The sequence below is a fragment of the Watersipora subatra genome, chromosome 9 (assembly GCF_963576615.1).
Source record: "Watersipora subatra chromosome 9, tzWatSuba1.1, whole genome shotgun sequence".
Lineage (NCBI taxonomy): Eukaryota > Metazoa > Bryozoa > Gymnolaemata > Cheilostomatida > Watersiporidae > Watersipora > Watersipora subatra.
The window spans coordinates 26,985,842-27,110,144 of record NC_088716.1 but is presented as its reverse complement, the minus strand read 5'-3'; the positions used below and the strand labels follow the sequence as shown (position 1 = coordinate 27,110,144).

Sequence of the window (124,303 nt, the reverse complement as noted above, 5' to 3'; positions counted from 1 at the left end):
ACAAACCAATAATACCACAATTACTGTACAGGCATTAAGTTGATGACACAAACCAATAATACCACAATTACTGTACAGGCATTAAGTTGATGACACAAACCAATAATACTACAATTACTGTACAGGCATTAAGTTGATGACACAAACCAATAATACCACAATTACTGTACAGGCATTAAGTTGATGACACAAACCAATAATACCACAATTACTGTACAGGCATTAAGTTGATGACACAAACCAATAATACTACAATTACTGTACAGGCATTAAGTTGATGACACAAACCAATAATACCACAATTACTGTACAGGCATTAAGTTGATGACACAAACCAATAATACCACAATTACTGTACAGGCATTAAGTTGATGACACAAACCAATAATACCACAATTACTGTACAGGCATTAAGTTGATGACACAAACCAATAATACTACAATTACTGTACAGGCATTAAGTTGATGACACAAACCAATAATACCACAATTACTGTACAGGCATTAAGATTAATACCACAATTACTGTACAGGCATTAAGATTAATACCACAATTACTGTACAGTCATTAAGATTAATACCACAATTACTGTACAGGCATTAAGAATAATACCACAATTACTGTACAGGCATTAAGAATAATACCACAATTACTGTACAGGCATTAAGATTAATAGCTGTTCAGTTTTTTTCTATTTGAAGGGCTAAAAGTATAGGTCTGGGAAGTTACATATATTTCATTGTTCGTATAATACAATCTCTATAACATAAACATTCTCGGGACAGATTATTCATCTTGTAGGAGCATCTACTGTATATAGTAAATTCTACATCAGTCATCTATATGTATATTTCTCAAAGTTTGTCGTCTGTTTTTGGTATGTCCAGCTATAGCTATTGATACCTTGGAATAACGATTCCGTGTCGCAAAAGATTTGAACTATGACCCTCCAGTTCACCAGTCAGACACCATACCAACTCAGCCGCATGAACTCTATAATTTCAGTAGCCGATATATGTCGCTATATGGTAGCAAATACGCGACGGCTTTGCATACTACGCAGGATGATGTCCTAACAACACCGAGAGGGTAGCTCTTATTAGTATGCTTCCTCAAATTATGCATTGGCAATGTGACAGGCTAATAGCAAGTGGTAGGCAACTCTCATTACCTCTCATTGTTTATAAGCTGATTTTTAACACCGGGTAGCACAGCTAGTTATTCTTAACAACTCAGTATTTTTATTGAACATAGCAATGGTATCAATTGATGATTTCAAATAAATTATTTCAATGTCAATTTAACGTTAACTCGTTAACAAACAAACTTTTTACTTTGATTTAAACTTTGAATAAAAAACTGGCAGACAGGAAATACTCCCAGATATAAATATTGACATCTTACTACTAGCTGTCTCGAAAGTATCAGGTCTCACCAAGACCAATATGCTAGAGAACATTATGGAACCCCTGTCTATGCAATAGTCCGCTAAGTGTATTTGGAGATGAGTAATATACCAGTTTTACTAATATTAGGCAGTAACTTTTACCTTCGTGATATCATGCCTGTTTTATGCATCACATCGGGCTCTATACAATAAAAATGCTAAGGGAGGTATTGGTAACATACCTTTACACAAATTTAAATGGTGAGGTTGCCAGCTGGTTTCAGTAAAGAGTTTTCATGAAGAGATCGGAGGTGAAATAGAGGCTGGTTTTGCTCTCCCATCTTAATCAATTGCCTGGCAGTAAGGTTCTTCATCTTGCAATGGTGGTCTTACAGCTCTGACATTTGCTAAAGTTCTGCAAGAAGTCCCATCGGCCCCATACATGCACTTGACACAATGCAAAACGTCTGCAACTAAAACCAGATCCAGCTCTTTTTTGCAAAGGTTGAACAATGTACTTTGCAAAAACTCTAGAATAACACATACAAGCCTTTCACAAAGTTCTATTTTTATAATATTACAGGAAGTAATATTTTTTTGCAAATGAGGTCAGAGTGGCCTAGGTATGTAACAGAAAACATGGTAGCGGTGCATCTTAGGTCGTACAAAGTGCATACAAACGCATGCGCAACGGACATACTAGGCACTTGCAACACAAACATTGTGGATACAACGCCGACACAAGTAATTAACAACGCATGCAATACAACGTGACACTGTTAACACATTAATATTATTAATAATATTAATGAGTAATAATAGTAATTATATTATTATTCAATATTCTATTAATAGTATTGCAATCGCCGACACAAGTAATTAATAACCCATGCAATACAACGTGACACTGTTAACACATTAATATTATTAATAATATTAATGTGTAATAACAATAGTAGTAATAACATTATATTATTATTGAATATTCTATTTATATTTATAGTCTGTTGATGAAACAGGTCTAAAACATTACACAAAGTATTTTATTTATTTTCTATTGATAGTTGTATGTGCGTTGGGATGATAGTTGTATGTTCGTTATACCAACCTAAGATGCACCATTACCGAAAAAATGAACATGTCTATTAGGAGTTGTGTGCTTGTTATTTGCATGCATATGGGATATCAACTCACTGTCACAACTATTAATTTTTACCAGTTATGAAGATAGGAACTGCTAGAGATTGAGATTGCATAATGATAGCAATGTAGAGACTCTATCCACATGTATTCGATAAGAATAAACAATCGTAGCTTATGAGGTAGTGAAAATCAATCTGAAGGCTTTGTAGACTAAGTGCGAGTCGAGAAGCATTGTTAAGTCCTTCCATTTTAGGACCTAGGCCTAGGAATAAACATGGTTTTTCATAGCAATTCCTTAAGAGGGTTGTATAACTATAGCATATGTATTGTCTCCCCTGTCTAGCAACTTTGAAGGGCCGTAACTGGCAACCATTTCCACGTAGGAACCTAAAACCTTCGATTTGTACCTAACTTGACATGCTCTTTAAGATGGAACTAGTTTTGAAACAATCTGTGACGGGCCAGCACACACTTCGGTGAAACCTGATGGAATGGCCCATACACTAAAACAGACTTCGTCACCTACTTTTAGCTAATGAGTTAAACCAACAAGTATTCTGGTGTGGTTAGAATGTGATCCTGGTTAGAATGTGACAATTCAGGCTACTGCATTAGTAGCTTAGTCTGTGACCTTATACTAAAGTCTTGACCTCATACTAAGGCCTTAACCTTATAGTAAGGCCTTTAGATTATACTAAGGCCTTGATCTCATGCTGTAGTTTTGACCTTTTAGTAAGGCCTTGACCTCATACCACCGCTTTGACCTCATACTACCACCTTGACCTCATACTACCGCCTTGACCTCATACTAAGCTTATAATCTCAACTATATACATATGTCATGTACATCACAAAGCATAAATTAGTTGTTTTATTTGTATTCAAATTATTTCTTTTTTTGACGGGGAAAAAATCGAATCATCTCTAAAACATTTTGTTTAGTCTTTATGAAGGGCTAACATTTAAAAAAACATCCACTGATACTATAAAAAATTGTTCCCTCTGAATATGAGACTATAGGAAATCAGGTATTATAATATAGCTTCAGGGTTGTATTACATTATATATTATTATAATAATATCATAATATATTATATACATATCATATATTATAATCAGAGTTGCTGTTGGAAAAACATAGTAAGATTGAAGTAAACAAGGTTTTGGTCAACAATTTTTTTTTTTTATTCAAATTGGCAATAAAAAAATAATTCCCATTTAACAAATTGACTCGGTAGGTGAAGTATAATAGGAGTTGTGTTTTCAATTGCCTGTAGCGGATAACTCTACAATAATAACTAATTTCAATTGTACAGCTGCCGTCATAGATATTGCACTTGTTATCTTTGGCTTACTGCCCGAGTATGACCCAGCCCAAATTTCATCTCATTAGTAGATGGTTCATGTATTGACAGTGTTAGCTAATCTTATCACATCACTGGGAAAAAATACTGTCCGCTGACAGGTGTCGCAGTGTGCTCCTACAAACGAGTAACAGTTGACACCCAGTTTAATCATTTCATATCCTTAGTCATGCACAGGGAGAGCCTGTCACTCAGCGTGCAATTATTCCACTTCTCTACTTGTATCAGGATAAATATTGCAAACATCCATTTTAAACAGATGTTTATCAATGTTTGGTTAAGCATTTGGGCAGTAGCTAAGGAATAGATTAGGGTACTGATAGGAAGCTTATTCCAATAACTTCTCTACCTCTTCTCGTCATCTTCACCAGCTCTTACTCAAGCTATAAGTACGAGTGTCACGTCTTGGGCAGTTTGTTAACCAATTAGAAGTTGACTGGACGTTGTAACTCATCACAGCTCTCTTTGTCTCGCTGCCTGACTTTGACATTCTGCCAGTTCTCATGTCAACATCAAGTAAGTGTTAACTATTTTATTTTTGTAGGAGCACACTGCTATACGACATGTGTCAGCACATCGCATTTGTATTAGTGATGTGTTAAGGCTAGCTAACACTTTCCATTGTGTGAACCATTATAATTGGACAGCTCCGCTTAAAGGTTGACTTACAACAAAGTTCACATTACAGTTATTTGATATGAAAAGATTCACCATGTCTTACTTTGTTGTGTTGTGGGTGCAAAATATGTGGAAATGCAAATACAAGCTCTTAAAAGCTCAAAATCGAACAGTTAATCGCAGCCACACGAGACCGCCGTAGTTTGGATTCTCTTTTCAAAACGGCTCAAATGTGACGTAGCTGTGTTAGATGGTTTCTGTTTACACTTTCATGCAACATTATTCGTCGAAATATTTTCACAAATATACTTTACGCATTCAATAAAACCATGTCTATTGTTGTTACGCGTCGGTTTTATCGTCATTGTAATGCTGTCACTTTTAGCAGTGATATCTTATAACTTACCGTAAAAATTCATTTAATTTTTTAGCCTTAGCTTGAAGAAGTGCATATCATTGTCTGATAATCATGACGAGCCTGTTAGTCACTTGTGATAATCGAAAAGTGCTGCAGAAATTATTTGCGAAGTATTGGGTCACATGATCAGATTACGACTTGACGATTAGATCAAACCGAAACAAAACTTTAAAGTAGCGAGCATCTATATTTGATACGGGGTCTTCGGTAAAACCCGAAGTGTTTGTCATAAACTAGTGCTACAATAAGTTTTATATTGAGCTTTTCATTGGCCTTTCAATTCACGTGAGAACATCACATGACAAGACGATAACCAAACTGTAATGTCTACGTCAGAGCAATAAACAGATTCCAATTTACAGCGGCTTTTCGTTTTTGAGCTTTTAACAGCTTGTAATCACATTTCCACATATTTAGCACCTACAAAACAACAGAGTAAGACATGGTGAATCTTTTGATACCAAATAACTGTAATGTGAATTTTGTTGCAAGTCAACCTTTAAACAAATAGCCTATGATCAACTGCTTAGTAAAGTTTCATAAACAAGTCTAAAACACAGTTGTAATAGATACACTGCTTGAAGATACTTCATGATTACAAGTGAAACTTGCTTGATCAATTTGTCAAAGATCATTACAGCGGTGTCAGTTCTTTGTCTGTACAAAGCAATCCTTCTCAATTATTTTCTGTCATGCTCCTTAGAAAGACGAAAACGTCTTGCCCCTATAAATAATATAATATATCTGCAAAGTTGTTATTATAAGTTTACCTCTGCATAACACTTTCTTTATAAACATTGAAACAGGAAGGAAATATGAACCAGCGTAAAGAATAACTTGACTAACTGTAGCAGAAATTATTTAATATTTCATACTCCTGCTATGCGCGCCTCAGAAGTGTTCAGTGTAAACAAAACCCCTACACCACGGAGCGATTGCTCCTTTTGCACACTGACAATAACACTGCCTTCCTATGTGGCAGAGGTACAATCGCACTTCATTTTAGAACAGCAAAAAGATTCAAATTTGTGTATATAAACTTAAGTGTTTGTCCGTTTGTCGTATGTCCAGTTAATATCTATCTGTTAAATATATTAACTGCAATAAAACTAAGTTATTAAAATCGGGTTTCGACATTGTTTTCCGCATTGCATTCATTTGACATATCGGAGTTGTATTACCACTTTTTAATGAAAATAAAACAGTATGTTCCCGAGGTCACACGCTACTCCTTTGATGGAACCTTGCCTCCCTCTTATTTTCACACTCCACTATTTGAGAAGTAGCAATATATAGGTATAGAGTGTATGTAGAGCAATGATTGTAGCTAAGGTTTATGTAGAGGATGATAGAGGACGGGGGGGGGGGGGATAGCAGCAGGGAGATTATGGCTATGACCACTAACAGGAGGTGCTGCTATGCCTCAAATATTTAACAAACAATTTTTGTTAATCATGCGCAACTTTTGTTATCAAACATCTAGTTTTGTTCTATTAGTAATAAAATGCTTTGATTTTATGTAAGTTCTAATAGCTAATCTTGCTAATCACTTAATAAGGCATTTTTATATAGTCTTTTGTTGCGTTTACTATATTTATTATTGCTGATCTTTTCAGCGTAACAATTCCTGCATTCCAATGAAGATTCTGAATCTAATATTCTAGAGCGAGATCAACTTTTTCTGTCATCTATTTGTTCAACACTTGCAAGGACAAATGTTGTACTTGTACGCAGGACCCTTGATCCTCGACCATATTAACAACATTCAACCATTTAAGAGAGAGCACAACTCCTGTTGAACTGAATATCATATTGAAGCTCCAAGCTTGCAGAACTCATAGAAAAAAACAGAAGTCAATTGGAGTAAATAGTTTTTTCACCTTTCAAAGAAGTGATATTTTAGAGATAACTGAAGAAACATAATGATTGCAGTACACTGAGTCTGATAGAGTCTGTATATTTGTTATGAATAGAAAAACAAATAGTTTTAGTATAAAACTCTTCTTGCCGAGGAGATGTTTTCCAGTTTTGTTTAATTTTTAGCCTTCATCACCAACGATTTCAATTGATGTGTCATTAAAAACTGCTCTATGTCAAAAGCCATTGTTCATCTATCAGTCGGTTAGAAGTGCCCTCAGTATTTCTGTGATATCACAAGAACTAGTCGTCCAATCAACTTGAAACGCTGTAACTAGACTATGAACATATTACAGGCAAAGCTAGTTTTGTAATTTTAGGTAAACTAAAAGTGCGAACAAAAATAAAGCGTAACTACGCAGCCGAGTTTACTCTGGGGTTGGATCGAGTGGGAAAACGTTTCATCAAATTATCGTCTGCTTCAAATTGTTAAAGAACTGGCTGAAACATTTTTTCAAGCAAGCGTTTCGTTCCTTCCAAAACGCCATCTATATGAAATTATCATAGTTTAAACTAGAATCTTACGCAATTAGACTCGGTCATCATGACATAGCATTTTTATATCAGCACACCAGTTTGGTAAATTATTTTATGTAAGTAATTACTATTGGACAATTTTAGCAGATGTTGTATGGCTCTCTACAAGAAAGTGTCAAATATCTTTTAAAACGCACCCCAGTTTCCTGTTACGCTGTTTGACTTTTATTTCAGTAAATAGTCTATTGAAATATATCGCAGGAGTGCCACAGGCTACTAAAACACTTAACAGCTCTGCAGCAAATTGATCTTCACTTCTAGTGTTGATCGTCACACCATTCACTTCTCATTGTTTCATTTTTGATTGCTTGGGTAGCATACAGCTGTTTCTTCCTTTTTACAAATGGTCTGTTAAGTGCTTCAAGTATCAGCTTTCTATTTATTGACATGATGTCATATATATACCGGTCAGTATGTATATAATACAGTTAATAGGTAGCCGCCCCACTTCCTTTCCAAAAGCTAAAAGCTCCGGGTAAAACAGAACATTCATAACGAGTCTGGCAAGAGGGAGAGAAGGCTGATATTGTTTAATGAATAATCTCTTTGCAGAAAATAAAGACTCATCCCATCAGACAAAGGGACTTCGCTGACTTTCTGCTCACTAATTGAAGTCAGTGAACAGCCCTTTCCAACCTTTCTATATAAGCTACTTGTCAAGGTAAGAATTATTATTGACCTCTGGTCAACTTATCACTCTACACGAGTTGGGCGCCTACCTTTGTGATGGTTCGGTGCCATACCAGTTCCACCAGTAATAGGTTGAGTGGCTTGCAGTTCTGGTTAATATAAGCTAAGCTGCCGTGAGACTAACAGGACTTGCGACAAAAATTGCAAAAAAATCTTTAAAAAAACTTTCAGCAATAAACAGTTGTTTTTACAAATCTCAATCGGCAAATGTTATTCTATTCTACAATATTTTACAACTGTTCAGACAGAGTTGCCAGTCGTACATAAGCCTCAATGGGAGACCGATATCAGATCTGGCTGTCAAAGATTCTCAACAAATTCACACAATGATAATTGTTGCTCCTCTGCTGTTCGGCAGCCATCTTTATTGCTCGTCATTTCCTTCTTTTACTCTGAGTCCTCAGTTTCATTTCCTCATGTTTTTCTTTTTTGTCATTTCTCATGTGGCTGCTGCCCTCTCCCACACTTCATTACGTCTGATGCAAAGCACGCCCGGCTGGTCACCGCAAGGACCTATTAAGCATCAGCATCGTCAGTCATGACAGGTACCTGTCTCAAATATAACTAAGGCTATTCTTGCCGATTTCCAGTAGTACTGTTATATCCCTTCCTGTCTTATATAAGCCATGTCTAAAAGACACCCAGCAAGCTGACTGATTTGTTGAGCCATAATAAGCCAGCTGATTAAAGTGACTTCTATAAACTATTACTATACACTGTCATGAGACACTTGCTCTACACTGCCTTGAAATTCTTGAAATCTACATGAAACTTATAAATTTATTATTTATTTTTATACAAATTAATAAGCGATATAATATAAAGGACTAAAGTGTTTTTAGTCTTGATAAGGACTTTTTTAAATTTTGATGGTTACTATAAACATAAATTTGTTTATTAAATGAAAAATCTAATTCAATTGGTTCTAAATTATAATAGATTATTTTTGTATCAAAAATATATATTATATATATTTATTATATTATGTTATTTATTAAACTCACTTTTGATTTAAACAGTATCGGTTTTTGAGCTCCCAACAGTATGTGGAATTTAGTTTCAGTCGAGCTTAATTTAATTTATTAATTTTATAATGTCCTTTTTTTAAATTTGACTCTAATCAGCATCAATATCATCAGGATTCAAACTGGTCACTAAAGGTTGAAGGTTAATACAGGTAGGTAAATGTGTAAGTGAAATATTGATGTCTAAGTAAATTGTCATAACAGTTGAGGCTTGAAGGCTTTTAGATTTAAGCACAACAGATAGACACTTGACAGTTTGTTTTCACAATCAGTCATTGGTGTGAGGGCCGGTCAAATGATCAAAACCCAGCCGCAGGCTAATATTATAAATGGAAATAAATTAACTTGCAAACAATTCGAAACTATGTTAGTTGCTCGCTTGGTTTTTCAACCTAAAGCTGGCAGCAACTTCCAAGCATGTAATAGAGCAGCCCGTAATACGGCAGCGTGTAATACGACAGCGTGTAATACGACAGCGTGTAATACGACAGCGTGTAATACGACAGCGTGTAATACAACAGCGTGTAATACGACATCGTGTCATACAGCAGCATTTAGTATGGCAGCATATAGTATTGTAGGAAATATAGCAGCGTGTAATACGACAGCGTGTAATACGACAGCGTGTAATACGACCACGTGTAATACGACAGCGTGTAATACGACAGCGTGTAATACGACAGCGTGTAATACGACAGCGTGTAATACGACAGCGTGTAATACGACAGCGTGTAATACGACAGCGTGTAATACGACAGCGTGTAATATGACAGCATGTAGTATTATCTGGCAATATCACTTTCTATCAACGAGTCTGTCAATATTGACACTTGAAAATATTGGCCACAAATGGAGATATGCCTTCCAGTTCAAGCTCTGTAAAAGTTGACCAATAGGAAAAGAGGCAGCGAGCTACATAAAATGAAATCATCCAATCGAAAAAGAAGCTGAGAAAGTTGACACTAGTTGACACAGTAGTGTGAGGTGAATTAAAAACTCTTTGTATTGAATAAACTGAATCTTTCAGTTAATGCTGTATTGATGGAGAGCATTACAGCACTTCTTTCCTTGAATGTCCCATTTTATATAGTGTAATTTTGTATAAAATTATTTTTTATCACATTCTACTTATTTAGCTCGAGCTCTTACCAGTTATTTCAGTCTTCTGCGCTCGCTCCATTTATTTTCAAGCAAAACTGTCAGTCATGCGGGCTGTAAATAGGTGCTCTGTTATGAAGAACATAGACTATTATAACCACTTGTTTTATTTGATTTAACAATGTAAAGTTCACATTTTTGGCAATCTCAAGACTGTTGAATATTTCTATCACGAGTCATCATCAATGTTTCCTGATTTTCTTTGTTCAAAGCAATCGAGAACAGAAGCAGAAAAAATGAAGCTATCAGTAGAGTGCTAATAAACCAATTCATGGAATGATTGAGTGGCCAAGGGTCAGTAGTTAGGGTCACTATGTGAGTATTTATACTCATAAGTGCTGTTAGCTGTCAAGGACTCCTCAGTTATAAGCAACGCAGACTTCTTGGAACGACCTGCTGTGATATAATATAGGGTAATACAGTTTCACATAATTGAGTGTAGTATAGCATAATTAAACTTAATGTAATATAATACAATGCTCCATGATACAATTTAATATGATATTTTACTAAAAATTCCCCTGTCATACAGCCCACAACCAAAGTGATAATGCAAAAAGAAAGGGTACTGCTGGTTGAGAAATGCAATATTAGCAGTCAAATGGCAGTGCAGAGCAATAGGAGAACTGCAATGGCAGCTGCAATGGTAGCTGTAATGTACTGGGGTGTTATTATATACAACAAACAGCAATAATGAAAGGAAAAGATGATATGTTTATATCTCTCCCTGCAATAAGAGAAATGAAATATTATAAGTAAAATGGCAAGCTGCCGTGTAATATACACAGTTTGAAAGTTGGTTGTGTTGAATGTAAAATGGTTTTGACAGCGATATGTAACAGAAAGCAAGCATTAACGCATCTGGAAGTTTTCTGCAAACTGGAGTAAACTAAAGAAATATTCTTGTCACAAAGGGGCATTGTAGTTCGGCCCTAGTTTGTAGATAAGATGTAAAGAAATCTGGCTAATGTTATAGATAATTTAAAAAACCTTCAGTAATTGGACAAAAAACTTAGGCTGATAAACTGTTCAAACATACAGTGGTATGTAATAGAAAGCAAGCATTAGCACATCGGGAAGTTTTCTGCAAACTGGAGTGAAATAAAGAAATACTCTTGTCACAAACGGGCATTGTAGTTTGGCCCTAGCTTGTAGATAAGATGTTAAGAAATCTGGCTAATGTTCTAGATAATTTAAAAACCTTCGGTAATTGGACAAAAAATTTAGGCTGATAAACTATGTACCACATTTTCATACCTGTTAATCGGTCTACACCTCAAACAGTCTACGTTAATTACAGAAACTTTCGGCAATTAAACAATGCTATAGACTGGTGAAATGTGCACGTTTTTAAAATGCTGGCGACTTATTATTTCTACACTCTGTCGCACGGCTTTATCGGCGTTTCATATGCTGGTCTTAATTTTGATTAAATTAGGCTTGTAAAGTTTTTATTTCGATTTAAGGCCGAATTAATCTGTCTATTTATGTATAATCTAATCAGATGGGTTAGTTTTAAGATATTGCGGTAACCTTTCAAAGACTTAGTAACATATTTAAATAGGTTTATATGTGTTTTGTATCATTATTATACTTAAACGACTCTACGCAAAAATGGTTGAGTTTGTTGAAGAGATTTCGGTACAAGGGTTTGGTCACGCCGTTAACAGATAGTTTTTCGGGAGTTGTGTGCACATATGCATTTATCATAAATCTCCCAAACAATTGCTTTGCTCGTGTTTGGTGGTGGGAATATTTAATATAACATAGCTTAATATAGTATAACAATAAAGTATGATATAACGTAAAATAATAAAATATAAATGATGATATAACAGAATGTATAGTCTAGTATAATACAATATAACAGTGTTATATAATATGTGTTACAATTCAGTATGGCATGGTATAGTATAGAATACTATACCATGCCATATAGAATTGTAATACAATACATTATAATGTAATGTAACTAGCTGTGCCTCCCGGCGTTGCCCGGGTATTAAAATCAGCTTATAAACAATGAGAAGTGATGAGATTTGCTTATCACTTGCTGGCAGGCAACTCTCCAGCAAGTGGCAGGCCATCGCCAATTGGCCTGACACATTTCCAATGGAAAATTCCACTAACCTAGTTAGTAAGCTTCAAATGCCGGTAGGCAATGACATTGCATCAGCATTGTTGCCCAGCTAGGTTATTCTAATAATAGCTATAGTCGAAATACAGACAGACATACGACATGCGGACATACTTTGAGAAATATATATATACAAGCATTCGATGTGGGGAGTGTAAGCACAAGCATTCGATGTGAGGAGTGTAAGTACAAGCGTTCGATGTGAGGAGTGTAAGTACAAGCATTCGATATGAGGAGTGTAAGTACAAGCATTCGGTTGAGGGGTGTAAGTAGTAAGTACATGCATCTAACCTCAACTAGCTGAGAAATAACAAAGAATTAAGAGTTCTCTACACTTACCATATAATATTGTTTACTGTTTCATTCATATGTAGATCACTCGTATTTTAGTATTATACCATCAACTCCTTTATCTTAGCTGTAGTTATTTTACAAGGAGAAATATGTTCACTAGCTATTGAAGCTTACCATGACCTTAACCTTAAATGCAGCCTTTTTATCATCTTTATCACCACGATGTAGCGTTGGTTATGATAACGCGTGTAGATGAGTCATTGAGACCCCAAGAAGGTTATAGACCCTTCGATCTTATTGTTTCCGTGTTTCTTGGATATCTGATTGGGTTTTCTGATTCTTCAGCTCCTTCCTACTACCTACCCTCTGAACATTCTTTCACTCTTTCATTTAACCCATCTCTATACTCCCTTTTGTTTCAACTCATTCTGTCAACCGTAAAACCTCTATTTGACCGCTACTAATAATACGGTATATTATTTGGTACGCTTCTTTCTCTTCAAGTTTTGTGTCTACATTTTGCTCGCATTCTACACCTTCCTAATTTATAGAAATAAAAGAGGCTCGATAGTTGTCCGATTTGTCCAGACTCAAGCATGTAATTCTATTCTAGAAAATTTTAGAACCATATATAAAAACATCAACCTCTTACTATTAATAAATTTTGCAGCTGCTCTATTCAGATGTGATCTCAAAGACTTTATTGACATTAAAACGAGTTGCTACAACTTTGGAGTGAGTTTTTTTATTTATCAAGATTTTTTTCACTCGGTTTTATTCAAACGTTCTCAAAGAACTTAAATCTCGCAAGAACAAGTTTTCAAAGGAAATAATTGATATATTTCTCTCTATTGTCAAGTCTATAGTTAATATCTTTCTCCCTATGATTAAGTCTATAGTTAATATATTTTGCTCGATGGTCAAGTCTACAGTTAATATATTTTGCTCTATTGTTAACTCTATAGTTAATATATTTTGCTCTATGGTCAAGTCTATAGTTAATATCTTTTTCTCTATGTTTAAGTCAATAGTTAATATATTTTGCTCTATTTTTAAGTCTATATTCAATATATTTTACTCTATGGTTAACTCTATAGTTAATACATTTTGCTCTATGGTCAAGTCTATAGTTAATATATTTTGCTCTATTGTTAACTCTATAGTTAATATATTTTGCTCTATTGTTAAGTCTACAGTTAATATATTTTTCTCTATGGTCAAGTATATAGTTAATACATTTTGCTCTATGATTAACTCTATAGTTAAGTCTATAGTTAATATCTTTTTCTCTATGGTTAAGTCTATAATTAATACGATTTTCTCTATGGTCAAGTATATAGTTAATATATTTTGCTCTATGATTAACTCTATAGTCAATATGTTTTACTCTATCGTCTATTGGTTTTTGCTGCAGAACATATATTTTAGGTCTCAAGTTTATATAAGGAGGTTTCAAAGGTTGCAGTGATTGACCTTCATTGCTTTAAGCCTCAGGATGAATGTATATAGCTAGTTTTTTTTATCAAAAATTAGTGATTTCATTGAGGTGTCTTTTTTTACTTTCTGTTCAACACGCCAAAGATGCAAAAATGATTACATCCTTCACTGGAGTGCAACTATATTGATGAGTTGCAAATGGTTGAGCTAGAGCAGTAGTGATCCTATAATCCCACAATTACAACACACATCTGGGCGATGTGAATACATTATGATCCGATAGCTAGAGCTATTAAGGCATTGAACTCGGAAACTAATGCGAGTTAAATGTGCTCAAAAAGAGAAACAGAAAGCAGTCTATTAAGCAGCTGATGAGACGAGCGGCGGGGGAAGTGTAAATATTTACTCGCAGATCTATAAACATGTAACGCGCAGGTGGGCCGCTCCAGCTACTGAATTATGTAGAATCATTTTCTCTTGTGTCTGTTTTTTAGAGAGAAAAGCCTTCACGGCTACAAACCTGATGTCTTGATGCAGCTTTTTTCATTTTGGCATCTTTAGCATGTTGAACAAAAAGTAAAAAAGACACCTCTATAAAATCACTAATTTTTGATAAAAAAACTAGCTATATACATTCATCATGATGCTTAAAACAATGAAGGTCAACCGCTGACAACCTTTGAAACCTCCTTATATAAACTTGAGACCTGGAATATATGTTCTGCAGCAAAAACCAATAGACAATAGAGCAAAATATATTAACTATAGACCTAATAATAGAGCAAATTATATTAACAATAGAATTAGCCATAGGGCAAAATATATTAACCATAGAATTAACTTTAGAGCAAAATTTATTAACTATAGACTTAATCATAGAGCAAAATATATTAACTATAGGCTTAACAATAGAGCAATATACATTACCTTTATACTTAACCTTAGAGCAAAATGTATTAACTATAGACTTAACCATAGAGCAAAATATATTAATTATAGACTTGATCATAGAGCAAAATATATTAACTATAGATTTAATCATAGAGCAAAATGTATTAACTATAAACTTAATCATAGAGCAAAATATATTAACTATAGAGTTAACGTTAGAGCATAACAAAACATACTAGTTCTATTAATATAAAGACAAGTTGAATGATAGCCATCTCTATAATTCAACTTGTTAATAACTAAAATGATTGTCCAAAGTATTTTTTATGACCACGAGTTGTTTTACATGATAGCACCACTCTCTCCATTCATAAGCTTACCTAATTGGGGAATGAGAAATTATTCATGTATATTTGATTTGTTGAAATGAGTGCCGCTCATTGGGCAGATTATAATTTCCTTGGCAACTTCTTCTATTTGAAAACAGCTTCATTTGAGATTCATTTAAAAGAACCTTATATTAATATTATATTAATATAATATTATATTAATATAATATTATATTAATATAATATTATATTAATATAATATTATATTAATATAATATTATATTAATATAATATTACATTAATATAATATTATATTAATATAATATTATATTAATATAATATTATATTAATGTAATATTTATTAATATAATATTATATTAATATAATATAATATTACAATAATATAATATTATATTAATATAACATTATATTATATAAATATAATATTAATATAATGTTATATTAATATAATATAACATTATATTAATATAATATAACATTATATTGACATAATATTATATTATATTAATATAAATTTATATTAATATAATATTATATTAATACAATATTATATTAATATAATATTATATTAATATAATATTATATTATATTTGTATAATATAATATTATAGTAATATAATATAATAGTAAATATATAATATAATATTAATATAATATAATATTATATTTGTATAATATAATATTATAGTAAAATAATATAATATTATATTAATATAATATTATAATATATTAATATAATATTATATTACCAATGAAGCACAGCACGTGACTCATTGTTAATAAAAGGTTGCTAATAAATGATGACTTTTGAATCAATTTTAAATTGTCAAACAAGATAAATTACAAAGTGTTTTATTTTTTTCTTGCGATAACATTAATTTTGTATTAAATGTGCAAATCTTCATGCAATCACAAAATTCTGTACATTCATGTAATTAGATGACTAAAATGTAGGCCAAAATGAGGCTTGAATCTATAGCTTTGAGCTTATTAGGCTGATGCTTCTGCCAACTGAGCTGATCAGCCATCTTCTCAAACCTTATAATAATTTTGCCAATCAGAGGATAAAGATTGCTTTTTTGACAAAAAAATACCAACAGATGGATGGGCAGCGGCCAATAATAGCACAAAATATAAATAATATAATGCATTTCATGATATATAATATTAAGATCGTGATGCATTAGAACTAGGATGCAATGCACTACGCAGTAACTTTGCAGTGCATTACAAATGTCTAATGCTCATTAGATATTTGTCACTACTGCAACTGAGCTCCTACTGCAAATTGCCCGCTAGGATCTATTGCACATTTACTTACATGACGCTTGACCTGAAACCCAGCGATTCAGGCATACTATAAATGTGCATTCTTCAAAACTTAAAGCTGCATGCATACAACAAATGTGCATTAGTATGAAATTAATACTGCAGATCAATTGAGACTGAAGGCTTCTAAAGCATTTGTATTGCATTTGTATTGCATTTGTATTGCATTTGCATTGTAAAAAAAATTGCCATGTTCATGAACTTGTGCTTCAAATCCCATGTCATTTCAAAATGACGAGGCAGACGTTATCACCATTCCAATCAATGAAATTGGGGTCTTTGTACTGCATTTCAATTAACATTATATATTAAAACTGTAATAGATTTTCATTTCAACCATATAGGCTACAACATGCTGATTATAATCAATTTGCTTGCTCATTCCCGCTCTAGTCTGAACAGCATCACATCTTGCAATCGTGTTGCATTCACGCCGAAGTCTACTCAATATTTGGTTCTGTAATTACTTTTTCCGGAAATATGTTGTGCATGACGTATGTACAGCATATTGCATCCCTTCCTGTCGCATCTAGCTCTAAGAAATTCGCACTAGCAACACTCCCACAGCATCCAGCTCTGCACGCTGTGCAGTAGTAATACCGCCACTATACTAATATAGTTAGTGCGCATTACAACACAGTTGTATTGCATGTATACTGCATATTGTCGACTAGTAAAGGTATGCATTACAATAATACTGCATGGCTGTGACACACGTACCCTTGTTACTGCACTGTTAATGCCACTACATACATGTAGGTATCCCGGCAAAAATTTGCTGTGGCCGCAATGCGTTTTACATCTGGGTATCAGTGAGTACTTATAAATGTGCAGCTAAAACTTTTTGTAGTGTTCACAACCCTGTATAATATTTAAAATATATAATATGTAATGAAATATAATAATTCATAAAGTTGAGAGTTATGTTGTGTTATAAAAAGTTTCCATCTTGTTTCAGTTGCTTCAGAAAGAAGAACATAACAAAGTCGCTAATATCAGTTTTTTGTCAGGGGAGACAAATGACAAGATAGTAAAAGGGGAGACAAATGACAAGATAGTAAAAGGGGAGACAAATGACAAGATAGTAAAAGGAGAGACAAATGACAAGATAGTAAAAGGGGAGACAAATGACAAGATAGTAAAAGGGGAGACAAATGACAAGATAGTAAAAGGAGAGACAAATGACAAGATAGTAAAAGGGGAGACAAATGACAAGATAGTAAAAGGGGAGACAAATGACAAGATAGTAAAAGGGGAGAAAAATGACTAAAATTCAGAAGTCAGGAACCTTTTTGACTGAGAGAGCCACAAAACCCACATGTTTCAAAATTTAATACTAGGAGAGACATATGTAAAATTTAATACTAGGAGAGACATATGTAAAATTTAATACTAGGAGAGACATATGTAAAATTTAATACTAGGAGGGACATATGTAAAATTTAAATCTCAAAAACATAAAATGGAAAAGGAAGACTAACAAATTTAATGAGTTAGCAAATTTTTGAGCAATTTTAGAGTATAAATGGATTTATTTTGAGCAACATCGTTATAACAAAGAGATTATGAAAAGTACTTTTTACTATTAATGCGACATCTATTGCTGCATGCTATTGCTGATAGCTTTGTAGTCCGGTTGATACGTGGTGAGGTTCAGTTTTATGCAGGCATTTAGGCTTCCATCTGTTAAACGTGACCGCAGGTTCGTCTTTATATTCTTCATGTGTGAGGATGATTGCTCGCATTCATATGTAGAGCCAAACATGGTCCAAATGTACAACGGAGTACAGAAAGCACTAGAAACTCTTTCCTGCGCGCGCCATATCAAAAAGTTGCAAATGAAAATATATTTTTATTAAATGAACATTAATTTTTATTTTCTTTATTGTTACTGTAAGTTTAGCATTATTCGTATTATTATGCTAATTAAATTAACAGCAAAATTATGGATTATTTTTCCCTCTGATTTATTGAAGAGGCAGATGAAATCATCAATAAGCCCCACATGGCTCGAGAGCCATACGTACTTCTCGACTAAATAGTGAAAAGCACTCCACAATTTTCTGCAGAACTTTGAAAGTTGCACAGACTGATTAATACAGCTGCTTATGAGTTGTTCATAAGGCCTGTTTATAGCCTATAATCAACGGCTACAGATAAATGGGCGGTTCTAATATACGCGCATTGCTAATCAGGAGTGGTCCGGTGAAACACTGCTAATCAAACAACTCAGGCACTTTCCTTTTCATACGTAATGCTGTGTGTTTATAACAAAGAGTTGTAGCTGTGCGTAATATTTCATCTCTCCATTTCTTTGTATCACCACCTGAGCTTAGCCCTTCATAGCGGCTCATAGAGGCGGATTAGCTCTGCTTGCCTTCCTGACTAGCTCGCCTCAGACAAGGTACATCTATGCATAACTCAGATCAAGGCTATTTACAATCTTTTAAACATTAACTTTACACAAAACTTCATTAGATTTTATTAGAAAGTATCGATATTTTTTCTATCATTTGCAATTATTTGTGATGTTTGAGGTGATCAGACTGCCAGGATGCTTCAAGAATAAAATCGATGAAACTTGATCGTGATTGAAAAGCTCAGAAGAAAAATGACGACAAAAATTGTTATCATTTCGACAGTTGATATCGTCTGTCGCATTCAGTTGAAGCGTTACGTGTCTCTATTCTGTTGGTCTCTTTACAACTTTAGATGTCATAATTGCACTTTCGTTTGATATGAGCATTTTAATCTTGATAAAGTTTTATCAATTTTAATCTTGAAACATCCTGGCAGTCAGATCACCTCAAACATCAAAAATAATTGCAAACGATAAAAGTACCAATACTTTCTGATAACATATACTAAAAGTTTTGTACAAGTTTTTTAAAGAAAGAGGTTATGCTAACTAGTGAGCAGATTATAATAATTATAATAGGCGCGAGCACTAGATAGAAGCTGTTTCTGTACAATTTGAATAAATTTCTGTAAAATAGCAAAGAGCTTAAGGCCGTTCCTCCTGCTGGAATACAAGTAATGAAAGTTACTGTGCTATGAATCAACCAATTAGATGTGAGCAAAAAACAGAAACTGCTGCTTTGATATATTCTAGCGTTTCCTGTTATGTTCATTTTGCTCGGCTGTCATATGCTTTCATTCGACAGATTATCGTGTTGTATGTTTGATAGACATGGATAAAGTTAGTAGTTAGTATGAAAACTTTTATTTTGGTATGGTTGTATTTAGTGGATAAAAATGGTTGATAATTGCATTTATCAGGTAAAAAGTTGTTTATATTCAGCAGGTGAAAGGCTATTAAAAAACTAGTTTCAAGCAGTTGAGATGTTAGCACCGGGGCAAAACTTGCATTGTATAAACTTGTATAAATTGTTGTCAGTCTGTAAAAGCAGCAGATGCAATGCATATCTCACTCCCTTCTGACAACTCGACTGCTGCCTGCAAATAGGCATACAATTGTTGGTTATACTAACTTAACATGTATGACTTTCAGAAGGTAATTTAATCATTGCAACAATGAGACTGACATTTGATTCCTGATGCGGTTTTCATATACTTTAGCTTTGCTTCACACCTAACCTCTCTACATACATACATACATAGCTTACATACATATGTATATCATACATACATACATACATTTGTACATATGTACATACGTACATTTGTACATACATACGTACATACATACATACGTATATACATAGATACGTACATACGTACATACATACATACATACATAGCCTACATGCATGTACATATCTTACATACATATGGACATATGTACATATGGACGTATGTACATATGTACATACGTACATACATACCTAGCATACGTACATAGCTTACATACATATACATTCACTCATACACACATATACATACAGACACATACATACATACCTATAAACATACACATACACACACACCCACACACATTCATACATACACACATACATACACACATACACACATACATACATACATACATACACACACACATACATACATGCACATACATACACATACATACACATACACACATACATACATACATACACACACATACATACATACATACATACATACATACATACATACATTCTTGTTAAACCTTTAGTATTAATAATACAACTTCACAAACATAACTCATAGCCATGGTTTGGCCTGAACCCCTATTTTGGTAAGCTGAAAAGCTCAGCAGCGTGTCTCTACTGTGTTCAAGTCATTAGCGAGAGAGTGCAACTCATCAATAAACTGACAGCATACAGCTCAACAATAAATCTTGTACTATCGGTTGACAAGTTAATTACACTTATTATGTTCAGCGAGGTGGTTGGATGTAATAAGGAAATTACGTCTACTCTATGCGAGTCTATCAACTATTTTAAGATACTTGTATGGATATATCTGGATATATATATATATAAATATTGATCTATATATAGGCCTATGGATAATTATGTGAACGTATCGTGATATAAACATAAATGGATATACATGTACATGGATAAATATGAATATATATGGAGATATCTGGATATATATGCATATATCCAGATACATCCACATATACATCAATATATATATATATATATATATATATATATATATATATATATATATATATATATATATATATATATATATATATTAACTAAAAGCAAGTGCAAAAGCATATAAAAAGAGAACTCTACACTAAAAACCCAAAAGATTATTAGTGGAGTATGAAATATTTGAAAAATTATTGCAAAAAAAGTAAACTTTTAGTATTTGCATTACAAATTTGTTTCGTGCGAAGCACTCCTCAGACACTGAGGAGTCTGAGGAGTGCTTCGCACGAAACAAATTTGTAACGCAAATACTAAAAGTTTACTTTTTTCGCAATAATTTTTCAAATATATATATATATGGGTCTTTCCATAGAACTCGCCCACATGTGTGCGATTAAACAAATCAAATATTCCATGGTTAAATTATCACAAAGTAAAAACAGTCTCATAATGGATCAGTATTTACTTGGATAGCACCAATCCAAACATCAATTGACACAAAGTACGACTTCCAGCGACCAGCACTTAATGATATAAAAGCATTATTATGTGGTGTCCCCGACAGTTTTTGTTGCAAAAAGTGTGACATGAAAGAATTGGAGTCTGAAATTTTATTAATAATCTGAAAAATTTGGTAAATATATTAACCAAAAGATAGAAACACACTATATGTATGCTGAAGGTTAACATTAATTCAAATTATTGACTTATTGTTTGCAATTGGCAATGGTACCAATGTAAAAGGGACAACCCATCACCTGGTGTCCCTGTTACATCGGCAACCTATATAAGGATATCTAACCTAAATAACTGGCATCAAAAGATGTATGGTGTATGAAACATGTATGATCACTGTTATTGTATGTTGGAATTAATATTACTTCAAATTAATGACATAGTGTTATCATTTGGTAATATTACTAATGTAACCGGGAACTGGTGTCCCCTTGTGTCTCTGTTACATCGGCAACCTATATGTATGGTATGACAGGCAATTGTTTTATGTAAAGTAGCCTGTATTGTTTTGATTATGATTGGATTTGAGTTTATTTTCATCATAAAAACAGATGCACACAGAGACATAAACTAAATAAATATACATATATGAATAAGCAATCATAATACAATAGGGAGTGATGAAGGCCCACGTGCATGGTAGCAGAGCTAATCAAGGTGCAGGGCCCGACTTGTTTTCACTTCATAGTTAACTGTTCTTATGGTATTGTAACCTGATTACCAAAGTATTAAAGTAGGTGAAAGATGATTAAGCTTGTGTCTTTTTGTTTAATAAAAAGTTTGAATAAAGTTGACTGCATATTATGTAGTTTTTGATCACCGAGTGGACATACCCTGTGGCGTTACTCTTATTACGCTTTATTTTCTGTCTGTAACTTTTGTGGTATTTACAACTTTGTTGATGAGTAATTGTAAACATGGTAATTAGATTTGTCAGAGCTATTTTTGATAAATGATGTATTCACCTAAAGGTATGATATGGGTGTCCCCTGTTACATCAGCAACCTGTCCCTAACCTGTTGTAGTAACACCAATATACTGCGAAATTTACCAACAACACAGCAAAAAACTGTTTTGTTTACAAAATTTGAATAGTTACGCTTCCTAAAAGTAATGCTAATGTGATATCGGGTGATATATATATATATATCTATATACTAGCTGTGCCACCCGCTGTTGCCCGTGTAATAGAAGAGTATTTAGACAGAAAATTGATTTGTATTTAACATATAACAACATTTGCCATTCTAACTTTCAAACTACATATCATGAGAAAAGTTTTTTGTCTTATAAACAATGAGAATTAGTGAGAGTTTTGCTATTAGCAAGTTTAATAATGTGAGCAACAGCTTCTCGGGACGTCATGCTATGACCCGTGTCATACGCATAGCAGTTAGGTTTTGCTCTGATATAGTGCCTTATATTGGCAGGCCAGCAATTCGACTTCTGTAGTCTTGTGGTGAAGGTGTCAGACTGGTGAACGGCTTGGGTCTGAGATCAAGTCCTCTTCGGTACAGAATATTAATTCAAGATTTTAAGATCTATTGTCGGATTTCTGATGAACACACGGACACACGGACACGCGACGGACTTTGAGAAATATATATATATAGATATAAGATATATATATCACCTGATATGAGCAGACATATTTCTGTGTACATAGACCTACATCACATAGGCGTGTGCAAAGTTGTTTATGTCTATGTGCAAGATCTTCCATGTTTATGCACATTCTCTCTTATGTTTATGTTCGTAGATGTCTATGTTTATGACATGATCCTCTATACCTGTAATAATTTTATTCTGGCATTATTATGCGAACTACAAAACATATAGAAATAGTCAATCGATTCCATTTTGATTGACCAGACACGTGAAGGCATATAACTTAGATATTGCATTCTCAACATACACAGACTCCATAGTAGCTAGCCATTTATTCTCCGCGGTAAGAAATAAGTAATGCAACTCATTATCACTTGCAGGTTGTTTGCGCTGATATGCTGTCTACAGGAAAACTCCGGTGCTGTCAGGTATGTCAACCTATTTGGACTGGCTTATTTAATAATTATCATTTACTTCTGTTTATCTTATTATAAAAGAAAGTTCTTTTGGTCAATGTCACAACCTGCTGACAAATGTCAATACGCTTTATGCTACAAAAAGTAGACTGAAACATTGAAACTGTGGGAATATCTGGAGGCCAGCTGGTTTGACATTTGTCTACAACAAACCTTTGGCTGGGCTAATGACTACTATTGATTCTATGCCCGTCCAATCATTAAAGTTGCAGTTGGTTTCATATCTGTGCGTTGAATAGGAAAGCCTTTGAGATTAAGGTGACAGGTGCTGAAAGTGTCCCTAAGGCTACTCTAGCCAAGTGTAATAACCTATATTTGGTGTTAGTCTTGTTTAGCTGCATTGACATGCCAAATGACAGCTTTAGAGTAAATAGGTGACACCTTTTAGCAAGTCACTACAGTTGAGTCATACGCATTGTTTATTTATCAGAAAGTGTCAAATGTCTTTACAGTCACCACTGGTGGTCTTTTTGGAAGTTTTTTTGGAAATTAGACCCAAATTTGTTGTTCTCCCATTAGACCACAGCCGTTTATTATTTATAGTATTTTCTCTTTATAGTATTTTAATTAATTAAAGTTCTCTTCTTCTGCACTATTGCACTACCTCTACATAACATAATAATAAATACATCATTGGCAACATTATATCCCGCTTGATTTCCTGATTATAGTCTTTGGGATATGATTACTGCCCTATTGAACAGTTCTAGTAACTAAATATGTGTTGGATTGAAAAGGAAAAACTTAACTGTTGGCTATAGAATTACCTGCAATGCATTGAAATTCTTATGAGCAAAACACTCGCTATTGAGGTGTGTGGTGTCATGCCTTTTACGCCTTCACGGTCTAACAATAAACCATTGACACAGCTGTTAGCATGCTATGTGTTTATAAAAATAGTTCTGCAGCGTATTGATTCTAGAAGGGAGAGATTTGATACTCTGTTCGTTCATAGAGCACGCTCTTTGGCACGCCTGCCTCTTCATTTCTGTTTACTCATGCCAAATTTTCCGTATCGCTTGCAGTTCATTTGTAGGCCATGATAGCAGATTACGGAGAGGTGTCTTTTGGGAATTCAGGATGCGGCTTTGTTGTTCTTTAGGGGTAATGCTTATTACAAAAGACCGTGAGGAAAATGGTGATGCTAGAGTTGAATTAAAAACATACACTCTATCAAGGCTCTACTAGGAACTTAGCCCATTAGACAGAAAAACCATAAAAGTGCCCAGCCTTGGCCAAGTTGTTTTGCTTTTTCTCACACCAAAAGGAAAGGTGGGAACCCAGTTTTAATGAGAGTAGTAATAGGCTAGGTATGCTGACATGCTGACTATATTTTCGATAGTAAGGGGTTGATTTGGTGTTTACTATTAGCAATGGAGTGCATAGTTGTTGCTTCTAAAAGTAACGTAAGAAAAAGAGTTGGGTATCTGGAAAGACTATCGTAATTAATTTAGGTTTACTGGCTATTCAAATGTAGTCAGCGTTTTCGAACATAAGTCAGCAGCTCTAAATTGCTCCTGTATTTCTGATTTCTTTTATAATAAGGTTACCATGACAACATGACAATAAGCAAATCAAATAAACTATGACAATGCAACATTCAATCGATTAGGTGACAGCTTTGACTTGTTGTTTGTAAGTTGCCTTGGCGATTGCACAAAAACATTTGATTAGCTAGTCATTTTAATTAATTGTAATTAATTAATTTAAGTAGTTCATGTTCCACTGATGATTCTTATTGACCTACAGAAACATTAAGTAAAGAAACAGCATCCTGTTTTAAAAACAAGACAACCTCTAGCAATAATATTCAACCATTTGATTTAGTTAATACAGCAGTACATTTCACTAAAAAGTGTAAGAGTAGATAATTCCATATTGAGTTCTAAAGCAGCAGATTTCCGTAGATAAGCGAGGCCTACATGAGAACTGGTGAAAAGGTTTCACAGTTATACGATACTCTAGCCTTTGATAAAGCTAGGTAAAGAAGGCCTCAAACTTTGCAATAGAATCTTGCTCTGAGATTTATTTTCTGAAATAATAATGTGGCACAGTAGAACAAAGCAATGCTGTAAACCAATATACAGCATTGAAGTATTGAGCAATACAGCCAGCCTATTATAGAGTACTGCAGGTAGGGAAGGGTCAGTGAGATTGCCTTATAGAAAAAATAATTATTCAATTACTTCAAATCATTACAATTTTGCATTAGCATTTCTACTACCCTATCAGTCTGGTGCGCTGTAAGAGATCACCAGGTGTAATAACTTTGTGTACAATTATTCTGGAATATCTGGAGGTAGTTGATCGTTGTAGTTGTTAAAGTGTTGGTCCACCATGCTGAAGGACATGAGTTCGAACCTCATGTGATGCAATATTTTTTTCCAACCTCCACTGGATGATGAGCTGCTCCGATGGACGGACAATGCTTTTATTAAAGGAAATAGAGGCTTGGTACATTTAGCAATTTAAGAATGTATGCCATTTCTGCAACCACTTGTATATTTTCAAATCTCAAGCTATTGGACACAGGCACTCTGGACCTCTAGGCCCCCTTTAGGCAATCTTGACCTCTAGGCTACCGCAGCTCGCTAATCCAGCTGAGCTCAATAGTGACTAATAGGTAATCTCTCTTCAAACACTTCATCATCTGATTTGCTTTTAACGCTAAAATCTGCTAAGACCCAAAGTTGTCTATTTAGAGAATAGACTATAGTTGACCCAGAGTGAGACAATTAATAGAACCATAAAGTGACACTCATGTGAAAAGATAACTCTTAAAATAATTTTGATAATTAAAGTTCTATACTCTAGAGCAACGAGAGTTGATGTCAAATGTTAAAATGATAACAGTATTTCTATATATATCAGTAACGATGCTTCCTGAAGGTATTACAGTGGTCTCCTGAAGGTATCATAGCAGTTTCCTGAAGATAGTACAGTGATTTCATGAAGGTATTACAGTGGTTTCCTGAAGGTATTGCAATGATCTTTTGAAAGTATTACAGCCATTTCCTGAAGGTAACACAGTGGTTTTTTGAACGTATTAAAGCAGTTTTCTGAAGGTATTGCAGTGTTTTTTGAAGGTATTACAGTGGTTTCTTGAAGGTATCACAGTGGTTTCCTGAAGGTATTACAGTGGTTTCTTGAAGGTATCACAGTGGTTTCCTGAAGGTATTACAGTGGTTTCTTGAAGGTATCACAGTGGTTTCCTGAAGGTATTACAGTGGTTTCTTGAAGGTATCACAGTGGTTTCCTGAAGGTATCACAGTGGTTTCCTGAAGGTATCACAGTGGTTTCTTGAAAGCATTCCAGTGGTTTCTTGAAGGTATCATAGTGGTTTCTTGAAAGCATTCCAGTGGTCTTCAAAAGGCATTTTATCACTGAAAGGCAAAACAAGTATAGCGCTAGGCAAAATGTAGCCATGAGTAAAGGAAGGCATTCAATCGTGATGATGCAATGTAGAAGAAATATAGAAGTACACAGTTGGCAGCGAAGAGTCATTATATTCTATTAGTGTTTAGTAAGCTAATCCAGTGGTGGAAAGGTTGTATACCGGTAACCTGCTCTTTTTGTTATCAGTGTTGAGCTTGTTGTCTTCAGCTGTCATCCTTAGGGCATCACCTTACAAAGGCTACTCTCCTTAATCTAAAGGAAGATAACCATTTTTATCTGATTTCAGCTGATCCCTTTGTCAAGGTAGCGAACTAAGCTATATTGTTGAATGCAAGGCCAAATGCCTTTTTGACCCACACCGGTGACCTTTGCAGAAATTGTACCCTGTCTGTTATTCATAGTATTTCCGTGCTTTGAATGGGTTTGGAGTTGCCCACGGAAGACGAATTCACACCCTACCATTTCAACAATTCAGATTTGCGCTATACATGTAGATTATTCCTAGTTTCACGATGTATCTCTCACAATAAAACTTGTTAAAGCAGACTTTCTTTCGGGTCATGGTCACTTTCTACTCAAGCGTAGTCAATCAGCGGACCTCAACAAAACCTGCTATTTCTTCATACAAGCAACGAATCCTTGGCATGTGAATGTTAATGTAAAGGCAAAAAGTCAAGTAGAAACAGTAGTCACTAGGTCACTAGCAAAGGTCACTAAAGGCCGCGTGGTTGTGTTCTCAAACGTATTGAAGCTTTTTACCTCCACTGAGGAGAGCTTGGCTGAGTATTATCGTTTCGGATCCATCAGCAGTGATTGTTTCTATGGTATCGAGTAGTACTCTCACAGTAAATTTGTAACAAATCTAGCGACGCGAAATAGCGTTGAAAGCATTTGGATTTTACTGTTTCATTGATTTGGAGTGGAAGCAACTCCGAACCCATTCGAAGAATGGCAGCATGCTGATTCACAGATTAGAGGCATTGGAAGCTGCTAAGTCCACTTCAAGCATAGTTTTTGTCCAGTCCTCTACATGCAAATTATACCAGTCCCAATATTACATGTGCGTCTAAAAATAGCTCAGTCCAAACGAAATGCGACTTGGCTAAAACTGACTTCATGTGATTGGCTTAATAACAGCACTCGAACCACTATTAATAATTATTAATAAAATTACTCAAAGTAGAGCTAATTAATAGATCAAAGCCTCCACTTGGCGGCTCGGTTTTCACAGGGCTTTAAAGGATACTTGAATCAATTTGAATCTATTAGAATTTAATGAGAAGGTGCTTTGAGAGACATAGTGATGGCAGGTGATGGCAGGTGCTTTGAGAGGCACAGTGATGGAGAGGTACGAGTGAGGGCTGGGATTGACTCACCTACTTTCACAAGAGGTTAAAGGGGCTGTTTTATATCAAGTCATGCAGATATGAGTCAAGCATCTCGCTTTTTATTACAGCATTATTTATGTTACGGTAAACTATTTTTAAAACCTTCTTGGAATAGTTGTGTAACAAACATAAGGTAAATGTAAGTGCTATCTGGGAAACCTACTTCATTTTATGAATTATTCCGGGTCAACCAAGGGTTCGCAACTACATGTTATATCACTTACTAAATTTCCCACAATAGATGTTGATCTGTATCTTAGACTCTGTTTGACATAAAATTCCATCCACTTGCTTACAGAAAGCTTAAGGCAAGGCTTTTTATATTCCTTATCTGCATGCAAATCTATGAATACGAGTTGTCATTGACCGTGTCTATGGCTAATGGGTTTTTATCTATTAATAGATGTTAACGGTACTCCTGCTGATTGTCTCTGCCAGTCCTCAGAATTCAACGTGTAGATTTGGTCAAGACAACTACTTACCTCCAGATATATTTAAAGCCTACTCTTGCTGCGCTTGTTATAACTTCATGTTCAGAGTTCCAGGAGGTCAGAATGTAGGGTCAGCACAGTGCAATCCACAGACCATGATGATAGGTAAAATACAAACCATATTACAAGGTTGTTTTGGACGAGGTAACTACCGGCATGCCTATCTATATAAGCCTATATAAATCTTGATGTTTCTGGGTTGATTGGTTTGTCTGTCTAAGTTTGTCTGGTTTGTTTAATAGCTATAGCTATTAAAATATTAAAAATTGAAGCTCACATCCTACTGTATTTGATCACGGTACCCCGTGTGCCGGGCAAATAACTTACCAATTAAGCTACACGAGATTGATGGATTCATTGAGTGATATGAGTGATTATCTAATTTAAAATACATATAGCATTACGTTACGGCACAACAGGACTAAAGCTTGCTCTCACGGCTCTTATTAGTAAGTATTGAATGTGCTAGCTTACTCAAATTAGCCATTGGCAGTGTACCAGGCTAATAGCAAGTGGCAGGCAACTACAATACCTGTCACTGTTCATAAGCCGATTTTTAATACCTGTACAACACCGGAAATTCCGCTAGTATACATATGATACGGTTCAGACTAATACAGGCTGGGCTATGTCCGAACATTAAAAATTGAGTACTGTACATTACGCTACAATATGGTACAATATGCATATACAGTATACACGAGAGAGTAAAATACGGTTATACCTGCAATATGGTACAGTATAATATTTATAGCTGTAATAATAACAAATAAAAACTGTCGCTCGTGTCGTCTGCCATGAGAGCCACTTATCGGTCAAAGTTGTCGCTCTTTAAATAGACATGGCCAAACAATGTCTGAACTTCAGACATTGTCCAGACAATTTCAAGTCCAGGAAGTAAAATCCAAAGCTACACTAAGAGATGTTGATTCTTCTTGGGGATCAACTTTTGCTTCAAACCTTGAAATCCTATACATATATAATGACTTTGCTGTACAAGATGCCTCTCTGAGTGCTTGTTAGCGATGAATAAGTTTAGAAACAAACAACGAAAGTAGACGACTCCATGAAATGTTTAGAGGGTTGCCAAGCCGACCTATTTTAAGGCGCAGGCAATTTGGTGTTGTAATTAACACATTTGTCTTGATGATGTGAAACAAGAAAGAAAACTGATTACTCAATCGATAGCCAATAATTTGTTTCCAACTTTGGAAGCGTTTAACAGCGCAATATTCTTCTTGCTAGAGAGCAAGAGTCAGCAGATGACAGTACAGCTTGAGCCAAAGCCTAGCAACAGAGATAAGATTTGCAGCCTTGTTGGCAGCGATTCGAAATGTGAAGAATGGCTGGACTGCTGCCAAGGCTCAATAGACTGTTGCGATCACATGATAGAAGAGCAAAAGGAAGACAACCTCTTAACAGATGGTAATATTTCTTTTTGTATTTCCATGAAAGCTTTTTAGCTGCAGTCTGTCTTTGTGCTAAACATGAAGTTGCGAGAGCTAAACTTACTAGATTTTTAAAAAAACTCAGAATTCTATAAATAGTTAATCTTCTTTAGGTTTCTGTCCATCAACTTGGGATACATTCCGGTGCTGGAAGCGCGCGGAACCAAATACTTCGGCACACAAGACCTGTCCATCATTTATTATAAGCAATGTGAAAAACTGTGTGGATCCAGGTAAGTCACTAACTTGGCTGTACCGAGGAAGTAACCATTTGTGGATCCAGGTAAGTCACTAACTTGGCGGTACCGAGGAAGTAACCATTTGTGGATCCAGGTAAGTCACTAACTTGGCTGTACCGAGGAAGTAACCATTTGTGGATCCAGGTAAGTCACTAACTTGGCTGTACCGAGGAAGTAACCATTTATGGATCCAGGTAAGTCACTATTTTGGCTGTACCGAGGAAGTAGCCATTTGTGGATCCAGGTAAGTCACTAACTTGGCTGTACCGAGGAAGTAACCATTTATGGATCCAGGTAAGTCACTATTTTGGCTGTACCGAGGAAGTAGCCATTTGTGGATCCAGGTAAGTCACTAACTTGGCTGTACCCAGGAAGTAACCATTTTACTTTGAAAATATACAATTTTTTTAGTCTAATCATATTTAACTTTTAACCAACACTCTGTGTGTTCAACTCAAAAAAATCAAAGAGTTTTAAAAAGGTAATAACTTTCGAAGAGCAAAGAGCATGCAGATTTTTTTTGAAGCATTTAGAATTTTTAGTGTTTTTTTATCGCTTAATACAATTTATTTTTTTTAATTATTGTTTTTTCCAGTTCTCAAAATATTTCAGCATAAGCTTCTACTGTTTAGAGATATCTGAGTTCTGAACATACTCGTAGAGTAAAATATTTTGAACAAGTTGTTTTGCTGTACAAAAATATGAGGTTGAACCTGGCGCTGATCATTTTGAGCAACATCAAACTGTATTTTAAAGTTTTGTATTTTATATTACTGAGTACCATAAATTTATTTTTAACACAACCACCCAAGGAGCTTTAGGTTGCATTGAAAAGCATGAAGAGGCAACTCTAATAAATAGTCTGCAACTAGTAAAACATAACTTTTTGTAAAACTACTTTGAATCCTTATGCACAAAATCTTTTTTAAATGCGGTACATTCTTTGTACAGAACTGTGTTCGTAATTAAAAAACATAAGAAAAATATATTCAAACACTTATATTGCACTTATTATAAGCTGTAATAACAATACACTTCAACTGGGTTAGAAAAATAAACAAGGATTGACCTATATATGTGGAAATGTACACACTTAAAAGGAAATGTGTTGTGTTTCTGTTAAATAGTAAATAAATATTAAAAGGAGTGCATGCTTGCAGCTTTGCTCTTTGTTGAAAAAGCTGTATGACCTATTTATTACTACAATACACTATGTTTAAAGAGACTGCGTGACCTATTTGTTACGACGATACATTTCCGTATGGTGAAATAAGCAGCATAACCTATTTACTAGCACAAAATGCCATGTTGAGAGAGACTGCATGGCCTATTTATTACAACAATACCCTATTTTAAAAGAGGCTGTATGACCTATTTGTTATAGTAATACACTATGTTTAAAGAGACTACATAACCTATTTGTTACAGAAATACACTATGTTGAGAGGGAGTGCTTGGCAGATGGTAAATGGAATGCTAATCTCTCAGAAAACTTCAATGAGTCAAGTTACCTGCGGTGTGTGTTGCCTCTGGATTGTCTCAAGGTAGAATAAAAGTTATTAGATGATTATTAGTGTCTATAGAATGCAGCAGTCAAACATTCACGATGGTGATAACAAACTTGTTGACAATTTATAACAAACTTATGTACAAAAAGTGAAAAACTAAACATTTAACAAAAAGGCCAACAAAAAAGCTTTAGAATTTCCTACATGCACCCTTCTTATGAAAAATTTTTTTTAGTAAAAACCCAAATGAAATCATTGAATTGCACATAAATCCAAAACACTCGGAGTTATTCTCTCATGTCACTTTTGGCACGGTAATTACTCTATTGATTGAAGGGTGCTCCACATATAGATCGAAAACATTTTAGCAAAATGTTATACAGCGAGTGGTTGATTACCGCAGCTCTTTCATGCTAGCTAGTTATAAGATCTCAAGCTATTGCTGTTAACGATGCAGCTAGGAACATGGCCAAACAAGTCTCTACGGCCTTTATCAAGTGTTACCTCAGAAATCATGAAGACTACTGTAATTCCACTACTGTGAGCCAATCTGTACTACTGAGATGTACATTATCAAAATCCAAAAGCTATCTGTGTATTCCCTACCAGTAGAACTCTAAGTAAACACCCAACAAGTTGGATTTCACTAAGTTTTGCTAACCAAAACTTCTATCTGGTATCTCGTGTACTGTTCTTTGATTTGTCGGTTTTTTAGTTTTGTGAAACGAAGTTGAATACAAAAAAGTGCTTCGAACAAGATTATAGTTTGGTTAACTTTTGGTCTTCTTAGCGCATACTCCTCTAGATATAAGTATTGAGCGGTCAAATGGTGGTGGCCGCTGAGAACTTTTGACGCTTACCGTCTGTTAAACTACGACTTTACAAAGGAAATTCATGACGAGTTCAGCGAAGGTTAGAATTTAATGAATGTTTGAATATCGGCTCAGACCAGGAACTGTAGAGGAACTGCAGTGACAGATTACATTCTCTATCCAATGATGAATAACATGAAAGAGAAAGCAATTCCAACTTTTAACTCAACAGATAATAATGATTTATAATAAATACTCATGAATAAGCTGCACATGTAAACCTAAAATTTTGTTCAAAAGTTTGCGGTGTGGCTTATACACGTAGGCTAAAAATTATATTTTTCAACTTCTCACTACCTTTTAGAATACGCAAATGCTAAAAATAATTTATTCAACAATAAGATGCTCGGAAATATCCAGTACTTGTAATGACGTAATGATGTCATTAGTCATGTCACATGTCATTAGTCATGTCACATGTCATTAGTCATGTCACATGTCATTAGTCATGTCACATTTCATTAGTCATGTCACATGTCATTAGTCATGTCACATGTCATTAGTCATGTCACATGTCATTAGTCATGTCACATGTCATTAGTCATGTCACATGTCATTAGTCATGTCACATGTCATTAGTCATGTCACATGTCATTAGTCATGTCATTAGTCATGTCACATGTCATTAGTCATGTCACATGTCATTAGTCATGTCACATGTCATTAGTCATGTCACATGTCATTAGTCATGTCACATGTCATTAGTCATGTCACATGTCATTAGTCATGTCACATGTTATTAGTCATGTCACATGTCATTAGTCATGTCACATGTCATTAGTCATGTCACATGTCATTAGTCATGTCACATGTCATTAGTCATGTCACATGTCATTAGTCATGTCACATGTCATTAGTCATGTCACATGTCATTAGTCATGTCACATGTCATTAGTCATGTCACATGTCATTAGTCATGTCACATGTCATTAGTCATGTCACATGTCATTAGTCATGTCACATGTCATTAGTCATGTGGCAACTCCAGCATTTTATTCCGATCAATGGCTGCTTTTCGTTGACGCCGAAAACTGCAGCAGCAGTTCGGGTTAGAGTTTCCAAAGTGACATTCACAACTTCAAATTTAAACGTGGCATCGTATTTTGCCCTTCTCCATGACATGTGTTACCAAATGGGCTCGCTGATTTAGTATTTGTTGACTGCGGTTGTAGTTTGCTAAAAGCGTAACGCTTTTTCCACAAAAGTGAGACCACTCATTGGTTGATTGCCACCTCGTCAGCTAACGCGTGCGTGTGGCAGCAGACTTGTTGAATGACTCACATGGCTAAGTTAAAATATGTTAAATGAATGGAAAAACAGCAGGTACACCTTATCCGTGTTGTATACCTGTGACCTCCTAAAACTAATTTAAAAGTTTGGAGTGCGGCCTTATTGTGGGGGCTTATAGACAAGGATTTACAATACTTGATTGTTACCTAAATCTTCTGAAAAATTGTTACTTGAAATTTTGATGAAAGGTCATGGGATTTCCCTAAAAGTGATTATGTAACTTATATTCTGTTCTTGGCTGTAATCAGGGCAATCGGTTTAAATAACTTGCCAGGCTGAGCAATAAAATATAAGCAAATAAAAGCTCACGCGCAACACTGATTGTGTTTATTACAATGCTGCATCAGATTTCTGATAAACATGGGTTGTAAGTAGTGTTGCACAATAAAATGATACTGCGATAGGTGTCAATTTTGTGTGGAACGGTATCATTTTGGGTCGTTTTGTAGGTCGATTCTGTAAGCGCATATATCGACGTTTTCGATATCGTGTCAAGACGATAAATATCTGCGTTTAATTGGCAGAAACAACATCGGTTATCGCCAGCTTTCGTGACTCAATATCGGCACAGCACCAGTTCCTAAAAACTTATTTGCGAGCCCGCGGGTTTCCTTTATCTTTGAGAATCCTCTAGAAATGGACCGGCGAGGTAGAAATAAGTTTCATAAAAATCTCTTAAATAAAGTTAGAGAGAAAAGACAATTCTTAATTTTCTTTTATTTGGACACAACTATCGCCCTTGTATTTCTGTTTTTGGTGAAACTTCACAATGAACTATATTGAGAGAGCATAACTCTAAAGTTTCAATACTGAACGATATAGATATCTCACAGGGCCAATATATCGTTTTGGCATGTGGTGTCATATCGCACAGCACTAGTTGTAAGTATTTGCTTGTGATGTATTTTTGCCCTACCAAACCAGACTTAACAAAGCATTTCGTGTGGGTTGCCTCTATTTTCCATTAGAGCAGCCCATATTCTAGAGGCCTACCACGCTAGGATGGTCATAAATAAAAGGTCAGAGGTCATAAATAAAAGAAGACATGTTTGACAGTGGCATCGGCTGTCACTAGCAAGAATTCTAATTGTTCTTCAGGTTTGGCAAGATGCCAGGCATTATTTGGAAATATCGTGTGAAATCCTCAGCCTGGCCTTTGTCATACCAGCTACCATCATCTTCCTATCCTACAGGTGAATGCAACCTTTAGCTTCTTGTCTTGTCAACACATTGCTAAAACTAACACAATCTGAAGCTATGAAAGTAGTGAGTCCAATTACTCTCATTCTGAGCAGTTTGTGCCTTTTTATAAGCTGAAAAATTGTTTTTTTTTTCATTATCTCTTTAGTTTATAAAACAAATATTTCGAAATTTGGTATATTAATACTGTATTGATAATCAATACAATGTATATTGATATTGTATTAATATTGTATTGATAATCAATACAAAATTTCATGGTAGAGTTCTCTAAGCTCTATAGTTTGAAAACAAATTTAAAGTTGCAATTATTTTTCTGTTTCAATTTGTAAACATTTTATCAAAATCTCAAACCAAAGTTTGGTTATTCGTCAAAAGATTTGGTGTGTTAGTTGAGTAGACAGTGTAGGAGGTTCAATGGATGCCAAAGACTAATGGACTATAACAGAGTTTGGATAGAAATCTTGATTTCCTGCTTTAATTAACGACTGGCCCAGAGCCATCACTTACTTTGTGTAGGTTCCCTCTCTCACCACTCTTAGATAGCTGGGAATAATAATCATCGCTGTAATTAATGACTGCTGCATGTCCAACCATGGAAACACCTTTCAGATTGAGTGTATCTGTATGTCTGTGTTGCTTGTTGCTAGAAATATGTATGATCTAAGTAAACCAACCAACCGTTCCTGTGTTAGGTTTTGAGGTATCACTCAAAAGTATGTAAGATCGCTTTTACAATCATCAGCTTATGTAAAGGATATCATATCTGGAAGAATGGAAACAGGAAGTTTAACTTGAGATTAATTATAGTTCAGTGTAATTTTACTCACTCGCAAGCTGGTCCACCCTCAAATATGCGTGTTGTTCACCACAGAATGTTGGTCTATAATGCATTCATGAAAACTCACTCTTAAAGTTTGGCAATTTTTTGCATTTTTTGGCTACTTTCACAAAAAACTATCGATAAAGTTTCCATTGATGTGTGTGGATAAGTGACCTTAATCAAAAAACAGAAAAACAAAATGGCCATTATTATAGTCAAGATTACGTAGCATTTTATTTGAGATGCAATAAAAGTGACTATTTAAATGGAGTTGTAATTGGTTACAAATTAAATAACTTTCTTTAGTGTTGTGTCAATTTTGGTGGCTCCACATGCAGCTGAATGGTAACATGGCTCTATGTGCAGCTGAATGGTAACATGGCTCCATGTGCAGCTGAATGGTAACATGGCTCCACATGCAGCTGAATGGTAACATGGCTCCACATGCAGCTGAATGGTAACATGGCTCCACATGCAGCTGAATGGTAACATGGCTCCACATGCAGCTGAATGGTAACATGGCTCCATGTGCAGCTGAATGGTAACATGGCTCCACATGCAGCTGAATGGTAACATGGCTCCACATGCAGCTGAATGGTAACATGGCTCCACATGCAGCTGAATGGTAACATGGCTCCATGCGCAGCTGAATGATGGTAACATGGCTCTATGTGCAGCTGAATGGTAACATGGCTCCACGTGCATCTGAATGGTAACATGGCTCCATGTGCAGCTGAGTGGTAACATGGCTCCATGTGCAGCTGAATGGTAACATGGCTCCACATGCATCTGAATGGTAACATGGCTCTATGTGCAGCTGAATGGTAACATGGCTCCATGTGCAGCTGAATGGTAACATGGCTCCATGTGCAGCTGAATGGTAACATGGCTCCACATGCAGCTGAATGGTAACATGGCTCCACGTGCAGCTGAATGGTAACATGGCTTCATGCGCAGCTGAATAGTAACATGGCTCCACATGCATCTGAATGGTAACATGGCTCCATGTGCAGCTGAATGGTAACATGGCTCCATGTGCAGCTGAATGGTAACATGGCTCTATGTGCAGCTGAATGGTAACATGGCTCTATGTGCAGCTGAATGGTAACATGGCTCCATGTGCAGCTGAATGGTAACATTGCTCCATGTGCAGCTGAATGGTAACATGGCTCTATGTGCAGCTGAATGGTAACATGGCTCCATGTGCAGCTGAATGGTAACATTGCTCCATGTGCAGCTGAATGGTAACATGGCTCTATGTGCAGCTGAATGGTAACATGGCTCCATGTGCAGCTGAATGGTAACATGGCTCCACATGCAGCTGAATGGTAACATGGCTCCACATGCAGCTGAATGGTAACATGGCTCTACATGCAGCTGAATGGTAACATGGCTCCATGTGCAGCTGAATGGTAACACGGCTCCACATGCAGCTGAATGGTAACATGGCTCTATGTGCAGCTGAATGGTAACATCAGGGATACTAATCACTTGAGATTTTGTTTCAGTCATTTTCTCATGATTAGGCGAGTTTAGATTTATGGTCATATAAGCCGACGTTGCGGTTGGATGATTTTTGCGCTATAAAGTTAGTTAATATTTGGGTATATATGGTAACTATCATGTAGGCAGAGTTTTTGTTTACTTATTCTAAGGTTTCTATTTTGAAGGAATCTTTTCAAGCAGATGAGAATAAAGATACACACGAACCTATTTATAGCACTCATCCTTTTTGACTCCATTCATCTCATCTACCAGCTGAGAGTTCGCCATCCTGACCTAGTGACAGAAACAGTACAAAATAACTCTGTAAGGTTTTTATCAGTAGATGTCTTTACCAAAGAAAGTAAAATATGAATGACAAAAAAGGGAAAGTTGAATCGGCTAAGTACCAAAGCTTGTTGTTACTTATAATGAATAAGGTTTGAATTTAAACACGCATCTTTGATTTGAAATCTTTTAAGCTATCCATAAAAAGAAAATATATATTTGTTAAAAAAAGGGTTGATTATGAAAAATAAGACAACTGATTGATTGAACCAGACAAAACATGGTAAGACTTGAAATTCTTATAGAGTATGTGTATATTTACTGCTGTAAATTCACTTTTTGTGGGCATTTAATTGTAATAGCTAATCCATTTTATCACTTTGTTAAATTTCTTACAGTGTTTTTTGTAACAATATTTATTAAGAGATCAATTGAATCCATTTTTTCATTGCATATCAAGCTTGTAGTGGATTGTGGGTAAATGGCACCCAAATATTATTACTATTATTATTACTATTACTAGTACTATTAAAGAGATGTTTAAAATTTAAATTTTGAATTTAAAATTAAATTTAAACTCAAAATAAAATTGAAATTAAAATTGATTTTTAAATTTAAAGGTTCAATTTTTTTACAATTTAAATAAACTTTTCTCAAACTAAATGCCTACAATAGCCTGAGGTTATAAACTAAATACCTACAATAGCCTGAGGTTATATACTTACAATAGCCTGAGGTTGTAAAGCCTTTGTGTGACCTCTAATTCCTGACATTCTCAACTTTGTACCAGACCTGTTTTTCTCTACACATTCTCTACATCACATACATTGATAGACAAGCATGTAGATAATTCATACAGGTGGAATGTAGAGTACTGAATGCCCTCACCAAGTTCTCAGTCTTGTCCATGTTTGTCTGGATGTTGGTGGAGGGTTTCTATCTGCACTGGCTGATGATCAACACCTTTCGGCAGCCTCGTCTCCGGCTGATCATAGCAGCAGGCTGGTGTAAGTAACAGTAGACTTCAAGCATGTCTATAAATACCTAACCTATATATATATATATATATATATATATATATATATATATATATACATTATATATATACATTATATATATACATTATATATATGTACATTATATATATACATTATATATATATACATTATATATATATACATTATATATATATCCATACTTGTCTATATATATATATACATTATATATATATCCATACTTGTCTATATATATATACCCATACATGTCTATATATATATATATATCCATACATGTCTATACATACTTATACATGTCTAGACATATTTATACTTGCATGTATATATACATGTATGTATACATAGCCATACATATCTATACATATGCATATCTATACTTATATATTACTGTAATAAGTGCTTTTATCCTTGTATAGTGCACCAGCTAACTTGACACCAAGACCGCTTGTATTTGAATGACACAATAATAAGTATAACATAAGGAATGAGGTAACGAATGGCGTAACCACTAGGTAGGAAACACAAAGACAGCAATCCATGAGACAGCAATTACTTGTACACAGAATGAGTAATAGTATTACATGCAGTAGCAAGAGTAAATGATATAAGCTTATAAAATAATACATGCACGCATGGGTTACTATATATACATAAACTACACCTCCCCCTGATCTCCAAGATCAATTAAAACCAGCTACATAAAAATCTGGGGGTTTCCTAGCCCTAGCTGGTCTAGTAGCATTATTAGCTGCAGTTGAATAATTGTTGTGACTGTCTTTAGTTACAGGTGGAGTTCCAACATTTATTAAACCCTCAGTTGACTTGTTAGTATTAGTATTAGCTATGTCTAACTCACAGTCTAAAGTAGCTGGCTGTTTATCAACTCTCCAACAAAATCTTATGTCTCCTATATGGCGAGTCATGTCATCCACTTTAACTGCTGTGTTGGAGACCAAGGAAGTTACCTTACCAGTTTTCCACACTGATGTGCACTTGGCGTTACCTGGTTTTACATATACCTCGTCACACACCTTGTAAGGGTTTAAACTAATGTCCCGTTTAGCCGATATTCTATTAGTTTCTTGTTTCTGAGGATTGTAATTAAACAATCTCCTAAATGGCACAACACCATCGGCATTAGGAGAATTGTTGTACCAATATAGCATGTCATTGACAGTGCCACCGGAGCAGGCAAGCATGCGTTTAATAGTACGATGATTGCGTTCCATCACTCCATTGCCAGAAGCTCTATAAGCACAGCTGTAGATATGATTTACACCCCATTTGTCAAGAAGAGGCTTGAACGATCTATAGCAAGGTCCATTATCTGACAATATTTCCACTGGAGACCCGCGCTCACAAAATATGTGGTCTAACTGTTCCATGACAGCGGGAGAAGTTTCGTTTCTTAACTTTCTCCAAATTGCAAACCTGCTCGGTCCACAGTCAATAACAGTCAAGTACGGGATTCCCTGGTAGTGTGTTATATCAGTTGCTAAACGATACCAATCACTTTCCACGTCTACTTGACCAGTTTCCCGATGAGTTGGTACAGGATCGACTCGTTTGCACACATGACAGTGCTTCACTACTTCTTCAATGTGTTTCTTTTTTACAGTAGGCCCCCATCTTTCTGTGGCTAGATACCATGTACGATCAACGCCTAGGTGATGAGCTTCATGTAGATCACGCAGTTTCCCTTCTATACTGTCAGAAGTTGTTAGATTGACAGCACATACTCGTTTCTCCAACCATTTGCGGGGGAACTCTAGTCAGTTCATCAGCTTTATTGTCTTCAGACTTTACGAGAGTTATTTGTAAGACCAACTGATAATCACTGATTAGATCATTTAGTAGATTGAGGCGTCATTTCACCAGCATTTCACTGAGGCCGCTCACCTTTGGTCTTTTACAGTCCTGTAATACAGATTTCACCCATCTAAATACTGTGGCAGAGTCTGTCAAAATTGTCACATTTTTGAGATTGCATTTCATAGCCATATTGATTGCTTTGATAACTCCTTCTGCCATATTGATATGGGCCCCATCATCGACACGTCTCAACCAACTTGCATCCTCTGCTATCAGATTATCAATCTCAACACATGCTCCTATTGCCAAGCTGGTAGCATCGCACCACACTTTACCAATCTCAGATGCAGGTACTTTCCATTGGCCAGTTACAAGGTCATGGCGGTGTATTCTGTTATCAATCTCATCTAATTTTTTCTTGACATTACTGGGTACCTCATCGTCCCACCCATAAGCGTTAATTTCTCTTTTGAGATAGCTACATGCTACTCGCAACCACCTTGCTACTGGATAGTGACCAATATACTTTCCACATATTGAGTACAGTTCTTGTTTGGTCACAGTGGAATGCACTTCTGGCAGCTCAGAGTCTCTACTCCACTTGAGAGTACCGGTATTGCAAGCCTCTACTCTCAAACCCAGTACTCGTGCGCTTGACAGACTTTCTGGTTCTTTTGACAGTAAGCCGTACTTCTGCAGATGATCTTTCACTTTCAACGCTGACACAACATCTTCATTTACCACAATATCATCTATGTAATGATCTTTGGCTATCTTCTCATCCATTGACAGAACCTTCGCTAAGATACGAGACATTATCTTAGGTGCCACATTCAAGCCAAACCCTAACCTTGTCATCACATATAACTGACCATTGAATCGAACAGCTTGAAACCGTTGTAGTGAACTGTCCACATGAAGTTGTAGGTATGCCTTTTTCAGATCTAACCTACACACATTGTCCCCTAATGTTCTCCACTGCCTCAGTTTTTCTTGACATATAGCTACGTCATTTCCAGGATTGCTGTTCACATGCTTGTTTAGCGCCCTGCTATAGTCCATCACTGGTCTCACCTTTCTACCTTTGTTTGACTGAAAGACTGCCATCAGTGGAATTATGCCACTTATGTTGCCATGAATCTTCACATCATGTGGCTCCAGCCAGCCATTAGAGATCCACTGCTCAATCTCACAGCTGTATTGTTCTTTATAGTCTGTGTTTATAGCATACTCAGCGCATTGATTTTTCAACTCTGGTTCGTGGCTTTTCCATTTCCATACTACTGTCCACTTAGTTCCATCAAATACAGCTTTAAAGTCAGTATCCTCGGTAGTCAAACAGTCTGTCTCAGGCTTTTTCAACTCGGAGTTATCTTCATATAACATAGCAACCACAGGTTGTGAAGCACATCCAAATGTTACCCTGTCTCTTGCACGTATTGTCACCCCTTTAAGTTTATAGATTCCGTCTACACCAAGAATCAACCCGCACCCACATACTAACTCAGGTACTACCAAGCAACGTAACTGAATAGTGTCACAATGGTCTATAGCTACACTGATGTCAGCTTCTCCACAGCATTGCGTGCTATTTCCATTTAACATCTTTACTGTCCTTTGTTGCCCTCTTATGCCAAGACCTAATTTATGAACAACACTATCTGAGATTACCGACTGTTCACATCCACTATCAATTAGAGTTTTTATGGACAGTCTATGAAGCCTCACAAATATATTTGGCAGCGTCGTCTCTAGTGTTGGTTGTTGGGAAAAGCATGCGACGCTGAGGCTCCCCCATTCTCGTTTCCCTGCTGCTCCTTAGCTGTCCAGTTTCTGCTTATATGACTGATGTTATTGCGGTTGTAACCACAAGTTGGCTTACTAGAAAAACTTTTTGTTTTTCTTCCTGTAGGACAATGTCTTAAAATACATGTATGTCCAAAACCTGAGCAAGCATAGCATTGAACACCCTTTGCTGGTTGATTAAGTGTGTCATGTGTAGCAGCACCGCATACATAAGATGACGCACCTGAATTTGAAGAAAGAATTGCTCGAACTCTAGTTACAATTTCCCTTAACCCCATCTCCTCTACGGCAGCCGTAGCTTTAAGCTGGCAAGCTACCTCCGATAGCAGCCCTGTCATAAAAGCACATTTGAGAAGCGGTTCTGGATTAGTCTGTCCCATAGATTCTACTAGCCTTCTCAAATCTGCTAGGTAAACGTCTACTGTTTCGTTATCTTGCAAGGCTCGCTCACGTAGTTGACTGTAGGCACTGTATATATTTATGCTGAATGCCGTCAGTAGTTCTTTCTTCAGCTTAACATAGTCACCCTTCACATCTTCAGACAGCTGTTCATACAAAGCAAATGCTGAGCCATTTGAGAATAGCGGTACAAATGTTTTAGGATCCTCTATTTTTTGTAGTTCAGCCACCAGTTCTAGTTTGCTGATCCAAGTGCCGTACTCTCCACTGATATTATTGTCCTCGAAAGATTTGATAAAATCAGATAGTTTTACTGCCATTGTTTCTTATAGCCAAAATAGCTTGTAATATAATACAAGCACGCATAGGTTACTATATATACATAGACTACAATTACATGTTATATTACTGCATTATAATTAAAAAGTGGCTCATTTCTCTTATTTTCAAACTATTTATAAAAGCTTGAGGTCTGGAACTAAAGTGTTACATGACTAGCTTTTTAGCTAATATGAGAAAGTCAGCAATGACTTTCTAGCAAAAATTACGGCTGAAGGAGAAATGTGCTACTTTGATACTAACCAGATATTCCGTACTTTATACAAGCTTTTTAGTCGCGATTCCTAGATACATTGATGTATCTAGAGAATGTCTGGCAGTCTATTTCTGGCCAACAAACCAGGAAGGTTAAAGCACATAAAGTATCAAACAGTTAAAAAGACAACCAAAATAATTTAGTCACATTTAAATTATCTAAAATTCTAAGCATGCGCACTCAATTAATGGAAAAATGTGAATAACTTTTATGAGCATTAAAAAATTATCAGCCATTGTAACATCTTCTCCACCTGTAGTTGCAATCTGTCATGCATGAAATTAAAACAAGAGTTGATTGTCAGTATTTCTACATTTGAGGCAATCACACAAAATTTGTTTTTTGACTAGCACAAATTCCAACAGACTAAGTTTTCTCTCTATGGCTACCTTATCTTAGTGTAGTTGTGCTCGCTGTGTACTTGGACATCTTAACAGCCCAGTAATGAGTTGCGTGTAACACGCTGACTACTGTTGACAGGTGCCCCAACACTCATAACAATTGTATACGCTCTAGCCATGCGCCTCAGCAAAGATTTTAATTTTGGGTACGTATTCATTTATGTTAAACTTCCAATGAAAGAAATTCATATAAAATGACAAAGTATTGCTGCACATTACATTTGGTGGGGTGACTCTGTATCACTCTCATGTGGTTAGCCATATTTTATTTGCTTACAAAACACCTATTGTAGGTGCTGGCTAAATGGAGGTAATCTTGCATGGATTGTAAATACTCCACTGATAGTTTGCCTTGCAGTAAGTGGTACTTTTCTTTTGCAGTGAGTGTCTCTTTCTCTCTTGCAGTAAGTCGTATTTTTCTCTCTAGCAGTAAGTCGTCTCTTTCTATCTTGCAGTAAGAATCTCTTTCTCTCTAGCAATAAGTCATCTCCTTCTCTCTCTAGCAGTAAGTCGTCTCCTTTTCTCTCTCTCTCGCAGTAAGTCATCTTTCTCTCTTACAGTAAGTCGTCTCTTTCTATCTTGCAGTAAGTGTCTTTTTTTCTTTTGCACTAAATCGTCTTTTTCTCTCTTGCAGTCGGTCGTTTCAATAATGACTGTCTGATGGTTTAGGCTTTATCGTTGACTTCTATGCAGTTCTGTTGTTCTTCTTTTCCCATCTGTTTGTGTCTAGTTCTTTCACCTTCGTGTTGCATTTACCTATATCTTCATCTCAGTCTGGTCTGCCCTGATTCCTTTTCCTTTGGTGATGTTTTGAGTATAATAGCTGTCTGAGTAGTACACAATATACATGTAAATACCTATATCTATTAGTAAATATTATGAACTCAATTAATGGCTTAAATAGATGCAGTGTATCTATCTCATTATTTAAGTAGACAAGGTACTATGTACCTATAGGTATATCTTTCAGACTATCTTTGTAACTACATCACATCTGTCAGAATATAAGATGTATACATGTGCAAGACTACCCAGTTGAAGCCAATATTTTTGCTGGGCTGCCTACATGTATATAGATATCCAAGTAGGTCGTGTATATAGGTATTCAAGTAGATCATGTATATAGTTATCTAAGTAGATCATGTATATAAACATCTAAGTAAGTCATGTATATAGATATCTAAGTAGGTCGTGTATATAGATATTCAAGTAGGTCATGTATATAGTTATTTAAGTAGGTCATGTATATAAACATCTAAGTAGGTCATGTATATAGATACTCAAGTAGGTCATGTATATACATATCTAAGTAGGTCATGTATATAGATATTTAAGTAGGTCATGTATATAGATATTTAAGTATGTAAAGTAAATCTTCATGCCTACATAACTAAGTAGGACAAATCTGTCTAAGAAGCTGAGCAAGTACAGTATATCTATCAGACAATTTAAGCATAAATCTTTAATTACTAATATAAGATGACATTGTATAATATCATTTAACCTAATGTCAGGTTATGTCAATCAACATCATGAAATGCAATACAATGTCAAAAAATGTTACAATAAGCCGTTGTACCATTTCATTTGACATTACATGGTACATTTATCTGAAAATATAAACAGATAACTATATTTATTTGAATAGTCTAGCAGATTCACTATACTTAAACACTTACACCAATGTACTGTGCCTGTCTAAGCTGTATATGTATTTCATGTATGCCAAACTGCGTATGTTAGCACATCACATCAGTCTGTCTACTGGGGTAAATAAAGTGAAGCATGAATCTGATTATTAAAGTAGATCAATAGGTTTAAAGTCTGAGCACTTACATGTAACTATGCGCAAGTACATTTGCAACAGCCAGCTCTTTCTGTTTACAGGTGAATATAATATTTCTCATAAATATTCTCAGAGTCATTATTCCTAAAATAGTTCACAAGAATGAGCCAGTATACTACAGGTGAGTGAATTATCGCTCTTTACTTTCACATCCCAACTTGGTTCTGTTGCCATGCAGTTCATATGGTAATCTCTACCTGTTTACAGAAAAGCGGTGAAAGCTATTGCTATTCTCATGGCTCCATTTGGTCTGTCACTCATATTCACCCTCGTCAGTCCCGACAGTGAGACTGATTATGAAACAAAACTTCAACTAGATTTAATAGCTGCAGCGGTCTTACACTCTCAGGTGAATATAACTTATATAAGTAGAGTGTATAGTTACTACAGTCCTACACTCTCAGGTGAATATAACTTATATAAGGAGAGTGTATAGTTACTACAGTCCTACACTCTCAGGTAAATATAACTTATATAAGGAGAGTGTATAGTTACTAGAGTCCTACACTCTCAGGTAAATATAACTTATATAAGGAGAGTGTATAGTTACTAGAGTCCTACACTCTCAGGTGAATATAACTTATATAAGGAGAGTGTATAGTTACTAGAGTCCTACACTCTCAGGTGAATATAACTTATATAAGTAGAGTGTATAGTTACTACAGTCCTACACTCTCAGGTAAACATAACTTATATAAGGAGAGTGTATAGTTACTAGAGTCCTACACTCTCAGGTAAATATAACTTATATAAGGAGAGTGTATAGTTACTAGAGTCCTACACTCTCAGGTGAATATAACTTATATAAGGAAAGTGTATAGTTACTAGAGTCCTACACTCTCAGGTGAATATAACTTATATAAGTAGAGTGTATAGTTACTACAGTCCTACACTCTCAGGTAAATATAACTTATATAAGGAGAGTGTATAGTTACTAGAGTCCTACACTCTCAGGTAAATATAACTTATATAAGGAGAGTGTATAGTTACTAGAGTCCTACACTCTCAGGTGAATATAACTTATATAAGGAGAGTGTATAGTTACTAGAGTCCTACACTCTCAGGTAAATATAACTTATATAAGGAGAGTGTATAGTTACTACAGTCCTACACTCTCAGGTGAATATAACTTATATAAGGAGAGTGTATAGTTACTAGAGTCCTACACTCTCAGGTAAATATAACTTATATAAGGAGAGTGTATAGTTACTAGAGTCCTACACTCTCAGGTGAATATAACTTATATAAGTAGAGTGTATAGTTACTACAGTCCTACACTCTCAGGTAAATATAACTTATATAAGGAGAGTGTATAGTTACTAGAGTCCTACACTCTCAGGTAAATATAACTTATATAAGGAGAGTGTATAGTTACTAGAGTCCTACACTCTCAGGTGAATATAACTTATATAAGGAGAGTGTATAGTTACTAGAGTCCTACACTCTCAGGTAAATATAACTTATATAAGGAGAGTGTATAGTTACTAGAGTCCTACACTCTCAGGTGAATATAACTTATATAAGGAGAGTGTATAGTTACTAGAGTCCTACACTCTCAGGTAAATATAACTTATATAAGGAGAGTGTATAGTTACTACAGTCCTACACTCTCAGGTGAATATAACTTATATAAGGAGAGTGTATAGTTACTAGAGTCCTACACTCTCAGGTAAATATAACTTATATAAGGAGAGTGTATAGTTACTAGAGTCCTACACTCTCAGGTGAATATAACTTATATAAGGAGAGTGTATAGTTACTACAGTCCTACACTCTCAGGTGAATATAACTTATATAAGTAGAGTGTATAGTTACTACAGTCCTACACTCTCAGGTAAATATAACTTATATAAGGAGAGTGTATAGTTACTACAGTCCTACACTCTCAGGTAAATATAACTTATATAAGCAGAGTGTATAGTTACTACAGTCCTACACACTCAGGTGAATATAACTTATATAAGGAGAGTGTATAGTTACTACCGTCCTACACACTCAGGTAAATTTAACTTATATAAGTAAAGTGTATAGTTACTACAGTTCTACACTCTCAGGTGAATATAACTTATATAAGGAGAGTGTATAGTTACTACAGTCCTACACTCTCAGGTGAGTATAACTTATATAAGTAGAGTGTATAGTTACTACAGTCCTACACTCTCAGGTAAATATAACTTATATAAGTAGAGTGTATAGTTACTACAGTCCTACACTCTCAGGTGAATATAACTTATATAAGTAGAGTGTATGGTTACTACAGTCCTACACTCTCAGGTAAATATAACTTATATAAGTAGAGTGTATAGTTACTACAGTCCTACACTCTATGGTGAATATAACTTATATAAGTAGAGTGTATAGTTACTACAGTCCTACACTCTCAGGTGAATATAACTTATATAAGGAGAGTGTATAGTTACTACAGTCCTACACTCTCAGGTAAATATAACTTATATAAGTAGAGTGTATAGTCACTACAGTCCTACACTCTCAGGTGAATATAACTTATATAAGTAGAGTGTATAGTTACTACAGTCCTACACTCTCAGGTGAATATAACTTATATAAGGAGAGTGTATAGTTACTGTAGTCCTACACTCTCAGGTGATTATCACTTATATAAGTAAAGTAGACAGTCACTCTTTATACCAGTATTCAACTGAGTGTATCATAACATGTATTTATATTGATATGGTGGTTAAAAACTGACATACACCAAAAGTAAACATAGTTGTATATTTTCAATCAATCTTCTGCTGTCTCTTTTAGGAATTCTATTCAACTTTTTCATTATATGCTATAAATTGCAAGCAAGGTTTTTGTAAAAAGTATAGACATAGCTGAGATTTGAACCCACACCCTTCTGCACCATTACACAAATTTCTAAGAAAGACCCGCTAGATGAGACATGCTATACGCATACGTGTTGCTTGAAAGAATATTTGATTGTGTTCCATGGAGTGCATTAATTTTTGTATTGTCACTCAATTCTAGGCTGTTGTTAAAATATATTTCAAACCCCAGTATGTAGGCGGAGAAAGAATTTCTTTTTTGGGTTTGTCAGATAATCAGAAAAATATTTTCAACTATCACAGAATAGCTTCTACTAAGAGTGCATTTTCTCTTAGTATCTATGTTACTACCACAGTTTGTATGAACCTTTCTTAGGGGCTACTGCAAATCTTTTATGGTTTAATATATTGAACCCAAATTATGGAAGCAAGACTTTATCTGTGATTTTTAGTTACTCGGTACTAGAGAAGTTTCCAACTAGATGTCTGAGTAGTAGCAATCAGTTGTGTAAACTGACTATAGCTAGTCAGTTAAAAGCGTGAAAAGCTTAGACACCATGGTCATAGCTATAAATAGAACTAATCTAGACCACCAGAGAAGGCGATCTTTGAAGTGATGCTTTTTTAAGCAGAAAAAGCATTTTTCTCCCAAAAGCGATCAGCCACATGCTTGAGGTAGGGTCTTGGGTGGTAAAATTGTGAGCTTGGGTTCAGTACAGAGTTCGGGTATTTTTTATGACTATTTCATGAATTTCACTTTCCTGATTCTTGTTTTTAAACCTAATTAAAACTATGAGATTTTTAATAAGTTGATTGCATTAAAAGAATTGGGAATTGGACAGCAGGATTTATTCAGTCATAAATTAAAAAGTGACAATTCAACTATTGGCGTCCGTAATCAGCCACATGCTAAAGGTAGTATTTCTGGTGGTAAAAGTGTGAGCTTGGGTCCAATTAAAAATCTCCTGTATTTCTTTTAAAGGCTATTTTATAAATTTCACTTTGCTATTTCATATTTTTAAACCAAGTTACAACTAATAGGGGTTTTCAAGCCCTTGAATTAAAAGAACTACTTAACACTTTTCGTCCCAAGTTATAAAGTCAGTTAATAGCAACCCAATCATTAATATTCATGGAATTTTATTTTGCTGGAAATGCTGCCTTACTAAACACATTTAAGGTTTCCTATTGGACAATTACCACATTTAAGATTTCCTATTGGACAATTACCATATTTAAGATTTCCTATTGGACAATTACCACATTTAAAACTTCCTAGTAGACAATAAACAAATTTAAAACTTTCTATTGGACAATGAACACATTTAAGACTTCATATTGGACAATGATGAGAGTCTGTGCTGATTCTTTGTAGGGGTTCATCATATCCATTGTGCTCTGTTACACAAATGCCGAAGTTATATTTCACCTACGAAAGACATTGGGTCGCTACATAACATGTATTGAAGACCGCACTAGACAGGATGCCAGTATGATGACAGGAGTTACGCACCTTTCTACTGGGCGCTCGTCATTGAATGCAGGAACAGACAAAACTTTACTAGCATCAACTTCCCATACAGAGGTTAATGAAGCGGTAAAACAAAGGCTATTAAATGAAACGAGTAACAACAATGCAGAATATCCAAGTTGAGGTCTACTCATTGTAGAAATCATTGCTTGCTTTGTCTTTCATCGAAATATAAATTATAACTGCTGTACGCAAGTGTGCTTATATAAATGCAGGTGCGGGTTGAAAAGAATGTTTTAATCTAACACTTTTATGTATAGAACGAGCACATTGCTTTTCCTACTTTCACATATAAATACAAACCTATTCTTACTAAACCATGCCTTTCCAATGTTATTTCCTGGTCTTTCATTGGCTACTGCTACAACAGCACCCATGAATCTAATGCCTTGTTGGGAAAGTAACAGACAACTCTCCTTACAAGCTTCAAATTATCCTTCGTAAGTCTTTTCCTGAAAACCCAAGCCAGGCTTAAAATTTCAACAATATTTGTTTCTCCAACTGTTATCACATTGTTACTACACCATTGCCACACCGGTATAACATTGTTACTACACCATTGCCACACTGGTATAACATTGTTGCTGCACTGTTGCCACATTGTTACTACACCATTGCCACGATGGTACTACACTGTTGCTGCACTGTTGCCACATTGTTACTACACCATTGTCACGCTGGTATTACATTGTTACTACACTGTTGCTGTACTTTTGCTACACTACTGTTACATTGTTGTAACATTGTTGCTACACAACACGCATCCTATGACAAAGGTAATTTGTAAGTTGGTTTAGCCTCATTTCTAGGATTTGTTTTTGTCTTCTCAGATTTATACTTTATTGAAGGTTGACTTGCAATAAAATTCGCATTACAGTTATTTGATATGAAAAAATTCACCATGTCTTACTCTGTTGTGTTGTAGGTACAAAATATGTGGGAATGTGATCACAAGCTCGAAAAAGCTCAAAAACGAACAGTTAATCGCAGCCATCACACAACCGCCGTAGATTAGAATATCTTTTTAAAACGGCTCAAATGGGACGTGGTTGTGGTAGATGGTTTCTGTTTACACTTTCATGCAACCTTATTCGTCGAAATATTTTCACAAATATACTTCACGCATTCAATAAAACCATGTCTATTGTTTTTTTACGTGTCTGTTTTATCGCCATTGTAATGCTGTCACTTTTAGCACCGATATCTTATAACTTACCATAAAAATTCATTTAATTTTTTAACCTAACCTCGAAGGAGTTCATATCATTGTCTGATAATCATGACGAGCCTGTTGGTCACCTGTGATAATCGAAAAGTGCTGCCAAAATTATTTGCGAGGTATTGGGTGACTGATCAGATTACGACTTGACGATTGAATAATGCCGAAACAAAACTGTAAAGTAGCGAGTATCTATAGTTGATTCGGGGTCTTCGGTATAACCCAAAGTGTTTGTCATAAACTAGTGCTACGATAAGTTTTATATTGAGGTTCTTATTGGTCTTTCAATTCACGTGAGAACATCACGTGACAAGACGATAACCAAACTGTCATGACTACGTCAGAGAAATAAAGAGATTCCAATCTACGGCGGCTTTTCGTTTTTGAGCTTTTAAGAGCTTGTAATCACTTTTCCACGCATTTGGCATCTACAACACAACAGAGTAAGACATGGTGAATCTTTTGATACCAAATAATTGTAATTTGAATTTTGTTGCAAGTCAACCTTTAATTAACAAAACAGTAGTCAGGTTCACGCAGGTCATTGGGCTAGAAGTAATACAACTGGAGTTATCTCCCTTGTACAAAAAGACTGTCAATGAGAGGTTAGATTAGGTTGCAAGAGTATAGTGTCGGTCTTACCATGTGTGTAAGTAGTCCTTCAAATATCGAAGAGGATGTCGCCCTAGCTTACTCCAAGCAAAGTCTGCACGTGCTTTTAAGAGCACAAACATTGGCTGAACTTGGCTGGACATATCTGAGTCTAGTGGCAGGAAAACTTCTATGACTGCAGACACCCGTTTGTAGAGATTAATTTAAGGTTGCATTTCATTGCTGTCCCCACTGGTGGCCTTTATGGTCAGGCATAGTAGACTGCTATGCTGCGCTCTTGCCAAATAAAAGTTTGATTTTTACATGTAATTTGTGAGTGATCAGTGGGAGTTATGATTTTATATCCCTTTGCATCAGACAGGCGACATCGTACTATGCAATTGGTTGTATACCAATTGCATACTATAGCGCACATGTGTCAAACTCATGGCTTGCAGGCCACATCCGGCCCAGCTTGTAATCAGACCTGGTCCTCATAATCATTTTACATAATTGTTATTCGTGGCCCATCGATAGGGGGCACTGATGACATAATACTGCACAGAACTACAGATCCCATAAAGCAATGCTTCAGCTGCCTTGCTGCGTACTTACAGCGTCAATTACATCTGGAGTTTGTTTCAGAGTGATATTTCTGTCTGTTTTCATCCATATTTATGTTCTAAAAACATTTTGTTTTAGTGGGTTCAATAAATGTTTATCTTGTTTGGCCCGCGACCTAGATTGGGTTTTGAATTTTGGCCCCTTCTACTATTGAGTTTGACATAACTGCAGTATAGTGGAATTACATACATAGAGTGTATGTATATAGTGTATGTATACATATAGTGAATTGCATACAATGCTGAGTGTATATAGTCTGGGGAACAAGGGTAATCTTGAATATTTCAGCTAGGCTGTTAGTATACTATAGCAGAATATCAAGAATGTTAGGCTTGAGAGCAGCTATGACCTATTGGTTTAGAGCGCCTCACCCGCTACTGGAAGTTGGAACTCAACTATTCGAAATACGCCATGAGTAATGGCAAGGACAGCATCCAACTTTAAACTGCTTCCTGCAACTGGGTGTGCCTCCAGTCGTTGAGGTTTCTCTTGCCACTGGGATCATATATGTCCAGCCAAGATCAGAGAACTTTTGTTTGTGCAAGTTAAACACACTTACCTTATTTTTTAGGGTTTCCCACACACACACATCAAATAATCGAGCTGCCAAAAGGTGAAGTAATACAGTGATTTGATTGGTTAGACAACAGTTAAGCTTTCAAAAACAATCTTAGCAACAAAGGGGACAAGCTAGAAGCGGCTGTTGTACTTTTTAATATTAAGGAGAAAATTATTTGAATCAGCTCTGTCTTTCTGAAAAATGTCAAAAAAGTTCGGAAAAATTCTCACTGAAAGGTTGCAGTCTCGGCTTGGCATTACAGCAGCAAACACCAAGTGTTTCTTCTTTAAATCGGAGCATTGCATCTGGCAAACTTGACTGACGCCCCTACAGCAGTAGAGGCGTCAGTAATGTAATCATAAGGCATACATGTAATCATAAGGCTATATTCTTTTTTTATAAAACTACATGATTACTAACACTTTAAGGCCTGGGCCTGAAATAATTTGAGGAGTTGTGTTCTCATTCCATCCTACGCCCGAGGAAACTCGGCTTTGCTGTTTTGCCCTTTCTCCCGCTTCAGGTTTAGTTAGAGCGAGCAGAATGCCGGACTTAGCACGAGTAATAAATAAGTTTTTGTACAGAAAATTTATTTTTAATCAACTTTTACAACATGCTAACTTTTAAATAAAGGTGTTTGTTTATTTTTCTGTATTGTGCTATTTTTGTTTAATATGTTCATTTTTGTGTAATTTATACCGCACCAGCTGCAGTTCTTACTACAAATTTATCTTGATTGCAGTAGTCTTGTTGGCTATATAAGTTTAAGAATTTTTCTTCCCTTGTGGGCATGCATTATTTTTCTGGTATGGATTCACACATTTTCTTTCTGGTGTGGCTTCACGCATAGCGCTAGCTGCAGTGTTCAACATAAAGCCATGTAAAATTGGCAAGTGTTCTAAGTATGTGCCTAATTTATTTCATGGTATAGCCATTTGTCAGTGTAGTGTACTGGAAAAATGCCTGTCAGCAGAACTTCTGGTTGTGAGTTCAAATCCAGTTTGTAGCTGATTTCTCATTCGCTATAGCTAGACAGATGAACAGACAGAATGATGAACATTGAGATATATGTATATAGATTACGAAATGTTGACTGACTTGTGCATCATAGGTTTCCAGTAGAATTCCCATGTTTCAAGTGAATTGGATAACTAATGCTTGAGATTTCACTGAAATACTGCTAACGTTGCAAACTGGCCGAGAATTGAAAAATGACTGCTGACAACATTAGTTTCTAACGACACACTAAGGCTCAGCAATTGATGAAAAGCTTCTTCTGATCAGCAACAAGAGCTTTATACTAAACCTTATATGTTTATTCATAAGAAACATTCACCATCCATTAGACTTGATGCGCTGCTATAATTATATCTGTTCAGTTCCTCCTAAAGCATCTCTTTTTGAGAGAGTTTGAAATGAGAACTTTTTACTCTATTTGATTTTGGTTTCTTTAATTGTTTTTTTTTCAAATGACAAAAAATTTCAAAAGGATTTAGGTTACAGTCGATGGAATGTTGTTGTTAATCTGATCAGAACGGAGAACCAGCTTGTGTATACAAGATACAAGCAGGTTTTTTGATGCTAGACTTTCAGTATTCAGTACTGCATGTCATCATGGCAGATTAATATGCATATTAATGTATATGTATACATATATATGTATATCTATTTACACCTATGTGTACTTTTATTTTGCTAGCTTCCAATGTAGACGACGATCAGCCATTTTACAGATCAGACCAATTAGTCAAATGTCGTCTTCCTCGTCTAAAGGTTGAAAAATTTATTGGTATTGGAGAAACATCATATTGAAATGACAATCTTATTTAGAAAACAACATGATCTTATTGTAATTTTGGGAAAGAATTACAAAATTGTAGAATTTTTCTAGACAGTAAGTCCTAGGACATATTGTCTAGAAAAGAAGACAGTAAGTCCTAGGACATATCGTCTAGAAAAGAACCTCAATCATATTTTAACCCCGCAAATAAAATTGCTCATATCTAGCTTTATAAAGCAGCACTATAGACAATTATTTGTAAATTAGTAATGCATGATTTTATAGGGCACACTGCTATCGAAAAATTAACAGGTTTCTTTACAGTGTACTCCACACAGAGTTTCTTATCAATTTTGGGACAGGTCAGGTGTAGTGCTGAGAATTTAAGACACGTAAACATGAATGTTTTGTAAACTTGGATGTTTAAAACACTACAACATATTTCCATAAACAACTAACAATTCTAGTTATGATTTCGACCAGCAAATTTTCTCAACGTGGGCGGCTGTAAGACCAGCGATGATGACTTGATTATTTTGGAGTTGTCTACCCAGTTGAGTTTTCAAAATTGCCCACACATGAAGAAACTTCGTTTATCGGAATAATAATCAGCTGCGCAGGAATGGGCTTATTGAGTAAATAGCGCTACCAAACAAATCTTAATACTTTGCATAAATAGTTTATGCACATTTTTAAAACTTTAAAACTACAAATTTACTTTATTAAAATTAATGTTTTATACCAATATGTACAGAATTTTGCAGAATTTAGGGAAATCCGCAATTATAGAGTTATTTGCTTTGGCGCAAGTTTAGCACAATATGGCGTGTGTTCGGCAGTGCTAGCGTTAAAATTAGATAGCGTTTTGAAAAGATCTCATTATATACCACGAAAGTGTCTGATCTGTTGGTTTCATGGCTTGACGCTAAACAAAACATATCAGCGCACAGGATGGACTTGGTCGATGAAGGTATATTTGCAGATACAGCTCAAAATATGTACCGGAAAAGTATGTTAGTTTCGCTTTCCTTCATTATAGGATTATATGTATTGTTTTTCTTTTTTCCAGAGCTACACTTTTTAATTCTAAGATACCTGCAGGATGGACCTTGCAAAAATGCAGCGAAGGTATGTTTATCGATTATTGAAGATGTTGTTTTATAGTTTTACATCAATTTCGGTGAGTAAGGTGTTATCATGTGTTGTAGGCTTTAAAAGATGAAGTGGAAAATTATCGCGTAAGTATATTTTCGCTTTAAAATTAGGCGTGCGGGTAGAAATAGCGAGAAGGGAATTCTCCAACAATTTCAAGTTATCTTGCCTTCTGGTGTGATTCTGTTTGCAGCATCGTGGCGTTACACAGCACAGTTGACTATTTGGTTTTGTTTTACAGCTGTTACCAAAGAAAATCGACTGGGAAGGAAGAAAATATCCGCGAGCTTATAGCCAACTGGTAAGGACATTTTCGTAGTTTCGCTTTAAAAGTGATGCGATATCTGCGTAGTTTCGAATGGCTGTTGGTAAAGTTTACATTTATCTTTGTCTGTGGTGTACATGTTGGATTTAATTTTTTTAGTAGTCATCAAATTTCCCATAATATGGTACCCTAAAGTGTTATTTGTAAGGGGGACAACTACTAAGTTGACACGTTAGTCAAGATGAAACTATAGCCAGTTACCGTATAATAAAAGTACATGTAATATTAAACATTTAATGAATTTCTTAATGATGAAGTACGGGAGTAAATTCGTGAATAATCTTGCACAGTAGCTGTATCTTAATAAATATACCATTAGCTAACACAAAATATTGTCTAATGCATAAGCTAGTACACTATTAAAATATTTAATTTTGAATTATGCATTTGTTATTTCACATTTATTAATAGCTTTTGATAAATGAAAGTTTAATGGCATAATTATATCGGGTGTATCTAAAGATGAAGAGGTAAAGGGGTAGGAATGGCCTTGAGGACTGAGATACCTTGAGGATTGTGCCCGCACTGTAAATAGGGTGTGTGTAACTAAGTTCAAAACATCTGCATTTTTTCCAATGCGGTGTTGATAGTCGATGGCTTTTCTATAGCTCTTGAATGGTGTACTTTCGTCATCAACCTGACATTTGTGGAATGACTCTCAGAATTTGGGATAAAGTTTCGGCAAAGCATGCTTTCTCTCCCTCTTTCAATAGTTTTCATGTCAACACATGCCAACCAGTTCACAACATTAACATGTATAAACTGCCAGAGCTGTTCCACTGGCAACTTTCCAAGTTCATTTGCAACACGCTTTGCTTCGTATAAGCCGTCTGTATTAAATACCAATGCCCCATTTTGTTAGTTAGTCTTTTCATTGTTTCTTTGAACTTTGTGAATTTGCTTGATCGTTTTATTGGTTGTGGATTTCCAACTAGTAATTTCTACTCACAAAAATTTATCTTCGCAGGACATTACCTGACAACATCCAATTCATTGCCTGTTTGCATAAGTAAGGGTTTTTAACACACAACTTAATATTTATACTTTAAACAATAAGCTATGCGTACGACTTGTATTCTTTTTTATGGCTCTTTCCAGCTTTTATGTCAATTCCTTTATGACGCTGGACAAAGTTATTACAATCGTAGTATTCACTAAAAATAATTCATTGTTAGCCGCTCTCAAAGTTGTCAAGCATATTTTTGCGATTTGGATTAACTGTGTTCAATTTTCAGGCGGTTATTTCATTCTGATAACCAATTGAATGCACTTCAAAATCTACTGAGTATGACTTCCTGTAATCTATGTATAGAAATCTCAGTGTTTAGTTTTTGTCCAGTTATAGCAATTTAGCAATTAAAATCTAGCAATAGAAATCTGCACAGCACCGGATTTGATCTTAGGACCTTCAGGCCTAGAGGCGGCAAACTTAGCTAATAAGCTACATGGAATACAATAAATTGATCGGGTAATAGTCATTACATTGGTTAAGGTACTCATGCTTGAAGCGCTTGCTTAGGGTTAATAACTAGCACTCTCGACTGTTATGCGTAATGATTGTTAGCCTTACCCAAATCTGGATATTTTTTTTTGTAAAGATTTTAGTAAAGATCTAGCTTTCTAGAAATTACTCAAATTCATTAGATAATTACTCTATTATTCATGCAACGCTGAGCATTCGGTGAGATTTGCACAAGGATAATTGTTGTCTTTTGTTAACAAATATCACTAGATTTCTATTAATACAGTCAACTACTTGCGATTCCAACACTTTAATCTCTCTGGTGTCCGTCTCAGTTTCTGGCCCTTTTTTGAAGTAATCTGAACCATTAGTGTTAAGACAAACTAATAACTATACACGGAGCCATGTTTGTTCATCTATTTATGAAATATATCAGTTAATATATAGTGTGATTATATTTTAGTACATGAAATATATATTAAATAATTATGATATCTACTATGCAATTAAAGGGCTAGTTATAATTATAAAATGAATATATAATATATTGCAATTATATTATAATATATTATTACTATAATATGACTATGATTTATATAATTTAGATTATGATTGTACACAATATATATATTATAACATATATTATAGCATAAATATAATACTCGTAATTATTGAATATATTGCAATACTAATGTATTATATATAACAATTGCAATAAAATTCGACTTTTATATAATACCACAGAGTTAAAAGTATAAATACAGTCAAACATGGATAACTCGTCCACGGATAGCTCGAACACATGGTTAATTCGAACATTTCCTTTGGTCCGTTCCCACGTAATGATAAATTGCTATAGATAACTCGAACTCAACACTGTTAATTCGAACTGTTTTTTTTTGCCCAACAGCTACCGAAACGGTTGTTTTCGCTTTAGAAAATCACTTTATTCAAAGTCATAGAGGTAAACTTCATCTTTTCGTAATTCATAAGCGTCGTTATTACCACAATCGGCAAAATATTTTTGTCAACGACTTTTCTAAAAATTTTTGGTGAAATTTGATTTATACTGCGATATGATGAATAGCACGGGCTAGCCGGGTCACGCGCGCAAGAATGTTCGCCACGCACATACAAAACAAAAATCGCATGTTGTTTTGTATGTGCGTGGCGAAAATCCTTGAGTGCGTGACTCGGCTAGCCCGTGATGAATAGTTTTCCGACGTTGATTCCGTGTTGAATCAACGTCGGAATGCAATGTTTAAAACGTCTTACAAAAATGTTGTAATTAAACGTATACTTTGTCTGAGCTACAAAAAACTATTCATCGTTTGACCTAAACACCGAATACGTGTGTACATTCAATAAGTATCTATTAAAAAAACGTGAGTGATATAGAATGTACAGTAAAACCTCGTAAAACTTCTAATTGAACTGCCTCGGAGTGTTGCTCTTAATAAATCCCAGGTAAAGTAAGGTAATCTGCATAAACTTCAAGAAAAAACGGCAAAATTGATCGTGGGTAAAACCCCAAAAGAAAAAACTGTCTTTTCTTTTGAGAATTTCAACAACGATCAAGTTTTGCTAATGTCAATCTGAAAAACGTCCTGGCAATAACATCACCTCAAACAACAAACCAATCTCAAGTGATAGAAAAATCTCTATACTTTTTCATGAAAACGTTTTAAACTTTACATTAGAAGCATTTAATTTGAAACAAGCCATTTGTGCTTTTGATTTATATTATAGTTTGTATATGTACATGTATCTACTAATAAATAAGTAAATATATGGACTTGTGACAGTGCTCTGATAACTTGAATGCTCTGATAATTCGAACACTTTTGCTCGGTCCCTTGAAGTTCGAGTTATCCATGTTTGACTGTAGTTACATTGGAATTTTTATTATAATACAGTTATAATATATATGGTACAATTTTGTTGCATTATATAAATATTGTAATATAGGTATGATATATGTATATACATGTATAATATATTTGGGTTGTAAATGCATTGCCATATATTATAATATTGTTATAATATGAGTAATAGGTACTACATTATACACCAGTCCCAGCATACACAAGTCTCTGAAGGTTAATTAGTACTACATAATATACAGAATTGTGAAGGTTTGTTACTAGAATAGCCCAAGACAGCAATCCTAACTTACACTATTGAAAAGCCTACTATAACATCTAAGGGAGGTGCGAGTATTTTCAGTACGTATAAGAGCAAAATCTATTAATAATATGATGATTGCTTACCAGTATGAATGGTTCCTAAATCAGTATTCCTTAGTGAACCGAGATCCATCTAGCTTTTCTAAACCAGTATTCTTTAGTGAACCATGATCCATCTAACTTTCCTAAATCAGTATTCTTTAGTGAACCATGATCCATCTAGCTTTCCTAAACCAGTATTCTTTAGTGAACCATGATCCATCTAGCTTTCCTAAATCAGTATTCTTTAGTGAACATTGATCCATCTAGCTTTCCTAAACCAGTATTCTTTAGTGAACAGTGATCCATCTAGCTTTCCTAAACCAGTATTCTTTAGTGAACCATGATCCATCTAACTTTCCTAAATCAGTATTCTTTAGTGAACCATGATCCATCTAGCTTTCCTAAATCAGTATTCTTTAGTGAACCATGATCCATCTAGCTTTCCTAAATCAGTATTCTTTAGTGAACCATGATTCATCTAACTTTCCTAAACCAGTATTCTTTAGTGAACAGTGATCCATCTAGCTTTCCTAAACCAGTATTCTTTAGTGAACCATGATCCATCTAGCTTTTCTAAACCAGTATTCTTTAGTGAACAGTGATCCATCTAGCTTTCCTAAACCAGTATTCTTCAGTGAACAGTGATCCATCTAGCTTTCCTAAACCAGTATTCTTTAGTGAACAGTGATCCATCTAGCTTTCTAAATCAGTATTCTTTAGTGAACCATGATCCATCTAGCTTTCCTAAACCAGTATTCTTTAGTGAACCATGATCCATCTAACTTTCCTAAATCAGTATTCTTTAGTGAACCATGATCCAAGTTAACCTTGACATAGCTAAAGTTCAAACTAGCTCTGCTACCCGGCATTGCCCGGGCATTAGAAATCAGCTTATAAACAATGAGAGGTAATGAGAGTTGCCTGCCACTTGCTAATTATCCTGGCATATGAACAATTCGAGTAAGCTTACTAATAAGAGCTACCGCTACGCCATGACTTTGCGTCGTGACCGAAATCGATAGCCTAATTGCTCCTATATAGCGACATTTATTGCCTAGCGAATCTATCAAGCTCGTGTGGCTTAGTTAGTAAGGATATGGTGTTAGTAGTTAGTAAGGTGTCGGATATGCGAAAGGGAGGTTCTGAGATCAACTCTTCTACTTTACGGATTTTTTATTTCAAGATTTAAAGAGCTATAGCTGGAGAGACACACATACCAACATTGAGAAATATAGATACACCTAGTCAGCCTTGACATAGTTATAGCTAAAATGTATCTAGTTAGCCTTGACATAGTTACAGTTGGAGGAAGTTTTTCTGTGTATTTCTACTACCTGGTCTACCTTTCAGCTTACGCACTGTTGTTTTCGTAAAGAAATAAATTTTTTTTTAAAATCTTATCTTCACTAGCACCCTTGGCAGTCCAGTGCAGCGTGAGAGATCATCATGAGTAATCAGTACGTTCATAATTATCTCGTGAAGTGGTAACATATTAGTGTAGTGGTTAGCATGCTGGTCTGGAAAACAGAGGGTCGTAGTTGAATTCCTTTGAACAGTAACTTTTTTCGCTCACGCTGTTTCCGTAGCTTCAAACAGACACACCTTTTATTATTGTGAATATTATAATATATGAAGTTTTTCATGTAATTTTATATAGTGGATTGGTTCTAACACAGTATGCAATTGACTGAAACATCTATATTGTTAAAATTGGCTGCAATCGTATAAGAATATTCTGTATTCTACTTGATCTGTTAGCAGTTGATTTGACGGTGTTGGCATACGAAGCAATTTTGAAAACAAATTGACTTCATTTGACTGAATTATAGAACCGGTTGTATTTTACCTGAAGTTATCTGCTCATGTTTAGTGTAGGCAACCAAGTTTGGGGATAATATTCTAAATTTACAGAATTTTCCTGTAGTTTTTCCACAATTAGTTTAATTTTTAGGATGTTTTAGCTGAGTAGCAACTTTAATTTGATTTCTTTATATTTAACCAAGTTTATTCTATGGTTTCACACTTTTGCAGCTGTGCTTTGTTTACTCTTACGCATGTAAATCAATTGGTTGGCATCTGCAAAGGTTGAGAGTTCATGTGTTAAAGTGTAGAAATACGCTTCATCACATTGACATTTGTATACAAAGTCTTATCACTAGGCATCCGTTCCAAGTAATATAACACTCCGTGGATAACTATAAAGGCTAATTCCAATTTACCACCATGTTTATTATATTTTGTTGCTGTATTCTTTTCATTCAAGTTTTATGCATAACGATATATATGCAGGTGAAGACGCACCCTCACATAGCATCGGACCACCTGAGGAGAATATGTTTGAGGCTTCCCGGACTGTTGGATGAGAAATTCCCACCAAATGTTTGCGGAGTTCAGAGTCTGCTCGGGGCAGGCAGTCAGTCTCTTCTTCGGTCTGAAAAGAGTAAGCGAGTATCTTGGAATTGTCTTGTCAAATATGGTTCTTGTTTACGTCTCATTGTCCACCATAAGCATTCTTATCACACATTGCTTATTGACTGTAGCTGCTCGAGTATCTCTCCGGCCTTCCGGCTATCTACACTGCTCCCACAGTTCCTTGCCTCCACTTCCAAATCAGCTCGAGAATCGTCCGCACCTTTGTAAGTCGTTTAGAATCCCACCCTTAGAGGAGCATTGTAGACAATCTTGAAATAAAGCATATTGTTCCTGATTGTTTGGGATGTGAATGGGATAATCAAAACTACTCCATTTGAAAATTATTTTAGAAAACAGATTAGTTACCATGGTTACTAGGTCATGACCAACGAGCGTAATATTCTCATTGAACGGTTTTTGTTTCTTTGCTCTTCTCGAGTATTACATACATGTATGATAATACAATGAAAACAAGGTGAGAGTATTTAATGAGTTTATAGTAAATTAATAATATATAATAATAGTATATTTAATAATAGTATCGATATTGGTTTACCAAAAGAGCTTTTTTTGTTTAAATTCAATCCACAGTATTCATTACTCGCGAGCTTTTTGTTGTTTTTAATACGTAATCCGTCAATGTTTTCAAATACTTACCGTACTTTTTGGACTATAAACCGCACCCCTATATAAGCCGCATCTGCTTTATTTTTCACAAAACGATAATAAAACAATACATAGACCGCACCTTTGTATAGGCCGCAGAATTCAGGACGGTGCTTTTTAACACGCCAGCAGCTTTCCAGTTTAAAACGGAATATTTTATATGTTTTAAATATATTTTCGTATTTTACTGTGTTTCATACTTTTTAACCTAGTGTCTAACGGAACAGTTCCGTTAGGCATTGTTTCGCTTTTTTTCACCGCTAGAGGCGCACTAACCGGAGATTCTGGTTAATGCACCCTAGCGGTGAAAGAAAAAGCCACAGAATAGCCGCACCCTTATATATGAAAAAAGTAGCAGCTAATAGTCCGAAAAGTACGGTACCTACAATTTATCTATGATGTAGAGCTATATAAGACCAGCGAAGTTAATGACAGTCTAGCACGGCTTTGCTCTCATTCATTTTACCGGTTTCGCTTTGGTTAGTCATGGAAACTTTTCTAGGAGACAAAACCAAATCATCATTAGTTTTAAAACTAACGAACAAAACCATTAGTTATGAAAAATATAACGTTAATGCGCATTTTGGTGCGGAGACTGCAGATGCTTATTGTATATTATTGCGTTTTGTGCTGTCCGATGACCAAGTCAATGAAAATTTCATAGTTGTTCTCTCTTACTGTGAAACTTGTAGGATGTGTTTAGATTTTTATACAGACGTTAGTGTGATAAATGTCTCAAGATATTTTTGTTGAATAAGCATTCGTTTAGGTCTAGGTATATTTATAAACACGGAATTATCTTCCACTTGCCACTTTCACAAACTCGTGAATCACTCTATTGATTAGAGGATGAGCTGCTGGCAAATCCATTTAGAGCATTTGTGGCATTCACTGAACGCATTTGCTGCATGGCAAGTGGTCAGTTTTCAAAGCCTTCAAATATTAACTATAAGTTATCAAATATTTATAAAATAAAATATTTATAACTATTTATAAAATATCTATTTTATAAATAACTATTTATAAAATATCTCAATTACGAGTTGTTTAAATTTCCTTGGCTCGAACATCCTGTTCCTCATGTAGTTCAATCTAGGGAAAACTTAAATATGCTTTGCAATTGTTCAAGGCAAGCATAGAGAACTCAACGGCTCATATGTACCACCCAGATGTACCCCCTTGTGTACTTCTCAAGTGTAGGGAATACAGAAGCGCCTTATGTTTCAGTGTAACAAATACCACACCAAAGCCAAAATGTAGTCTTTTTATATGTCCAGTTGCCAACCTGGCAGTGTTGGTAGGTCATTAGAACTCATGCATGTAATTTATACTTGACCAGCCTAAATGCTTACCTTCGTTCTAGTTTCAGATTCAAGAATGTCCCTCTGAGGTGTCGCATTGCATTTGACTAGAAAAGCAATCAGAAATTCCATTATCAGAAAAAGCGCTTGCCTTGTCGATCTAATCTATTTGCACTCATGACAAGTTTGAATCAAATTGAGAATATTGAGGCTAAAAGCTGTTTGTTTAATTCATGAGATGTAAGTTTGGAGGATTAGAGAGAGAGATTAGAGAGATGAGGATAAATCGTGTATAATAATTCCGTTCGAAGCCAGTTTTTGAGTTTTTGCAGAAACGGAACCTTTAGTTGAGAAAAGTCAGGAGTCATCATCCCATGGTCTCCTCAGTTGTCTGGATAAGCTTAGATGTTGATGGTTGTAGTGCGTTGTCTACAAGGCAAGGAGTACACCGGCCTACAGAGGCCTGCTAAAGAACAGCCCTTTGAGCTCTATAGCAACTATCAGCTCTGGCGAAGGTTTCTCGGCCACCTCTCCGCCGTCTACTGTGTACTCTATGACAGAACAGGGAACTACATCTTCACTGTAAGAGTTCTCTTCTCCTGCATCCTTTTTTATTTGGCCAACTTTTATTATGGTTGTCCCTCCGCAGTCTGCTGCCTTGTCAGTGTTTTAGGCTGTTAAGTTGCCTAAGGCTAGGAAGATGGCGGGGTTTGCTAAGGTTAGCTAGAGATACTTGTCTCGCAGTCAAACTTCTACAAGTGGGTTCTAGCTGTTTCAGGACCAACTTTGTATGTTACAACTCATTCGTTGAACCAAGTATTTCTATTAGAGTACATTGTAATCCATTTAATTCGTTCCACAAGGAAAATCCTACAGTAACTCCTTAGCAGATAGTGCATGTAATTACATAATTACGCAGGAATAAAACAAACCTCTGTCGGAAGCAGACGAAAAGAGTAAATTAATTAAATAATTAAATAATCCACATGTATAAATCTCAAAGTTTGTCTTTTGTTTTCTGTCGTCGATGTGTTCATAGCGATATAATTATTTCAAATTTAAACATCTTTAGAGTTGTTTTAGTTCTCTTAATTTATCTGAACTGCACAAAACACTTTACCCATAATATGAAATTTAAAATGTATGATGGTAAATGTTGTATATGTTAAATAAAACAATTTTTTTATGCAGACTTTTTTACTACCTGGGCATTCAGCTAGTAATCAATAAAAAGAGGCTTTTATCTACTTTGGCTGATCTACTAGAGTGACAGGTGAAAAGAAGGTTTTTTGATGCAGGAGGCCGTTGGTTCAGAGGTAGATCTAGTGATAGAGATCTCCACCATGACTTACTCTATCACATACTAGATGAAGTTTATCCATACTTCATTACATCTGCATTTTGTTTCTTAAGTTTGTAAATGTTTACCTTCAGCCTCTTTACTTTCACTTGTAATATAGCTTCTAGAAACTTCTCAAAGCGCCCATGCATCACACAGGGAATTACTTAGAGTATTGGTGGAGTAAAAAATTTGCTCGAAATGTGAAAATTCTGTGTCTCAAGGCAATGGTGAGTAGAGGTTTGACTGTACCCAATTAAAAAGTTGTTGTGTACAATACATATTGCTGCATGGTACCAGAGCACTTGTCAATTGGTGACATCTTTGTACCATTTAGGGCTCAGATGGTACCAGAGCACTTGTCAATTGGTGACATGTTCGTACCATTTAGGGCTCAGATGGTACCAGAGCACTTGTCAATTGGTGACATCTTTGTACCATTTAGGGCTCAGATGGTACCAGAGCACTTGTCAATTGGTGACATCTTTGTACCATTTAGGGCTCAGATGGTACCAGAGCACTTGTCAATTGGTGACTTCTTTGTACCATTTAGGGCTCAGATGGTACCAGAGCACTTGTCAATTGGTGACATCTTTGTACCATTTAGGGCTCAGATGGTACCAGAGCACTTGTCAATTGGTGACATCTTCATACCATTTAGGGCTCAGATGGTACCAGAGCACTTGTCAATTGGTGACATCTTTGTACCATTTAGGGCTCAGATGGTACCAGAGCACTTGTCAATTGGTGACATGTTCGTACCATTTAGGGCTCAGATGGTACCAGAGCACTTGTCAATTGGTGACATCTTTGTATCATTTAGGGCTCGGATGGTACCAGAGCACTTGTCAATTGGTGACATCTTTGTATCATTTAGGGCTCAGATGACAAACTAATAAAAATATGGAGCGCAATAACTGGTCGCCTGCTCGCAACTTTAAGAGGTCACGATGGAGAGATTGTCGACATCGCTGTCGACTACGAAAACACTCTGTTGGCATCAGGCAGCTGCGATAAGCATGTCAGAATCTGGTGTCTCAAGACTACAGCTTGTCTGGCTGTTTTACACGGACACACAGCGACCATCACTTCTCTACAGGTAATTCATTGCTTATGGTTTTTCATGCAGGACTGACGTGACTGACTAGCGACATCACCATAATGTTATTGTCTTTAGACAGTTTAAAACGGCGGAAGTTTGTCTTTTAACAATATAATTGAAGTTTTTTTATCCTTCCGCTGATAGCCTTTTGTGACAAGATATTATCTTACTTTCTGTACTACACTCTAAAGGCTTAAGTAGACCAGAAATATCAAGTAATCTCATGTGTGTTGATGTCGAGGCTGACAGCAGTGCTGACTCCTAGACTACTCACTAGTATTAGGAGGTATTTAAGAGTATCACTTTGTCATGATTGGCTTGCTGGTCACCAGTCAATATGTTTTCGAATGAGATAATACATCTACATATAATGCATGAATAATGTTTAAAATAAATATTGTTTTAAAAATAAAATTATCAAAAATGAGTATTAAAAATGTACACCTTAAAATACAGGCATCATAAGATTCCTAATAATTCCAAAGATGAAGATCACACTCTCATCTGACCCTCGGTTGTGCTCTGTAGAGCTCTCGCTGCAAGGCTGACTCTAGTGTCAATGTATTTCAATGTCTCTTATTTCTCCTCCAGTTTTTGCTTTTACACTGACTGAACTGAAGGCTACACTGGATAACTGAGTTTTAATGAAATCACGAGTACTCTATTTGTCCTTGACCAGTAATTGTCCTTGACCAGTAATTGTAGTTTGATAAATAGTTGGCAAACATCGCCTTGGAAGCGTGTGGTGTAATAAAAGAAAGCAGATAAGACCAATCAAAATGCGTGCTCAGTTGATTTTCATATTGCACATATAATGGTGATCCGGTGTTTGAGTGCTCTAGATGTGCCTTTAATATGAACAGCAGAGGTTTGCACACAACTCTCAACCATGAGGAATTACACACTTTAGCTGGGGATAAGTATAAAATTATTATTAAATCCTCAACTAATGTCCATTAGTTGAAGATTTATGATTGTTTCTTTATAGTCCGCTATAAACAAAGGTGTCATTTTGCTGACAGGCTTTGGTAGACAGCATATATAACGGTCACCATAGCAACAGATTCATAAGTCAGATTATAGTCTGCTATACACAAAGGTTTAAATTAAATGTTTTTGATGATTTTCTGGAAAGTTTGTTGATACAAGATGGACAAACTGCAAGTACAGCGACTGACTAACATATGATACATTTCGGTATGCTACATGCATGTTAATCTAACATGCTGAATGTGTGGTCTGTAAGGTATTACGTATATGACTGCAGGAGAACATAAATCTCGCTCTTGTTTCAGTTCTGCCCTCTAGTGAAAACGGAGCAGCGGTATCTCATGTCTACCGGGGAGGATGCTACTGTCTGTTTCTGGCACTATAACAAGGGGGATACCGAGTTTGAGTGAGTGCTTACGGATTGCTTTGGACTGCTGACTGTCGATGATAGAGAGCTGTCTTAGTTGCTTAAGTAAGACTGTGTTTGTAGGAGCAAGCCTATAAAGTTCATAGAAAGGTCACGAATGGGTGTTAAAATGCTCTGCTCATCATTCAGTGCCGGAGGATTGTTTTTGGCGACAGGAAATAGCGATTCTGTCATAAGGATCTATTGTCTTCTCTCCGGGAAACCTGAGAAGATCAGCGAGTTAGAGGCGCATAATGTAAGTGCTCTTTATTGATTGTTGGTTCTGTATTCAAACTGAGTCAGTGTTGATTATGTCCATGGTTAACTGTTTAACATTATATGAACTAATAGGAAGATTCACTGAATTGTTGGGCTGGATGACGTTTAAGGCTGGTTCAACCACTATATTGTCATATGTCGGAGTTATCTTCTCAGTGATTATTAGTCCACTATGTGCATCGTAATCGATGGCATCGTTGAGGCAACGCGGATACGTCGGGAAAACTTGCTGTTATCAAACATTCCCGATAGCTCGATGAGCATCCATGAAAACCTCTGCAATGTGTACCACTTCGACTGGCCGTTATCGGACTGCTTGATCTACACTACGAAATGAAACTATTCGCGAAGTTAAATTTCGCGAAAATTGTCTTTTTATGCATCTTCGTGGACCAGATTTCTTGCTGCATCCAGAGGTTTTCATGAATATTCATCGATTTGGAGGCCTTTGGTGAACCAACAACTTGTGGTAATTTATAAGTTTTTTCAACATAAAGAACTGCAGAAAAGGTTTTGGCGATGGCGATGCCATTCCCAATTCCGAATAGCTTGTGCCAACCATGAATAATTTTGTAAAGAAGTGTGATGCATTGGCAATGGGCTAAATTCAAAACCTCGGCGATGGTTTTAAAAGAGTTTGGAACTCAACTACGTTTACTAACTCTGCCCATGCTACTTTGTGTTACAAATAAAACTAATTATTCACGGATTTCATCCTGTAGGGTATATTTTCTTCCATGGCAGTTGCTGTGGAACTGGTATTTCATCCACTCTGTAACCGCGTTTTATAATTGTATAATGATAACACTATGTCATGGACTGTTCGCTGATTTAAACCATATCTGCTTTCGAATTTATTACAAGTTAGCGTTGTTATCGCACCTTTTTGAGCTTATCAAAAGCCTATTAAACATCCTGTACAAGCTACGAGTAATCCTAAATAGTTTATCTACCTTTCATAAAAGACTGAGATTATTTTGAAGGCTGAATTTAGATAATAATGGGTTTACCCATTGGATGGGATACCCATCTCTATCATTCTAAACATCTCCAACTTCCATCCCTAAAAAGCTAGGCTACGTCACATATTTATGGGCGGAGCTTGTTGTGCCGACTGCTGTTTTCGAGATCGATATTGAAACGCTGTGAAAAACCTTTCATAACTTTCAAAGTTAGTGGACTAATCTTTGTATTGAGTAAAAATTGGAATCAGTGTGTCTGATTTACATTAAAAAGAACGATAAAAATTGTTCGTGGTAGTTATGGTTTAAACGCGGATGGGTTTGTGGTAGTGTGAACATTGTTACTACAGATGATCATATAAGTATTGTGTGATTCACACTACACCGACATTCGGCGGTGTAGTGTGAACCAGCATTTAAGGGTTTAAGCAATCACGTAGCGAGTTGTGATAAAATACGACTATATGATGTAATAATCCGTATGCGCTCTCTACATTTTGTTTGAACCTAAAAGAGGTGACAATTGAATTCACAAAAGAATTCTTTTGTGAAGTCCATATAACATAAAGTTTTGTAATAAGTTTGTGATCTGTTCACCTAAAACTGCCAAAATCCCCCTAGTATGCGTTGTTATTGACATTCTCCCACATAAGAGCATACAACATATAAATTGCTGCCGTAGCCAATAAAATGAGGTAGATTATAGTCCACTATAAAGGAAGGTGTCATTTTGCTGACAGGCTTTGGTAGACAGCATACAGTACAGTCACCATAGCGACAGATTCATAAGCGGCAGCAAGGATGGTACAGCGAGAATATGGCGGCATCGGAGGTCTGAGTGGCTGAATCTCATTTTGACTCTGAAAGATGATGGGAGGTAAAGAAGTAAATGCATCTAGTCTTTAACAAGTGGTGGTGCTAGTGAGTGGTCTCAGGGCGTGGTCACACGAGCACCGAACCGAACTAAATGACGCAAAACGACGTCGCTCTCAGCTGTAAAAAGTTCGGCCGAAGACATTTCTGGCCGAAACGAACCATTTCGGTACTGCTCAAAATTTCGTGGCCGAACCCTTGCTCTTATTGGCTGGTTAAAATTCTAGAATTTTAGCGAGCACGCGTCACATTTATCCTTACGTGCGTGTGAGTAAAGTTAAAAAAGAAATGAGACGGTACTTTTATTTCGTTAAATAAACAACACGAAGCAATTTACGACAAGGTTCACCCGGACTTGTGATTGGGTTGCATAAATGTAAGATGTTGCACTTAAGTTTTGCATAAATGTAGGGGAATGGTTGTGATTTTCTTTCGTGTAAAATATAAGTAATGTGTCATATTCATCCTGATGAAGTATCGTTGACTGATTTATTTATGTAAAACCACAGAAATACGATAAAGACTGTTTTTGTTTGTTATGTACTCAGCATAGAAAAACATTCATATGGTAATAAAAAAATAAAATTATGTTGATGGGAAGGGTTGGCAAAATCTTTGTATCGAGTGATTTATTTTGAGCAGCTGAACGATCTTCTGATAAATCTGCTGTGTAATTATAATTTATAATTGTTCCTCAAAGTTTTTTGTTTACAATAGAAATATTTAACTCAAATACATAACAACTACTAATGAAACCGTGTCCTGTCTCTATACGTATGGTATCTAGGAAGCGAAGCGTCTTCGGATGCCGTGTGACATGTGCCACGAACCGAACCGATCCTCCGTCGGTTCGGTGCTCGTGTGACCATGCCTTCAGACAGAAGGATGCATCAAATCATAGCTTGTCAACTGAGTATAAAGGGTTATGGAGCCGCTCCTTACTCTTTCTAGTTGAGCTCTGCATACTTTGTAAGCTTTGGTTCAGTTGTCATACAGCCACCTCTTCAACTTCTAGAGTAATGTTACCCTGGCTATTAGTGACTAGTTTTAGCAGGTAAAATTGTTTATTGCTAGATATATAGATTATCCTTTGATTAAATAATTAAATAGATGGATAAATTAGATAAATACATCGGATAAATCGATTATGTACGTAGATGCATTAGGTACATATATAATTTAGATAGATATTAGACAATCTAGGTTACTCTCAGATTAACTAGGTCAAACTTTAGTATGCTGGGCTACTCGTAGAGAGAGTGAGGAGAGCTCAAGCCAACTAAAGGTTAATATGGTTGCGTGGACAGCTGATGATGACTTTGTTCTCACTGCTGCCTCTGACTTCAGTGTGCGGGTCTGGTGCTCAAGCTCGGGTCAGCAAATAAGGACGCTCAAGGTAGGTTGCTTTACATCTGTGTGTGTGCATGCGTGTGCGTTAACAGAGCTGGTTTAGAGCTCTGGTCATCAGAAGATCGATTGGAAGGTCATACTGTTCACAATTCTAGTCTCAGTCCGGCCTTCACCTTTGCTTATATGTAAACTAGCCAAATGCCCGGCGTCGCACGAGTATTAAACTATTGAAAAACAGCTTATAAACAGTGGCAGGTAATGTAGCTGCCTGAAAGATTGCCAATGGCTAATTTGAGCTAGCAAGTATCCATATTGCCAAACTTATACATTGTTTTATGTTTTAGTATTGATCTAATGTTATAAGGTTTCTTAGAAAATACAAGGCTCAACACTGTTTTTATTCATAAAAGTGAAAAGTGATTTAATTTTGAATTGCCCATTTCAGCCCATGGCGTCCAAAGAGTAATGATAGAGATGTTTTTAAATTTGAATTTATTGTAAGCCTTTACTTATTCCAGGCCAGACTGTTGTCAATAATGCGATGATTTTTAGCTTTGTTTCTGTGAAACTCATTCTGTTTGCTGTGAATATGTCATGTGTGCAATATAATGCAGGAATAAGTATTTTCACTATGAATTTTAAGAATGTTTATGAATACTGGTCGGCTTCAGTATGAGTTCATGTGAATTCGATGCGATTTCATGTGAATCTGATGCGATTTCAGGGTCATGAAGAAGATGTGTTTGTCATTGAATGCGCCTCGTTCAACAACAACCTGATAGTCACTGCTGGTCACGATGGTCGGATAAAGCTTTGGGATCTCGCGACTGGTCGTACTCTGTTTGCGTACTACAATATGATCGATGGTCAGGGCTTCGGGGCAGCTTACGACTGCAAGTGGTCTCCCCATGACCATTCCTTCAGTGCCACCGACTCACACGGACATCTCATGAGATTTGGAGTGGGCAGTAATGAGAGACTTTCTGAAGATAAGGTGAGGTCAAAGGTCGAGTTGGCTTGGTGAAAAACTAAAAAACATAGTAAAGAAAGGGTGATAAAAATTTTCAAAACTTTCACCTGAGCCTGGCATCTTTCAAATTATAGTGAGTAACTATCTGTATTAGGTAATGACTATTACCCGGCGTTGCCCGAGTAACGACAAAGTCTTCAGACAGAAAATTGATTTGTATTTAACATATAACAACATTTGCCATTCTAACTTTCAAACTAGATATCATGAGAGAAGTGTGTCAGGTAGTTGAAATAAACTAAGAGAAAAATAAAAACAGCTGTAAAGGTTTTAAATCTTTGTCAAACAACTGTTAACCTTTAAACTTCATATCATGAGGAAAATGTTTCGTGCAAGTCAAATAAATTTGAAAAAATAAAAGGATAAAGATATAAATGTGAAATAATTAACAAGTAATAACTAAATTAAGTCTGTTGTGCTATAGTTACAATAAAAGATCATTCGGTAATAGCTAATAGCTAAATTGAGTTTGTTTTGCTATGATTACAATAAGAGATGATTCGATAATGATACAATTAATACGAACTGAGAAAAAAAATATAAATCCTGAATATGTTGAATTAATAATAACAATTCTTGCATAGAAGTGTGAGGGTATAAAAAAGGTTACTGTTCCACCAGAAGCTACCCATCAAAACTTTGAATATGACGATACTGGTACCTCTCGATGCCGGTACAAATGTAAAAATCAGATATCTTACTGTTTTTGTCTGACCGCACGGAGAGATAATGTCGAGGCTCTTCCCACGGAAACAATATAATTTTCCACATGAGAAGAATTGGCCTTGACCTCAGATATAGTAATTGTACCTTACGAAGAATATTTCTTAACAGGGGCGTCGTAACGCTTGGCCGCATTGGTAAAATAATCAGCTTGCGCTATAGCGGGAATGGCACACATATACACATACTTTGAGGAATATATATATATTATAAGATAGATAGATACATGTAAAACAGAATTGCACTTTATAATAAACCGCTATGCTTGCCAGACCTGTGCACTGTGAGACATCGTCATTAGTAATCGGTATATGGAGAATTATCCCATTAAGGGGTGAAGGGCCCAAGTGGTATGGTGGCTGCATGCTTGCTTGCCTTTGCTACCCCAGGTTCGATTCTTGTGAAAGGTAATTTTTCCTAACGTTCTTAGCGTAGCTTTGAAGGACAGGCACTCCTCTTATTATAGTAAAGATTCAGAAAAGGATTTTAGTGTCGAGGTTTGACTGAAGTACTCTGACATAATCTGGTACTCTGCCTGAGCACAGAGGGCATCTTAGTTGTGGGTGGAAGATTTTTGACAAGCCAGAGCTGTCGTGCTTTGTTATGGAGAATGATAGAAATTATAGTTTTTATTACATATTAGTACTTATTATTATTATTAATAGTACATATTAGTACTTTGTCTGCCGAATGTTGTCAGAGTTTTAAAAAATATGTACATAGCAATAGGACACAAGTTGTAACAATAGTCATAAGAAGGTATTGTTATGAGTAGACAACTCTCTAGTTTGTTTTAGTGAGCATCAACCCTTTCGTTACCGCAAGCCGATGTATCGGCTCAGGTTATCTTCTCTTTGTGGCCGGAAGCCGGTACATGGGCTTTTAGACAGTTCGTTAGTTTATTTATGTTTATTTACTAAACGTAAATAAAGTCTATCTCAGCTTTCGCTTCAGATAGACCAATAATATGTGGTCCTCCATGAAAACAAGCTTGTTGCTAAAGATATGGACTAATCAGCAGGACTCTCACTAGCAGCTCACTGATTATCTAACAGAAAGTTCACTGCAAAAAAAGCATGAAAAAATATCGATTACAGCTTCGATTATTAGCTTCTAATATTCTTAGCCATTGGGACTCCAGTAACTCTATATCAAGTGATTCTGACTCTTCTACCTATGAATTTTTTTTTCTATTCTAATCTATTCTGAATCTTGCTATGAAATAGCCCGGTGTAGTAGTAGTAACAGCAATACTAGTAGAGATGTTATCAGTAGGGGTGCTGCCGGTAGTAGTAGTACTGCTAATAGTAGTTGTTGTCGTAGTAGTAGTCATTTTTAATGAAGTTAATTTAAGATTTTATTTAATTTCTAATAAAGTATCTTCTTCTCAACAACCTGTTGGTTAAATTGAGTGGATATTTTCATTATTTCTCAAGATATCACAAAATTAATTACGTTATGTCAAAATTTGTGTGAATAAAAAAAACATTTTGACAGGGCTAAAAATAAATTCGTTAGCGAAAGTTAGCGAAAGAGTTAAATGGCAGCAGAACTAATCGTTTCTAAGGAAGACGTGGATGATGTAATTATAAAGTTTCTTATTGGGTTTTCTTCTCTGATTGGTCAGAGACTAGTCTCAGTATTTTGTTTCCTAACCAACTGCCTCTTCCAGCATTATACTGTAAGGAGTGATCGAGATGGTTGAGCCTCTTTGGTAATAAAGATACAATTGTATGTAGATGTCTTAGTAAGTGGGAGGCATCATTCCTAGGGTTGTAACTCTCATGTAAATATAGGCACAAGTATAATCTTAATCTATATATATACTAGCTGCATTACCCGCCTACAGTAACAGATTCACGGGCAGTATAAGGTTTATTGAGAGTTGGCTTTCATACTGTAAAACAACTCTAAATATGCAGTTACATCTCCCTCTCTCCATCTCTCCCTCTTTCCCCTCTCTCCGTCTCTCCCCTCTCTCTCTCTCTCTCCCCTCTCTCCCCTCTCTCCCTCCCTCTTCCCCCTCTCCCCCTCTCTCTCCTTCTTTCTCTCTCTCTCCCCACCCCCTCTCCTCCTCGCTCTCCCTCTCTCTCCCCTTCTCTCCCTCTCTCCTCCCTTTCTCTCTCTCTCTCCCCCTCTCCTCCTCGCTCTCTCCCTCTCTCTCCCCTTCTCTCCCTCCTTCTCTCTCCCCCCTCTCCCTCTCTCCCCCCTCTCCCTTTCTCCCCCCTCTCCCTTTCTCCCCCCTCTCCCTCTCTCTCTCCCTTAGTTCAACGCAACACATGCGGATAGACAACATTTTTGGTTTTTCTGTCGGGCGTATGAAGAAACAGTTTTCGGCGTGTGCCTACTTTTGAGCAGGCGACGTATAGCTGGTCATGGCTGATGCAGGGTGACAGTAAGTCGATAGCAGCTGCTCTCTTTCTTTTCACAATAGCGTATCGCAACCCTCGGAGTACTCGTGAAAGTTCTGTAATAGTAAGTTACAGTAGGCCTACTCGTAGCTGGAAAAAAATTAGTAACTCGGCTGCTGAAGAAAATGAACACGACCCACTATCATGAACAGCGGCAAATTCAACGTTATTAAGTAGTGGAGAGGTGGCAATTCATATACAATACAACATCGTATAAGAAACACTTACCTTTTTGATGTGGAAATTTAGTAGGTGAGAAATGCGTTTTTCCAGTGGCTCCAAGAAACAAACGTTTACGTGACCTTCTCGGTACACGTTGGCAGTAAATATTAATTGCATGTAAATAACTACTCGTTAATTTATTTTATTTAATGAATAGTACATTTGTATAGCTGTATAGACACCTTTGTATAGGCCGCAGAACTCAGGAAAGGTGCTTTTAAACACGGCAGAAAATTTGCCGTTTAAAAAGCGTGCTAACCGGGGATTTCGGTTAATGCGCTCGAGTGGTGAAAGAAAAACAACAGAATCGCCACACCTTTATATAAGCCGCTTGGCTCAAATCGTCAGAGAAAAGTAGTGGCTAATAGTCCATATTACGAAATTACGATATTTAGTATTCATATTAGTTCGGTTGGCTTCATTCGACCGAATGGAAAAAGAAAGACCGCTCTATAATTTATTTACTGTTACTACACACATTAATTCAGTTCGCTTCGTACGACCGAAATTCGTACAACGATAAAAGGAAAGACCGCTCTATAAGGCGGACACTCAATCAAACAGACAGACAACGATTGCCGTTTATATAGTAGATAGAGAACAGCGTTTTTCTAGTGGTTGCAAGAAACAAATGTTCACATGACCTTCCCGGTACACGTTGGCAGTAAATATTAATTAGATGTAATTTACTACTCATTAATTTATTTAAAGATTAGTAAATTTTATTTAATTCACTACTAATATTGACTACTAATTTAATTTTACTACTTACTCATATTAATTAAGTTTGCTTCGTACGATCGAATCGAAAAAAAGACCGCCATATAATTTATTTATACTGCTCATATTTGGGAGTTATCGGTGACTCAATATATCGAGAAGACAACTCATACTATTAGCATATCAGTATTTATCGTCCATCCCTACGATGAATAGCAGGTTACGTATTATAATAGAGGCGTGTACTAACCGGAGATTCCCGTTAATGCGCCCTAGCGGTGAAAAAAACCACAGAATAGACAGGCCCTTATATAAAAGTAGCGGCTAATAGTCGGAAAAGTACGGTACTCTATAAAGCGGACAGACAGATACACAGACAGATAGACAACGATTGCCGTTTATATAGTAGATTTCTCAAAGTCCGTCCGTGTGTCGTCCGAAATCCGGCTATAGCTATTATTAGAACAGCTGAGCTGGACAACAATGCAGACTCAAAGTCATGGCTTACCGTCATTGGAAAAGCCTAACCTTATTAACTAGCTTAGTGGAGTTTTCCATTGGCAATATGCCAGGCTACTAGCTTGAAAGGTACAGTTGTTTGACAAAGTTTTAAAACCTTTACAGTTGTTTTTATTTTTCTCTTAATTTATTTCAACTACGCGACAAACTTCTCTCATGATATGTACTTTGAAAATTAAAATGGAAAATGTTAAATAATTGTTGTTATATGTTAAATACAAATCAATTTTCTGTCCAAAGACTTCAATTACACGGGCATCGCCGGGTGGCACAGCTAGTTGTTAATGTGACCAACTAAAAGCATTCAATATCACTTGCTGATGAAGTACAGCAATTAGAGGATGACTGCACTTTCAGCGTCTTTCTGAGGTGCTGTTACGCTCCTCAGAAAGACACCTGTTTCTCCCTATCATTTTTGCACTCCTACTGCAGATTCCCGCTGAGCTATACTTTCACACGGACTATCGCGGTTTGCTGCGTGACATGAATGGGCATGTTCTGGATGAATTAACACAGAGGGCCGTTCACCTCTTGTCACCACCCTTCCTCGTAGATGTTGATGCCATGCCATATCCACCTAAATATCAGCGCCTTGTACCTGGCAGAGAACACTTGCCTGAGAAGTACCTAAAGGCCACGATCCTTCACCTAATAGATGGTTAGTTCTCTGTGTGCTTTTTCTGGAAGGGAAGACAACTTTGAAATTTGCAGTTTAGCACAAATAATTATTATATATTCTGGCGTAGAGGATATCAGTTAAGACGAGGAACAAAATTGGAGCAAATGTTTACGAAGTTATCATATGTCAGTTGTGTAAAATGACTGCTAAATTAATTGTGCTCACATTTTTTTTATAAGATTTTTCTCTTAGTTCGGCGTAAACAACGGATAGCTCATATCGCTCTCAGGCATTGTGGGGGATTTCAGCCAATAACATATCAGTATCGTAGTAATCTTTTGGGCACACGGTAAGGCGGGGAAAATACTATAACCAGGAGACTAAAAAAACATTGTATTCCACATTGTTACTTGAAAAATCCTTTCCTAGGACCACCATATCCTGAGGTTCACCTGTAATACCCACTTTTATTGCAAAATAAAGGTGTATGTAATCAACCATTATTGTTTACAACCAAAATTATTCGGATTTTTCAAATGAAATAAAAAATTTGCACATATAATTTAAGGTCATACTTTTTGTTTGTCAGCAGTAATGCCAACTTGAAAATTTTTGAAGTACGGAATAAAATTGACTGTTGTATAAAAGTCACAATATTAATTTAGCAAGTGGATAAAGGTACGTTATTAAATATAGAGGGATTGTTATATTGGCTGGCATTTGAAATATGCCTCGCCAGTGGTTCAATGGAAACCAGGTCGATTAAAGTCAGTCTGGTAAAAAGATAAGGCGTGGTCACACGAGCACCGAACCGACATAGGTTCAGTTCGGAGGCTGGTTCGGTGCGTGGCACATGGCACACGGCATCCGAAGTCACTTCGCTTCCTAGATACCATACGTATAGAGACAGGACACTGTTTCATTGGTACTTTTTATGTATTTGAGTTAAATATTTCTAGTGTAAACAAAAAACTGTGAGGAACAATTATAAATTATGATTACACAGCAGATTTATCAGAAGATCGTTCAGTTGCTCAAAATAAATCACGCGATACAAAGATTTTGTCAACCCTTCTCATCAACATAATCATATTTTTTATTACCATATGAATGTTTTTCTATGCTAAGTACATAACAAACAAAAACAGTCTTTATCGTAGTACTGTGGTTTTACATAAATAAATCAGTCAATGATACTTCTTCGGGATGAATATGACGCATTACTTATATTCTACACGAAAGAAAATCACAACCATTCTCTTACATTTATGTAAAACTTAAGTGCAACATCTTACATTTATGCAACACAATCACAAATCTGGGTGAGTCTTGTTGTAAATTGCTTCATGTTGTTTATTTAACGAAATAAAAGTATCGTCCCACTTCTTTTTCAACTTTGCTCACGCGCACGTAAGGAGAAATGTGACGCGTGCTCGCTAGAAGTTTAACCAGCCAATAAGAGCAAGGGTTCGGCCACGAAATTTCGAGCAGGACCGAAATGGTTCGTTTCGGCCAAAAATGTCTCCGGCCGAACTTTTTACAGCTGACAGCGACGTCGTTTTGCGTCATTTAGTTCGGTTCGGCGCTTGTGTGACCACCCCTCTACTGTCCTGTCCAGACTCACACAGGAAGTGCCTGGTGAGTTGACATGACATATTAACAATTATTTCATGTCAACTGCCTAATTTGCTGTAATGTATCCATCACATTGAGGCCAATTACAATACAAAATACTAAACTTAGCCTCAGTTTATGAAACTTCAAAACATCACTTCTCAAAGCAGTCTAATCGCTACGACTGTTAGAAAGCTTTTTATGTTATTCATATCTTGAAATATCACAATGCATCAGTCTTGGGGGTGATATAAAAATATTATTGTTGTGTATTATATTTTATTGCTTCAATATTCTAATACTAACATCAATTTGATAATGAGGGCAAGAAAGGCCACGATTTGAACCACAGCTTTTCATAGAGCTTTTTAAAGGTTCCCATAGAGGTGTAAACAGAGCCATCGACAAGCGTTTGTTGACAAAGTTTGCTAAAATATCTGTAAAACATTTTTTTCCTGCTACACACTTCTTAGTAAAATAGTCGTAGTACATACAAACTGATAACATTTGGTTGTGAGACCACATTCCAAGATTAGGCTTTATTTTATTTTCTAATGCCTGAGGCTTGCGAACATTTCATGAAGTTTTCAGCTTGTCAATGGCATGTAATCTGCGTGCAAACTCCTCGTCATTTGCCCAGCACTTGCCACTTTTGCCAGACACTTATCATCTCTGTCAAATTTCAAATACTTGTCAGTTTCGTCAAACACTAGTCACTCATGTCAAACATTTGCCACTCTGGTCAAGCTTTTGCCATTTTTCGCAAACACTTGCAGTTTTGGTCAAACACTTGTAGTTCATGTCAAACACAATTCAAGTCAATCGTGGTTCATGTCAATCACTTGCCACTCCTTTCCAACGCTTGCCAGTCTTGTCAAACTTTGCACTAGTAATTGTCACTTAGATATGTGTATTAGATCTCAATGTCACACAATTGATAATGTGAAAACTGAAGGTCATCCATTGTGCTGCATTAAGACTTTCAAATTGCTAGAGTTTTCATTGTACAAGCATTGTATGTAGGGGACAGAGAGGTACAGGATCAAGATATCCCTGCGGAACTCGCTTATCCATTCACATCTCGAACACTCCAATCAGCTGCCTGTATACAATGTCGCAGCCAATCAAATGGTAGTTCCAGTAGTCAGCCTTCTATCGCTCATAGTTCTATGCAATCCCAATCTGATTCCGCAAACACAGCTCAAGGTGAGTTTCAAACAGTCATAACTTCCTGCCTGGTCTATGAGGGTTCAACCATTATGGATCCTTCTATGGATCCCTCTATTGATCATTAATTTATTATTTGCTTTTTAAAAGGTTGTCATCTCCTGAATTCTATTGTTGTAACCCTTTATACCTAAGATTGTTGAAAAGCGTTTGCTTTGCTTACCCGAGCACGCAAATTCAAACAGAGTTTGCAAACGGCTGGCCTTCGGCCAACCAATGCAAGTATGGTCGATACCACAAATCGTAATTCATTTACAGAATGGTTCTTAGCAATTTTTTCAAGTAGATTGGCAATCAAACTGCAAATATAAGATTGTTCATCGTGAGCTAAAAATAGGAAGTCACTAATTGTTCGTCATGGGAATGGAGGGGTGGACAACTCTTTATATTACCCAGTTCTGTTAATTGTAGTTGCTCGAGCTTGGATGAACCATAAAAGTGTGCTTAGTTTAAGCAGGTTATTGGAAAGATGGTTGTGTGGTGTCTAGTTGCATTGCTTCTCAACTAGAGAATTCCTACATCTATGCAGATGTAAGCAGACGTAGGTACTTGTTGTAGACCAATCAACATCTAGCACTCTTTCCTGCCACCATCCTCAGCCTCAAATACCCTCCGATAATTCTACCAGTCTCTCCACGATATCCAGGGGTCAGTTTCTACACAGTTTATTTTCTTTGGATATGTCAGCAAACACACGGCAGCCCTGTATTTTGTGTTCGTTGAATTTTTTAGATATTCAGATTGAGGAATTTTTATCCTAGGGTATAGCCATTAAATTGCTCGCTTTGTTTCACCTTAAATAGTTTGCTAATGGATACTTGAAGCATTTAAATACTGTTTTAGCAATTGCTGCAATTGCTGATCAGATTGTCAGTGACAGCATCTTTGTTTTTCGACCAGAACATAAAAACAGCTTTTACAAACTTTGATAGTCTTTGACTGGTCAGCTTTTATGGAAGGAGGCATATGAACTGGAGGTCTAATGCCATTTACTTTGACAGCTTCTGAGATTCGTGGTTACCTGCGGCACGTGATTAGTAGTCTGAATGAGGATGTATTGAGGTGCACGTTGGAGAGCATGCAAGAGGTGACAGAGAGGGAGCGCGGCTGCTATCTTCAGGAAGCCACCAAGAGGCCTCATTTTGAGAAAGATCATCAGTCGGTTAGTATAAGCTGTGCATTTAGGCACCATTCTGTTGTCTCTTTGGCTAGGAAGTTACCAACATCTTTACAATGGATGGGTAATTTTATAAATATTTTGGTTTATGACTTAATTCAATCTATCATGGTGTGACAACTCAAACTTTCTCCTCTACTTTCACTACCAAATTAATTTCTTTACAGGGGCATAATTACATATTCGGCAAAACTTAGTATTTGACAAGAGCATGTATAAATCATCATAAATTTTAACCACGCGGTCTATAAAAAAATATTTTGATGTCAAATTAATCAGCATACAATTTTACATCATCTGACGCCATTAAAATTCCATGAATCTGCTGCAGATTGGGCTTAAACACATTTTTAAATCATTTTACATCAGCTGATGCCATGAAAAATACCACAAATGCATTACAGAATGCGCTCGGACATTTTTGTGACGACCATGAGTATGTTCGATTTGTCAATGATTATTGAAGTTTACGGCATTATTATTGAAAAATATGAATAACTCTTAGTAGTGTTTATTAAAAATCACTAGATAATAAAGTCCATAATCATAATAGTCCATAGATAATAAAATTAGTGAAAATTCGTAACTATAATGCGTCACAAATGGTCAAAGAAATTGCGATAAAAAATGTTTTTGCAAAGGGAAACTACAATTAGGATGGGTTGTAAACATACAGTGCACCCCCGGGTTACGATTATTCTGTTATATGGTTTTTTCATCTTCCGATGTGTAACATGATTTTTTGCGCTCCCACCGCACAACATTTTTTTCGCTATACGAAATCAACAAAAAATTTTCTCGAAGTTCAAATTTGGCAGTCCGGTGTGCTGAGTACGTCGAAATTATGAAGATGCTATTTGCCAAAATCGTTCCCGCAATGCCTGAAATAGTTCTAATATAAATTATAGTGTTAACGAAACTGGAAGCGGATCGGTGATAAAATTTTAAACGATGAAAAAATTAGTTTGGTTTAGTAAAATACATACCAAAACTTTGCATCAAGTATGTGTTTGGTAAGCCAAATTCATTTAAATTAGATTCAGCATTTATGTTATACGTTTATGTTATACGTATAACATAAACGTATAACATAGATTTCTATATAAAAATGTATGTGTATAACATATACGTTTACGTTACACATTTTCTTACTGATTATAACCACTAAATACCCTTTAGTTACTGTAGGTAACTATAGGGTAACTATAATTAGTAAGGTTAATATACTATGTAATTTTTAAGATGTATAGTATATAAAACAGTATGTACAGTATATAAAACTTTGATGTTTTTACCGTGGGTGTTTTAATTAGATAATTACTATAGGTTTTTATACCCCTCTAAATGACATTTTTGCCTTACGATGCCAACACTGGAATAGATTGTCGTATGGTGAGGGCTCGCTGTATTCTCTATTGACTCGGCGCATGCAAAGAATTGTTTTAGTTGCATATATGATAGGCTAATGACATATATGATAGGCTAATTACATATATGATAGGCTAATTACATATATGATAGGCTAATGACATATATGATAGGCTAATTACATATATGATAGGCTAATTACATATATGATAGGCTAATGACATATATGATAGGCTAATTACATATATGATAGGCTAATGACATATATGATAGGCTAATGACATATATGATAGGCTAATTACATATATGATAGGCTAATGACATATATGATAGGCTAATGACATATATGATAGGCTAATGACATATATGATAGGCTAATGACATATGTGATAGGCTAATTACATATATGATAGGCTAATTACATACAGTGAAACATGGATAACTCGCCCTCGGATATAGCGAACACATGGTTAACTTGGCTGGATTTGCTTGGTCCGTTCCCACGCAATAATAAATGGCTCAATATAACTCGAACTCAACACTGTTATAACGAACTGTTTTTTACCCAACGGCTACCGAAACGGTTGTTATTGCTTTAGAAAATCACTTTATTCCAAGCCATAGAGGTAAACCTCAACTTTTCGTAATTCATAAGCGTCGTTATTACCTCCATCGGCAAAACATTTTTGTCAACGACCTTTCTAAAGGTTTGGTGAAATTTGATTTATCCTGCTATACGATGAATAGCACGGGCTAGCCGGGTCACGCGCGCAAGGATTTTCGCCACGCACATACAAAACAATAACAGCATGTTGTTTTTGTTTTGCGTGGCGAAAATCCTTGAGTGCGTGACCCGGCTAGCCCGTGATGAATAGTTTTCCGACGTTGATTCCGTGTTGAATCAACGTCGGAATGTTGAATATTTAAAACGTTTTAAAAATTGTTGTAATTAAACGTATACATTGTCTTAGCTAAAAAAACTATTCATCGTTTGACCTAAACACAGATTACTTGTGTACATTCAATAAGTATCCATTCAAAAAGCGTGAGTGATATACAATGTACCGTAAAACCTCGTAAAACTTTTAATTGAACTGCCTCGGAGTGTTGCTCTTAACGAATCCCAGGTAAAGCAAGGTAATCTTTGCATAAACTTCAAGAAAAATCGACAAAATTGATCGTGGGTAAAATGCTAAAAAAAAAGATGTCTTTTCTTTTGAGCATTTCAGCAACGATCAAGTTTTGCCAATGTCAATCTAAAAAACGTCCTGGCAATAACATCACCTCAAACAACAAACCAATCTCAAGTGATAAAATCTCTATACTTTTTGATAAAAACGTTTTAAGCTTTACATTAGAAGCATTTAATTTGAAACAAGCCATTTGTGCTTTTGATTTATATTATAGTTTGTATATGTACATGTATCTACTAATAAATAAGTAAATACATGGACTTGTGATAGTGCTCTGATAATTCGAACACTTTTGCTCGGTCCCTTGAAGTTTGAGTTATCCGAGTTTCGCTGTATATGATTGGCTAATGACATATATGATAGGCTAATTACATATATGCTAGGCTAATTACATATATGATAGGCTAATTACATATATGATAGGCTAATTACATATATGATAGGCTAATTACATAGATGATAGGCTAATTAATTACTCACTAATCAGAAACGATTTGTACGAATTGTACGATTGTACGAATGCGGCATCATGCGGCTTTTTGTCATATGCAAACGCTTTGTCAAGTTGTACTATGTGGCTCTGTGTAACGAAATGGTTAAGTTACCTTTTGGAAGCCCTCCTAATACCTTTTCTTTTCCTGCTCCAATGCTAGAGTAAAAAAGACTTATTTATATTTGAACGGAAAATTGTTTTTATAGCATAGCTGTCTCCTAGACTGAGTAAATATCTAGTAAAAATGTGCTTTCATTATATCAGGTTTATATCCCTATTAGCGGAATGACCCGTGTTGCACAAGTATTAAAAATCAGCTTATAAACCGTGATAGCAATGCCACACTATAAACTCAGCTTATAAACAATGCCACTTGCTATTAGCCTGGCATCATGCCAATGGCTAATTTAAGTGAGCTCTTACTAATACATAGAATAACGTTGCACAGTAACGGAAAGTGGTAGCGTATTTTTACCCACATAATGACATATATCACCCAATGAATCCATCAATCTCGCTGTAGCTAAATTGGTAAGGCACTTGCTTGGTGAACGGAAGGTTTCGAGACTGAATCTTCTGCAAGTTACGGATTTTTCATTTTAATAGTTGTAGTGGGACATACTGAATTACACACATATACACACTTCAAGATACACAATGACTTTAAGATTTATATATATATAGATACAGACGTCGCCACTTGAAGCTGTGTACCTCAGAACACGCAAAAGACAACCAGACCGCAGGGGCCAGTCATCTCTCGGACAAGATGAGCGATTGACTGGCGAGCAAGCAGCGACCAACCGTCTAACTGCGAGGGCTCTCTATGACACAGGTATATGCTCTCCTAATTTTGGTGACCTTACCATGGCCTTCGAACTGAAAGTAATAATTGAGTCCAGTCTCTACTTACCATCAGCTCAACTTTCGAATTTTCCAACATACGATATGAAGTTTGAAAAGTGCTCAAATGTGCTCAAAGTTTTCAGAACTTTGTATTTTCACAACTGGAGGCTGGTAGAGATTAGAAATAAACTTTGAACAGATATATATATATAGATATATATATATATATATATATATCTGTTCAAAGTTGACTGTATATATAAATATACAGTCAAACATGGATAACTCAAACTTCACGGGACCAAGCGAAAGTGTTCGAGTTATCAGAGCGTTCAAGTTATCAGATCACTGTCTCAAGTCCATGTAGTTATTAGTAGATTTAACCAAGATCAATTTTGCCGATTTTTCTTGAAGTTCATGCGAAGGTTACCTCACATTTCCTTGCTTCTGAAGGGCCATCGCTAAGCGGATGTTTGGTAAAAATCAAATTTTACTAAACCTTTAGAAAAGTCGTTGACAAAAATATTTTGCCGATAATAGTAATAACGACCCCTATGAACTACTAAAAGTGGAGGTTTCTTTCTATGGCTTGGAATTAAGTGATTTTCTAAACGATAACAACCGTTTCGATACTTGCTGGGCAAAAAACTGTTTGAGTTAACAAAGTTGAGGTCGAGTTATCTAAAGAAATTTATCATTACGTGGGAATGGACCAAACAAAACCGTTCGATTTAACCGTGTGTTCGAGCTATCCGAGGGCAAGTTATCCATGTTTGACTATATATTCCTATTCACATTTCTTTAACGTAACGATCAGTTTTATTTTATAGTAATTAAATTTTTCTTTATTAGAGAGAACTGTATCTTATCAAACTTATTTCTGATGCTACAAATGAAATTTCGATGGTTACCGTAAAACCTCCATTTAATGCCATGGCGCTCTATTTTTCAACCCTTCCCCTATAGTGGTTGTCAAATAGAGACTTGCGTTCAAATAGAGGCTGGCGTTGTATTTTTCAAATAGCTTGTCAGAAGTCTTGAAAAAAATAAATTTCACTCTTTTACTGGCAAAGCGAATAATTGCGTATACGTTGCCCTCTCTTTCGGGCGGAGTGAGATTAACCATTTTAAATGCAAGAAATCTGCCAACTTACCTCCCACTTGTCATAGGTCTCTAAATAAATATGTATTGGATTTGGGAAGCCGAAAAATATCTCTACCAGTTGATATCTATTGCTTTCAATTAACCTGCGATTATATTATAGCCTGTGCCTTGCATTTCAAATTGTTAGAGCGTTCAATTTTTTATTTCATTTAAAATTTGATGGCATATTCTCATTTTGTTGCTATATTTAAGAATGCTGCATAAAGGCTCTTGCACTCACTGATATGTTTGCTACAGTTTGCACCCAAAACTGCCTTTTCACGTGCAATAGAAGAGGAGTTATGAGTATTGATCCATTGTAAGCCGTGTTATGAGAACCACAAGGATGCTATCAAATAATATGCTATAAATCTGCACATTTATAAATTATATAATAATAATCTGGCAAATGCTACTAATATATATATTAAAAAACAAGTCGCATAAACAAACCATATTTATAATACACGCAGAAACAAAAATTAACATTTTTGAAACAAATCTTTGTATCGTTTGCTCGGCCAGTTGCGTTCTGATTGTTGCTTTCGATGGAACAAACATTTTCTGATTGTCCAATACCTTACACAATGTCTTCCGACCTCAACTCTTCCTCTGCACTGCTGAACTAGTCGATATTAGCGTTCAAACAATTTTTTGGCCGAGCAGATATTTTATGCGGTGCATTTAGCACATTATAAAAATTTAGCCGCATGGGCGCTAAGCAGAGCTGTTAGCTTCAAACTAGTCATTCATAGACTATGGTAAATGTAAACTATTGTTCACATAAGTCGAAGTATCAAGACTGCGTTAACAATGAGTTACTATTAGCCTTACACAGTTATTAATTATATCTATGGTGTTGCATTCAAAGTTTTAACAAAAAACCAAAAAGTTTTGAAGTTGGGAAACAGACTTCCATACAAAGAGCAACAACTAAAGAATTTTTATGGATGTAACTGCGTCATTATTTGTTCAATTTCGTGGACATTTTTCGTTTGATCACTCGCTATTCTACTTTTGTAATGATCAAAGAATGTCAAAGCGGTGGTCAAATAGAGGTGGCGTTCAATTAGAGGTTGCACTGAATTGGAGGTTTTCCGCAACTTACTTTTCATTGCTTAGACTTAGAAAGTGATGAAGAGATGCAGAGGTTATCCACTCCATCACTAAGCGGAGACAGCTCATCCGAAGGAGAGGCAAGAAATGTGAGAGCTCGAAGAACACGTGCCACAGACGGGATGCAGTCTGATGGCGGCAGGTTGGCAGACATTACTTATTGTAGAGAACATGAGTTCACTGTAGAGAGGGCTGGCTGTTTAGCAAGGTTGATGGCATCTCAGAAGTGTATGCATGTGTGTGGAGTGCGTGCGTAGAGTGCGTGCGTAGAGAGCTTGTGCAGAGTGTGGACAATATTAGAATGCAACCCGACTCTTCGTTTGTTTTTTTTTCATCTTCAAAATTCACTGAAAGATTTTTGCACTTTTTTTCATGCAATGAAATAGTTTAATATATTTTCTGTTTAAAAAGATGTATAATAATATTATTGGTGAGGAATTAAGATGGATGAAAAATGTAGATCAGCTGCTCTGGGGGTGAAGACAACTTTGCTGTTAACCAACCTTTTTATTTCCAGCTTTGATCATTTATGCATTGATCTCTATTCATTTCTTTGCTTTCATATTGAAGAAATTGTAAAATATCATTTGTTGGTGTCAAACGCTGGAGTTGTCTGACCGCGGTCTTGCTAAAGGTAAACTATGCAATAAACTTGGAGGGACTTTGTAATTCAATTTTAAATAAAAAATTAGGTTTTGTGTTAGCTTTTTGGTGAAAAATTTGCATATCCTGTTTTCAACATTCCGAAATTAATAATTTATGAAATGATAGATGTATTAAATAGTCATTCTAATTAAGCTTTGGCTAACATAAAAACTGTTAAACAAATAAATATTTCTTTGAAATAAATATGGTTTAAACCTAATCTGCAAAATCTATTGACTTCCTTCACACTGAGGATTGAGCTAGCATAATCTAGGTAAACTAAAGGCATGTCTTATTATATAAAAGTGTAACAGCGCGTGTAAGGTTTAGGGTTACAATCATTAGTTTATCATTAGTTATTTAGTGTGCTCTGAATGTCAGGAGTTGTCTTCTGATGATGCTAATGCCCATACACGAGTCTCAGTATGTCTTTTAAAACTTTTATTCACGTTTTTGTAATAAACCATATCGCAATAATATCATCTATGCAAATGTACTTCTTTGGAGTTGTTTTCTTATAAGACTCCATATGCGTAGATGGATAAACCTCCTTATCTTAAACCTTTTGTCACGTGTCTGTGATGAAGCTTATCAAATTATCGATGCCAATCTACTCTTGAAGTTATGGAGTATCAAGCTCTCCGAGTGATTTGGCAGACAGTTCAGAGTATTCCGATTGGGAGGTCGACAACAAGACCAACCTTCAGCCTCCCTCGAGGAAGAGTGGACGCAAAACCGTCACATTTAAATCACTCAGCCCAAGTCCCGAGTCAATCTCCAAATCGACTTCTAAAACTCTGTCTAGTCAGCGTCGTCAGCCATACAGTCGAGCGAAGAGAGCTCGACGACGGGCACAGGTCGGTATGGCCATAGACATACATAGTGGTTCTTACTGTAGAAATGGCATTAGGCAAATATGTGTAGTGTGTATATGCCGAGTAAATGCCTGCTTTTAAAAATTTATAGCTTGTGGCTTGTCAGTTTAGTTATTTTATACTATTGAACCATTTAACAGGTTCATGAGATGCTTTAATTCAATCATTTTGTTTTGAAGTGCTAGATTCTGGGCTATCGCAATGAAATAAATTTATTATTATTTACTTCACAAGTACACATGTTTGTGAGTTGTTCTCTCCCAATCTATACTTGTCAATACTCAGAGGAAGATCGAGTGTGTTCAAGGAGGAGGTGACTAGTAGTTTGTTGTCGTATGCAGAAATTGACAGAGCAATTAAATTCAAGTATGACAGAGGACTCGACTGACGGAGAGAGAAGAGATCCAAATATCTTACCCGAGTGGCTGACAACTGACCAACCACATCGTTCTCCGTACTTTCCTCAAATGGGCGATGAGGTCATGTACTTTTACCAGGGCCACAAGCTCTACGTTGAGGAGGTGATGAAAGAAAAGCTGTACGAGCCCAAGAATTTACCTTGGGACAGAGTTCCTCACCTCAAGGTACCCGCTCCTCTCTTTATAGTTTTTTATTAGACTGCATGGACCTCCTGTAATTGCATGGGCCACCTGTAATGGCATGAATCACCTGTAATTGCATGGGCCACCTGTAAATGCATGGATCACCTGTAATTGCATGGGCCACCTGTAATTGCATGGGCCACCTGTAATTGCGTGGGCCACCTGTAATTGCGTGGGCTACCTGTAATTGCGTGGGCCACCTGTAATTGTGTGGGCCACCTGTAATTGCATGGGCCACCTGTAATTGCATGGGCCACCTGTAATTGCATGGACCACTTGTAATGAAAGTCTTTCTCGCAAATTCATAGAGGCTTTATTTTTAAGTGATTTCCTTCCTTCAAACGTTGATGTCACTTCCTGCTTATTGGGAGTGACATCAACGTTTGAAGGACATCAACGTCTTACTGCTCAATCTTACAAAGGAGAAAAGTCTTGGTGCATTTGCTTTGAGCTATTCAGGGGGGCAAGTCACAATATTTGTCTTTTAAACTCTAGAGGGAGTTACATGTAAATCATGAACAGGTACCAAAATTAAAGAATCTGCAACTATATGCACTGTGACTACCCGCGTTTTTGTCTGTTTCATTTAGTGATATAGCAGCAAGTTTTTTTGCCAGGTGCAAGAATTAGCTCGAGTCACTGGTATCAAGTTTGAGATTCAAGGGACGAGGCTGACACGTCTCTGCTGTCTTAAGCTCAACACTATATTCCCTGACACGGGCAAGTCTACTGGCACCTGCTTCACCGTTAAGTACGTTGTAGGCATTTATACTATATCAAGATTTACAACATTTTATTGAGAGTTATTTTGAGTGTTGTTAAGCTATCTTTTCTTGGACAACTCAAGATTTGCTTGAGAATTAATATGGTGTACCGTCTACTAGTAAGTAAGTCTCCTAGTAAGTAAGTCTACTAGTAAGTAAGTCTACTAGTATGTAAGTCTACCCTCTGAACTTGTGCTTGCTGTAAATCGTTGACCTTTCGTGGCGGCGGACAATGTAGTGTGTTGTAAAGGTTTCTTGTTTGTGTAGAATTTAAAATTTTGTCTTAAAGCACATAAATTACATAATTTTTTTATTATATATTGCAATACATCAGAGTCTTGGCTTTCGAATGAGCCTATATTCAATACAAAGAATAAAAGAACTATGAAAAACAGGGTGTCAAAAGTATGTCCTGCAATAAACAAACACTTGGTTCAGGTTCTCAAATTGTGATGTCTCAATTATTATTTAGCCTTAGGTAGTCGATCTCCTTCGCTGCCATTGAGGCTGCGCTTTTCTGTGACAATCGGTGCTAATAAACCCAGAGAGCGCTAATAAAAAACTAGGATTCTAGATAATCAACAATGCCCGGGGATCATGCTAACGCCCGACCAATTCAAACACATGTTCTGGGTTAATTAATTATGTTTCAATAAATGTACTGTCGTTGATAAAGGTAATGAAATTACATCGATGAAATTGTGACCTGCGATTGCATGGCCCTAGGACTATGTCAATCGCACTTTTGCGAGATCACGCAATGCTTGAAACTAATTAGTCTCAGTCGCGACCCTCAACATCACAATAAAATGAGAGGGCTAGTGCATAATATCATCGGGAAAACATAGTATGGTGCTTGGAATCTAAGTTATTTATCATAGAAATAATCTGTACATGGAAAACTAATGACACTGATTCCTTTTTCATCTTCATTGGTTCTTTGGAGTTGTCCTATCTTCGCCTGACATTAGCGTCATTATCGTAGTTGATAAATATAAGCGGTAAGCAATAAAATAGGCGGTAAGAGCACATAACACTGCATATGAAAATTGTGATGTCACAATTTCCGAGCCTATGCCAGTAAACATTTCTGCGGTAGAGCTCTGGGGAAATCCTATAAACACCAACCAACGTCTGTTTCACCATGGCAAACAATAGCTCATTCGAAAGCCAAGACTCTGATGTATTGAAATATACAATAAAAAAATTAAGTAATTTATGTGCTTTAAAAATGCTGTCCAAAAACAGCTACCTTATGAAGCCAAAGCTTTGGTCTGCTGAGCTCCAGAAATACTACTACAGTATGCGCTACTTCAATGTAAATATCCCTTCTGGTAACATTTATGTTATAGGGATTATACGTTATAAGAACAGTATAATACATGTAAATTGCCTAAACCGTTGCGAGATCTTTCTAAACTACCCCTTTGTTTACGCAAAAAGGAAAAACTTGACTTAACATTTTTAGTTTGTGGGCGGTTCTGTAACTGCAGCATTATTAGTTTGTAACGACAACTTTTCTCTTTTTTTGATCAAATTCACTTGTTTTATAGACCATAGATTGCAGTAATTCTATGATAAGTTGATGGGGTTTGTCTACGACGTTTGTCTGCATATTTTTCTAAGCAGCAGTTTACTCTGCAATTTTAAAACTAATAACAAATATTTTATACGTCTACCACAAAGCAAAACAAGAGAACATTTTGCAAAAAGGCGGTACTGCTTGCTCGTCACCTATCTGTATGCAGGGGTCAAGGCTAGGATAGAAGAGAACTTTGGATGATTCTAACATTCGAATTGGTGAACTGACGCTGTAACACCTGCACCAAACGATCACCTTTGTATTCATGAGCAATTGCGCAGCTACCCTATGCTCTGTTTTGTCGACATATCTGACGATCTATCGATCTGATGGATTGTTTTGAAAGTTGTGTATATAATATTTGTAATGCTATACGAATGTCATTTTTCTTCTGCAAGTCCAGCGAGATAAATTAATGTTCTAACTAAATTTGAGAGCTCCGCCCTATGGACACTTCACGTTATATGGAATTTTTTACGTGGTGGGAAGCAAAAACCTCAGATAAATTTTTTGCGTTACCAGGAATTTATGTTATAGAAGGTATACTTTGTAGGAGCGTCTACTTTGTAGGAGCGTCTACTGTAGTGACATAGTATTACCGGTACCTTGGCTATTAACCACTGTCCTCACTCTTTTTCATTCACTCTGTACAAGGTTGAACTGCTCAAGGAAGTGGGGAGTTTGTATGATGGATTCTTCCAGTTGTTGTATTCCAATCAATGTATTTTGATGGTGTCTGCAGGTACCATGACATGGAGGGTGTTATCGACTTTCTAGTCTTGCGCCAGTTCTTTGCAACGTCTCAGCAGCGTAACTGGCAAAGAGGAGACAACTTCCGGTCTATAATTGATAAAAAATGGTACACTGGTTCTGTGACAGCTCATGTTCCATTTGAACACGACCAGCGGGAGAGTCAATTCCTCTGCCTTCAAGTCACGTGAGTATATAGTCGTCTATTATAGATGTCTTTGTCGAATACATGGTCTATAGAGGTTTCTATGAAATGCATGGTTTATAGAGGTTTAACTTTAGTTCCTAAATAATAATCAATAATAAGAAACTTAGGAAGAATTTTCTTTTGATTATCAAATTTTTTTGACGCATGTAAATGAAATGACGCGGGTAACTGAAATGACGCGGATAGCTGAAATGGCGCGGATAACTGAAATGACGCGGGTAACTGAAATGGCGCGGGTAACTGAAATGACGCAGATAACTGAAATGACGCGGGTAACTGAAATGACGTGGGGGTAACTGAAACGGCGTGGGGGTAACTGAAACGGCGCGGGGGTAACTGAAACGGCGCGGGTAACTGAAACGGCGCGGGTAACTGAAACGGCGCGGGTAACTGAAACGGCGCGGGTAACTGAAAAGGCGCGGGTAACCGAAAAGGCGCGGGTAACCGAAAAGGCGCGGGTAACCGAAAAGGCGCGGGTAACTGAAAAGGCGCGGGTAACTGAAAAGGCGCGGGTAACTGAAAAGGCGCGGGTAACTGAAAAGGCGCGGGTAACTGAAATAGCGCCTTAAATATTTTTAGGATTTCTTCATCCCAGTTTTGCTAATGTGTGAGCAAACAAATGCCTTTAAATCTTTGACGGAGGGAGTTGGGTAGCTCCTGCATTGCATAAACACAGGAAAACACAAACATTGATATTCATAGTATGTGATTAAGTTACCTTTGTCCATTGTTAACTAGCTGTGAGCAAAAGTGCATGTAGTTCCTGTCTAATTTGCCTCATCTCTGGCAGGTGGGACGATGGAAGCACAGAGAAAATGAGTCCCTGGGATCTAGAGCCCCTCACTGATGACGGTGAGTCGTTAGTACATAAATTGATTTGAAAAAAGAAAATGGAAAAGATTACGAGTGGTGTGCAAATATTTAAAGCACATCAATTACATAATTTTTTTATTACATATTTCAATACATCAGAGCCTCAGCTTTCGAATGAGCCATTGTTTGACATGGTGAGACAGACGTTGGTTGGTGTTTATAGGATTTCCCCAGAGCTCTACCGCAGAAATGTTCAACGGTATAAACTCAAAAATTGTGACGTCACAATTTTCATATGCGGTGTTGTGTGCTCTTACCGCCTATTTTATTGCTTACTGCTTATATTTATCAACTACGATAATGACGCTAGTGGCAGGCGAAGATAGGACAACTTCAGAGAACCAATGAAGATGACAAAGAAATCAGTTTCATTAGTTCTCCATGTACAGATTATTTTTATGATAAATAACTCAGATTTCAAGCACCACACTATGATATTATGCACTAGCCCTCTCGTTTTATTGTGATGTTGAGACTAATTAATTTCGAGCATTGCGTGATCTCCGAATGTGCGATTGGCATATCGTCCTAGGGCCACGCAACCTCAGGTCGCAATTTAATCGATGTGATTTTATTACCTTTATCAGCGACAGTATATTTATTGAAGCATAATTAATTAACCCAGAACATGTGTAATGATGTGTTTGTATTGGTCGGGCGTTAGCACGATCCTCGGCCATTGTTGATAAACTAGAATCCTAGTTGATTATTAGCGCTCTCCGGGTTTAACAGCACCGATTGTCACAGAAGAGCGCAGCCTCAATGGCAGCGAAAGGGATCGACTGCCTAGGGCTAAATAATAATTGTGATATCACATTGTGGGAACCGCAGCCAAGTGTTTATTGCAGGACATACTTTTGACACCCTGTTTTTCATAGTTCTATTATTCTTTGTGTATTAAATATAGGCTCATTCGAAGCCAAGACTCTGATGTATTGAACTATATAATAAAAAAATTATGTAATTTATGTGCTTTAAATATGGAAGTGTGCTTATATTCATGGTTAAAAAATACATAATTGCTGTCTGGTTTTGCAGGACTTTGAGTTTTTGTGAATTTGTAGTTTGTCTGCTAAACAGGTAAATGGCTAGAGCCATTTTAATGGTTTTGCTTGTCATACAAGCCTCAAGTCAGCTTGTTTACAAATAATAATAATTAAGTCTTGGATCCACTGTGTAATTTTCAACACTGAGTCACATGGGTGGTATATTTTTAAGGAAATTATCCCTGCTCAAATGTAATATTCTGAATCTTCCTTTATATTGTCTCTTATTAATTGCAATCTTCTCTTTTACCTTCCAATCAATGAAAATGTTGAAATGTTGTGAATCGATTAATCTTTATTAACATAAAGATTAATCATATCTTTAAACCATTGCAGCTACTAAGGTGCAATATTTGTAAAAGTAATTGATTTAATATTATCATTTGGAGTAAAAAGCTCTCTTGTGGTATGCATGTCCTTATCATACATATTCTCTTAGAGCTATATGCGACCTAACCCCGACCTGTCACTTATGGCTACAGCGTTGTACGAGTGACAGTGTTGCACAGGTGACAGTGTTGCACAGGTGACAGTGTTGAACAGGTGACAGTGTTGCACAAGTGACAGTGTTGCATAAGTGACGGTGGTGTACAAATGGCAGTGGTGTACAAATGGCAGTGGGTGTACAAATGACAGTGGTGTACAGGTGGTCATAGCATTACTATGTGACAGTAGCGCGCAGATGAGTGGACTACAAGTGCCATTGGCACTTGTAGAATCTTGATCTGATAGAATGCTAGTGTATTTCTGGCGGCCAAATGAATCAGAAAATGCAGCATGATTATACCATGCAAGGGTTGAGGCTGTCGATACATGGAGTCACCTCCCATTAACCATTTTTCAGAATGCAAAAAATGGCTTCAGTACTATGTGTTATTCAGCGCCTGATGCGAAGCTCAACGGAGCTGAAGTGACGGAGGAAGACCATGCCAGTTTGCAGTATTTGCCTGCTGCGCATGAGTGGCCCGAGCACGGCCAACAAGAAGAATGTTCTAGAATATCCGAGTGTCTTGAACAGGTAAAAACTGTTTTTCAAGTGAAGTCGTTCTTCATTTGTTTAGCACAGGTGACTATCTTGTCTGCCGGGTTGGCTGGGGATGTATGCTGTTAGCGATTTCTGGTCTTATCATCCCTGGCCTCTTAATTTATATGCATGAGTTTTTTGCAGCTGATGGGTTACAGCGTGTCCGAACAGTTCAATGCCCCCGTAGATCTGAATAAAGTCGATGGTTATGCCCTCTATATTGCATATCCCATGGACCTATCCACTATACGAGCACGTCTCGACTCCGGCTTTTACAGGTACAGCTCTCCCTTAGTTTGATTCTAAGGCAGTTTTTTAAACATTGTCTAACGCTTTTTTGCTGAATATAGGCTTGGTTATTGTTTGTATGGAACTGTACCTCTTTACTGCGCAGTTATGTTTACCAGGTCACATGGCATCATAAGCTACGATGTGATCATCTTTGATTGTTTGTTGTCGCACTTTTGCAGAAGAATCAGCTCCATAATGTTTGACATGAGGAAGATAGAGAGCAATGCGGAGGAGTTCAATGCCGAAGGTGCAAAGATCATCCGTAACGCTAGGAAAGTGACGGATATCTGTAAAGAGATACTTGAGTGAGTAGAAGCAGCGCTAATTCAAATCTTGTCAGTTAGAAAATTCATCTAGAATTATGCAACCACTTTTTGCAATATTTTTCCTCGGACGATTAGTAGTTAAACCGCAAATCCTCGACCACTTTTCCAGGTATTACTCCTAGTCTTGTCATGAAGGCTTCTGACTAGCTAATCCCGGCTCCCTTAGAGCAATGATATACAGCCCCCAAGGATAGCCGACGGCTGTCGTATGGGCGGGGTTTAATGATGGAGCTCTGTTAGGATTATGCTAGCCTGGGTTTCGGAGCTAACACAACTTTCGCGGGGCGATCGCATTGCCTTGTTAGGTTTTGAAAAACACGACTCGCTGTTATCGTTTCATTAGCTCATTCAGTCAGTAGACCCGCGGTTCACAATAGCAAACCTTGAATTTCTACAATATAGGGGTGATACCCAACCAAAATAATACATCCATACAAAATAAGACATTTTAAATTACCTACATTTAGTAATTTTAAAATTTGTAAAGGTTGTAGTATATGCTTAAAGTTAAATATAATTTACCCGAACAACGGCTTTTTTTCCTAGTTTTTGATTAATATTTTGCCACCCCTAATATAAAATGACAAAGTCTTTCATCGTTATCGCATTGTTTTACCTGGCCAATAAGATGGGAGAGCAGGCAAAGCTGTGCAGTGTAGTTTTCATACTCAAAATCTAAATACAAAACCGAATTTGAGCTATTTTACGATAGTGACTATTATATAACGAATGCTTGCGAATGGCAACTGACTGATCATAATGGTGACAATATTGGGATACTATATTTATTTGACAACAAAGTGAATTCACCAGATAAGTAAAATAACCACTATAGTTCATAATATTTGTAAATTTACAAGGGCTTTTATTCAGTATATTTGTTTGTTCGGGTGCCGTGTTCGGGTTCATCCCAATAGAGCTCCATCATTAAACCCCGCCCATATGAGAGCCGTCGGCTATCCTTGGGGGCTGTATATCATTGCTTAGAGCATAAAAGCTGATGATTACAAATGATTGGCAAATGCTTTTTGCTAATTGCCTTTTTGCTAATTGCTTTTTGCTAATCGCTGAAAAGTAGTTTAGCAAAAGCTTAACTTTAATTTTAATGAAACTTTAAATTTGAAACATTTTACAAAAAGTTCAATGAATGCCAGCAGTCACCCACCGTTTGTTTAATTTTGCTGTTAGGCAATAGAATGAAACGTGACAGCCAGCTGTAAGGAAGGATATTCATTTCCATGTAAAAGTTACCCGCGCTTGAGTTGAACCACTGGAAAGTAGAGACATTCACATGATAGCATTTTTTCCAAGAGATTTGTAATCACTTAATAGGAGCTGATTTGCTATTGGTCAAATAACTTCAATCAATTGCTGGGCTCAGCAATTGGAACTGGCCAGCTCGTGGTCACCTTATTAACTATCAAACTATTTTACACCAGAACCACATGCATTATATTTCCTCTAGTATATGACTTACATTGCACTAGCATCACTCTGTATTGTAGTTACTCCTAAATTATATTACCTGTCCGCTGTTGCTTGTAATATATTATGGGCGTGACATTACCTGCATTTTATGGTATATATTATATTGTTACGATAGCTGTGCTATATTATATTGTTACTATAGCTGTGCTATATTATATTGTTACTATAGCTGTGCTATATTATATTGGTACTATAGCTGTGCTATATTATATTGTTACGATAGCTGTGCTATATTATATTGTTACGATTGCTGTGCTATATTATATTGTTACGATAGCTGTGCTATATTATATTGTTACGATTGCTGTGCTATATTATATATTGCATGCACTATATGATATATTATGTCATATATACATTCTAATACCTTCACTGTATTATATTTACTAGTACTGCTGCAGTCTAGCACGCTGTGAGAGATCATCAGGTTGCCGATAAAACGCAGAGAATAATTATTCACACAGTTATTCTAAAGGCGGCTGATTAGCGCCGCTATTGGAGAGTGTATGAAGTTAAATACTGCGAGTTCAAGTCCTGTGAAAAGCAGTCTTTAATCATTACCTTTAGTCATGGCTTTGGACGGGCAGACATGGAGCTTACTGTAGTAAAGGATAGAATCTAAATTATTTTACCTGCAGCATATTATATTACTAGCATCGCATTGTCTGTACTAGTACCTTGGTCTGGTGTGCTGTGGGAGATCATCAGGTGTTGCAATATAGCCCAAAGAATGAGTATATTATGCACAAAAATTCTTCATCTAGAAGGTGAAATATTGGCGCAAGTGTGAAATCTCATTTTTTCAGGTTTGATTCCTGTATGAGGAAATTAAAAAAAAAAACTCGATCCTTTTTACGGACGGCTACATTTCGTATTATAGTAAAGATTATATTTTGTTGCAGAAGACATGACTGCAGAGACATTAAGGCAATCCATGACTCACTTAACCCTAAGGACGATTCTTGTTCTAGTCGAGATAACCAGATAATCAAGGTAGTACGTTTTGCATTTGAGTAGACAACTCCAATAATGCTGCCTGTAGATATTTCTAAACCCAAACCACACACTGAGTATTGTTGAACAGCTAGTCACACTGAATACAGTATTGTAGTAACAGTTAATATAGTGTGGCGGATGACCATCATTGGGAGTTGCATACTCATGTGTGATTGCAGTATCTCAACTTGTTATTAGCCATGACAGTGATTAGATCGAGTAGATTGCCAGGGAGTAAATTGCTTTCAAAATGCACTTGCTGTTAGCTTTGTAGCTAGTAAATTTTCTTCTGTGAGCTTTTCTAAGTTGCAATTCTGAGACCCAGAAACAAGTGTGTAATTTGAGACTGATTTCCAGCATGTTACCCATCAGTATTCAGTGCATATGAACTAGCTAGTGAAGTACCTGCGCTAGATTGTCATATCATAGCCCATAGGACTTGCAGTGCGGTGTCACTGTCTAAGCATATATTAGTATCTATACAATGCATCATTAATGCAGTTTTTTTTAGGGCAAGTCAAATGCGCGGGGGAAAACTCGTGTGTTTGACTGGAAGAGTGCCATCCTTGACCTTCTAGAAGACGCCAACGATAACCCTGATTCTGTACCGTTCAAGGACCCAGTAGACATCTCCACCTACCCAGTACGTTTTTCTTAGAGTCTGTCACTTGAAGCAGGTATCCATATGTGAAATAAAGAAGGGTTCAGTTCACCCTCCTTTGGCTGCCATGCTATGAATGTTAGGTTGACAAACAATCTCCAGTTTCACTCAGTTTCACTACTGTCACTCACTGCGTTTCCATGACCCGCATAATTCGCAAATTAGAGCCAATCCGCAAGTTATCTGCGTCATGGAAACGGCATAAATCCGCAAGCTATACACAAATTCGCAAGCTAAGCGGGTTTTGCGATCCGCAAAACTTTATCGAATCCATCGTGCTTGCGAATCATGGAAACGGTACTTGCGATTAATGCGCATTAGATTATCGTTGGCTATTACATTAAAAACATTTTAACGCTTCAGTCGTTTTTATTTCGATTTCAGCAGTCTCAATACGCTAACGTTCCGAACGATCGCTGCTAAGCTAAGCGTGACAAGACTGCTTAGCTATTTATAGAGTCATTAATTAGGCTAATACTTGACCTATGGGGTCAAGTACTGGTGTTATATCCGCATCGCCAGGTGTTCATTGAAACGCTCGCTCGATTGCTAAGTAACTCAACATTCGGATCGTTCGAATTATTTGAAACATGCGGATCATGCGAGTCATGGAAACATAGTGAATGTTAGTTCAACTTTTACATTCCCTTGACTGTTGTATGTGATCATATTAACCTACAGCATTCAAATAATATACAATGTGCTAGCAGGAAGTTAGATAATAGTTGCATAACATATGTGAAATTAGGCATTTTTGCAAACTTTACTTTATTTCAAAATATGTTTACCCCTTTGGCTGGGTAAAAGCCCTGCCAAAACAACCGAAACTCTTGTAATTAATTTTTGAAAATTCAATAAAATCGGTATTCTCTGAACATACATAGCTCAAACTAAAATTTATTTCTATTAAGAAGATCTCTTGTACATAAACATTCATTTACATAATTATGTTCTACTACAAGAAAGTTACGACTATGTTCTATTGTCTATATATGAAATGCTTAGACGCATTCCTTCGGCAGAGTCCAACGCCGCAGCGTAGCCAACGCCAGTAGCATCGTCACCGTCCGAGCTACCATAACCATCACTTTTCTCTCTATATTCAAAATCTTCAGAGTTTACATCACTACCATTATCTGAATTATTATCATACTGATCAGACAAAAGATCACTAACAATCGCGGGTTCAAATAAAAAAATTTATTTTTTCGTTAAGAATGTCGAGCCGTATGTCGCATGGTTTTTCCAACTTCCATTTTTCCAAAGGAGTCGCGATTTATTTAGCTTTTAGCACAAAACAAGCCTTTGAGATAATTGTTTCATATTCTTGTTCATAGACCAACATCTTGTCGATAGTATTTAAGACTTACTAGCGTTTATATCCTTTGTTTATTGTTACTGGGCGACAGCTTTATGAACATCTACCGGAAGCGACAGAAAAGTCGTTTCCCCACGAGACCGATAAACGACACTTTGGTCGTTTCCCCAGCCACAGGGTTAAAGAAAAAGAGCACCGAAACATAGTGCAGATTTTTTAGTTTTTGTTGTTCCTAGTGTATACTAGAGCCGTGAGAGTTTGTCCAGTTTGTCCGGGCCAATAAAATAAAGCACACCGAGTGAGAATTTGCACAATTATACAAGCATGGTGGATAGGGTCGATGGCAGTTGTCGATGGCATGGTGCATAGGGTCGATTAGCGCAGTTGTTTGAATAATGGACTGCGAAGAAAAATTTCCGGAGTTCAAATGCTGTGGGAAGCAATTTTTCATCTTAACATCTAACCTTAGACAGACGGTTGCGGCTTTTATTATTGTGAAGATTGTTGCAGATTTCGCTGCCATACGTTGTGCTGAATAAATTTTTATTGTGGATTAAAAAAAATCTTGCTAACTTTAACAATAATAATTTTTTACACTTTTATTCATTTTAAAACTTAATTTATACTGATTTAAATTGGCTCTGCACACGACAGTAAATTTAAATGCTGTATGGTGTTCTCCAAGTACAGCATCATAGTCGCTATGTATTTAGCAAATGAATACTTCGTAAACTAGGTTAGTCCAGTTCCGTTTTATGTAGCTGATCATTTGCTACCCATAATGCATGCCTGTATATTAGCTTCATACAAGAAATGGTGTGCTGCACAGAATTACCTAGATGTGGTGGATGATCCTATAGACTTGGGAACTATAGAACAGAATGTCCTCCATGATGAATATGAAGATATGGCAGAGATATTTAAGGATATCCGCCGCGTATTTAGCAACTCCAAGAAATACAACACATCTAAACGTTCCAAGGTATGCTTCGGTTAGCCTTAGATTCTTAGATTCCAAAAGAAGCAACATGCATTTCTTTGCTGTGTTTGTCACACCTCGTTTATACACATCCAACGGGTAGGTTGGTTAACAATCTAACTTAAATACAAACCGTGACAGCTTTTATGATTGCTTGTCCTCTATCATAGTCTAGAAACCTAGACCTTTGTGGTTTGACGGGCTGTAGCAAAATACATGTTCAGCATTTAAATCTCTGAACAAGGTCAAGGTCATTTGGAGACATCTGGTTTCAACATTTGGGAACCATTTCGATAGAGGTTTTCTTGTTACCTAAGCAATACTGTTGTCCTAGGACAAGGGTGTTCAACCTTTTTAGAGTGAGGGCCACACGAAGCATTGAGTCAATTCCAAAGGGCCAAGCGTTGCGAATTAGCTGCAGAATAAATAATTTCAGAGCAAGCAAATTATAAAGATATACAACTGAAGATAGCATGTTTGTTTGGTGGTTGTATTTATGCTATGTATGAGATACTGTATCAAATAAACAAGTGTGCACACAGTGTACACATCATGTACATCACATGCATACATTGTACACATCACGTACATCACATGCATACAGTGTACACATCACGTACATCACATGCATACATTGTACACATTACTAGTTCAATGCCCGGCGTTAGCCACGTCATAAAAGTCTGCATAGAAAAAAGTTTTATTCTACGACAGTTACCATTCCAATTTTCAAATTTCATAACATGAGAAAAGTGTTTTGTGTAGTTTAAATAAATTAAGAGAAAAAATAAAACAACTGTAAAGGTTTTCAAGCTTTGTCAAACAACTGTAACATTCGAACTTCATATCATGAGGAAAATGTTTTGTGCAGGTCGAATAAATTGAGAAACAAAATGAAACATCTATAAAATTGTTTAAATGTAAAATAATTAGCAAGATTAAATATTTCGCTACGGTTACAATAAAAGATGATTTGGTAATGATATACTTGTTATGAACTGAGAAAACAAAATAAAAATCCTGAATATGTTGAATTAATAATAACAATTCTTGCATAGAAGTGTGTGTATAAAAAAAGGTTACTGTTCCAGCAGAAGCTGTGCATCAAAACTTTTAATACGACGATACCTCTTAATATTGGTACAAATGTAAAAATTAGATATCTGACTGTCTTTGTCTGACCGAACAGAAAGAGAATGCAGAGGCTATTCCCATTCGAGATAATACAATTGTCTACGTGAAAAGTATTAGCCCTGACCGATTTAGCAATTGATCCTCATGAAAAGTATTAGCCCTGACCGATTTAGCAATTGATCAATATTGATCGATTGATTGATTGATCCTTATGGAAAACCTGAATTAAAGGTTCACGTAGTTGATGAAAGCATAGTTTTTTACAGAATTAGAGTTTCAATTAATACATCATTTAGCGTGGGAAATTAGGAAAAGGGTGTTTACAGTATATAGTAAAAGCTATGAATCGTAAGAGCCTTCGTAAACCCGTGGTTAGACAATTGGATTACTAACTTGCTGTTGCGATCTTCGTGAGTTCAAATCCAGCAATATGCGAGCTATCAATTTCAAGATTTCAATAGCTATAGCCAGATATACCGAAGGGCATACAAACACACAAACTGAGATCTATATATATATATATATAGATTATATTATATTAACTCTCTTGTTAGATATACAGTATGACCATGAGACTGAGTATATATATGGAGACAAAGATGAATGAACTTCTGGCCAGACAAAGGAAGTACTCACAATCCGCTACCCCCGCTATCTCTTCAACCCGCTCCCTCCGATACACTACCAGGTAGTGTTGATAAATTTGCTCTCTTTGATGACACTGACAATCGTTTTTTTTTGTTCAACTACAGATATGTTAGGCTAATTAACTGATTACTTACTAATCAGAAGTGTTTTGTAGGAAACCTACTAAAGCCGCACCATGAGGCTTTTGGCCGTGTGTAAACGCTATGCCGAGCCATACTATAGGTTCGTTATAAGTTCCGCAACGAGTTTTCCTACAACGTAAAACTATAGCAAATATTTAATTTTACAAACATCATTTATACAAACGTTTCCAGTAAGCGATATTTGAAGCCTCTTGAGGCATATATATATATATATATATATATATGTTCCAATGCAGTTTTGTAAGTAAAACTGAAAACTGACAAAAATAAATAAAATATAAGTTAGTGAAGACTTTATGTCGTCTGCGGTAGAGTGAGTTACATCAGAGTTTCTCTGCCACTAGCTCAGCCTCCTGACTTATCACCAAACCTTCATTTGCATATCTCTAAAGCAGTACTTGGCAAGTATTTTATGTCATGCATCTCCCCCCCCCTTTATTCTAAGTAGAAGATAACATCTCGTGTCTAACATCTCGTCGTGACAAAAAATTGTAAGATTTGTCCCTAAAACTGTCATAAGCACGCTTCTGCGTAGCGCTGTATGCTTATTAACGTTAAATAAAAACAGAAAGAAACATGGACTAACGTACAACAAAGAATAACTTTGCTGTATGTTAGTCTTCAATTATTTTATATTAACATTTAATATTAATATGCTTTAATACTTCCAAATTACATCCTTAAATAAATTATAAATATTTTTATAATCATCATCTATCATCCTACCGAGTAGTCCAGTTTACACTTCCAGTTGTGTCTCTAAAAAACAAAACAAACCCGTTCCTATTGATATTTATTCTATTGTTTTAGTCTTTACATGTAGTTTTGTTTTTAAATTTTGTTTTTACATAGTTTCACATAATGCTATGCATACATAATAAAAATATACAAGAGTTTTCGGGCTTTGATCCACATCAAACAAATCACTGCGTATTCGTATGGGAATATATGCCAAAAACATGACAGCGTGTGAAATTGTCCCTGGGATAAACTAACTTAGTATGTGAAGGATTGCTTTATGCGGGTGTTGACTGTATTTTGGGTTTAACTGTATTTGAGCTTTGACTGTACTTGGGGGTTTGACTTTACTTGGGTTTAACTGTGTTTGGGGTTCATTGTATTTAGGGCTTCACTGTGTTTTAGGGTTTGACTGTACTGGGGGTTAACTGTGATTGGGGTTGGACTGTATTTGGGGCTTCACTGTGTTTTAGGGTGTGACTGTGTTTTGGAGGTTTGAGTGTACCTGGGGGTTTGGCTGTATCTGGGGTTTGACTGTGTTTGGGGTTTGACTGTATGTAGCGCTTCATTGTGTTTTAGGGCGTGACTGTCCTGGGGGTTTGACTGTATCTGGGGGTTGTAAAGCTGAGCAGTGTAACTGTCGTACCTCAAGGTCGAAATCAGCAATTTTGCTAGAAATAGTAAATCATTGACAAGTCTCCTATCTGTAGACACTTGGATGGGCAGCCAATCACAACAGGGAATAGGACTCGCAGATCAGCTGCGGCTCGAAGCAGCCGAAGTGTAGAGCAGCCATCTTGTTCTTACAGTTCATCACTGCCAAGCACCAGCTCCAGTAAGTCCATTACATGGGATATTCTGGAAACCTTTTGTCATTTAGCTGGCCACATTATGTCATCTCCTTTTGCTTATACAGTTAGCTTGCTTTTGTTTGCTCTATGGATGTTTAGAAACTCTAATTACTAGTTTAGCTAATGTTTTGTCTATTGCTCTGTAGCAGTTTAGCTATTGCTTTTTGAAAATTGCTCGATGCTAGTTTAGTCAATGGTTTTTCCTAAATAGCATGTAGAGAATTATTTCTACTACCTGCTATTTCTGTATGCGTATTATAACACAATACCTGTCTACTGTAGTTGTCGGTTGTATAAGTGGTGCCTATCATCTTAGTAACCTTTAGTAACCATCCCAAAATATCACACCTAGTTCAGGCGAACACATTAGTGCTAAATACTACTCTATCCAGGAATACAATTGGTCAACACAGTTGCAATGCTGAGTTATTTAGTGTTGACTTAATGATTTCACCTTATTTGGCCATTTGTATGAGAAGAGTGTACCTCTCTTATCTTTATCAGTTAGCGGTGACAGTGTCTGGTTAACTCTATTTAATAGAGTGTTTCTTCTCTACTCACAATTACAGTATTCGTATCTGAGCAACTATTCTTACGAGCAAAAGACTCGTGTAGTGGAACTCACGGAATGCCACTCAGTTGGCCTGGCTTATATCCATGAATAAGTTCGTCGAAAGTTAACAAAAACAATGAATTTTTTGTTATTTTTATAAACTTGAAACAGTTATTATTGAATAAATCAGTTTTGGTTGGAAAAGTTCCTGTAATCTGCTTATCCATTGACACAACAAAAACTAACTGAAGCTCTCTCTCATTCTGATTGGCTGCTTGATGAAACTGTGCAATAAGCTATTATAACGATGTTAATTGCATGTATGTGATTTATTCATTACAAATGCTGTTTGTTTCAAGCCAACTCGGTAGATTTTGCTTATCTTATACATATTTATATTTGTAGTTATATTATGTTTGTGTATAGACAACATTAAAAATTTCGTATTGAGTAATAGTAGCTTTGAACTAGGGGTGCGAAAATTATCATTCTGACATCTGCTAAAACTGATCATGTGGCTTCTCTAAAATTGATCGTGTGGCATCTGCTAAAACTGATCATGTGACATCTGCTAAAACTGATCATGTGACATCTGCTAAAATTGATCATGTGACATCTGCTAAAATTGATCATGCGGCTTTTGCTAAAACTGATCATGTGACTTCTGCTAAAATTGATCATGTGGCTTTAGCTAAAATTGATCATGTGACATCTGCTAAAATTGATCATGTGGCTTTAGCTAAAATTGATCATGTGACATCTGCTAAAATTGATCATGTGGCTTTAGCTAAAATTGATCATGTGACATCTGCTAGAAATTGGTCATGTGACGGCCATTAAAATTAATAAAATGAAAGTCTGCAGAAGATCGTTGCTGTCTTCTTATCGACGCTCTTTGCTGGGATGATTTGTCCCACTCAACAGAAAAAACATGGAGGCTATATTATAACTAGTTTGAATTAAATAATGACTTCTATATTCAATTGTTTCATACAGTGTTGATAATTGAACTGAAACCCAACTGAACTGTTTGTATCTAGGTAGTACTCCCGCTCCGCATTACTCCACCAGGTCAAGCACAGGCCGCCTCAAGCCTAAACAGTTTGGCGATTACATGGTTGGAAATGGTAGGTTAGACATTTCTACCTTCGCTCGTTGAGTTGTTGTACCTCAGGCTATGGTGTTTTGTTGCCCTCTAAGTTGCTATAAATATACAATTGCAACTTGAGTGAAATACTTTGTATCAGGTCGTTTCACGGCTAGAGATTCACATGAAAAGTTGTTTATGCAGAAATTGGTAGCCAGGTGCATGTATCGAGGAAGCCACGGCGGATTGTTGAGTCATCGGATGAAGAGCACTCGCCACCAGTTGTCAAATCAGTAAAAAGTGCAAGACGACGGGCTGTCACTGTTTCTGATTATGACAAAGACACAGGTGAGCACGACTAACCTTGGTTATGTCTCACTACCTAATCCTGATGTCTGCTGATGTGCTATGAGTATTATCATAAAACAGTCATTGGAAGTGAATTTTAGTGCAGTCGGCCCAAGTGCTGCACGATAAAACAATATTGCACGATTGGTGTTGATTTTGTGTGGGACGATATCATCTTGGGGCGTTTTGTAGGTCGATTCTGTGATCGGGTATATCGACGTTTTCGATATCATGTCAAGACGATAAATATCTGTGTTTATTTGGCAGAACCAGCATCGGTTATCACCAGCTTTCGTGACTCAACATCGGCACAGCACCAGTTCCTGAAAACTTATTTGCAAGCCTGCGGTTTTCCTTTATCTTTGAGAATCCTCTAAAAACGGACCGATGAGGTAGAACAAAAGTTGAATAAACTTTTTTTAAATAATGTTAAAAAGAAAAAAACAACTTTTATTTTTTTGCATTTGGACACGATTATTGCCCTTGTATATCTGTTTTTTGTAAAACGTCATAATAATCTATATCGAGAGAGCATAACTCCAAAGTTTTGATACTGAACGATATTGATAGCTCACAGGGCCAGTATATCGTTTTGGCATGTAGTGTCATATCGCACAGCACTATCCTTCCCCTCGCCCCCCCCTGTTAAGATGGACTAGTAAGTTTATGTAGACAGGAAAAACTACATTAGCAAGGCCTAAATACATTGCACTACATACCGTGCACTATGCTATAATGTATGTTTAAATATTCAGCCTGTGAAAAAAAAAATCATTAAAGGTTGACTTGCAACAAAATTCACATTACAGTTATTTGGTATCAAAAGATTCACCATGTCTTACTCTGCTGTGTTGTAGGTGCAAAATATGTGGAAATGTGATTACAAGCTCTTAAAAGCTCAAAAGCGAACAGTTAATCGCAGCCATCACGTAAACGCGGTAAATTGGAATCCCTTTCCAAAACGGCTCTACTGAGACGTAGTTAAACTCGATGGCTTCTGTTTAAACTTTCGTGCAACCTCATTCGTCAAAATATTTTCACAAATATACTTCACGCATTCAATAAAACTATGTCTATTGTCATTACGCGTCTATTGCATCATCATTACTTTGCTGTCACTTATAGCACTGATATCTCAAAACCTACAGTAAAAATTCATTTAATTTTTTAGCCTTAGCTTGAAGTGCATATCATCTTCTGATACACATGACGAGCTTGTTGGTTACCTGTAATATTCAAAAAATGTTGCAGAATTTGTTCGCGCTGTTTGGCAGGAAGTATGGGTCACATGATGAGATTACGGCAAGATGATTAGACCAAACCGAAACCAAACTTTGAAGTAGCGAGCACCTATATTTGATACGGGCTTTTTAGTAGAACCCGAAGTGTTTGTCATAAACTTGTGCTACGAGACGTTTTATATTGAGCCTTTTATTGGCCTTTTAATTCTCTTGAGAACATCACGTGTCAAAATAATAACCACAATGTTTGATATGTGTGATGGCTCCGATTAACTGTTTTTTTTTGAGCTTTTAAGAGCTTGTAATCACATTCCCACATATTTTGCACCTATAACACAACAGAGTAAGACATGGTAAATCTTTTGATACCAAATAACTGTAATGGGAGTTTTGTTGCAAGTCAACCTTTAAAGCTACAAAAATTTCTAACAAAAATAGCAACAAAGGTTGGATAACTCTTATGGTAGCAAATTATTTTCGGAAATTTTTTGCTCACGCAAAATAATAACAGCCGTCTTGTGTTACTGAATTTTGAATAAGTTACTCCTTCAAACTTATATTGTGGTTTTCTAATACATTTATTACTCATTCAACATTATATTTCACCATCATGAAAGTTGATTAGCGCACAAAGGATAAGATTGAAAAGCGAATCTTCTCTTGTATGAATCACACTTCAGATTTATACAAATAGTTCTTCTTAGATTTAAAAATCTTCTAAAGTTTTTTTTAAATAATAAACTGATTATCATATTATTATGAAAATAATAAACAGGTTTTAAATGATTGCACTTTTATTGCAGCTGCTATCACTATGTTTCCATGACGCGCATAATTCGCAAATTTGCGAATTATGCGCGTCATGGAAACGCAGGGTATCTCCACATTTGTCTGTCCTAAGCTGCGTCTTAACCAGCCGATTTTACTACTGACCGAAAATTACGTCGTGTGAACAGAGTAAACGAGTCTGAGACAGATTATGTCCAGAGAAGTTTTATCGGACAGTGCCCGATTCTAGGCCGATTTTCAATTGGAGTAGCCAATGAAATCACTTTCACAGCGAGTTGCACATTGTCATTTGAAGCGAATGCCATATTTGTTTTCACATTTGTTCAGGCTTTTGTTATAGCTAGCTTCCCTCACGAGTAATACGTAATTCTGTTGATAGCACCACTGAAAGGTGCTATCAACAGAATTATCGGTCAGGTTCAATTATCACAGCAACGGTATGATAATGTAAGCATCCACTTTGCTTCAATTATTTTGCAGTTGCTATAATAGTTAAAGCATATGATGTTAGCAAAAGATCGTCCTCCCTGTAGTTATCTATTATTAGTGGTGAGCTGAGATGATGTTAGCAAAAGATCGTCCTCCCTGTAGTTATCTATTATTAGTGGTGAGCTGAGATGATGTTAGCAAAAGATCATCCTCCTTGTAGTTATATATTATTAATGGTGAGCTGAGATGATGTTAGCAAAATATCGTCCTTTTTGTAGTTATCTATTATTAGGGGTGAGCTGAGATGATGTTAGCAAAAGATCGTCCTCCCTGTAGTTATCTATTATTAGTGGTGAGCTGAGATGATGTTAGCAAAAGATCGTCCTCCCTGTAGTTATCTATTATTAGTGGTGAGCTGAGATGATGTTAGCAAAAGATCGTCCTCCTTGTAGTTATCTATTATTAATGGTGAGCTGAGATGATGTTAGCAAAAGATCGTCCTCCTTGTAGTTATCTATTATTAATGGTGAGCTGAGATGATGTTAGCAAAATATCGTCCTTTTTGTAGTTATCTATCATTAGTGGTGAGCTGAGATGATGTTAGCAAAAGATCGTCCTCCTTGTAGTTATCTATTATTAATGGCGAGCTGAGATGATGTTAGCAAAAGATCATCCTCCTTGTAGTTATATATTATTAGTGGTGAGCTGAGATGATGTTAGCAAAAGATCGTCCTCCTTGTAGTTATCTATTATTAATGGCGAGCTGAGATGATGTTAGCAAAAGATCATCCTCCTTGTAGTTATATATTATTAGTGGTGAGCTGAGATGATGTTAGCAAAAGATCATCCTCCTTGTAGTTATATATTATTAGTGGTGAGCTGAGATGATGTTAGCAAAAGATCATCCTCCTTGTAGTTATCTATTATTAATGGTGAGCTGAGATGATGTTAGCAAAATATTGTCCTTTTTGTAGTTATCTATTATTAGGGGTGAGCTGAGGTGATGTTAGCAAAAGATCGTCCTCGTTGTAGTTAACCATTATTAATGGTGAGCTGAGATGATGTTAGCAAAAGATCGTCCTCCCTGTAGTTATCCATTATTAGTGGTGAGCTGAGATGGTGTTAGCAAAATATCGTCCTTTTTGTAGTTATCTATCATTAGTGGTGAGCTGAGATGATGTTAGCAAAAGATCGTCCTCCTTGTAGTTATCTATCATTAGTGGTGAGCTGAGATGATGTTAGCAAAAGATCGTCCTCCTTGTAGTTATCTATTATTAATGGTGAGCTGAGATGATGTTAGCAAAATATCGTCCTCCCTGTAGTTATATATTATTAGTGGTGAGCTGAGATGATGTTAGCAAAAGATCATCCTCCTTGTAGTTATCTATTATTAATGGTGAGCTGAGATGATGTTAGCAAAAGATCGTCCTCCTTGTAGTTATCTATTATTAATGGTGAGCTGAGATGATGTTCGCAAAATATCGTCCTTTTTGTAGTTATCTATCATTAGTGGTGAGCTGAGATGATGTTAGCAAAAGATCGTCCTCCTTGTAGTTATCTATTATTAATGGCGAGCTGAGATGATGTTAGCAAAAGATCATCCTCCTTGTAGTTATATATTATTAGTGGTGAGCTGAGATGATGTTAGCAAAAGATCATCCTCCTTGTAGTTATATATTATTAGTGGTGAGCTGAGATGATGTTAGCAAAAGATCATCCTCCTTGTAGTTATCTATTATTAATGGTGAGCTGAGATGATGTTAGCAAAATATTGTCCTTTTTGTAGTTATCTATTATTAGGGGTGAGCTGAGGTGATGTTAGCAAAAGATCGTCCTCGTTGTAGTTAACCATTATTAATGGTGAGCTGAGATGATGTTAGCAAAAGATCGTCCTCCCTGTAGTTATCCATTATTAGTGGTGAGCTGAGATGGTGTTAGCAAAATATCGTCCTTTTTGTAGTTATCTATCATTAGTGGTGAGCTGAGATGATGTTAGCAAAAGATCGTCCTCCTTGTAGTTATCTATCATTAGTGGTGAGCTGAGATGATGTTAGCAAAAGATCGTCCTCCTTGTAGTTATCTATTATTAATGGTGAGCTGAGATGATGTTAGCAAAATATCGTCCTCCCTGTAGTTATCTATTATTAGTGGTGAGCTGAGATGATGTTAGCAAAAGATCGTCCTCCCTGTAGTTATCTATTATTAGTGGTGAGCTGAGATGATGTTAGCAAAAGATCGTCCTCCTTGTAGTTATCTATTATTAATGGTGAGCTGAGATGATGTTAGCAAAAGATCGTCCTCCTTGTAGTTATCTATTATTAATGGTGAGCTGAGATGATGTTAGCAAAATATCGTCCTTTTTGTAGTTATCTATCATTAGTGGTGAGCTGAGATGATGTTAGCAAAAGATCATCCTCCTTGTAGTTATATATTATTAGTGGTGAGCTGAGATGATGTTAGCAAAAGATCATCCTCCTTGTAGTTATATATTATTAGTGGTGAGCTGAGATGATGTTAGCAAAAGATCATCCTCCTTGTAGTTATCTATTATTAATGGTGAGCTGAGATGATGTTAGCAAAATATTGTCCTTTTTGTAGTTATCTATTATTAGGGGTGAGCTGAGGTGATGTTAGCAAAAGATCGTCCTCGTTGTAGTTAACCATTATTAATGGTGAGCTGAGATGATGTTAGCAAAAGATCGTCCTCCCTGTAGTTATCCATTATTAGTGGTGAGCTGAGATGGTGTTAGCAAAATATCGTCCTTTTTGTAGTTATCTATCATTAGTGGTGAGCTGAGATGATGTTAGCAAAAGATCGTCCTCCTTGTAGTTATCTATCATTAGTGGTGAGCTGAGATGATGTTAGCAAAAGATCGTCCTCGTTGTAGTTAACCATTATTAATGGTGAGCTGAGATGATGTTAGCAAAAGATCGTCCTCCCTGTAGTTATCCATTATTAGTGGTGAGCTGAGATGGTGTTAGCAAAATATCGTCCTTTTTGTAGTTATCTATCATTAGTGGTGAGCTGAGATGATGTTAGCAAAAGATCGTCCTCCTTGTAGTTATCTATCATTAGTGGTGAGCTGAGATGATGTTAGCAAAAGATCGTCCTCCCTGTAGTTATCCATTATTAGTGGTGAGCTGAGATGGTGTTAGCAAAATATTGTCCTTTTTGTAGTTATCTATTATTAGGGGTGAGCTGAGGTGATGTTAGCAAAAGATCGTCCTCGTTGTAGTTAACCATTATTAATGGTGAGCTGAGATGATGTTAGCAAAAGATCGTCCTCCTTGTAGTTATCTATTATTAATGGTGAGCTGAGATGATGTTAGCAAAATATCGTCCTTTTTGTAGTTATCTATCATTAGTGGTGAGCTGAGATGATGTTAGCAAAAGATCGTCCTCCTTGTAGTTATCTATTATTAATGGCGAGCTGAGATGATGTTAGCAAAAGATCATCCTCCTTGTAGTTATATATTATTAGTGGTGAGCTGAGATGATGTTAGGAAAAGATCATCCTCCTTGTAGTTATCTATTATTAATGGTGAGCTGAGATGATGTTAGCAAAATATTGTCCTTTTTGTAGTTATCTATTATTAGGGGTGAGCTGAGGTGATGTTAGCAAAAGATCGTCCTCGTTGTAGTTAACCATTATTAATGGTGAGCTGAGATGATGTTAGCAAAAGATCGTCCTCCCTGTAGTTATCCATTATTAGTGGTGAGCTGAAATGGTGTTTGCAAAAGATCGTCCTCCTTGTAGTTATCTATTATTAGTGGTGAGCTGAGATGATGTTAGCAAAAGATCGTCCTCCTTGTAGTAATCTATTATTAATGGTGAGCTGAGATGATGTTAGCAAAAGATCGTCCTCCTTGTAGTTATATATTATTAGTGGTGAGCTGAGATGGTGTTAGCAAAAGATCATCTTCCTTGTAGTTATCTATTATTAGTGGTGAGCTGAGATGATGTTAGCAAAAGATCATCCTCCTTGTAGTTATCTATTATTAGTGGTGAGCTGAGATGATGTTAGGAAAAGATCATCCTCCTTGTAGTTATCTATTATTAATGGTGAGCTGAGATGATGTTAGCAAAATATCGTCCTTTTTGTAGTTATCTATTATTAGGGGTGAGCTGAGATGATGTTAGCAAAAGATCGTCCTCGTTGTAGTTAACCATTATTAATGGTGAGCTGAGATGATGTTAGCAAAAGATCATCCTTTTTGTAGTTATCTATTATTAGGGGTGAGCTGAGATGATGTTAGCAAAAGATCGTCTTCGTTGTAGTTATCTATTATTAATCTTGAGCTGAGATGATGTTAGCAAAATATCGTCCATTTTGTAGTTATATATTATTAGGGGTGAGCTGAGATGATGTTAGCAAAAGATCGTCCTCCTTGTAGTTATCTATTATTAATGGTGAGCTGAGATGATGTTAGCAAAATATCGTCCTTTTTGTAGTTATCTATTATTAGGGGTGAGCTGAGATGATGTTAGCAAAAGATCGTCCTCGTTGTAGTTAACCATTATTAGTGGTGAGCTGAGATGATGTTAGCAAAAGATCGTCCTCCTTGTAGTAATCTATTATTAATGGTGAGCTGAGATGATGTTAGCAAAAGATCGTCCTCCTTGTAATTATATATTATTAGTGGTGAGCTGAGATGGTGTTAGCAAAAGATCATCCTCCTTGTAGTTATCTATTATTAGTGGTGAGCTGAGATGATGTTAGCAAAAGATCATCCTCCTTGTAGTTATCTATTATTAATGGTGAGCTGAGATGATGTTAGGAAAAGATCATCCTCCTTGTAGTTATCTATTATTAATGGTGAGCTGAGATGATGTTAGCAAAATATCGTCCTTTTTGTAGTTATCTATTATTAGGGGTGAGCTGAGATGATGTTAGCAAAAGATCGTCCTCGTTGTAGTTAACCATTATTAATGGTGAGCTGAGATGATGTTAGCAAAAGATCGTCCTTTTTGTAGTTATCTATTATTAGGGGTGAGCTGAGATGATGTTAGCAAAAGATCGTCCTCGTTGTAGTTAACCATTATTAATGGTGAGCTGAGATGATGTTAGCAAAAGATCGTCCTCCCTGTAGTTATCTATTATTAGTGGTGAGCTGAGATGATGTTAGCAAAAGATCGTCCTCCTTGTAGTTATCTATTATTAATGGTGAGCTGAGATGATGTTAGCAAAAGATCGTCCTCCTTGTAGTTATCTATTAATAATGGTGAGCTGAGATGATGTTAGCAAAAGATCATCCTCCTTGTAGTTATCTATTATTAATGGTGAGCTGAGATGATGTTAGCAAAATATCGTCCTCCTTGTAGTTATCTATTATTAATGGTGAGCTGAGATGATGTTAGCAAAAGATCATCCTCCTTGTAGTTATCTATTATTAATGGTGAGCTGAGATGATGTTAGCAAAATATCGTCCTTTTTGTAGTTATCTATTATTAGGGGTGAGCTGAGATGATGTTAGCAAAAGATCGTCCTCGTTGTAGTTAATCATTATTGGTGATGCAAAAGATCGTCCTCGTTGTAGTTAACCATTATTAATGGTGAGCTGAGATGATGTTAGCAAAAGATCGTCCTCGTTGTAGTTATCTATTATTAGTGGTGAGCTGAGATGATATTAGCAAAAGATCGTCCTCCTTGTAGTTATCTATCATTAGTGGTGAGCTGAGATGATGTTAGCAAAAGATCGTCCTCCTTGTAGTTATCTATTATTAGTGGTGAGCTGAGATGATGTTAGGAAAAGATCATCCTCCTTGTAGTTATCTATTATTAATGGTGAGCTGAGATGATGTTAGCAAAATATCGTCCTTTTTGTAGTTATCTATTATTAGGGGTGAGCTGAGATGATGTTAGCAAAAGATCGTCCTCGTTGTAGTTAACCATTATTAATGGTGAGCTGAGATGATGTTAGCAAAAGATCGTCCTTTTTGTAGTTATCTATTATTAGGGGTGAGCTGAGATGATGTTAGCAAAAGATCGTCTTCGTTGTAGTTATCTATTATTAATCTTGAGCTGAGATGATGTTAGCAAAATATCGTCCATTTTGTAGTTATATATTATTAGGGGTGAGCTGAGATGATGTTAGCAAAAGATCGTCCTCCTTGTAGTTATCTATTATTAATGGTGAGCTGAGATGATGTTAGCAAAATATCGTCCTTTTTGTAGTTATCTATTATTAGGGGTGAGCTGAGATGATGTTAGCAAAAGATCGTCCTCGTTGTAGTTAACCATTATTAGTGGTGAGCTGAGATGATGTTAGCAAAAGATCGTCCTCCTTGTAGTAATCTATTATTAATGGTGAGCTGAGATGATGTTAGCAAAAGATCGTCCTCCTTGTAATTATATATTATTAGTGGTGAGCTGAGATGGTGTTAGCAAAAGATCATCCTCCTTGTAGTTATCTATTATTAGTGGTGAGCTGAGATGATGTTAGCAAAAGATCATCCTCTTTGTAGTTATCTATTATTAGTGGTGAGCTGAGATGATGTTAGGAAAAGATCATCCTCCTTGTAGTTATCTATTATTAATGGTGAGCTGAGATGATGTTAGCAAAATATCGTCCTTTTTGTAGTTATCTATTATTAGGGGTGAGCTGAGATGATGTTAGCAAAAGATCGTCCTCGTTGTAGTTAACCATTATTAATGGTGAGCTGAGATGATGTTAGCAAAAGATCGTCCTTTTTGTAGTTATCTATTATTAGGGGTGAGCTGAGATGATGTTAGCAAAAGATCGTCCTCGTTGTAGTTAACCATTATTAATGGTGAGCTGAGATGATGTTAGCAAAAGATCGTCCTCCCTGTAGTTATCTATTATTAGTGGTGAGCTGAGATGATGTTAGCAAAAGATCGTCCTCCTTGTAGTTATCTATTATTAATGGTGAGCTGAGATGATGTTAGCAAAAGATCGTCCTCCTTGTAGTTATCTATTAATAATGGTGAGCTGAGATGATGTTAGCAAAAGATCATCCTCCTTGTAGTTATCTATTATTAATGGTGAGCTGAGATGATGTTAGCAAAATATCGTCCTCCTTGTAGTTATCTATTATTAATGGTGAGCTGAGATGATGTTAGCAAAAGATCATCCTCCTTGTAGTTATCTATTATTAATGGTGAGCTGAGATGATGTTAGCAAAATATCGTCCTTTTTGTAGTTATCTATTATTAGGGGTGAGCTGAGATGATGTTAGCAAAAGATCGTCCTCGTTGTAGTTAATCATTATTGGTGATGCAAAAGATCGTCCTCGTTGTAGTTAACCATTATTAATGGTGAGCTGAGATGATGTTAGCAAAAGATCGTCCTCGTTGTAGTTATCTATTATTAGTGGTGAGCTGAGATGATATTAGCAAAAGATCGTCCTCCTTGTAGTTATCTATCATTAGTGGTGAGCTGAGATGATGTTAGCAAAAGATCGTCCTCCTTGTAGTTATCTATTATTAATGGCGAGCTGAGATGATGTTAGCAAAAGATCATCCTCCTTGTAGTTATATATTATTAGTGGTGAGCTGAGATGATGTTAGCAAAAGATCATCCTCCTTGTAGTTATCTATTATTAATGGTGAGCTGAGATGATGTTAGCAAAATATTGTCCTTTTTGTAGTTATCTATTATTAGGGGTGAGCTGAGGTGATGTTAGCAAAAGATCGTCCTCGTTGTAGTTAACCATTATTAATGGTGAGCTGAGATGATGTTAGCAAAAGATCGTCCTCCCTGTAGTTATCCATTATTAGTGGTGAGCTGAGATGGTGTTAGCAAAAGATCGTCCTCCTTGTAGTTATCTATTATTAATGGTGAGCTGAGATGATGTTAGCAAAAGATCGTCCTTTTTGTAGTTATCTATTATTAGGGGTGAGCTGAGATGATGTTAGCAAAAGATCGTCCTCGTTGTAGTTAACCATTATTAATGGTGAGCTGAGATGATGTTAGCAAAAGATCGTCCTTTTTGTAGTTATCTATTATTAGGGGTGAGCTGAGATGATGTTAGCAAAAGATCGTCCTCGTTGTAGTTAACCATTATTAATGGTGAGCTGAGATGATGTTAGCAAAAGATCGTCCTCGTTGTAGTTAACCATTATTGGTGATGCAAATGCAGTGCAAAATAATTAGTAAGCTTGCTGAAACATCCATCGTTGGAAACAGTCAACAAAATGTAAAGCATGACTCACTAAAAATATATTAGCTAAATTTATCTGACCTTGCAATTTAAAACTGGCAAAATCATCCACCGCTCGGTCCAAACTAAGTGTGAATGACAAACATCTGGCCAATGGCTCTCATAAAATTGTGTAGAAATCGGCCAACAAAACTCGGTTTGCAAATCATTTGTTGCGAACGAAGTTTTATTCGATATTTGAACTAACGAGGGCCGTTTTAAAGAGGGTCGACTGTAAATAGCTGGTCTTTTGCATCATGCAACTGCTCCATAAAACTGTTAAACTCTTTCAGCCACTGATTTATTAGGCCTGTTTCGAGTTTTGTGTGTCCTGAAAAAGTCGAAGTTCCCTTTTACACACAAATTTAAAGGCATTCGGTATTCGACTCATAGTCGCACCACCGATGGACTTTTTGGAAGTCCTAAAGTTTGCATTGATCTAATCGCAGCATCATTTGATACATGATAGAAACTGACATGAAAAGCAAACTCTTACCTCAGTTGAAGAGGAGTAGTACACAACAACAACAAGAATAACGGTATCAACACCCGCATACTTTTCAGTTTAGAAATAGTAGTAGTAGATCTTCTACTGCTACTATTACTAAACTTGTTTTATTAGAAACAAGATATTAATGATTTTCTTAAAATTTAATCAAGAGATTTAAAAAATCACAAACAAATATTTTAAGATTAACCCGTTAAAAATGTGGAAGTTATTGTGAGAGAAAAAAGTGAGAGTGATGCAAAGAGACGATGGGGAAGTCTGAAATTAACAATTGTGGAGATGCAGTGCTTGATAATTCGATCTATGCTATACAGCGACATCATATAAGTGCGACTCATCGACTCTCAAACTAAATGAATAAAGGTGAAATAGTGTAAAGTTATTGTATTTATAGAAGCCATAATTATTCCAAAGTACTTGCACAAAAATCTGAACCATAACAGCATGGATTTTTAAAATTTTAGGCTATAAAGGTTTTGTGGCGAAGGTAAATAAATTTATAATGATCTAAATTATGTTCATCCGGTGAAAGTCTAATAATAGATATCATTAATGTTATGCAAATGTGAAGTCCAAAGGTCTCACTACAATAATATTGTAGAAAATCTCTAACAGGCTCTTATGCTACAGCAGCAGTTGGGATGATGAATTCATGATTATTTAGCATTGCTTGGTATTTATGCTTGCTGCTTTGTCGTGTCAGCAGCTCCATCTTTAGAATGAAAACTGAAGTTTGACGGGGAAAAAAAAGATTTGCTTCAAAACAAAGATTTGGTCAATCTGAACTAAAATAAAGCAGTTTAACCTGTTTAAAAACTAAATTATTAAAAAATATATTTACAGAAAAACAGTTGTATTAACAGCATCAGTTAGTTTGTAAGAATGTACAGAATCGGTGGTGTAATTTCTTATATTTGCTCATATATCTCTTTCCGTCTGCTGTGTGCTCTAAGTGGAGTTCAATCAGTGTGATCCTTCCTACGTGGGTTTCTTTTTATTTCTAATATCTCAATAACAAAGAAAGCTGCTCAACTCTCATTTGAAAAGTTATGCAGCTGTGGTTTTGTTTGACAGACGAAGATTCTGTTACGACGCAAGAGGACTTTGTTGAGAGTGAAAACGACTACAAACATGAAAGCCTGAAGGAGAGCAGTGACGATGCAGGTTATTCTGACGATAGCGCTGGTCATTTAACGATGAGTCGAAGGAGCGCATCTAAACGACCTCGCAGACTTGTTGGTAGTCGGACTACTAAAAGAGCGAGACTGAACAATGGCAGCCATGAGCACCTGAACGGAACTACGCGTTCAACTCGCCATCGGACTGTCGCCTCTGTAGGCTTATATAAAGAGGCGTCTGACAATGACTGCGACTACGCTAGTGATTCTAGCGATCTTTATTATTCCTCAAAATCCAAAGGCTCTCGGTGGAAGGTCAAGAGCCGTAGGTAAAACGTGATCTCATTTTTCATTGATACCTTGTAACTTATTTTGCTATTTGGTTATATTTATGAAAATACTTTGTTCCATATATTGAAACATTTAGCTCGAGTTCTATATCTGACTTTAAAATGAATATATTGAAACAGTGCAATGACTATTAAATGACATTATTTTACGTTAGAGAATGCTAGACTTGTTTTGGTACTCAATTGTAAAACAACATCAAAGTTTAGTCTTGTATATACAAGCAGGTCCCTGATCCTAGACTATAACTAGGGTATAACAAACTTTCCATGGACTGTGAAAGAAGACTGAGTCTGATGGAGTGTGTATATCTGTTATGAATAGAAAAACAAGTAGTTATCTTTCGTTTTTTCATGACGTCATTCTATCGTCGTCTGCCATCTTTATGGACAACTTTTATCGTTAAAAACACGAAGCTTCTGCAATTAATTATTGCAAACAATGCTTTTGTTCCTCGATTGCTTTACAATTCCTCGGTTGGTAAAAAGTGCTCTCAGTATTTCGGTGATATCACAAGAACTAGTCGTCCAATCGACTGGAAACTCTGTAATTAGACTAGGAACATATTACGCACAAAGCTACCCAAGTTTTGTAATCCTTAGTAAACTAAAAGTGCGAGAAAAAAAAACAAGTAAAACTATGCAGCCGAGTTTACTCCGGTGTTGGATCGGTGGGAAAACTACTCCCCAAATCATCTTAGGCCCAGACTTCAATGTGTTTAGGGAGTGACTGTGGTCCAGACTGTGGTTTAGACTGATTGACCTGTAGAATATTGGGATGATGCTATTGGGTGATTGCTGGGGTTTAGCAATCAGAAATATTAAGGCCGAGGACAAAAAGGACATAAATTCTTAAATCAAACTTAGCCATATCAACAATGTAATAACATTGTTAACAACATAATCAACAATGTAATAACATTGTTAACAACATAATCAACAATGTAATAACATTGTTAACAACATAATCAACAATGTAATAACATTGTTAACAACATAATCAACAATGTAATAACATTGTTAACAACATAATCAACAATGTAATAACATTGTTAACAACATAATCAACAATGTAATAACTTTGTTAACAACATAATCAACAATGTAATAACATTGTTAACAACATAATCAACAATGTAATAACATTGTTAACAACATAATCAACAATGTAATAACATTGTTAACAACATAATCAACAATGTAATAACATTGTTAACAACATAATCAACAATGTAATAACATTGTTAACAACATAATCAACAATGTAATACTGTGAGAGAAAGACTTTTAATGCAGTTGAAAGATAACACTTGTTAATCCTTTTCTTGTTGTTAGTTGAGAATAAAATAAATGTTTTTATTTGAGCTGTTGTCACGGATCGACCTCCATGTCCACCTAATAATCGAATAAATTTTTAGCTATGGCGAAGGCAGAAACATGAACAATAGCTTCTGCATAGCCACTTTTGATTCAGTACTTCCAGAGTTGGCAAAATTAGCCATACTAATAAGGCAGCATTTCTGAAGGCGTGGGAGTTGTCCAGCTAACCTATACATACCAGTTTGTTTGTTTTTTACTTACCGGTCTGTGTAATCTTCGCTAGCTTTCTGTCTTCTTCACAGCTGTCTGCAAAACCTCCAGGTGTGCTAAACCACTAGGCCAAGCGGCTACATTGCCGTACATTGCCATACAATGGAATAATTGTAGTCATCTTCATTACATAACAAACTTAGCAGCTCTTACAGTAAAGATTTATACAAGCAATACAGCAATACATCATTCTTTTGTCAGCTGCAAATCACTGTCAGCGTGTAGCTGTTACCCTCTATTCTTACGGTTAGTAGTCTTTGTGAGCAGCAGCCTACAGACGCTGTTTACCAGCCAAACTTACTCAAATAAAACGGAGAATGTCAAGTTAACAAAAATTAGGAATATCTGTTTGTCGTCAATGCTTTATAGTAGTGGTAAAACATCTACATGTATATACACGAAGAGTGCTCTCACCAAGCATGAAACCAATAGTAATCAAGTGTTTTATCTATTGATTTTATATATATACATGTATATTACACTTTAAGTTTATCCATGACAGTCAAATAAATGCATATTTCACAAGCTGGCGGTATAAGTTTAATTTATTAATATAAAACACAGCTTGACATTATATTGTAGTAAGACAACTTCTAGACATCTGAACACTAGCCACTTCAGGTATTCAATATGTATTAAGGAACAGTAGATTTTTAATCGTATCGGTTTAATTGTCCATCTGTTCCTGATATGTAGTCATGCAGCAACGATATATGCTTTCCAGTAGCATCGGTGAAAATGGCTGCTGGAGCTGCCATTCAATCTGTATATATTTATTATTTACATGCATGCTAATACTGTAGATGTATTCTTTAATCTTTATCTGTTTCTCGAATTCGTTGGCATGTCTTCTGTGCCTATCGCATAATCTAATCATGAAATTTTTTATATGAGACTTTTCTTTAGGGTTTCTTCAACCAGAGGATGTGGCATGAAGGCTTTCTTCAACAGTGGAGATGCTAAAAATTTTAAAAATAAATTATGTTATCCTTTGAACGGTACTCCATCCAACATATCAGGATAGATGAAATAGTGTCACTTCTATAGATGAGCAATCAGGAGCATAACTTGGCTGACCTTTTTATATCTCTAGCAAGTTTTCAGAGATATGACGTACCTTCCTTGATTTTCCTTCCTTTTCTCCTTTAAACATGATAAGACTTGTATTTTAAGAACAAGTACAGCCTCATGTTAATTTCACTCATCCCTACATGAAGGTGTTTAACAACTATGTGAATATCTTTATTTCATAGTTGATTTTAGGTTTATTTAAGACAAAGTATATTTTATGGCAAAGTAAACAAAGAACCACAGCGAGGTACCACAGGTGTAACAGGCTCCTATGTACCTATCATGGTCTACCCGACCAACTCTGATTCTGGTAACAACATCAATATGGTAAGTAGATGAAGGGTGAAGGTCACTTTTGTTTTACGGTTTTTGGTCTGTGATGAACCATAAAGAAATAATGCATTTACAACATGAGTTCACCCTGCAAAGCTTCTCCATCTCTCTAGCTTTTTCATAGAAAATGGTTTTTTCCAATTTTCTATAGAAATTTAGGTCTTACCACACAAAGTTGTCGTCAGAATCATCACTTTTAAAACCATTATGATACGCTGATGATTGTACTCAACAACCTGGTATTTTTTGTTAG

At 36.2% G+C, this 124,303-nt stretch overlaps 2 protein-coding genes across 2 annotated transcripts; both read left to right on the top strand.

The window, feature by feature from the left end:
* The first annotated feature begins 28,644 nt into the window (after window positions 1-28,644).
* On the top strand, window positions 28,645-50,761 carry LOC137404945 (corticotropin-releasing factor receptor 2-like). The gene is made up of 13 exons (XM_068091172.1): window positions 28,645-28,654; window positions 29,055-29,247; window positions 30,388-30,567; window positions 30,704-30,823; window positions 32,258-32,373; window positions 35,598-35,692; window positions 38,193-38,331; window positions 39,152-39,299; window positions 44,401-44,467; window positions 44,615-44,678; window positions 46,209-46,288; window positions 46,375-46,516; window positions 50,335-50,761. Exons 2-13 carry the CDS (start codon window positions 29,055-29,057, stop codon window positions 50,611-50,613), a joined length of 1,623 nt encoding a protein of 540 aa, XP_067947273.1. The 5' UTR covers window positions 28,645-28,654; the 3' UTR covers window positions 50,614-50,761.
* A 5,342-nt stretch (window positions 50,762-56,103) lies between these two features.
* LOC137403722 (bromodomain and WD repeat-containing protein 1-like) lies at window positions 56,104-121,281 on the top strand. Its single transcript, XM_068089738.1, has 35 exons — window positions 56,104-56,233; window positions 56,333-56,391; window positions 56,472-56,501; window positions 56,657-56,716; window positions 62,720-62,870; window positions 62,971-63,066; window positions 65,231-65,391; window positions 67,026-67,247; window positions 68,546-68,646; window positions 68,731-68,902; window positions 70,628-70,764; window positions 72,015-72,156; window positions 72,835-73,104; window positions 78,168-78,393; window positions 80,992-81,174; window positions 81,754-81,843; window positions 82,197-82,357; window positions 86,111-86,261; window positions 88,539-88,674; window positions 89,800-90,034; window positions 90,394-90,636; window positions 91,272-91,405; window positions 93,743-93,937; window positions 94,749-94,810; window positions 96,759-96,895; window positions 97,046-97,179; window positions 97,372-97,497; window positions 99,909-99,999; window positions 100,514-100,645; window positions 102,811-102,963; window positions 104,649-104,782; window positions 106,334-106,458; window positions 108,068-108,154; window positions 108,319-108,462; window positions 120,666-121,281. The coding sequence occupies exons 1-35, from the start codon at window positions 56,215-56,217 to the stop codon at window positions 121,040-121,042; spliced, it is 5,076 nt and encodes a 1,691-aa protein (XP_067945839.1). The 5' UTR covers window positions 56,104-56,214; the 3' UTR covers window positions 121,043-121,281.
* Window positions 121,282-124,303: the final 3,022 nt, after the last annotated feature.

Excerpts from the sequence above, each read along its gene's own strand:
- LOC137404945 (XM_068091172.1), top strand. The coding sequence starts at position 29,055 with ATGTTAACGGTACTCCTGCTGATTGTCTCTGCCAGTCCTCAGAATTCA. Across the intron at positions 30,824-32,257 it reads GAAAAACTGTGTGGATCCAG|AAATACACTATGTTGAGAGG; the intron begins GTAAGTCACTAA and ends TATTTGTTACAG. Across the intron at positions 46,517-50,334 it reads CAGCGGTCTTACACTCTCAG|GGGTTCATCATATCCATTGT; the intron begins GTGAATATAACT and ends GATTCTTTGTAG.
- LOC137403722 (XM_068089738.1), top strand. Across the intron at positions 56,392-56,471 it reads CTTGCAAAAATGCAGCGAAG|GCTTTAAAAGATGAAGTGGA; the intron begins GTATGTTTATCG and ends CATGTGTTGTAG. Across the intron at positions 100,000-100,513 it reads GAGATAACCAGATAATCAAG|GGCAAGTCAAATGCGCGGGG; the intron begins GTAGTACGTTTT and ends AGTTTTTTTTAG.